Source organism: Borostomias antarcticus, assembly GCF_949987555.1.
Source record: "Borostomias antarcticus genome assembly, chromosome: 16".
In the NCBI taxonomy this organism is placed as follows: Eukaryota; Metazoa; Chordata; class Actinopteri; order Stomiiformes; family Stomiidae; genus Borostomias; species Borostomias antarcticus.
In genome coordinates this window covers 6,634,920-6,779,098 of record NC_140249.1, presented here as the reverse complement: position 1 = coordinate 6,779,098, position 144,179 = coordinate 6,634,920, and the positions used below count along the sequence as shown (strand labels likewise).

At 44.6% G+C, this 144,179-nt stretch overlaps 4 protein-coding genes across 4 annotated transcripts; all 4 read left to right on the top strand.

The window, feature by feature from the left end:
- The first annotated feature begins 1,630 nt into the window (after positions 1-1,630).
- LOC311319555 (Krueppel-like factor 11) lies at positions 1,631-6,886 on the top strand. Its single transcript, XM_084451119.1, has 4 exons — positions 1,631-1,799; positions 2,713-2,994; positions 4,338-5,286; positions 5,915-6,886. The coding sequence occupies exons 1-4, from the start codon at positions 1,758-1,760 to the stop codon at positions 6,217-6,219; spliced, it is 1,578 nt and encodes a 525-aa protein (XP_084307245.1). The 5' UTR covers positions 1,631-1,757; the 3' UTR covers positions 6,220-6,886.
- Positions 6,887-68,458: 61,572 nt separating this feature from the next.
- On the top strand, positions 68,459-74,659 carry tunar (TCL1 upstream neural differentiation-associated RNA; the record flags this gene model as incomplete). The annotated part of the gene is made up of 2 exons (XM_084451136.1): positions 68,459-68,494; positions 74,474-74,659. The coding sequence occupies 2 exons, from the start codon at positions 68,459-68,461 to the stop codon at positions 74,657-74,659; spliced, it is 222 nt and encodes a 73-aa protein (XP_084307262.1).
- Positions 74,660-82,832: 8,173 nt separating this feature from the next.
- On the top strand, positions 82,833-103,687 carry tas1r3 (taste receptor, type 1, member 3; the record flags this gene model as incomplete). Its single annotated transcript, XM_084451066.1, has 11 exons — positions 82,833-82,887; positions 83,857-84,075; positions 84,582-84,710; positions 98,516-98,720; positions 99,666-99,966; positions 100,387-100,743; positions 100,931-101,344; positions 101,451-101,654; positions 101,875-101,995; positions 102,419-102,789; positions 103,109-103,687. 11 exons carry the CDS (start codon positions 82,833-82,835, stop codon positions 103,685-103,687), a joined length of 2,955 nt encoding a protein of 984 aa, XP_084307192.1.
- Positions 103,688-107,409: 3,722 nt separating this feature from the next.
- Positions 107,410-126,028, top strand: LOC311319253 (uncharacterized protein C14orf132; the record flags this gene model as incomplete). The annotated part of the gene is made up of 2 exons (XM_084450748.1): positions 107,410-107,436; positions 125,804-126,028. The coding sequence occupies 2 exons, from the start codon at positions 107,410-107,412 to the stop codon at positions 126,026-126,028; spliced, it is 252 nt and encodes an 83-aa protein (XP_084306874.1).
- Between the last annotated feature and the right edge of the window lie 18,151 nt (positions 126,029-144,179).

Below are 144,179 nucleotides of genomic sequence, written 5' to 3'. Positions count from 1 at the left end.
AGCTGTGTTGCTCAACCCTGCATCCTGCTGATGCTGCACCTTGAGGTCAGGCTTACCTCTAACCTGGCTTACCTGCCTCTACACACCTGCCTCTCCTCACCTGCCTCTCCTAACCTGCCTCCCCTCACCTGCCTCCCCTCACCTGCCTCTCTTCACCTGGCTCTCCTCACCTGCCTCCCCTCACCTGCCTCTCCTCACCTGCCTCTCCTCAGGCGCTTCTCTTCACCTGCCTCTACTCGCCTGCCTCTCCTCACCTGCCTGACAGAGAGGAGTGGGCCTGACTGAGAGGGCTGGTTAACCTACTGGAGGACTGAGTTGAGAATGAAACAGAGTTGAAATCATTCATCACCACGTCGTCACACATGGACAAGTAGGCCAGTTTGACCGGGGCCACCTCTTTTGTCGAGTAGCTGTGGTGATGTAATAGTAGTATAAATGTAGGTCAACAGTTGGTGTAGGTAAATGTAGTCCAACTAATTTAAATTCACTGAAATGCAATGAGACACATCTGACTTGTGGAGACGTGGGCCACAACAACTGCAACAACAATCTGATATTTGATACCTTTCAGACACAATCAACTGGCTGAGTTATTATGGGTGCAAAGCATATTGAGTGGTTGCTTTTAGGTCAATGAATATTTTAAGTCCAGTTATTATATTTGGACTGATGTCATGTAGTTTTGAAGGTGACAGAAGGATTTGCAGCCCACTTGATCTCAGATTCTCTGTGCTACCATAACAAATGGCTAGGGTCAAAACAAGAGAGGTGAAGTTATCCAAAAAGCTCCTCCCTAAAATTCCTTCTGTCCAACAAACGGTTAAGTTCTGAACCAACAGGAGGCTAAGGTGTGGTCCAAGTTGATCTCGTCTGACCTGTGCCTATCAATAGGCTTACTGTCATTGTAAAATGATGGATTTATTTAAGATTATTGACTACGGAATTATCCAGCTGTTTTTAGGCTAGTCTACTTTTAAGTCTTGAATAGGTCTATCGGTCTATGGTCTCCACTGACCTTTAACATTTCTAATATTTGTAATGCAATGTGTCATATTGCGTCATATTGTTAATGTGCCTAACAATAACTATTATTAATGTGTCAGTTCATTACCGTGAACTGTTGAAGAGAGCATGTTAGCAGATGTCGACTGTCGTGGATGAGACAACAACGCAGCAATGACTCGGATCGCTAGTCATAGATAGGCTATAATCTTCTAATGTGTGTAAAAACTGACGCATTAACAGCATTTTATGAGCCTGACATGAACACAAAGCAAAACGATTTGACGAGCCTAAGCTCTGTTTTCCCTGTGAAAAGCAGCCAGCGGGCCAAGCAAAACACGCGAGGGAAACTCGGCAGTCCCCCTCGCGCTGCACTGGGACGACCTTTCCCCCACTTTTCAGGCTAGCAGTTCATCGGGTTTACACTGACACCGCTGACTCCCTCCAACAGCCACGCACCCCGTCTCCTCCAATCGCTCGCCTGCCACGCACTGTTCACGCGTCGTCTCCTCTGCCATTGGATAATGCCTCACACACATTTGTTTTTCATTGGTGGCACGTTGCCACCCGCTAGTGTGTTGTGAATTTTGTTTTCCCTTTTTTTCCGCTCATGTTGTGCGCGGCTCAGCTGAGAGTGAACCCAGTGACTAACGACTTGGAGCGCATCAGGCTACATTGCGCTGGCGGAGCGGCAGCGCGTCTTTGTTTCACGTTGGCTTTGACACTATAGTGAGAGAAACATTTCCTCAACAACTATGCCATCACAAAAATGCACATATATGGAAGAGTTGTGTGGGGTAAGTTACATTATTACAGTATTCCTAGTTGTATTATGTTGATGTGTTGTATTATGTTGATGTGTTGTAATTTCGTGTCAATGACAGTCACTGAGAACTAATGCACTCTTATGTTCGTTTGCTGCTTCAGATTCGGCAATACTTTCTATTGAATAGTATCAATCAGATATTTAATTTGACAATGTGGCAGTTACTTTCAGTTGATGCCTCCGACTTCTGATGAAAAGTCAGCAATTTATTTGTCCGTGTTTTTAAGAGACTCAGGTCTACAGGAGGTCCCTTAGAAAGTGACCCAACTAAATTAGAATGATGCCTCTTTGCGTTCTAGTTGAGTAACTTAGTAGGCTACTCTGTGTTTAACCAGGTAGATGTGAAATGATGTAAACATCATGTTGTCTTTGTCTCTGAGAAAGCGAGAGAGAGAGAAACATCATTTCATTTGGGGAGTGGCCTAGGGTCACCAACACTCACCATCACCACAGACCAGGCAAAGAGCACTACTTCCTGTAGCCTGCCCTACTACCCTCATCACTGACTACCGCCCCCTGCGTGGGGGGTTTCACATCCCGGAGCTCGTCACCGTTGGCTCTATATTTGGCCAGGGGAGGTGCCTTGGCTGCTTGCCTAGGGCAAGTCTAGAAGGGGTGTAGTCCTTTAACCCCCCTCCCTTTACTGGCCACTGTGGTGAGCAAGAGAAACTTAAACACACCGAGTGACTGGTGAAGATGAGCTCATTTTGAATGCCTTTCTCTTGGTCATGGTAAGCTAGGTCCAGCTTCTGATCTAATCTCTTGTGGTTTGCTCCTCTAAACAGAGCATTGTCAGTTGTTGTTAGAGCGGTGTTGTAAAGTCATCAGCATCGTGCCGGTTTTAACACTGTGAGCGGGTCTAATGTTCTCCTCCTCTCCCCTAGGAGGGCCACGCGGAGCGGAGCAGAGCCTTGCTGAAGAGGAGGAGGCACAGCGACGAGCGGTCCTCCGGCGCTGCAGGGGGCACTCTGGAGTACACCGACCTGGAGGCGGCCGAGGCCCTGGTCTGCATGAGCTCCTGGGGCCAGAACTTCCACAGCGGCGCCAGCAGGGCCCTGGGCCCCTGCAAGCCCAGACCCCTCACCCCCGCCTCGGACTCCTGCGACTCCCTGCTCCCCCCAGAACCCCCGGAGACCCCCAGGGACTTCGTCTCTCTCTCCTCCCTGGTAAGAGACCAAACTATCAAGGCAGTGTCTTTTCTTACACCGGCCGGAAGCACTGATTTTTTAATCCATAAATACCTTATATTTGGGTTACGGTTATGGTTAACGTTAGGGTTTTAGGGTTAGGGTTGGTTGGGTTTACGGCCGCTGTAAGAATAGACTGTGCCAGCTATCAAATAACACACAGGAGGGTTCTTCATTAGGAGGTTCTGGGTATAATGGTTGTGAGTTCACAATTAAGCACAAAGGCCACACAAGCAACGACGATCAAGGCTACAAATCTACAAGGCTGCATACAGCAATACACATTCAGCAACACATTGAAACCATGCTTTTTCTAGGTGGTGGCCAAGCTAGGCTCGGGGGAGGGGAGCCCTGGCCCTGGCTCAGTGATAGACAGGAAAACAGTGGGTTCCTGTAAACGCACAATCTGTTAACATTGATAAGGATCTTTATTTGCTGGGTAAACAGATATTTGGGACCAGGGCTCTCTGTTTACTCTTTAAAGGGAGTTCATAGGAGCTGATAGCCTCTTTATCTCCAGCTGATGTGTTTGAGGACCGTGATGAGCGGATGGTTTATGGGGGGGGGGGGGGTCCAGGTGGCAGGCAGGTAGCTGGTGAGTGTTGAACACTGCCCATCCCCTCAGAGACCTGCTGGTTGTAAAAATCACAGTCTAGAGCCTGCGGTATGCTTTTAACTACGCGTACGCAAGATGGCTGCCACGCGCCTCCTGTGCTCCTTACGTGATTGTCTATGCGTGCGCGTTGTTAAACAGCAAGTATACTTTGGGTTTAACACAGCCCTGAGTGGCCCAGTAGGCCTGTTTACAGACTAACACAGCCCAGTAGGCCTGTTTACAGACTAATACAGCCCAGTAGGCCTGTTTACAGACTAACACAGCCCAGTAGGCCTGTTTACAGACTAACACAGCCCAGTAGGCCTGTTTACAGACTAACACAGCCCAGTAGACCTGTTTACAGACTAACACAGCTCAGTAGGCCTGTTTACAGACTAACACAGCCCAGTAGGCCTGTTTACAGACTAACACAGCCCAGTAGGCCTGTTTACAGACTAACACAGCTCAGAAGGCCTGTTTACATCTTAACACAGCCCTGGATGGTCAACAGGCGTGCTGCAGCCTCCTGGGACCCGTGTCTCTCCGAGCAGCTGAGCTGACCTCCACTCTGGAACAGGAGACGCCCTGCAGTCTATACCCTGTATTGTCATTACTGCCAGTGCTTAATGGTTTTACTCTTGTTTTACTTTATAGCTGTATTCATTCTCTCTCTCTCTCTTTCTCTCTCTCTCTCTCTCTCTCTCTCTCTCTCTCTCTCTCTCTCCAGTGTATGACTCCCCCTCACAGTCCCAGCTTCCCTGAGACCTCCCCCTCCAGCAGCAGCACCAGTACCTCTCCTCTGACGCGCTCCGGCTCCGGCCCCATCCTGCCTGGACCCGGCACGGCCCCCGTGGCCGGAACCACCCCTTCCCTGCCGCACGCTCCCTGCAGAGCCATGGCGACCAGCGTGATCCGCCACACGGCGGACAGCACCCCCTGTCAGAACATTCCAGCCCAACCACCCCCCTCCTCCTCCTCCTCCAACGCACACAGAGCCTCAGATCCAGCGCCCCCCTCCTCCGACACACACAGAGCCTCAGAGACCCCCGGCTGTCCCCAGAACATTGTCAAGACTGAACAGAGTGGCACGCCTCCGCTCTCTCCGTCGGTCCCCTTCACACCCGCCCCCTCCCCCTTCAAGACAGAGCCACAGACCAATCACAGAGGACTCTTTCAGGACGGCCGCGCCTCGTCCCCAGCTCACGCCCAGCTGCCTAACGGCCCGCTCGCTTCCACACCCCTTTCCCCGCGCCCTGTCCTCAGCCCTCCTCCAATCATCTGCCAGATGTTTCCTGTGAGCGGCCAATCAGGTATGATCTCAGCCTTCATCCCCGGCCCGATGCCGGCCACCGGCGCCGGGACGAGGATCGCTACCTCCATCCTCCCCCAGCCCTCCGGCGCCGGCCCCCTGCGGCAGCCCCTCCTGGTGGGCTCGGCGGTGCCCCGGGGCACGGTGATGCTGGTACTGCCCCAGACGTCCGTCTCCCAGACGGTGATGACGCTGGGCAACACCAAGCTGCTACCTCTGGCACCCGCGCCCGTCTACGTGCCCGCGGGACCCGGTGCCGCCAAGATGGACTTCTCCCGTCGCAGGAACTACGTCTGCAACTTCCCCGGCTGCAGGAAGACCTACTTCAAAAGCTCCCACCTCAAGGCTCACCTCCGCACGCACACAGGTGAGAGACACCGGCCGCGCCCTCTGGCGGGGAAATGTCAGGGGTGGGGTTGGATGTGGGTGACGCTGGGTTAAATGTCAGGGGTGGGGTTGGATGTGGGTGACGCTGGGTTAAATGTCAGGGGTGGGGTTGGATGTGGGTGACGCTGGGTTAAATGTCAGGGGTGGGGTTGGATGTGGGTGACGCTGGGTTAAATGTCAGGGGTGGGGTTGGATGTGGGTGACGCTGGGTTAAATGTCAGGGGTGGGGTTGGATGTGGGTGACGCTGGGTTAAATGTCAGGGGTGGGGTTGGATGTGGGTGACGCTGGGTTAAATGTCAGGGGTGGGGTTGGATGTGGGTGATGCTGGGTTAAATGTCAGGGGTGGGGTTGGATGTGGGTGACGCTGGGTTAAATGTCAGGGGTGGGGTTGGATGTGGGTGACGCTGGGTTAAATGTTGGGGGTGGGGTTTGATGTGGGTAACGCTGGGTTAAATTCAGTGTCACAGGCCCGTGATCCGGCCTGAGAGAATGAGGTCATTGTTCTGACTCACAGACTGAGCATGTGCACATTGGCTTGTGACTACGTGATGATTCATTCATTCACTCACTCCCTCTCCCTCTCTCCTCCCCCCTCCCTCCTGCTCAGGGGAGAAACCCTTCAGCTGCAGCTGGGACGGCTGCGATAAGAAGTTTGCTCGTTCCGACGAGCTCTCACGCCACCGCCGGACTCACACCGGAGAGAAGAAGTTTGTCTGTCCCGTCTGTGACCGCCGCTTCATGCGCAGCGACCACCTGACCAAACACGCCCGACGTCACATGACCACCAAGAAGATTCCTTCCTGGCAGACAGAGGTGCGCAGCCTCAACAAGATGGCCGCCCCCAAGACTGCCTCCGCCCTTAGCCCCGCCCCCCTCGCCACACTCAGCATGCTGGTCCCTGCCTCCAACTAGACTGAGCCCCTGGACCCCCATGGGCTAACCCTAACCAACTAGACTGACCCTCAGACCCCCCCCCCCCCCCCCATCGCCCCTCCCCGTCATTGTGAAATATGACCTATGACCCGACCCAGCCACGGGCATAGAGGGCTGCCAAGCACAAGGCTGCTATTAACTCATGGATAGACTCTCAAACATGCACAGACTCATGGATAGACTCAAACATGCACAGACTCATGGATAGACTCAAACATGCACAGATTCATGGATAGACTCAAACATGCACAGACTCATGGATAGACTCAAACATGCACAGACTCATGGATAGACTCAAACATGCACAGATTCATGGAAAGACTCTCATGCACTGGACTCTTTTTCTTTCTACTGCTACGTTTTCTTTCATGAAAGGAATTTTGTTTACTTTCATATATTTTACAAAATGGTATGCACTCTTATGCCAAAGCCTTTTTATGAAGTTTGTCTTACACATTTCACCTGATCCCATGTATTTGTTTTTGTGTATTTGTAAAGGTGTATATCTACGAAGTGTGTGTTGTTTTAAGAACTACATGTTTGGGAAAATGTTGTCTAATGTGTAAAACAATCTTAAGTGGATAGTAATTATCAATATTGTGGTTATTACTTACTCTGTAACTTTTCATATTTAATACACATTTGTAATAAAGAGATGAAAAAAAAGTTTAGTCCATCAATCTCTCTGGTGACTTAGTAAGAACATCCTGGTCATTTTACAGAAATCGTCATAAACCTTGATAAGAACATTGTGCTCATCTTGATAAAATCTTGATAAGAACTTCCTGGTCATGTTATAGAAATGATGAAGCAGCTGGTTCCAAATGCTGATTCAGTCTTCCCTGATGGGAAAGGAGTACTGGTTTCTTGCCACATCCTGTGTGCGTCACGGTATGTGACCCCCCTTCCTCCAACAGACGGTCAGCTGATACTCACTTCCTGCTGAATGTGCTTACCAACGCTCTGGCAAGCTTCCTGTAGGCTTAGCAGACCCAGCAGGGGACAGTTCGAGCCACTGAGCAGGACTAATCCACACCAGGCTGGATGGCATGTCAGAGAGCTGTCAATGAAATGTAACCTTGATTCCATACATATATCGGTTTGGCTCTGATTCCTTTGTAAAAATGACCATTAAAGGGACATGTTTGATAGACATTGTTTTGATTGATAGACACTGTTTTGATTGAATTACATGTAGGAAAAGCCAATGTACTACTACTTGCCAGAACTCACAAGTGCATCTCCTTTCTAAAACAAGTGAAGAGCATAATCTAGTGCTTAAGCCAAAGTGCAAGAATAGCAAACTAAAAATGCAATAGATGCTTAATAGGGAGTATTTTGGTAGAGGGGAGTTTTTTCTTGGAAGAGGTAAGTTTTGAGCCTATGGCGAAAGATGGGCAAAGATTCTGCTGTCCTGACGTCAGTGGGCAGTTCGTTCCACCACTGCGGGGACAGAGAAGAGCCGTGACCGTGTCGATCGACCGCAGGAGCCTCGGAGTGACGGGGCAACCAGTCGCCCTGAGGTAGCAGAGCATAGCGGTCGGGAGGGGGTGTAGGGTTTGACCATGGCCTGGAGGTAGGAGGGGGCTGTTCCTTTCATTGCCCTCTAGGCTAGTACCAGAGTTTTAAACTGGGTGCGAGCTGCTACAGGGAGCCAGTGTAGGGAACGGAGAAGGGAAGTTGTGTGGGAGAACTTGGAGTGTTTGAACACCAGGCGAGCAGCAGCTTTCTGGACAAGTTCCACGGATTTAATGGCTATTTTGATTGATAGAGTAGCCTATGTTTTGATTGATAGAGTAGCCTATGTTTTGATTGATAGAGTAGGCTATGTTTTGATTGATTGAGTAGCCTATGTTTTGATTGATAGTGTGTTCTGATTGATTGATTGATTATATTTGGTTGGTTACTCTGAAATCATTGAGTAACAGCTTTATAGTGTGTTTAAGCTATAGTTTGTGTATCCTTTTCAATATCAATTCATTATTTTGAGTTGTAACACACACACACACACACACACACACACACACACACACACAGGCTTGTATGTAGCCTACAGTTCTCACACCTGGTAACAGTCCAATCAGAGTGTGAGAAACATGAACGGTTGGTGGGTGCGACCAATCAAGAGCCTCACTGGATACCCTCCCCTTTGCCTTACTGACTACTTACCGGAGGGGAACAACCATGACAGTGTGAAACAGCGACATCTGTTGGACAACTAAGATTACTTCCTGTCATAAGACAGACATATACGATGCAATGATAACATGATTCATACAATATCAAATAAGAACAATTATTGCTGTATATTTCATTAACATATGTCATTAATATATTTCTACTTTTGGAAGTATAAACAGAATAGAGAACAGTGTATAATACAGGGAGAGATGGAGAGAGAGAGCGAGAGAGAGAGAGAGAGAGAGAGAGAGAGAGAGAGTGTGTGTGTGTAAGCATGTGCCTGTACACATATCGATTAGACCTTATAGGGTGGTACTGTGACTGTTTGTGTGTTTTGTGCTTTCGCTCTATATGTATACGCATACTTGACTATGAAATTGTCTAAAGCTGATACTGTAGGGTCCTTTCTGTATATGTATATGTTGGACATGGATATTGGTAATTTTGCTTATGGATGCTTTTTGATACTTCAAATGCACTTAGCCACTGGTAACTGATTTAGGATGACTTTAGTGTTTTCTAAGATACAGTGGAATTTTTGAACATGATGTATAATATGTATGTATAAGATATGCACCATATGTTCTTTTTTAATGCACTGAGTGAACTGTACCAGGAGTCAGGTGACCCTGATACTTAGCACAATGGGTTTCACCTGTTTAAAGAAAAGGGGTTAATTGTCTATCCCATTAGGGTCATGTGACCCTCAGATACCATAGTTGGTGTGGCTATGTTTATTCAGTTGTCTGAGGAAGAGCGTTGTCGCTCGAAATGTAAAATCTATATTTTTTGTCCATAAATAATCTAAATGGGAGCTACAGTGTGCGGACTCTGACTTTCTTTGGTACATATGCTTTTTTAGTCCAGCACCTGCCTTATTAATTATTTTGGGATGTGCGCGACCCACTTCTGATCCTGTACACATATCGTCATGTACCAACAGACCATAGCAAATTCCTCGTAAGTGCAAACCTCCTTGGATAAATAAATCTGATTCTGATTGCAGTTCCACTATTCCACCACTGAGTGGCAGTAGGATCATAATGCGTGAAACGGAAATGTGTTTACATCCGCAGAGCAGGAGCAGTGAAAGAGGGGGCCACACTGAACCCCTCCAAACCTCTCCACTGCCCTGAGCCCCTCCAAACCTCCAGACCTCTCCACCGCTCCAGGGCCCCTCCAAACCTCTCCCCCACCCTGAGCCCTGCCAAACCTCTCCACCGCTCCAGGGCCCCTCCAAACCTCCAGACCTCTCCACCGCCCTGAGCCCCTCCTAACCTCTCCACCGCCCTGAGCCCCTCCAAACCTCTCCACCGCCCTGAGCCCTTCCAAACCTCTCCACCGCCCTGAGCCCCTCCAAACCTCTCCACCGCTCCAGGGCCCCTCCAAACCTCTCCCCCACCCTGAGCCCCTCCAAACCTCTCCACCGCCCTGAGCCCCTCCAAACCTCTCCACCGCTCCAGGGCCCCTCCAAACCTCTCCCCCACCCTGAGCCCCTCCAAACCTCTCCACCGCCCTGAGCCCCTCCAAACCTCTCCACCGCTCCAGGGCCCCTCCAAACCTCTCCCCCACCCTGAGCCCCTCCAAACCTCTCCACCGCCCTGAGCCCCTCCAAACCTCCAGACCTCTCCACCGCTCCAGGGCCCCTCCAAACCTCTCCCCCACCCTGAGCCCCTCCAAACCTCTCCACCGCCCTGAGCCCTTCCAAACCTCTCCATCGCCCTTCCAAACCTCTCCACCGCCCGGAGCCCCTCCAAACCTCTCCCCCACCCTGAGCCCCTCCAAACCTCCAGACCTCTCCACCGCCCTGAGCCCCTCCAAACCTCTCCACCGCTCCAGGGCCCCTCCAAACCTCTCCACCGCTCCAGGGCCCCTCCAAACCTCTCCCCCACCCTGAGCCCTGTCAAACCTCTCCACCGCCGTGAGCCCTGTCAAACCTCTCCACCGCCCTGAGCCCTGCCAAACCTCTCCACCGCCCTGAGCCCTTCCAAACCTCTCCACCGCTCCAGGGCCCCTCCAAACCTCTCCCCCACCCTGAGCCCTGCCAAACCTCTCCACCGCCGTGAGCCCTTCCAAACCTCTCCCCCACCCTGAGCCCTGCCAAACCTCTCCACCGCTCCAGGGACCCTCCAAACCTCCAGACCTCTCCACCGCCCTGAGCCCCTCCTAACCTCTCCACCGCCCTGAGCCCCTCCAAACCTCTCCACCGCTCCAGGGACCCTCCAAACCTCCAGACCTCTCCACCGCTCCAGGGCCCCTCCAAACCTCTCCCCCCACCCTGAGCCCTTCCAAACCTCTCCCCCCACCCTGAGCCCTTCCAAACCTCTCCACCGCCCTGAGCCCCTCCTAACCTCACCCCCACCCTGAGCCCTTCCAAACCTCACCCCCACCCTGAGCCCTTCCAAACCTCACCCCCACACTGAGCCCTTCCAAACCTCTCCCCCACCCTGAGCCCCTCCAAACCACTAAACCCTCTCCACCACCCTGAGCCCCTCCAGACCTTCAAATCATCTCTTCCTCCAAACCCTCTCATCCTTCAAATCCTCTACTTCTCCAACCCCCTCTCCTCCTCCTAACCCCCTCTCCTCCTCCTCTACATACATTCCTCCTCAGGAAGGGTGTGGAGACTGCAGGACTGTGGTCAGGAAATGAACCTTAAACACAGTCCGTGCAGCACATACCTCTCCAGAGCCGAGCAGAGACAGAGTTTTACGATCGGTTTGACTCAAATATCAAGTAGACCACCGATAGCCACTAACTGAGTAGTGATATACAGCTTTAATGGACACAATGTTGAAGTGTATCACATATAAAAAGAAGTGGCACACCAGCAAGGCTCTGTTTATTACCTACTAACAGATAGACCCCCTGCTGTCTATTACCTATTAACAGATCAGGTCCACTGCTGGGGTTTTTAATAGTTTACTAGACAAGGTGGCGCTGTGTTCATCCTTCCAGGAACATTTCCACAATTCAGAGGGTGACACCTTATCAGAGGGCATGGGAGTAAAAGAAGCCTCATTCAATAAACATCCCTTTAACTGAATACGGTTGTTGTAACAATGTTATTAACACATAGTAACACCATTGAACTAAATGTTAAGTACATGTCATGTCATAGGAATACAGTTAAGATATTTCAGGTGTTTCGATTCTCCAGGAATACTAGCCTATAAAAAAAAGAACATTTGACAAAAACTCAGTGGAGAAGGTTTGGAAGTTCCTTTGTCACATAGCCTAAGCAAACGTGCTGTCTTTCAATGTCAACACGGGATATTGGACTGCAGGCTGACAGGGGTGGTGTGGTCAGATAAACTCTCTCTCTATTGTGTCCATCAGCTCCTCCTCCGATCCATCGTACAGCATGACGGGCATCGCCACACAAGGGCCGCGGCAACTAGGGGACAGAAATTAAGACGTGTCAACCCAACAGCTAATATAATATGACAAAAATACACCATCATCTACTGAGGATATCAGTCTAGACCTTGACCTACATGTTTACTTTAGGCTAGCCTACATTTTACGCATGCGTCATGCGTAAAAAGGTGGGCACCATGTGTGGGCTAAAATATTTAGCAATATGATGATGATGCTGATGCTGATTATTATCTTGTTTTAAATTATTTGTACGTTTTGTAATTCAAATAATGTATTTGAAGGTTATAATTCAAGGTAAATAAATAAACAAATATCCAAATGTTTTATTTCCAAGTGGCTTTCGACGTGGGACTAATCTGATCTGCCACGAGCACAATATGGCTTTGTATTTCGATATGCTCAAGGTGAATTCGATCTTGCCCCACAAGCATTTACTACAGAAGTCGTGTGTGTCCACTGAGGAAAGCAATCAATTATTTATAAATGAGGCTACTTACGAGTCTGTATCTGCGCTAGGAACCGACTCCACACAGACAAGTCTTGTCAACAAATCCTGCTGGGAGTTTTAAAGTTCACATAACAAAGACACGAATAAGAGGAGGGGTAGGCTATAACACACATGTTCTCAAAATAGCCTACTTTTCACCGTTGGTTAAATACGCAGGCCGATATCTTTCCCGTTAAACATGAACAAAAAATAGGCTTGGATATTAAAGTATGGCTTCAACCGTGATCATTTGAATGAACATAGTCAGAATAACCTGGTCTTACATTTTTCAGTGCGCTGTTAGGGCATTCGGTTGTCTCGTGTAGAAAGTTGTTCTTGTTGGCTGCGCTGCTGCCCGGGTGTGCTGTCTCAGACAGTTCGGGTCTTGTTAAGTGGGGAGTGGAACTGAAGTCGCTGTCATTGTGCACCCGTCTAAAATTACAGAGCCCGTATGTTTTAGATCTGATAAATGACTTCTTAGGCGAACTTTTTCTTTTAGAAAACACTCCTCTTGGACTTTCATATTCAGCCAAAACCCGATCCAGCTCCTCATCTATGTCATCCTCGTCTGCAGAAAAATCTGAGTCGTGTCCTTCACTGTGACAGTCGTGTTGCGACCTGTTGCGTGACTGGGTAAAGTTAGAGAACTTTGGTATTTTCGCTCGTTTAAACGAGCGGCTGTCCTCTTTCAGGGACAGTACCGTGTTGTCATCTCTGTTGGAAACGGCTGTCTCGCTGACACATGCAGGTGCAACCTTCTTCCCCCTGCTACCGCTGCTGCCCATGTTGCTGTCCTTGGTACGCGGCTGGAAAACCTTATGAGCCAAAGCAAAACTACCCTACTACCTTACTACTCCCAGATGCCCCTCATCAAGTAGGCTAATCCAGAAACGCTGAAAAAAAGTTACAAATTAACTTCCCATGCAGTGGCTCATGAAAGAATGTGGTTAGCAACTACTTAAACACCGATAGGGGCATCACACAGTTCGAGTCCCCCCTCCAACAGAAAATAATCCTGATAAAAAAATAAAAACTTCCATCAACAGATTATCATATTGAGAGAATAAACTCTTCTCCATCCCATTTAAGGACACCGTCCAGGAAAAGCGCACTGTTTACAATCCTACGTCTTGAGGAGCGGTAACAACAACCAGACCTTGCATTTACGTGCTGGAAGACCCCGAGAAAGCGTTCAGACGGTCCGGCCGGTGGGACCGAGGAGCTCAGTGTAACCGTTACATAACGACCGCTCAGAACCGCCGCTGGCTGAAGACTCCGCCTCTCCCCATAACGGTTTTATAGGGCTATCTAAAAGACCAAGCCGTTAGAAATATTCCTGCTGCATAAAAACATCATTTGTTTCTTCCTTTGAACACCTTATATTTTTCTTTACACATTAAGAAGTGCTTTGTGCTGCTAAGGTCAGGAACTGTATGGTTTCATCCATAGACTTGGCTTCATCTCATTGACTTGAATAGAACAACGGGTATATTTTTGTTTTCAATAAATCTGTTGCGGGGGAAATAATAGGCCTACTACTAATGCCACTAAACCGAAAACTCCATACCATTGGTCTTCTAGTATAGTGCCACAGCTGGTTAGCCACAGTTCTTTGATAGTCTGTGTTCAGGTAATAGGTTTTATTGCTGCAGGTGGGATTAGAACCCAGCAATGACGGATTAGAAGGCAATGAGACACAAGAGAGACGGGCATTCCATTCCAACAGCACGGGCTTCCAGGAGATTCCTGAATACGCCTTTGTTTGGGTCCACTTCTGTGTACAAAAGGGCCAGCAGGGCATTTCTCTCTGCCAGGTCATTCTGTCCAGCAAGATCTGTCCAAAGTTAACCATCTGGAGTTGTTTGCTAACCCTCACACACACACACGCAGACACACACACACACACACACACACACACACTGCTCGACGTGCCAAGGACTGTTTGCAACCTGTTCTTACTGGAAAGCAACCAAGTCAAAGACACCTGGTACTATGCTGGCATACCCAGACTCTCTTCACACGATCACAGAGGAAGTTTTTTTCTGAAGCAATGCCATCCTTCAGAATGTTGCAAATGTGTTTTCATTTTGCATTTTCACCCCCCCCCCTCGATATGTGTGGTATGTTCTCATGTGACCATGTGTTTGTATATTTTTGACCAGACCTCTTTGTTACTCACTGTTACATTCTCCAGTCCCTGAGGACGCTCTCAACATCTGGATATCTGCTCAACAGCTCCGAGAGCCTCCACAGCTGCAGGAACAGGGAACGAGGGAGGGAGACAGATGTATGGAGGGAGATGGAGAGAGAAGGGGGGAAGGGGGGGGGGGGGCAGAAGAGAGTCTGGGAAAGGGAGAGCAAAGGAGAGGGGGGGGGGAGGGCAGTGGGAGGAAGCCACAGCCCAGCTAGCGAGTTCAGCTGCATGCCTGTGGCTTTCATGCCTCCTCAGAGCTCAGAATAAATCCCTACATGCAGCAGTGGTCAGGGGCTGCGCTCGCCAAGGAAGGAAATGCTGCTCTCCACTGGCTTTCAAACGGAATGTCGGGATATCAAGTTTCTCCTCCGTGATTATGTGAATGGCTGCTTAGAGCCCATTTTCCACAAACAAACTACGTCCAAACAAGCATGTTTATTACAGCTCAATGGTGACGATACTCCAGTATAAAGGAGAATGAAAATGATGTTACAGTCCATTAAACGTTTTTTGCCCTGGGGACTCACTATCCAGATGATCTTTTAACAAGCCATCTGCTATTCCAGTTAAACTGTGGCTGTCTGGAGCCTCTTCCTCCCTCAGGTACACCGACATCAGACGTCAGAGAGTCTAGACGGCTACATCTCTGTCCCATAATTCACTCTGGCCACCATGTGTAGACCTTTCATGACTCTCTGGTGTGCAGGTAGTCACCTGAACTCACCTGAAACCGCATGAACAAGAAACCATTCATATACATACTATAATCAAATTCTGACATTTGCGAAATGTGCTGTTTATGTAACAAAAGCTGCATTTCTCCCATCGCAGGCGTGTCAGAGAGACAGGCGTGTCAGAGAGACAGGCAGGTCAGAGAGACAGGCAGGTCAGAGAGACATGGAACACAGAATCTGCACACTATGCTCCCATGATCATTTATTTTCACCTCAGGGCGACGTTTCCGGCATAAGCCCTTCTTCAGACATAAAACAGCATTCCTTTATAATACCCAAATCAAGGTCAACTGAGAGGTCATGTGACCAATTTACCAATTAGTGTCAATAAACACCACATACGTACAAACATGTGCAGTCCAATTCCCACACAATACACATTATATGTACACATATATACAAATAAAGCTCCATGAAACACTTCAAAAAGATCAACACTGTGTGTGGTGCCTAGAGCTTACCAAAAACAACTTGTCACATGACTAGAGCATCAGGTGTGAACCATCATAATGTCATGCAATAAACAAAAAGGGTCAATTTAACCTAGCTCATTTAGAGGCGCCTCTGCTAATTTTAAGATGTGGTAATATTAACTCGTAAAGGATGATACCACAGCAATGCAGACACTGCAATGTCAATGTCCATGTCATTTTATTTATATAGCACCATTCATACAAATCAAATCAACAACATGCAACAATCAATGTAGCACATAGTGCTTAACATAAAAGGAAAAGGATAAAACATGAATCATATAAACACAGTGGCAGATTTAAAATAAACAATAAAAGTAAAAGCATAAAAAATTAGAAGATAGTGTAAAATATCATTTTAAAAAAAACTATAACACAGAGTGCAAATTAAGAACACTACAATATTAAAACAAGTAAAGCTATGTGGTAAAAGCAATATTAAAAAGGTATATTTTAAGATCTCACTCAAGAGATCCGACACAAGAGACATTACAGAAAAGGCAGCAGGTCAAAATTTAAACCTTTTGAAGCTAGTGTGTCCAAGGTATAAATCCAGAAGGCTTTTCTTTTGCTGCTGGAGCTGCTGCCTCTGCGACCCGACCCCGGATAAGCGGATGAAGATGGATGGATGGATGGATGGCTTCTCTTTTGAGTAGCAATGAGTTGACATGTCCTCCACGGTGGGGATGTTTAACCAGTTTGATGCTAGATAGATATCGGAGAGAAGAGACGTTATAAGCAGTCTGAGTGAAACACACTGCCACTGGACTACTAATGTCATGGTTTCTAATGTCAGATCTATGCTAAGCAATCCTTGTTTTTAGTGTTCTGGTCGTTTTTCCAATGTAGGCCTTGGGCATTTCAGCATGTAGACCACATTATTGGTCTTGCATGTTATGACACCCTTGATATTGAAAGGTTTTCCTGTTCGAGGGTGACTAAAACTAATGGTTTTGTGTGGGAAATTGCATTGTGTACAGTTGCCACATCTGTAGTTGCCTTGAGGAACAGACTGGGTCGGGGTCGGTGGTGCTAGCTCTCACCAGCAGGGCTCTAGGATTAGGTGGTGTCTTGTAGACATTATGAGGTTGGGTGGGTAAACATTTGTAACGTGCTGGGTCAGATTCTGAAAAGCCAAGACCAAGAAACACGGAGAGGCAGCTTTCAGTTTTTATAACACCTTGCCAGAGTACCTAAGAAGGGCCGAAACAATGGAAATCTTCAAGCGAGATCTCAAGACGTACCTTTTCAGTCTAGCCTACAATCACTAGCCAGGACCTAGAGACACAGAAAGGCAGCCTCCAGCCTGCCTTTAAATCCTCTGTATACATAGATGTGTATACAGATGTTGGTTGCCCTGCAACTGGCACGTTTTAATATCTGTGTTGCTTTTATGGCTCTTTGTGCTACTAACCCTTTTCTGCCTCCCCTCTCCCTAGTGCCTCTCTCTCTCCCTCCTACCTTCTAAACAGGTCCAATGCCCCACTGTCATCCGCAGACCATCCTGAGTCCGATAGATACCCCCGTGTCTGCTGTGGATGTCCAGTACCGCCACTAACCCTGTCGTCCTCCCTAGTGTCTCTCCCTCTTATACTCTACACAGGTCCTGTGGATTCCCCCTGTCTCCTGCAGGCCACCCTGGAGAACCCCCCTCCTACCCCCCCACCCTGGCCAAAAAAACACCCTATGGCTCCTGGAAAGGCCCCCTGCCTCCCCATGACTAGCTCCTTCCCACTCTGTGTCGTCAGCTGTCCCTACCCAGCCAACCCTACCCTTTTTTTTTTTTTTTACCTTTGGTTCTTTGCTTTCTCGTTCCCCACCTCAGCCTTGCGGCATTCTCTATGAGCCTGTTTTTCTAAGTGCTTACTGTGCTTTATTATATGATTCACTCAAATATCATATTAGAGACTACAGTGATAGCTAACACATAATGTCCTACCATGTAGGCAACTTCTCTGTAACTATTTGTGCACTCTCCTGTTAGTCATGTCTCTCTTATGAAGTATCTACAGTAGCCCATGTGCTCTGTATATATGTTCTTAGCCAATAGACAAACATTTTCCAGGAGCTTGCTCCATCGTCTCGTTGAGAGAGGTCAGGGAAGATTTTTACAGCTCACTTTTCTGGCCCCCGGGTGAAACCGTTTTTTTTGCTTCCCTCTGGAATATGTAGGGGTGAGACCTATGCCCACCCTCCCATTGCTCTCTGTAAAGCACATTGTGTTGCCTCTGTGTATGAAATGCGCTATATAAATAAAGTTTGATTTGATTTGATTTTATTCTATAATGAGCCAGTGTTTTCAAATGATAAGAAACCACATGAACAAGAAACCATTCACCAAGACTCAAGACTCAATATCTGTTTATTGCCATGTATATGGTTCACACATACTAGGAATGTGACTAGGGTTAAGGCATGTGCTCTTGTAGATGATAAAGGACAGGATGCAGAACGGACAGGACAGTGCAAAGACGACAGTGCAAAACAGTACAAAAAACTGTGCAAATACAAAATACAAAAAACAGTGCAACAAAATGCAGTGAAATGTACAAATTACAATATAGTGTTAAAAATTAAAGATGAAAGTAAAAGGAGAGGCACAATTGCAATATCCGTACTACAGTATACAGAATGGGGTGAGTGTGTGTACAGTATGTACAGTGTGTGTGCAGAGTGTAGTGTGGTGGGTGAGTGCTATTATGTACAGCAAGAGCATGGTGTGTGCCGTTAAGGTGTGTGGAACAATCAGAGGTTGTGTGCAAGTGGTGCAGGGGGGATAAAGTCAGTGTGTGTGTGTGTGTGTGTGTGTGTGTGTGTGTGTGTGTGTCTGTGTGGGTGGATGGGGGGGGGCAATTGCGGGGGAACACAAGCCTTGTTTTCGTGGTGAGTGGACCCGGTCCCGATGGACCGCAGTCTCCTGCCAGAGGGGAGTAGGTCGAAGAGACTGCGTCCAAGATGTCAGAGAGACATGTCAGAGAGACATGTCAGAGAGAGAGAGGCAGGTCAGAGAGTTGTCAGATACAGAAACGTCATAGAGACATGTCAGAGAGACAGGCAGCTCAGAGGGACCTGTCAGAGAGACATGTCAGAGAGACAGGCAGATCAGAGAGTTGTCAGAAAGACAGACAGGTCAGAGAGACAGGTCAGAGAGACATGTCAGAGAGACATGTCAGAGAGAGAGAGGCAGGTCAGAGAGTTGTCAGATACAGAAACGTCATAGAGACATGTCAGAGAGACATGTCAGAGAGACAGGCAGATCAGAGAGTTGTCAGAAAGACAGACAGGTCAGAGAGACAGGTCAGAGAGACATGTCAGAGAGACAGTGTCTGTGTCACCCTCTTTAGAGACAGCTCATGGCCCCACTGCTGTACCTAACTTCCCATGTCAGAACCAATTATTTGTTTTGTTTTGTTTTCTTACACTCTTGTATATTTGAATTTCTAGCTATTTTGTATCTACTTTACATTTGTATTTAAATCAGAATAGTCTGTGTGACTGTTATAATGTCTATCTATGACTTGGATCTCATATTGGTTTTTCAGCTTTCATGTGAGTAAAATGTTGACATTCTCATGACCATCACTGGACCAGGGGAAATACAATATGTGAAATGTCAGATTTCCACCAGCAGATGGGGCTAGCATGCAAGCAAACAGCTTCTAACCACAGCTAAACCCAACCCACTCTCCCCACTGAGGGAGCGGAGCGCTGATCGGCACCTCAGCAGGAGCTGTGCTTTTCAGACTATGTCAAATATGAATAGTTAATGTATTTGTCTCCCCATTTGAGTTTTGGTCCATTCCTCACTAAGTCTCATGCAGGTTGATGCACACATGTCAGAGAGACAGACATGTCAGAGAGACAGACATGTCAGGGAGACATGTCAGAAAGACAGATGTCAGAGAGATGTGTCAGAGAGACAGACATGTCAGAGAGACAGACATGTCAGGGAGACATGTCAGAAAGACAGATGTCAGAGAGATGTGTCAGAGAGACAAACATGTCAGAGAGATGTGTCAGAGAGACAGACATGTCAGAGAGACGTGTGAGAAAGACAGACATGTTAGAGGGGCAGACATGTCAGAGAGACAGGTGTGTCAGAGAGACATGTCAGAGAGACAGGTGTGTCAGAGAGACATGTCAGAGACACAGGTGTGTCAGAGAGACATGTCAGAGAGACAGGCGTGTCAGAGAAACAGGTGTGTCAGAATAACATGTCAGAGACGTGTCAGAGAGACATGTATGTCAGAGAGACGTGTGTCAGAGAGACAGGCGTGTCAGAGAGACGTGTCAAGGAGATGTGTCAGAGAGACAGGTGTGTCAGAGAGACAGGAGTAGAGACGGCCAGAGAGACGCACATGTTCTTAAAGAAGACTTTACTGACTATGACTGGGATGTACAGTCGGCTCACTTGCTCAAGACAAATTGTAAGTCGTTTTGAATAAAAGTGCTAAATAACTAAAATGTAAACAGACATGTCAGAGAGACGTGTCAGAGAGACACCCCCTTTAGAGACAGCTCATGACACCAATTATTTGTTTTGCTTTGCTTTGTTACCCTTTTGTATATTTGGATTTATTGTATATTTTGTACTGTACATTTGCATTTACATTTGTACTAAGTATTGCCTGTGCTTCTTGTATACTGCTGCTGTAACACCACAATTTCACCAATAAAGTATTACTTACCTACTGTAACCTAACCAAATACAGTTCACATTTAATGTATTACATTTCGTTTCCATGTTGTATTTTTGCTGTTCATTCACTTGTGGGGGATGTTTGGGCAAGTCTCCACCCCCTCTGTGGTCATTCCTGCAGTGCCAGTGAACTGTTAAGAGCTATTTCTGTCAGTAGCAATGCAATCAACAGAATACCATTAATGTTCCACTCTCTTAAGCAAGCCACTCAATACCAGCCTGTCCACCCACTAATGACCTGCTAGGTAAGGGGGGTTCTGAGTACCTGAGGGGCGGCTGTAGCTCAGTTGGTAGAGCCGGTCGTTCAGTGATCGAAGGGTCAGTGGTTTGAATCCAAGCTCCGACTGTCCACATGTCGAAGTGTCCTTGAGCAAGACACCTAATCCCAAATTGCTCCCAATGAGCAGGTTAGCACCTTGCATGGCAGCTACCGCCATTGGTGTGTGAATGGCTGAATGAGAGGCCATTGTAAAGCGCTTTGAGTGCCGCTAAGGTGGAAAAGCGCTATATAAGTGCAGTCCATTTACCATTAACCTGGAAAACGATCAATCAATGCCTGGATCATTTCAGTAGCTTCCAGATTCACAGTTTGTAACATGTTGGGATATAATTCTATTCTATTTTGAATGTTATTTTCATTGTGAATGTTATGAATGTTAATGCACAGTATGTAGTGAGGTGGAGGTATCTGTTCCCTCTCCCTGAGCTTAAACCCAGGCCAGCTCTCTCTCGAAGGTCTTGCTAACCTGTGTTTCAACCTCCGACACCAACAAGAAAAGGTCCGGAGTGCTTGAAAGTTCAGACAAGGTGTGATGAAGGTGCAGAAGTTCAGACATGTGTGATGAAGGTGCAGAAGTTCAGACAGGTGTGATAAAAGGCCCACATCAAAGAACTAGCGCCGACGAGGACAACTGCTGTGTCGCCTTGCGTTGCCTGTTTCAGGGACGACAAGTTTCACTTGTTTCACTTTAAGGTGCTCTTTGGTCGAGAACCCATTTGCTCAAAAAAGAAAAAAGATCCAAGGCACTCTTCTGGCAAAAAAAGTTAAAAAGCCTTTATTAAGATGGCTATTTCATTATGAAATCATTATCAACAGTGCATGTTAAAAGTGAGCTGGGTACAACCCACACATAGCAGCACAAGCCTTTCTCAGGGTGTACTGTAGCTGTTTCCCCTTTTGTTCATACAAAATAATTGCAAGCACCTGTACAGGAATGAGCAGGAAGACAGTGAACACAGGTGACTCCCATGGGTGCTCCTCACAAGTGACAGGTGACCCCCATGGGTGCTCCTCACAAGTGACAGGTGACTCCCATGGGTGCTCCTCACAAGTGACAGGTGACCCCCATGGGTGCTCCTCACAAGTGACAGGGGACTCCCATGGGTGCTCCTCACAAGTGACAGGTGACTCCCATGGGTGCTCATCACAAGTGACAGGTGCAAAGTCTGACCACTAGGGGTATAGAGGGAAAAGAGGAAAAATAATGAGAACAACACTCAAATATTTTGGTTTACAGACAAGACAAAAAAAACGCAATAACAATATAAATCTACAACCACACGCATCAGAGCAACTACAGAAAAGGACTGAAGTCAACTTCTTCTCTTAGTCCTGGGTATACGTGACCTGCATTTGATATATATAAAACGTTTCTTCTAAATCTCTTTTGTTCTTGGTTGTGTTTATGTTTCCCTAGCTAGCTGAATCCTCTCCTGGCAGACAATGTGTGTCATGTCGATTAGAGGAAGTTCCCCAGAAACATTGCCTCAATCAAATTCTGGCTCCCAGCTCCAGTGTGAAACAATACTAACTTGGAGCCATGAAGTGGAAGAGGAGACGCTGGTAGACACACACTCTCAGGAACAGCCCCCAGGTTGCTACTGGCTGCCTGCTCTAGGAATGCATTTGTGCAAATGTGTCACCAAGGCATTTTTTTTTTACTACTATGGATCAATTACATATAATTGGAGTGAACATGTATAACTGGACTTGTTAGTATTTAGTGAAGAGTAGTCACTGACTAACATGTGGGGACAATGGGGAGGACATTTTGTTTCTGAACAATATTGTGCTTTCTGAAATGAAATTACAGTATTATTATTATTTTTTTACTATAAATATACATAGACATGCTACAGGTACTACACTATACTGTTTGGTCCCTGTTTGTCTCTCAGGATGTGTGTGCCAGGCTCGTCCCCAGAAGAGAGGATTCATCATGGTGCACTGGGAGCATGGAGCAGCTGTCGCTGTTCGTAGGCCTAGTCTTAGCAGGTTTGAGTCTACAGCTACAGTAAAAAGCAATGGTACTTGTATTAATTATTAATAATTAATTAATCAATTAATAATTAAGTAATTAATTAATTTGCCAGCACAAATACAGGTGTGTTTATGTTTGGTGTTTGTTGAGCAGAGAGTGGTCAATATTTGAAATATTTCCATTCCTTGAGAATATAAACAAAATCTGCATGGGACTAGGTAGCAACCAAGCCATTTAGTTTAGTTTAGTTTGTTGGAGAGTTGTTAAATGGGTACACCTTTAAGATACACGATACCGCAAGTCATGCATCATAAAAATGTGAAGTACAGCACAAAAAGTCACAGACTTATTTCTGTTGTAGTCATTGGTCTTGGCACAACAATATAAACATAAAACAAAGTTCAGAAATTTGTGTTTGGTAGATTTTTTACTCTGTTGTAACAATGTTTCTTTCTACTGGCGAGTGTTCAACACTAGCATTCTGGTGTTTGGTGGATTGGATGATTGAAGTCTAGACTGGTATTCAGGACTGATTTTCAGGGCTGGTTTTCTGGTGTTCAGGACTGGTGTTCAAGATTGGTGTTCAGGACTGGTGTTCAAGGCTAGTGTTCTGGTGTTCAGGACTGATGTTCAACACTGGCATTCTGATGTTCAGGACTGATGTTCAAGGCTGATGTTCTGGTGTTTAAGACTGATGTTCAAGGTTGGTGTTCAAGGCTGGTATTCTGGTGTTCAAGGTTGGTGTTCAGGACGGGTGTTCAAGGCTGGTGTTCATGGCTGTTGCTTAGCAGTAGGATTGGACAGTATCCTATTTATAAGTAAGAGGCTCCATGATGGATTAGCCCCCCCTTATTTAAAGGATCTTCATTATCTATACTGCCTGTCTAAAAATAAGCTTTTGGGAATCGAACAGTGTGGCATTCATGTAACTGAGGAGAAGAGAGGGTATTTAGATCACAAGCTGTTTTCCTGACAGGCAAGAGTAAATGTTGCAGAAAGCAAGCAGAGAGAGAGAGAGAGAGAGAGAGAGAGAGAGTGAGAGAGAGAGAGAGAGCAGGAAGAGAGAGAGAGCAGAGAGTGAGGAGAGAGAGAAGGCAAGCAGAGACATGGGGAGACAGTTTTGGAAAAAGAGAAGGGGTGGACAGAAATAGACAATTATTGCTGCAGGTTGACCACAAATGTTTATAATCAAAGTGCTTTGTGGGTATCCAGTTTGACTTGTTTCAGAAGATGAATAATCACAGCTCCCAGTGGAAGCTCCTCTCTTCTTCACAGCCAAGTACTGTACAAATACACGGCACTACAAATACACTAGAGTGCAAGAACCCTTCATTACAAGAATGTAGGCCCAGATAATCATGTTATTTTGTTGATGGAAGGACAGTCTACATATGATCAGAGTACAGTATGGGACCGCATGCTGGTCTAGAGCAATTTATTTCAAAAATAGATCTTCAGCAGACAGAGAACTGATAAGGCTGCTATCTCACCTGTTCTCTGTACAACATATGAACAGCTTCTGAGGTTATATGTCAGATTTACCTAAACCACATTATCCAGTTTCATCTAATGACCCAGTGTTAATTACATGAGGCTGTGTGTGTTGAGTTGATTAGTCAGCCGTCAACGCGCTGTTCTCTGTGTTGTATTGCTGACTGCTCGGACTCCAGGGAGGGAATCAACTCCAGTGTAATTAGAGCAACATTATTGACTAAATGTTTTTCTTTATTAGCATGCAGTTTAAGTTGACAGTAAGATCTAATTTTAATTCGTCGGTTACGTAAGGCTGTCTCTGGTCTGATGTTTCTCTAACTGGCTCATCGTCTTTACAAGGACCAGCACTCCGCTGTGTGTGTGTGTGAGAGAATGTGTGTGTGTGTGTGCATGTGTGTGTGTGTGTGTATATGTGTGTTTGTGTGTGTGTGTGAGAGAGTGTGTGTGCGCATGTGTGCATGTGTGTTTGGATGTGTGCATGTGAGTTTGTTTGTATGTGTTTGTGTGTGTGTGTGTGTGTGTGTGTGTACGTGTGTGTGTTTGTGTGAGTTCTAGTTGTGCATCGACAGCACCCAGCGGTACTCCAACCCCTCATTCAAACAGAGTGCAGCAGCGTTCCTCACTGGCTGATAAGGAAGTAATGAAGGATACCCCTCAACCACAATCATCAGGGACAAATCATCCATGAGTTTTCCCAATGTAATAGGTTTGGGTAACCAGCTGATCATTCAGGTGAGCAAAGGTATGTCAGTTGAGGGCCTCATTGTGATTGGAGAGAGTGATTGGGCAGGATACGGTGCTGTTGATGAGGTGATAACTGTCCATTTAAGAGTGACCTATAGAATTAGCCGCTCATAAAGCTCACCATAAGAACATAAATCATCCAAGAACAGCCCTAGGGCAGTTCACAGTCATTAAGAATCACATGGCTACTAATACTGCAGACTACTGCCAAGACCAAACTTATCATGAGCTACTGGATATAAGATGGGTGTTAGAGAGAGAGAGAGAGGGATGTTTGAATGTTCAGTAGCTGATCTTACATTACATTACAGGCATTTAGTAGACACATACACACACACACACATGAGGAACGCTGCTGCACTCTGTTTGAATGAAGGGTTGGAGTACCGCTGGGTGCTGTCGATGCACAACCAGAACACACACACACACACACACGCACACACACACACACACACACACACACACACACACACACACACACACACACACGCACACACACACACACACACACACACACCACAGTCTTTTAGTAGAGGATCCTGGTAGTACTTCTTGAAGAGGTAAGAACTGTCCTGACATCAGTGGGCAGTTCGTTCCACCACTGCAGGGCAGAAAAGAGCCGTGATCGAGTCGATCGACCACAGGGGCCTCGGAGCGATGGTGCAACCAATTGCGTCGAGGCAGCAGAGCGTAGCAGTCGGGCGGGGTTATCGGGCTTGACCATGGACTGGAGATAGGAGGGAGCTGTTCCTTTCATTGCCTTTCTTCACGGTAAGCAACTTAAGAACAAACAAAACAAACATCTTTACAGGTATGTGTCACACAGTTAGTACGCATACATCACATGGTGTAGGCAGCAATGCCGAGACACACACACACACACACACACACACACACACACACACACATACACACACACACACACACACACACACACACACGAGTGACTGGAGCGTCCGCAGATGACATTTTTCTCCTGCTCTTAACCCATCCCATCGTCTTTCCTCCATGGGCAGCCGGGAGCAGACAGTAGGCAGCGTGTATGGGACACGTCTGGGGGCCAACCAAGTGCTCCTGTCCATCTCTGCCAGGGAGGAGCAGCGTTAGCGATCTGAACATGTTAGGGTCTGTGTTGCAAGATTAATGTGTGCGTCTGCACCTACTTCTAATTGACTTGGATCTGCCAGACACGGCAGTCTGTTGCAGACACAAAAAAAAAAGATGACGTATGCACTTTGCTAGAGAGGAGGCCGTACGCGTTCCCCCTGTGGTAGAGAGGAGGTGGTCATAAAAGTTAACAACCTGAGCATGTGCGGGACGCAGCAAACATATGTAACATATGGCACGTTATGCTAATCTATGCCTGCATAAGCAAGTGGTTATTTCAGTATTTCTTGAAAGATTTTATGACAGCAAATGTGAAAGTAGGCTGCTGAACATGCAGTAAACACTTCAAAGAGGTTGTTTATTACGACTTGATTATGTTTGGTTCCAATCTATATTTCCATGTGACAATCAATCAATCAATCAATCAATCAAAGCTTTATTTGTATAGTGCATTTCATACACAGAGGCAACACAATGTGCTTTACAGAGAACAAGGGAGGTGGGCATACATCCCACCCCTACATATTCCAGAGGGAAGCAAAAAAACAGTATCACCCAGGGGCCAGAAAAGTGAGCTGTAAAAATAGAGCAATAAATTACATTAAATTACATTTTCAGAGTAAGAGAGGCTACACACATCATAGGAGAGACATGGCAAACACTGGTGTATGTCTGTGTGTGCGTGAGTGTGCCTGGGCCCAGATAGAGGCAGGGGTTGGGGTAGGGAGGGGGTAGGAAAAGGATACGGACCCGGGTTAGGGTGAGGGGAAGGGGATCTGAGCCCAGGACTGGTGTATGTCTGTGTGTGTGTGAGTGTGCCTGGGTCCAGGTAGAGGCAGGGGTCGGGGGTAGGAAAAGGATACGGACCCAAGTTAGGGTGAGGGGAAGGGGGACTGGGCCCAGGTCCAGGTGACAGAGAAAACCCCTTATGGAGACTGTAGCTACTCAGATTCCATCAACTGCAAATTCAATCAACAGCATTCTCTATGGAAACACACACTTAGCCAAAAGGGAAATATCTAATTCCCAGATCACTTAACCCTCCCATTGTCAAGATGATTAGATTATATATCCCATCTTTCAACATTTGCTTGATTTTTTGTATTAGCTTGGTAATTATCTTGTTGCTTCGTAGGTTGCGTTTGAATCTGCAACATTCTGTTTTTAAGCCTTTCAGTCGCTTCTATACATGACATGTTTGTTTGTTTGTAGCAGGAGATTTAGACCAATCAGTAATTGCCAATACCGTTGCACACTAGCACTAGAGGCAGGCACGAGGAAAGCATGGCCGGCTTCAGGCAGCTCTATCTCAAGAAGTATAAATGCCACAGCCTAGCTACAGTATTTACACTGTAGGGGTCCTGGGAACCAGATTAAAATTTTGAGATATTATGTCTGTGTAGCTTAAAAACTGTAGTTGTAGTAGTGACAAGTTAGAAAACGTGTATGAATTTGAAGTTAGAAGAGCACTGAACATTCCAGCATTTGTGTGAATGGCTAGCATGATTTTCAAACAACATTGAATATTTCATAAACTATAAATGACCTCACTTTTGAATGTGAGTGAAAGCATGCAAATCTGGAGATTTTGATAATGTGTGAAAGTACAGTGAAAATTGTATTGTATTGTCATTATGTGACATGCGTGTCCGTTTGTTGAATGAGATTTAGGTCTCATGCAATCAGGAGTCACTAATCACACCACCACTAGAGGACAATAGAGATTGCTCATAAATCTGCACCACTTACATCACCACCTGGATGTGATAAAAAAAAAAAAAAAAAAAATTAACAGTGAAAATGACTTGAGTTCAACATGAATGAACCTAACCATCGCTTCATGCATACACCGGTTCCCCTCTATATTCTCCCTGAGGTCTGGAGTGATTAAAGACTGTTCTGACTCATCCAGGGTATCACTCTCCCTGTTGATGATTGCTGCCCCTCCCCACCGCTCAGGTTCCACACTCCATGTTGTTTTCCTTGTCAGGCTGGAGTCAGCAGAGCGTCTGAATTATTCAGGCTCCCAGCAGCACCTTTTCTTCACCCAAACCCAGCAGGAGAGCCGGGGTAGCGCTGTCTGGCTACAGCCATGCCCCCGTCATACACACACACACACACACACACACACACACACACACACACACACACACACACACACACACACACACACACACACACACACACACACACACACACACATACACCTCTGCAGGGTTGACACTCCTTTGACAGCACTGAGGAGAACCAGGCCTTCACTAGCACCAGCCAAGACATCCATATTTCAGTAAATTGCAATATTAGATTCAACATAAACCTCTGGAAACGCTTGGGTGTAATGGCTTCATAGGCTACTTTATTCTTGTTTTCAGCTGAGATTCGGCAGTCGTTGCTGTGGCAGGATTCCAGAACTCACGCTGAGAGCAGGGCAAAAGTTTCTCCTCCCGCCTGGATGGAGAGGCGGTTGGTTAAATGCACTGCTGAGTGAGGGGGAAACGTTCCGCCTGTTAAACAGAACACCAACCTCCCTCAGTTCAACACCACCCTACCTCCCTCAGCTCAACACCACCCTACCTTCTTCGGCACAGAGCAGTGCAGTCGTGGGCCAACATGTCCCTCAGCTCCACACCCCCCTACCTCCCTCACACAGCAGTCGTGGGCCCACACCTCTCTCCGTGGCGCGCAAACTTGCCAAGAGCGGCTCAGTCTTAATGGATTCTATTACACAGCGTGAAAAGGCAGGCAGAGGCTGTCTACACTCATCTGTTAGAGAGATGCCTGCTGGGCCATGCCCCGATTCCCAGACGGCTGTGGGATAGAGTTTCAACTCTCTACCCGAACCCCAGCCTGGCCTGGCCCTTGGGCTGAGACATTACATTACATTACAGCCATTGAGCATTTAGTTCAGACCGGGTAGGATCAGGTCAGGTAGGAATTTCCCCTCATTTCCTCGGGCCCAATGCAACAACCGTGGATGCAGTCTTGTTCTTGCTGTTGTTGTAAGGCTATCCAAAGTTAATTACTGTTCATTTTATGTTATTAATTATATCCGTATGAGCTAATTCATTAGATCCTGTACATAATTCTGAACATAATTCTGTATTTCAAAATTGTCTGTAATCCGCAAGAGAGGACTTTGGCTAGGCTACAGTAGCGTTAAAAAGAGAAACCCAATCGACAAAGTTTCGAAGATGATGAAAGGAAAGTAGCCCAGGCTATTCAGTAAGATCCCACACGTAATTCTGAACAGATTTTTAACATTCAAATAACTCAAAATTACTATATCCTTGTGAGACCATACTGATGTCGCAAGCTTACATTATTACTCGCAAATCAGTCTGGATGCTCTCTCGAGAGAAAATGTTGAGCCCAATTACCGTTGGTTCTGAGGAATTTGAAATATAAACAGCTACGCTGGGCGGGTTTATGACAGCGAGGAGCATCATATAGACCATCATATAGATAGACCTTTTCAGATTTTTTTCAGATGGTTCATCCAATCACCTGCCAAGTAGTTATGAAAGTGTCTTTTCCAAACAGTTTCCAATGGAGAGTTCCCAGATAGCTATGTGAAGCAAACCATCTGGCACATCAGGTTAGAATTACTAGCCAACTTACTAAGACATTTTCGGGTTTAAATATAGCCAATGGGCTGGGCCCGTACAGAACGTGCATGGGCTCAGGTAGGCACGGGCTTGCTTTTTTGGACCTGATCTTAGCTCTAATGTAATCATTCTTATAGGCTGCCTATCTATCACAGCAGTTCATACTTATTCTTCTGCCTCTGTCTATCTATCTGTCTGTCTGTCTGTCTGTCTGTCTGTCTGTCTGTCTGTCTGTCTGTCTGTCTCTCTCTCTCTCTCTCTTTCTCTCTCTCTCTCTCTCTCTCTCTCTTGCTCTCATGTCTTCCAACACAATCCAACACACTTTGATTTGGAGAATAGAATGAATGGAATCTGTCCCAGATTACATGACAAGAAATCCAACATGACAAAATCGAAACTGTCAACCTCTGCAAGGTTAAGGAAATGCAACAAAGCAGCTTAGAGTTTTCATAGGAAATCAATACAGCTTCTCTCATTAATGAACCCATACTGTTGTGGAGATGGCGGTCCAGTCACTGGAGAGACACGGAAAAGGCTTTCTGAACATGTTAGAATAAAAAAGACACTAGGAACTGAGCAGCATACAGAAAATATTGCCATTGTTGATACGAAAACAGTTGTATAGAACCATTCTATGGTAGAATATGTACTATAGAACCCTGATAAGGTAGAATCTCTGTTATAGAACCCTGGTATGATAGAATCTGCATTATTGAACCCTGCTTTGGTAGAATATCTGTTCTACAACGGAGAGTTTGGATACTCCGCTATCGCGTCGGGCCTAACAACGCCCCGTAGCTGTTGTGAAATCCCCTGTAACCCACAGCCTATCATGGTCAATTGCTTAATTATAGAACCCTGCTATGCTAGCTCTATTATAGAATCCTGCTAAGGTAGTATATATGTAAAGAAACCCTGCTATGGTAGAATCTGAATTATAGAGCCCTGCTAGGATACAATCTGCATTATTGAACCCTGCTATGGTAGAATATCTGTTATAGAACCTAGTAGAAGAGGTGGTTCCTTCCACTGACTGTCAGGCCTGACGAGTCGAGGCCAGAACACAGCCTCTCTTCCTGAGACCTCATTACCCTCAACGTTCATGTTCCCAGAGAACCTATCACACTCTCCTGACCTCTGCGTGACCCCTAACAAGCAGCAGGTACTGTATGGACGGCTGACATTAACATCTCTCAAAGTTTAGGGCAATATTCAAATCACGTCTCAGCTGAACAAAGTCTGCCTTGGCAAATCCTCAATGCAAATCCCTTTAAGTGAGACGGAGAAATACCCCAACTAAACACGGAGAAATACCCAATTTCCCCAACACATTTATGTTCTATAGGTCTAACTGATTCACAGTGAGAGGTAAGACACTGTGATGAGTTGGAGATCCCTGTGGCCAAACATATTGGCTTACTTTGATGTTCAGAATTAGGTTTACTTTGATGTTCAGAATTACTTTGATGTTCAGAATTACTCTGATGTCCAGAAATTGATTGTTTACCTTTTCTTCTTTCTTGTGTTTGGTTTTCAGATGCTTTATGTTATGATGACACAAGCTAATCATTCTGACAGTTACTGCTGACAAACTTCACAAGAAGAACTACACTAATTGGTTGGAAGTGGCTCCAGCCCCTGAATCAGGTCCCACCCCTACATATTCCAGAGGGAGGCAAAAAAAACAGTTTCACCCGGGGGCCAGAAAAGTGAGCTGTAAAAATTCTTCCCTGACCTCTCTCAACGATCGAGCAAGCTCCTTGAAAATGTTTGTCTATTGGCTAAGAACATATACAGAGCAGTAAACATGGGCTACATACTTAATAAGAGAGACATGACTAACTGTAGAGTGCACAAATAGTTACAGAGAAGTTGCCTACATATAAAGTGAAACAAAATGGCAATTCCGTCTGATTGTCAGGCTACCACCTTAGCTAGCCTAAATCTTAATTTTCTTTGGTTCCTCTTTAAAAATGAAAGCAACACAAGAGACAATGAAATCCCATCTTCACTAAAATCTAATCAATGGCTGACCAAATCTTAAAGAACTCCATAAAAGCAGTCTCCACAATAAGGTGACTTATCACAGTAAATGACCAGTCTCCCTGTACACAGCAGGATTAGAGGGCTGGACCATGCTTTTTGATATCCGCCAATCTCATGTTGTCCAAGGCAGTAAGGCAGACGACTGAGAAAGGCCAACGCTGCTTACCAGTTGGGCTGACATAACTGATTTTATTATGAATGAGATAAGGTTTTCAGTAAGTGCAGCATTAACAGGCGCACATTGCCTCTTCTGGAGAGTATTTCTTCATTGAAAGAGCCACTAATGGCACTGAAGGCTTTTCTCTGTAGAATACAGAATACAGTTTTCGCTCCTCTCCGAATTCGTTTAGAATTGATCTGTCACATAAGGAGGATTCGCCCTTTCCTCACTGATGAAACGGCGCAGGTACTCATCCAGGCCCTGGTCATCTCCCGCCTGGACTACTGCAACTCTCTTCTCGCTGGGGCCCCGGCGTCAGCCGTTAAACTGCTGGAACTTGTCCAGAAAGTTTTACTGCTCGCCTGGTGTTCAACCACCCCAAGTTCTCCCACACAACTTCCCTTCTCCGTTCCCTACACTGGCTCCCTGTAGCAGCGACTGGTTGCCCCGTCACTCCGATGCCCCTGCAGTCGATCGACACGGTCATGGCTCTTCTCTGTCCTGGCCCCGCAGTGGTGGAATGAACTGCCCACTGACGTCAGGACAACAGAGTCGCTGCCCAATCCTCCCTCCTAAGCACTTATTGTATTGTATTGTATTGTATTGTATTGTATTGCACTGTATTTTAGATTGCTATTCTTGCACTTTGCCTTCAGCACTAGATTATGCACTTAGTCACTTGTTTTAGAAAGAAGATGCACTTGTGAGTTCTGGCAAGTAGTAGTACATTGGCTTTTCCTACGTTGAATGCAATTATTGTTAGTCGCTTTGGATAAAAGCGTCTGCTAAATTATTGTCATGTAATGTCATGTAATTAATTTGATTTACAGTACTTGCGATAGACAGTGATTGACAGAGGGTTCATCCAATCACCTGCCTGAAAGTCACCACCCTCAAACAGTAATGTGCGCAGCATTAACAGTGACTTACACAGTTTAGTGCTTTGTGCATAATATTAGGCTACACATTTTTGTGTATGTAGAATAACTGTAGGGACCTTGAGGCGGAATCAAGTGTCTTGAAATGAAGCGATTACTGTCTCCACTTGGGTTTATTAAGAACACTGTGTCCACTTGGGTTTATTTCGCTTCTAGGTCCTCTTGAACCCTATTCTAGATATGATTTGACTTGGACCATCTAATGAAACAACTACTCTAGTAAAGAAAAGAAAATGTTGGATAAATTGACCTTAACCCTACATGACATGAAGACATTAATTTACAGAACTATACAAGCTTAGGAGATTATACACCTAGTTTAAACTAATTAATTGTTTAGTCTGTTAGCACACCCACAACCCTCGACCAGCTTGATCTGATTATACTAAACAGCAAAACACCACATATTAACCACTCCTTTAGCTGCAGACCAATTAGATCTTTCATAAGTTAACTAATGACATTTTCCATGAGATGCGTCATTCAGTGGTTTTATGAGTGGCATCAGATAACTTAATGTTGAGAGAGTGAGAGAGTGGATCGAGAGAGAGGAGAGAGAGAGAGAGAAAGAGAGAGAAAGAGAGAGAGAGAGAGCGGAGAGAGAGAGAGAGAGACAATGCCATTTATTAGCAGATGGAATGACCCACCTGGAATAAAAGGAGTGGTGACATTTCAATGTAATTACCCAGGTGTCCCTCCACTGCCTAGTCTGCTCATTTGGAGCAAAACAAGCCATGTCTGATTGGACACCCAAAGGGAACATGGAGAGGAGAGATATGGGATGGGAAGACCTCCCCACTTCAGCTTGTTGTGAAAGGAGCTATCTCTGTGTGTTACCATTATGAGGAGATGGGATCAAGTGCAAGGCATACTGTCATCAACTTGAACACGATATATCGAATACCAGTTGATAATTTGTTACTATTGACCCTAAGGTTCTGCTTGCCTCTTAGCCATAACATTATATGAGGTTCCCCCAGGCCAGACAGCAGATTCATACACGCTATAAGCCAATCAGAGGACAGATCAGAATGAATTAAATGGGTCACCTGACCTTTCCTTGTCATAAAGTAACGATTAAAACTGTCCTAATCACAACACTGTGTTTCCATCACCTTAGCCACATTTACATGGCCACATTTCCCAGAATGCCACAGCCTGAAGGTCACACCAGCTTTTAGTAGCGTGCTGGTCAGGACCTATCGTGGTTGACCTTTCCCTTATCCACCTCTTCATGGGCCAGTGCACACTTTATGGAGAGGCTCGATAGCACGTAAGATTGCATCATCAGAGTTTGGCTGTATGCTGCATGGTTTATTAAACTCACTCTCTTCTGACAGCTAACATGTCTGGTTTGGGTCTGAGGTTTTGGGGGATTTATAGAGAGAAGACAGAGTGTGTGTGTGAGACAGAGAGAGAGAGGGGGAGAGAGAGATAGTGTGTGAGAGAGAGAATGAGAGACAGAGAGAGAGTACAATAGAGATGGGGAAAAGAAGAAAGAGAGAGTGCAGTACAAGAGAGATGGGGAAAAGTACAGAAAGTGAGAGAAAGAGAGAGGGAGAGAGAGAGGTGTGCAAACAGAAAGAGTGAGGAGAGAGGTTTGATTTATTTTTATTTACAGCCTTTTCCCGTCTTCCTCTGAAGTCATTCAATCTTTTTCAAGCTATTGAATCCAGAGATGGATGAACACCTTGGAGATGATCTTACTTCGGCTTGTTTTGAGTATCTCTTAGATGTGAGCCAATGGTTAACATGCTGTGATCTTGTAATAAGCACAGATTTATCAAGGTCAGCACGGATAGAAGTAGTTGTTTTTAGTTGCATGTTGTGGCCAGGTCTGGTCCAGCTGAGCTCCTCAGTACTTCCAGAGCTTTGACCAGATGAGGAGAGAGATGCCTCCTTCTGAACTGGGCTTTCAGGGAGCTGGATAGCCTGAACTGGATCTAAGCATGGTCTGTAAAGTTTGGTCAACAAACTCAGTGTTCATTTATAGGCGAGAGTTATTTCCTCTCCCCCATGCCGAGAATGTAAAGTAATGAGATAATGACTTAGTAATAAACAACTTCATAATAATAAATTGGCTTTTTGCAGCCCTGTCTGCATGTGGATCTTTCCAGAGTTAAGGAAAAATATTAAATATTAAAACCCTTCTGATGCCACAGGGCACAGCTCCATTCACGCAATAACAAGAAGCTTGTTTACAGTACACATCCTCGTTTTGTAGTCTCATATGAAAGTTGAATTTCTTTGTCATTATTTCTTCACCTGGAGGTCTGCTACAAGTGGACCACTGAGGATTTCTGTCTCTAATTGAAATAGTGCATAATATCCCTTTATATCCGAATATTCGCCATGGAGCACTCTGAGGATCTAGGCTGTTTCATCGCTCAACTAAAGCCATTCCACACAGCTGGCCCAATACACACTGTGCATTAACTCCAACGATTTAACAAAGGCAGATTTGATTTAAGGCCAGGTATTCTAACTGCAGGTTTCAGGTCAGTTTGTTGCCGGAGTCTTGCAGGTCACCAGGGGAGGACATGTGGCGCTTTGATCCCACATCCCCTAGCTTGAATTAGTCAGGGGGAGTAATGGCTCCCATGTATTAAATATATCCTCAGCGCCATTGTGATATCAGGCCCTAATCCCACAGTCTGGCTATGGAAGAAGCACCGTGTCTGTGACTATGACAGTAATGTCGGGCTCACATTACAGGGTTTTAAAAATCCTAAACGATTTTGAAATCGGGTTGCATCAGGCACATGAGGAGAATCTTAACAGATGTTCTTCTCTCTAATCTCAAACATGCCCATGCTACAAGATTTGAAAATAATGGCTCATCACCCACTACAGGATATTATTAAGATTATCATGCCTGAGGGAGCAACAAACCATCTTACGTGATCATCCATTCACCATTTACGTGATCTATTGGCTATTGTGGTCTTGCCATCTCGCTCGTAAAGTAGTGGCATAATCATCCAGATTTTAAATTCTAAATATCAAACATGTTTGATATTATCGGGGCAGCATGCTCGGCTCACTAGATCAGCAACACTGGAAACATGGAGGCTCAGTAGATAATCAACACTGGTAACAAGATGCCCGTCTCATTTCTCTGCCCTCCCCCTCGCTGAATTTCAAAGCTGTCTCCCTCTAACATCGTTCTCTACAGTGATACATGCCTTTTTATAAACCAGTTTTCAATAAAGTCAGCTTTGTTCTGAAGCAGGGCACACCATCTGCCAGGGCATCAAAATAAATGCAGACGGCATTTAACTGCACCTTACTCTGGATTTAACAACACTGGGGGGGAAATGGTGGAAGAGACAAAAAACTGACAATTTTGCAAGAACGGGACGCATGTGAGGAAGCTCACAGCCATTGTGACAATAACTTTTACTTTTATGGGTGAGGGGGAAAAGAAAGGCTCATTAAATTGATTTATGATCTTTATTGTCTCCCCGTCCCCTTTTTTTCTCGTTTTGCAAAAAAAAAAGGCTGACACCTGACCATGGGAGCCTCACTCCAGTCTGTCTGACTGTTCTATTGTTATCACTCAGCACATTGCATGCAAGAGTGGCACGTTAATTTCCACTGTAACAGCTGAGTTTGAAGAAGTAATAAGAACTCTGTGGGTGGGGGGGTGGGTTAGGGTTATAGGGCTAACCCTAGCTACAGTAGGCTATAGTCCCTGGGGGGGGTAGGGGTATAAGGAGAACTCTGGCTTTGCTCTATGAGATCCCTGACTCTCCTCACAGTTAAATACGTTTACATATATTTCAAACGCTGATGAAGGCCGAGAGATGCATTGGTTAAATGAATACCTAAGATATTCACTGAAAAGAGACATGTATGTGTGGCAATTCTTCTTAATTTGAACGGTATGTTGCCCCAGCCAGCACCTCACATTGGGGGTGCGCTCTTTTAGCGTTGTTGTCATGTATTTTTAACGCCACCCACTATTAGTATCATGTCACTGAGTGAGCGGCCTTGACTCCTGTCCTGTGTGTGCTGTGGGTAGCAGTTACGCACTCTGCCCTAAAACTAAGAATGGACATGATAGGCAGAAGATGAAACCTAGCTGGTACCTGGCAGACTTTGACGTTAGCTCTTCAAGCTGTCTATCAGGAAAAAATATTTTGAATTCCCTTAAACAAGCCAGTAAAGATTCCTTTCAATGATTCATGATTCACGTTTCTAGTGATTCATGATTCATGTGTAGATTTGTTTTACAGAATAAGTAATAGGTAGACAATGGCAATCCACCAATGCTCCAATGTCATGTTAAAATACATGTGCTTTGACGTTTCAAGTCAAAGAGATGTTGTCAATGACAAAAAGGAACACATGTTTATATATACATACATACATACATACATACATACATACATACATTCTCTCTCTCTCTCTCTCTCACACACACACACACACACACACACACACACACACACACACACACACACACACACACACACACACACACACACACACACACACACACACACCCCTCTACTATGCACACACCTTGTTTGTTGAGCCTGAGTGGAGACATCCTATTCTCTGGTCAGCGATCCTTCTCCACCCAAAAAACTAAAAAACTGCAGCTCGGAGTTCTCCAGCAAGATTAATGACCATTGATCCACAGCGCAAAGCACCAGGGCAGCAGCTCTTCTCTCTGACGCCGCACTACCACTAAGGTCCAGATGACCGCTACAAACCTCATTATCCACACTCCAAACCTCTGGCCCATCACTCCCTGCCTCTCTCTCGGTCAAGGACAGGGCTGTTCGCTTGTTTCCTGTTCATATAAATGTGCTGGAGAGGCAAAGCTCTACCTTAATATAGGAGTTGAGTAAAGGTACAACAGGGCAATATGTTAATGATTGAGTGCAACTCAGGTTTATATGTCCTATTGCAGATGCACACCTGAATAATCATTGATGGATTCCCTCAAAAATGAAAGACTGCTGTTCATGGCAATTCTGTCCGCTGTCTCTCATATCTGTACAATGTACTTATTCTCCCCCCTCTGGCTGTGTTCCACCTCTTGAACCAGTAGCTGCTTCTCCTCTCATTAGGGGCTCAAACAGCCTGCCAGCTCTGTACAGTCGCCTCGATGTGTTTGGAAAACTTTCCACCATCTTCTTAGCATACTGTACACCCTTTCTGATCAGAGGAGAAGTTCAAAGACACAGGGCGTAGGGTCACTGCCGATACTAGGTTGAGATAGCAAATGACTATTCTGCAGAAATCTCCCTCTAGTAAATAAGGTCTCTGTTCTGAGGGCGTGTATCTGGCTCCTGCTAACACTGGCTTTGATGTTGGGAGGATGTTGACAATTACTGAAATGTAAAAGTATACAGTATATCCTTATTACTTCCCAGCAGGAAGGGTCTTGTAAAACTACTTTTCCCTTCCATAAATGCAGTCATAATGAGCTTGTATAAAGTGGTTGGAGAGAACATAATTGGCTGCTTGTGTAGCAAATCTATGGCTTACGTAACAAACGGACAGATAATAAATATGAGTTGAAGGCAGTTAATACTGCTAATTGAGGCATCTTGATTCTGTCATACCCAGATCAATAGCAGCCTGCTGGTTTGATGTCAACAGCCTAGCAGGGTATCATGATGAGAGTTTGTTCGTGCCCTTAGGCATTCAGCCACAGCTTTGATAACAGCCACAGACAGAACAAAAATAAAACTCTGTGACGTCATCCTCATGTAATTAAACCATGGGTAAGCAATTAGAAAACGAGCTGATGCTGTTACTGTTTAGATAATAAGAGGGGCTGATTGACATCCTAGATCAAATTAAACACTTAAATCAACCAATAACATCTGCTCACATAAGGAGGAGCTGAAACCAGGATCACCAGATGCTTTCTACACACATTAACATGCTGAAAAAGATTTAAGCAAATTAATATTTCAGCTTATTCATTGAAGCTACTCAGTATCACAGCTTGATAACATATTTGCACATATTACACATCAAATATGCTTGTCTCATTTCACTGGATCCTCTAGAGACAACATATAGTGGCTGACCAAACAGGACTGTTTCAAGATGCTTGCCAATCAGCTTTACTGTATGGCTCAGATACCTGATGTTGCAGTGCAGAATTGCTGCACATATGGGAGAAAGCACTTCTATGAAGACATTCTGCTCAACTGCACATGCTCTAACCTTAGATGTTCAGCATTTCAAGGCAAAATGTACAAATAATCATGAAACAAATTCAAATCCATTAATTTTCGGCTTTTAAAGTGAATCAGACATTTTAGTTTACAATCTCTTTTAAACAATTAGGTGGAAACAGGCAGTCAGCATGTCTGTATAACAGCAATAAGCTGTGATCTTGCTGGGTGGCTCTGTTAGGGCTTCCCTGCACCTCAGGGATCTCTTACATCAATTCAATTTATTTCAGTAAATGGACCAATTCATCAGGGAAATTAAGAATGTCGCTTGTTTTTCCATCAAGCCATTCCTTGCTCTCCTTTCCCATGATAACACATGGATAACACTCCCGAAGACGTTGTAGGAGCAAGGAAATACTGACAGTAAAAAACATCCACTTTAGTTGACATGTTATTCATCCTATCGTACACATGTAGCACTCAAACAGAATGCATGAATGAATATGGTTATTAGATAGATAGATAGATAGATAGATAGATAGATAGATAGATAGATAGATAGATAGATAGATAGATAGATAGATAGATAGATAGATAGATAGATAGATAGATAGATAGATAGATAGATAGATAGATAGACAGACGGCAACAGCAAAGAACAGTGTGCTGGCTATCACATACTGATAGAGCATCCGCAGCAGCCTGCTACACACATCAAAGGACCTGAGCCTCCTGAGGAAGAGCAGTCTGCTCTGTCCTTTCCTGTAGAGGGCCTCAGTGTGGTCAGTCCAGTCCAGTTTGTTGTTCAGTTGCACTCCCAGGAACTTGTATGAGTCCACCATCTCAATATCCTCCCCCTGGATGGTAATAGGGGTTGTGGGCCTCTTGTTCCTTCTGAAGTCCACTACCAGCTTCTTGGTCTTGCTGATGTTGAGTTGGAGCTTGTTCTCCTCCTCAGACCATTCAACAAATCTCCCGACCACATCCCTGTACTCCTCATCATCTGCACTGATGCAATCAATCAATCAATCAAAGCTTTATTTGTATAGCACATTTCATACCCAGAGGCAAAACAATACGCTTTACAGAGAACAAGGGAGGTGGGCATACGACCCACTCCTACATATTCCAGAGGGAAGCAAAAAACCATGCAGCCCACAATAAATGAGTCGTCCGAGAACTTCAAGTGCGCAAATTTGTACGCTCTATCCAATTAGTACTTTTGGACGAAATTAATATGTAATTAGGGTCGTGCCTACGTGCAAAATATGGGGGGAGAAAATGCAAATACATAATTGTAGCACATGCTCAGTGACTTATCAACTCTGAAAACAGTTTCAGTGATGGTATTTGTGTTTGCTATTTAATACCTTTGGGCCCTTATCTACTAAGATCCCTAATAAAGAAGGCAAAATTGCGTTGGCAGTCCTTCAGATTGCACGTTTAGTTGGAATGCATTTTTCAGGTGATCTATCAAGGATAATTGCGTGAATGACAACAGGTGCAAAAGTGTGAAGGCAGCCCTATTTAAATAAGGGGTTTTGCATGTTGTATCCCACAATTGCACCATGGAAGAGGAACTCTTCTAGTCTTTGAAATTGAGAGTTTAACATGTTTTTTGAATGATTTTTCAAGGTGCCCACCCACATCCATTGTATGACCAAAACGGTGGTAGAGCAATTATCAGACTTTCTCAAAAGTGCTAGCTTTGTCAACGTTTTGATCTGAACCATTGTATATGATCATAAGTAACCTTAAAACAGGGCTAAACATGCATTTCCCCTTTACTACTCCTTTAAGAAGCCTGGGGCTGCTTCCGTCCGGATATTATAGCCTACACGGAGTAGTGGAGGATTTCTTGACTTCAGGTCGTGTCTATTTCATGTCAAATATCATCAATTGGTTGACATTTTCCACATGGAAAACACCTGTTATGGTGAAACAGCAACATAGAAACAGCAACGATAACTGATAGCCTTCGAGAGATGTGAGGTGGTGAACGTCTGTCTGTATCCTTCCTGATTTCTGAGTGCGGTGGCCTACGCCCATCCCTCCCCGCTGCCTTCGCCACACTATGCTGACGAGCCTGTCTCATGGCAGTGACATTTCCAGAGCTGCCATCAGATCCCATCAGGACAGTAATTAATCACAGCTGTAACAGTGAGGTGGTGGCCAGGCCAAGCTGTGCTGCCATAGTGCCAGGCAGAGCCCTGCCAGAGACCTCCTTGGAGCCAATGGGGGGATACGACAGGAAATATTTCCATGGCGAGGCCTCAGTGACATCATGCCCATCTGCATAGTGACATGTGTAGCCAACTTGTGTCTCTGTTCTCATAGCTCAAACCCAGACTGTACCGTCATAGTCAATATGAAACATAACTTTACACAGAGAAACCAAAAGTAATACAGTTAAGCAAACAATAGCCTTCACCTCAGAATGTGCAGGACTTCATGCAATTTATAATAATGACGAAGATCAATGCACACCAAACCAAAATGAAGAAGTGTGTCAATATAACCTTTATGTGACAGTTCATTGGCCAGCTATCTTGTATGATGAAAAGCCAATCTCCCACTACCTTTTATAGTCTAATGCCCACTCTCACTCGTACCCTCCAAACAGCTACAAATGTCATTGCTACACTAGTATGTTCTCTCTGACTGACGAGGGGTTACACACAGTGATAACAACCATACGCCATTTAACCTAACACAGTTACATAATCCCATTCACAGCTCTCTTTCCCCCAGCCAGTCATCCCCTGGGGGCTAGGGTTAGGGGTGCTGAAGCTGCAGGTAACAGCTGTGCTGACGAGGAGCAGATGAGCCAGGAGCTCCAGGCTATGTGGCGAGTTTAAGATTAGACAATGTAAGGTACAAGATTACAGTAGACAACACACGTTTGTCAGCGGTGGAGGTTCTTTGAAAATTCAACATGAATGAAGGGCTAACTGTGAACGCACCTTACTGTATGCTAATAGTGCAGAAACTTGCAGGAGTTTTTGCTCAGTGGGGTTAGCGGGCCCAAGAAGAGGGCAGACAGAGGTGGTTTTGTTGCTGTAATGCATAAGAGGATTGAGGCTTTAAAAAGATGGTAAGTAAGTAGGCACATATTTATATACTGTAGCACCTTTCACAGACAGGGGTCACAAAGTGCTTCATAAAACATCAATAATTAAAAACAATGGCAAAAAGCACAAAAACACAAAAAACAAGGACAAAGAATGGCAAGTCTGAACAGATGAGTCTTTAGCTGACTTTTAAGTGAGTTACAGTAGCATCTGAGGAAAGACTCCATTTGACTATGGATATCTCTTTACCAAGAGCAAATACAGTGCAGTGAGGGGTAAAGTGATCAGGCTGGCACTTCATCATTAGCATTTACAGCTAGGGTTTCCTTAGCACACAACAGACATTTTCTCGTCACAGATAGATAGCTCTTTATTTATCCCCGTGGGGAAATTTCTGTTTCACAGCAGATTAAGAGAGTAAGGTTAATAAAGTATGCAGAATAAGAATAAGAATACATAATAAAAAGGGATTAAATAGGGTGGACACAATATACAAATAACTAACAAAATACTGCTACTCACACAGTATATTAAAGTTAGTACAGTAAGTGCTATCCAGTCTATAAGTTGAGTGAAATAGTCCTATTCGCCTTATTCACCACAGCTGCAATATTGGTCAGTCTGATGTAATGAGGGGTGCGGATGCAGACTCTTTCACTGCCGTTGTTTTCGCGTTTGGAAATACATGCAGGTGAATGAGCCATAGTTAGCCGTCAGCTGCATATACTCCGATGTATTTCCAAACAGGGTTCTTGAAGTGGTGTTTTTACAGCGAACTTTTAACATTGAAGTCAACGGGCACTTCCGCATCGCCAAGCAATGCCTCCGCCCCAGCATGCAACAGCAAAGCATACTGCGCTGGCCATCATCGACTCAGAACATGCGCAGCAGTTTGCTGCAAACCTCAAATGATCTGAGCCACCTCAGGAAGTACAGCCTCTGCTGAAGAGTGCATCACTGTGCACCCCCAGGAACTTGTAGGACTGGACTATCCCCACCTCCTCTCCCTTGATGGTGATGGGAGTAGGTGGCTGCCCTTTCCGACGGAAGTCAACCACCAGCTCTTTTGTTTTGCTGATGTTAAGCTGTAGATGGTTGTTGTCACACCAGCCGACAAATTCAGCCACCAGACTCCTGTACTCGCCCTCTTTGTCCCCAGTGATGCAGCCAACGATGGATGAGTCGTCGGAGAACTTCTGCAGATGTGTAGATGCAGAGTTGAATCTGAAGTCTGAGGTGTAGAGTGTGAAGAGGGATGGGGAGAGGACAGTTCCCTGAGGTGCAGCCGTGTTACACTCTAGTGTGTGGAGTGGCAGCTCTGGAGCCGGACAAACTGCGGTCTGCGGGTGAGAGAGTATGTAATCCAGCCTGTCATGGCATGGTCCACCTGCATGGCTGTGAGTTTGTCTGCTAGGAGAGGTGGCTGAATGGTGTTAAAAGCACTTGAGAAGTCAAAAAACATCACTCTCACAGTGCACCCAGTCCTCTCCAGGTGGGAACAGGCTGCATCTTCCACGCCCAGGTTGGTCTGGTAGGCGGACTGTAATGGGTCCAGAGAGTCAGCCACCAGTGGCCTCAGGTGCTGCAGGACCAGCCTCTCAAAGGTCTTCATTATACAGTATGAGAGGTCAGAGCCACTGGCCTGAAGTCATTGAGAACACTGGTGCATCCCTTCTTCGGCACAGGAACAATGCAAGATGTCTTCCACAGTGGGGGCACCCTCTGTGTGTCCCGGGAGAGGTTGAAGAGGTGACAAAGAATGCCGGCCAGCTCTTCAGCTCCCTTTTCACCTGGTCGGTAGTGATGGTAAGGTGAGGGTGGGGGCTTAGGGGGGCAGGACTGTTCTGGGGAGTCTGTCTGGCTCCTGAGTCGAACCTATTAAAAAACTGGTTAAACTCATTTGCCCTCTCTTTACTCCCCTCCACCCCTGGACCTTGTTGTTGGAGGCCGGTCATCTTCTTCAGCCCACTCCACACCTCCTTAGAGTTGTTCTGCTGAAGTTGCCTCTCAGCCTTCTCTCTGTACGCACACTTTGCCTCCTTGATCTTCCTCTTCAGCTCTCTCTGGATGTGACGGGCCGCCTCTCACCTTGTCAATGCGACCTTTTCATGTGGTGCTGCAGCGTTTGTCTGTGTACTCTTCAGATAAGTGGATAATGAAGGGAGATGCCATCTCATGTCAAACCATGCAGGATGCAACCATTACTGTCAACACTTAATGTCAGCCTAGTTGTCAGTGGGAGAGAATGGCTCCAATCCAGGAAGGAGCTGCTACTCTAGAGGACAGTGATAACAGAAGTTGCTAAACATTAAAGGTACCCAATGTAATGTGAATTAAAAAAAAATAAGAAAAATCCCCTCCAAATTCCTCGATTAAATGGTTCCTTGTTGTCTAATAAACATGTTGAATTACTTAAATGTATGTCCTACCTTGTATTTTCTTCGCTCAATGATATTTAGCTAATGTTTTGTATACAACGAAGTTTACTTCCCGTGAAATTGAGCCAATCAGTGAAAAACTCCTGAAAGTTGTGGGTATAACGTCACTATTATGTGCTCGGCATGTGTTCGTGCGCTTGCTCGTGCGTCCTCGTGCACGTGCTAGAAATGACGTATACGCAATTTTCGGGGACCACCTTCTGAAATTTGCGTAAATTACATCTGGTACCTTTAAGAGAAGTTTGGGATCATTTTACGTTTACTATCGATGAAAGGCTAAGTGTAGGCTATGGGTTGCTGGTATCGTATTGTCATATTAAAGTTTTTATCCAGTAAAAAGGGCTTTATATTTCGGTCAACCAACCGAGGTGAGGTCAGATTATTACCAAAGCTGCTGAAGCGGGAAGTTGAAGGTACTGTGCTTGAGGGAGACGACACCGACAGTCCAAGGCCTCCGCATCTGCAAGAGCACAAGGGCTGGTGGAAATGCAGCTGTAAGCACTGGAATTATTAACATTTAGGTATGCTTACAAGACAGTATTACTTCAATGTAAGCAAAAATGAAAAAAGGCTGCAGTGCTGTCGGAGCGCACATGCACACTTTTATTCGCTCATTTACAATGCATGTCAAAGCTGCCCTCCTTGAGCCCTCCACCTCTCACTGAGAAATGGGCCAAGCACTCAAGAAAAGCCTCAAGGCAAGTGCATATCTAATCATCAGCCTCAATACGTCTCAGTCTTCAAGAGGTTTTTGACACTTTTCAACTTTTTCTTACTATTGTATAATCTGTGGGGTTGACGTTTTGGCTTGTTCCTTCATGTGTCTACTGTTGTCAAATCCAGTCCATCAATGACAATCTGGCATGAAACTAACTAGCTTTGCAATAATAATACATGTGAAAAATCAATAGTTAGATCAACAATGAGGCCATATTTTGTTTGTGGAAGATCCTATTTTCTAGGATTCAGACAGTTCACTGCCTTTGTTGGACAGGTGTTTCAGTAGCAGACAGTTGTGACAGAGATCTACCTGGCCCAAATGTCTCCCCTTAACTACCAGGGCCCTGTACTACAGAACAGGATTACGGGGTTAGCGCGATAACTTCAGGTTCAAGCCTGGCTTATCCGTACTACGAAGGTGGTTCACTTTTCACCGTGCTTTTTGCTATGGTAACTTATGCTGCCAAGCTAACCTGCTCTGGGGCAGGTTATGCTCCAGATTATGGATCAAAACGTATGAAGCACTGCCCGCCGACCGATCAATTCACTTGGAAAAAGGCAATTGGACGTTAAGATTCTAAATGGAACTTCAGTGTGCTAAATAAAAAATAATCTGCAGTGTGCGAACAATGAGAGGTTCTTAAGAAGACTTTTTACAAACCGACAAAACCTTCTTTGGCTTTCCCCGATATCATATGAAAAATTGCAGAATGACAGCTGCTTGAGCCATATTTTGCCTTGTGCATTTACAGTCGTAGACTGTAGGCTATGCACTGGCATGCATTTATTAGCCTACCTGAAGTTTCGTGTAGGCTGTGGGTGATGCGGAGAACCAAGTAAAAACACAATTTTTTTATTCAATTTTCAAGTCTTTAATGTTGATTAGACTAGCATCCCGTTCCTAGGAACGAAGAGAAGTAGGCTACATTTAAATTGAATTGGGATAGCACCAATGCCTGACAATCAATGACATTATAGGCCTACTGAAATAGGCTACTTTTTCCCCGTAGGCTTATAGCCTACTACTCCACCTCAACTTTTTTCCATCTTAATAGCCTGTTTTATCTCTAGTCCCTCTTGTATAGAGACATCACATTGTCTACTCCAACCTGAAACTTAAAAACGATAGCCTACATTTGCTTTATTTAAGCGTCCCTTGCCAGTCTCACGGGGTTGCTGAAAGAATAAAATATATAGATATAGGCTACAATTGATTTACCCGCCGTAATAGGCATAGCCTGCTCATGTTCATGTGGAGGATAATGATAAAACGTAGTCAGTCTGCAGTATTTTTCCAGCTTTCCTTCCTGCCTTTGGCAGTTGCGACGGTTTTGCGCCTATAGTTCATATTTCTATAATATTGCTCGTCTTGTGTAAAATGTGGTGGACGAAACTTGTTTACGCGTATTGTTTGCCTTGTCCATGGCCGTGTCCGAATACCATACTAAGGTATGCGATAGGTCATTTCGAGCAAATATCTCCCCTTTTACCGTGAACACGCTTATAGCTAGATTGGACCAGCTGGGTAGACTTAATGAGTTGATAGCCACCATTGTAGTACTGTTTATCCGTGATTGCAGTTGTCTGGTTTACTCGAGCGAGCTAGCGAAAAGTTTTCCTGGATATGTTGAACGAGCTGCGTAGTACGGGGCCCAGGATCAGCAGGCAAACCTCGTTCCTCTACAAGACATTAATGTTTTTTCTGTGTGTGTTTGGGGGGATTATTCACTGTTGACTCCCGGGACCTCAAGTACATCAGCTCTCTCACCAAAAAAGCACAGCAGAGGATGTATGTACTTCCTGAGGCAGCTGATGAAATTCAACATGCCAAAGGCAAAGATGGTACTCTTCTACATCTCCATCATCAAGTCCATCCTTACCTCTTCTGTCACCATCTGGTTCTCCGCAGCAACAGACAAGGACAAGGGCAGGCTGCAACGCATGATCCGCTCCGCTGAGAGGGTGATCGGCTGCATGCTGTAATCCCTACAGGACCTCCACGCCTCCAGGACCCTAAAATGGGCCAGGAAGATCGTGGCCGACCTCTCCCATCCGAGTCACAGTCGCTTTGGCCCACTCCCCTCTGGCAGGAGACCGTGGTCCATTGGGACCGGGTCCACGCACCACAAAACACAGCTTCTTTCCCACGGCTATCAAGCTCATTAACAAGGCTTGTGTTCCACAACGGCATCCACCCCACCCCCTCCCACTGACTCTGTAGCCCTTGCTTCACTTGCACACAATCTCTGATTGTTCCACATATCTAAATGGCACACACTTTGCACACACTGCCCACTTCACACTACAATATGCACACACACTGTACATACACTTACCACACGCCATTCTGTATATATTATTTAAATAGCATTTTTAACAGTATATTGTATTTTGTATATTGCACTGCATTTTGTTTGCACTGCATTTTGTATTTGCACAGTTTTTTGTATTGCATTTGCACTGTCCTGTCCTGCACCCTATCCTATGTCGTCTGCAACAGCGTATGCCCTTAACCTAGACAAATTGCTAGTATGTGTGTACCATATACATGGCCAGGACAACGGATCTTGAATCTTGAATCTATTCTACACTGCCAAGCCATTCAACAGCACAGATTGTAAGTATACCCACCAGCAAAGTCCACAAAGGCTGTGTGAACAGCTGCTACTGGTCATTGTTGCTGCATCACGGCATTGCATCACATCAAAACTCCACAGGTTTCATTTATTCATGTTCAGCGTTTGCTCACGTAACAACCTTGAGACATGCAGCGTCTGAGAGGCTGACAACTCCCAGGTGTCACTTCTGGATCAGGGTTCAGAGAAATGCTCCGTCTGCCGCTCCAACCCCTCAAGTCAAGTCTGCTGGCCTGATGGATAAGAACTGAAAGACAAATCAATAGAGATCACAGCTTAAATGAGGAGTCATTTTAATTGGCTTAGTGCTATTGACTGGTGCTTCCCTCGGGGTCTTAGACTGGCTTCCTGGCTATTCCAGCTGTGGACTATAAAAAAGGGGGCATTTTGCTAATAGTCAGCTCTTCATTATGTCAAATCAAATCAAACTTAGTGCATTTCATACACAGAGGCAACACAATGCGCTTCACAGAGGAGAAAAGGGGCGAGGGACACATACACACACAATATAAACACGCACAAATAGGGCAGGTGCTGAGCTGAAGGTGAACTTTCATCTTTGGCGTGGGACCGCTACTTGTCTTTGAAAGCTGGTACAAAAACAAAGTGTGTGACATGAATGCGGAAATGTGCAGTATGTACTGCAGCCATTCCCAGGAACTGGCAACACTTTCTCAGAGTTGACAGCAATAACACAGAGTTCTTCACCTTACTCTCAGATGCTCTGCTCAGATGGTTTGTGCAGGAAGACAAACAGCTTGTTGTCACAGATGATGTGGGGGTCCTCAGTAAGCCACCATCTGTGTTCAATTCCTCCATGCACACATGAGGAAGCTGATAGGCACATGTGGCCCATGCAGCAAGAGATGGCCATCAGAAAATAATGACTCAAACTGTTGATACTGATGTTGTCGTGCTGGCTGTGACAGTGGCCCAGGGTCTATGAATATAAGCTTTGGCAGGCATGCATAATCAACTGATTCATGATTTTAGCTTCAGATTGATACCAAACATTGTTAGGTTGACTTGGCAGCATAGAACCAGTTATTTACAACACACAGTAACACTTGGTTACAAATACAATGCATCAATGCCCATAGTTTATTCCTAGGGCTTGTTCTCATGGTGGTTGCATCACATAGTTGGGAGAAAGTAATTTAACTTTATTAAAGAAACAAGCCAAATAATATTCATATTACTTTGTTTCACTGTGTGAGTCTCTGTTGGGCCCATGTGGCCTCAGGAATGTTAGTACCATGGATTTATTACCCCAGGGAGGGGGGGGAGAGAGGAGGACCATGGCGAGGAGAGAAAGAGTTAATGGTTTGCAAAATCTCATTTCAAAGAACCAGTCCTTGTTAAAGGATTTTGTTAGGTTTTACTGTGACAGGAAACAGTCTAAACGAAATGCGTTCCTCCCTGCGTGACCCTCCATTGATTAGTCACTGGGTAGGGGAGAGCAGGCTGTCTCTGGCTTTCCAGATCTTTATCAGGCATTACTAACATTCCAGTCAGTGAGATTGTCTCACAGTATGGTCTTTACAATATTGGTAATGTCCATAATCTGCTACACCAGGAAGACAATTGATAAACATTCTAATGAGTGGCATCACTGTCTCCACAATGCTCGTGCAGGGCGGTGGAGAACACTGAAACTGAATGGAATAACCTTCCATCAGAACACGCTTCAGCCAGCCGTCTAGGAGACACTTCTACAGCCAGGCTACAAAGTGGTCCAAGAGAGGCCATGCTGGCAACCATGGCACGCGATCGAGGAACTGACCATTAATGACATTCCCTCTGGGAACCACTTCATTCATAAGAAGAGGAAATGAGCCTGCCGTGCCCGCATCACAGACAACCTTCCGCGGATTTGTCTAATCAGACAGAATGGCAGTGCCCTGAGACAGATGCAGACCCCTGGCATCACACTCTGCGGAACAGGGAGTCTCCGAGTCACCTCATTTGCATATTCATCTTAAGCTGGCGAGGCAGCCAGCATCAGTGAAACAAAACGGGACCAGGAACGAAAGTTTCCATAAAGACAAACTCGCCCTGGTGCTCTACGCGCATGGAGATTGTCACATGTATGAAATGTGCTATACAAATAAAGTTTGATTTGATGTATTGTACAGAGGAGCTACGTTATGTTAAGCTATACCCTGCCGGCAGCTGTATCAGAGGCTCTTAAGTGTTCAAATGGGGCAGGACCGAACAACTGGACCCCACTGACCACAAAAATTTTCTCACCTCCATAGCGAGTCGGATGGACACACCGCCGCTTGAACTGGAGCCATGAAGAAAACCCTTAACTTCCTGTTCATTCCAGTGAGCTGCCCGGTCGTCACGTCCGACTCAGTCTCAGCGGAGACAGGCAAGACTACATTTGCTTGATTACACGGCCGGCGTAAATCACAGAGAAAAATTGGCGGAACGGCCGGGCGTCTCTTATGCTGTGTAGGCTTATGCAGACTCTGCCAATGCACACACAACTGGCCAAGAAGGTACTGTAACCATCGAGGGGCAAAGTTTCAGTGAGAGTGGTAGCTACAATTGAAGTAGGCCAGGTCCTAGCCGAAGCCAATGTGTAGCGACTGGCAAGTCTCCCTCTCCCAACATTGAGTATGGCAGTTGTCACATCTGCCATGCAGGCAGGGGAAGACATTGCCACTCTAACCAGAGGTACCATGGGTTGAAAACCTTATTGGAACCAGCTAAAAGCTTCGGACGGGACAGCACTGAACAGCTGGACACCGCAGTAGGGGAGAGCCGGGTCAAAAGTTGCGCGGGACGAAAGTCGCGTTCAAATTTTCTCCAGAATGACTGGACCTGCAAATATGTGGTTATACGTGCCTACACATATTACCGTGTACGAGCTCCCTTCAAATTTTGGGCGCGATCGCAGCATATTTCACAGAGATATCGATGGAAAACCACTTTTGCCCCATATAAGTAAAATAATGGTCTCATAAGCACTTTTCGATTGTAAAATTGTGTTTACTTGTTTTAGTTTGCAAACATATGCAATTTTCTTAGCATATCTACTGGCTACATGATAACATAGCTTTCAAGTTTCGTGCGAGCAAGTCGTGCCTGCAAGCCAGGGAGAAATGACAGGAGACTGTGTCGGGACAGAAGTCGCGTTGTGATGGCTTAGAACCAGAGGGGTGCGCGAGTGACATTTGGGCAGAATGAACAGGTGAAATGAAAGCTCTCGAAGAGATCTTTCTAATGCTATTGGTCAGCTTTGTATGCAGTTTTAATGTGAAAGATACATCTTAAATGCAGTCAAGACAAATTATTTTGCCTCTTAACCTTTGTCAAACCCCCTGGTTCCAGTCAATTGGATTATAGGCTATAGGCTACTTTCGTTTACAATGACGTTACCTTATGAACACAAATAGCTTAACCTATAGGCCTACATAAAAACAATAGCCTAAAACCATGTTTATTTACAATGTATTTTCTTTCATTGATAGCATGCCAATATATTAGGGTGAGGAAAACGATGCGCGGCCTCTTTAGCCCTGAGGCCATCAGGCAGGCAGCTCAGGAGGTCGTTGAAGGCTATATATTATTATGATAGTATGTCTAATAATACATTCGTTGAAAGTAAAGAGAATTACATGCCAAAAAACCCAGATAGGACACACTTTGCAGCAGTGCGACTTTTGCACCTCTCCTATGAGACTTCTGTCCCGCTCGGCAGGGACAAATGTCGCATTGCGCTCGGCCCGTTCTCGCCCTATTTATGTTAAGCTCTTATATCCTAGCACGAAAATTACAGTTGATAATAGTGAAGGACATGTGCAAGTTGTGTGTCATAAAATGTGGAATCTCTATCTCTATTAATTTCGGGAGACGGGAGTAGACAAACGTACAGGACCAGTCACTCCGAAGCTGGTGGGGAACCGGAAGACGAGCAGCGGTGGCAATAGCTGGCATTCCTCTCTGCTTGACAGGAATGCCGGCTTCCCCCTTATCATTGAAAAACCGCTCTCTGACTTGGAGGCTTTTATCTCTAGGTGGCAGTGATACAATGAAGTGGCGCGCCCGGTCAAAACTATCGAGGCTCTAGCTGGACTCAGGTCTGGCAGTCAGAAGACCAACATCAGACCGGCTTTGGCGTGCTGCGGCCTCATGCAGCGGAAGCAGAGTGGATGTCCCGCATCGCTATTGATGGCGCCGCAACCGTAGAATTCTTCAGGCAGACTAGGCAGCGCCAGCCGGGGCGTTCTTTTATAGTGGTGCACCAATTGTAATTGGTTGCAGGTGCGTGCATGTTTTGTTTTTCAGTCAACGTAGCTAGCTATTATTGGTTCAGCCAATCAGGAGCTTGCCCTGTGGGTCTGAGCTCTACAAAATAGAACTGTACTTATGGCTGTGTTTATTCTACTAATAATGTTAATGCTCGTTGCTTCAGGAGACTGTTTTGCGAGCGGCCAGTATTTCATTTTCACTCATCAACTAGCCTATGGGAACCACTCAGAACAGCAGTCAGAACACAGTCACTGATTGGCCTGGTCTAAATGTAATCAGAGAAATTGTTAGAGATAGCTGGAAGTCCTGACTGATCTGCAGAGAGAAACTGAAAGTGAACTCGGTCAGGATGGTCTCAAGAGGCTAGTATCATGTAACCAGGGCACCATTGTAAATGACACCTTGGTCTCAATGGGCTCCCATGGCTATATCAAATAAAGTAAAATAAAATAGAAAAATAAGAAAAGACTAAATTTTGTCACTGCACGCAAAAATTTGACAGGGGGAATTATTCCACACTGGATAATGGATTAAGCACAGATATCAAAGCCCTTACAGAAGACCTCAGAGGAGGACGTTGGAGGGGAATAATTATCAATTTCGACGGAGGGTGAGAGAGACACAGATACAATCCCTGCTGATATCACCGTGAGGAAGAGCAGGACGCAAGATTCCCTCTCTACTGGCAAAGAAATATGCAGAGTCAGCATCTGATTATGAAGACCTGACACAGAACCCTTAACTTCTGATACATGCAGAGTCAGCAGCAGGGAATTCCTGAGAGATTAGCATGGAGGAGCTCCCCTCTCAACAGCAGAGAACGCCTGTGAGATTAGCATGGAGGAGCGTTAGAGCTGCTCAAACCCACCCTTTTAATAATGCATACACACTCATACATATTCTCACTGTCACATCAAGAACAGTGGAACAAGTTCATCACATAAAACTGACACTTTCTATATCGGGCTGTTTCACCGAGGGGACCAACCTTTTAGCCTTTAGTGGGGTGTGTAATTCTGATATTGAAGAAAGACTTGGTCTGGGAGAAGTTATATATGATTGCCTAAGGCTCATGTCCTCAGATCCTGCAAGTCTTAATAACCAAAGAAGGACTTATTACCCCAGTGACAGCATCGCAGGGCGAGGGGTAATGTTTTCGGTGGCGTGTCCATCCCTCTGTCCATCCATTTGTTAGCAAGATTACGCAAAAACTACTACTGTTTTTCATAGAACTCGGTGGAGGGGTGTAGCATGGGCCGACTTAGAACTCATTACATTTCGGATCTGAATCACAGGATGGGTCCAAAATCTGGCCAAACATGGCCAGCCATTTACCTCCCTCATTTTTTTAGACTTGGGGAGCGAAAAATTGTCAATATGGGGAATTGAAACGGCTCTTTAAACCCGATCGGAAGCATACATTGTGGCAATGTTTTTGCCAGAACATCAACAGACACCAGTGACCACTCGGTGAGTTTCCTGTCTTTGAAAATGAGAGTTTATGGTGTTTTGGAGGGATTTTGTCTATGCACCTATGGATCCATTGAGTGTGTTAGCAGCGACAGCCTATATCTCAAGAGTGCACCATTTGACGAAACTTTGATATTGGCCATTGTATATGATTGTAAATAACCTTATATCATGACTTATAATGCTAAATTCAGAACCTGAACCTCTGACTGGCGTAGCCAGGTATTGTTGACCCCTACATGAACCACTATGGTGTTGGCATTTATGCATGCTGGAACCTGTCTTTCAATATGGGCACCGGCGTCAGCCATTAAACCTCTGGAACTTATCCAGAAAGCTGCTGCTCGCCTGGTGTTCAACCACCCCAAATTCTCCCACACAACTTCCCTCCTCCATTCCCTACACTGGCTCCCTGTAGCGGCTCGCATCCAGTTTAAAACTCTGGCGCTAACCTACAGGGCAATGAAAGGAACAGCCCCCTCCTACCTCCAGGCCATGGTCAAACCCTACACCCCCTCCCGACCACTACGCTCTGCTACCTCAGGGCGACTGGTTGCCCCGTCACTCCGAGGCTCCTGCGGTCGATCGACACGGTCACGGCTCTTCTCTGTCCTGGCCCCGCATAGGTAGAATGGAATGAACTGCCCACTGATGTCAGTGCCCATCTCTTCAAGAAGTACTACAACAATCCTCCCACCTAAGCACTTATTGTATTATATTATATTGCACTGTACTTTAGATTGCGATTCTTGCACTTTGCCTTCAGCACTAGATTATGCTCTTAGTCTTAGAAAGAAGATGCACTTGTGAGTTCTGGCAAGTAGTAGTACATTGGCTCTTCCTACGTTAAATGCAATTATTGTTAGTCGCTTTGGATAGAAGCGTCTGCTAAATGACTGAAATGTAATGTAATGTAATATCCCAAACCTTTGCCCCAGGAAAACAGCCCTTTTGTCCTTAGAAGAGATAAAGTCCACATCACAGACCATTGGGTCACCAATCACAATGGTCTCTTCTTCACAATGTGGACCAAGGGTCTGCTGAACCTCAACTTTCCTCACAGAGACACTTTCACCTTTTAGGGTACCGGGTCCGGTCTGTCCAGCATGATGGATGCGGCAAAGAACCAGAAAGCACCTGCCTTGGTTTGGCAGAAACCATCTCTGTTCTGATAAAGGTTGGGGAGTGATTTCCGAGAGTTGTCCAGAACAATGTTGATGACCGCTGGGTCGTGCCGACTTTCTCTGCCTCTTTTGGGGGTTAGGAGTGTCAGTCCAAGTTAAGGGACTTCAAGGGGAGGGAGGTTTAGGGGAGGGTAGAAGACAGCGTGTTCATATTGCTGAGGGGTCGGTTGGGCCGCAGCTCCTCCAGCTGTCTCTCCAGGATGGTGCTATACGGGTCCCTCCTGAACAGCTCCTCTCTCAGACGGGTTAATTCCCTCTGCATGGTGAGGTTGGTCTCCTCCCTGTCCCTCATGCAGTGCCCACCCTAAATTATGTTCATATCTGGTCTGAGGAGACACAGGAAAGACTAATAGGAGGCATGGAAACGACTGACTGAGGCTATATCAAAACATCCACATGGGATGGATATGCAAAATGGGAATGGAATATGCAAAATCTGTCACCGACCACGTCGGAAACTACTTCAGCAGCTGCATTCCCACCAGATGGAGGAACAAGAGACATCAGAATAAAAATGAAGGAGAGCTGCTCTTGGGCGACTCAGAGCTCTACAAACTAAGCAGATACTCCCCAGAGAAGGCCATCAAAACGGCAAAAAAAACAACTACAGGACCAAGTTGGAAAGCCAGTACAGTGGCACGGACTCCAGGAGCATGTAGCAGGATCTTCAGACTATCGCCAGCTACAAAGTGAGGCCTGCGGAAATTATGAGGCTGAGGTCCGCCGGACCTTCAAGGGTTAGGTGATCTGATTGGTGTTGATATGTCAGAACTGTTAGCTCAGACCTGTTATCTCTGTAAACAAACTGGTGTGGGTCCAGTGAGTCTGATGATAGTCTTGATGGAACTGGAGGGAGTTCATGAATGACAGATGTACTAACACACTCTTCAAAATGGTTGGCATGCAACTAACCCTGTCTGCCTCTCTCCTCCCTAGTGTCTCTCCCTATTGTATTATACCCATGACCTGGAGAGCCCCCCCTGTTTCCGGTAGTGGTCCCTCTGAGGTCCCCTGGCTGTAGAGATCCCCCTGTCTCCCTCACGTCCAGTTCCATCTCACTGTGTCACCAGCTGTTGCCAATTTCATTTCAAACCTTTATTTATTCTTGAAAAGACAATTGAGGTTTCCCTCATTTACAATATCATCGAGATTACAAACACAATAAAACATATGAACACATTAAAACATAAAACAGAAGAACACATTAAACATAGAAACGAAATAACAATAAATAAGGTGAGAAAAAAACGAAGAAATTTAAATTATTTGAAACAGTTACTCAAATCATCACTCTTCTTTGTTTTGTGCACTTTGATTCTCACTCCTGTCTGGTTGTTATATCTAGTTAACTCAATATTTTCTAGGAACTTGCTGTTAAAGGTTCCGTGTGTTTTATTGTATGTATGCTATAGTGGGTTACTGGGAAATAGCTAGCATATAGTTGCTTACCATTCAGGGAAAATATTTGTATTTATTTATGAACTCTGAACTTTATGAATTATTGATAGTGTTACGTTTCTTATACTGTAATATTTATGCTATGCTATGAATACATGCTTTGTAATATGTTCTACCTAATACAGTAATATATATATATATATATATATATATTCCAGGAGCTTGCTGGATTGTTATACATCTATTATACATCTCTTTCCAATTTTTTTTCTTCCCTCTGGAAAATTAGGGGTAGGTATATGTTCTCCCCCCTTTCTTTCTTTCTGTATAGAGCATTGTGTTGCTTTTGTGTATGAAATGTGCTGTATAAATAAAGTTTGATTTGATTTGATCTATGCGTGTCTCTCTATGGTTGATTCACAATGCACTTTACCTGACAACAGTGTAGGCTTGTTTTGTATGTTAATAAATACACATTATAAACCCACTGAAAGGAGTTGAGATTGGACCTCTCAGACCTGACTATTCACAGCAGTTTGAAGGCTGTTCCATGGCAGATGGCAATCAATATTTAGGATTCCTTTTATTTGTCACATGTATTCTACGGTGAAATGTTGCATCACCCAGTAGCCCAGAGACAAATATGTGTTTGTGTGGTTCAAGCTTCCCTCAAGCTGACATTTTAAAATACCAATTATTTCTATTGTTATTCATTCTTCAAGATGTTACTTTGTTTTCAACTGACTCCATCCTGCGATACAAAAGTAAGTGTTAAAATATTTCAGCAAATTGGAAGGAAGTCCTTTGATGACAAGGTTGTAATTTAATGATCAGATGCCCTGGATGGACGATGCTGTTATTGCTGTTATCACAAATGTTGTTTTGGAGGACATTAATCTGTTGCATGGCCTATGTACATTAGTATATGAAATATGAGATATGGTAGTCAAGGATAAACTTTGCTGTAGTTGGCTTTGATGAAGCTTTGCCTCTACGATCATAATGGCCCTTGTCTCTGGGTGAAGGAGGAGTCAAGAGTTGGGCAAAATTATTCAGAACATCAGATACATAAGGACCATTATGATTGTGTAAACATTTGAAAATACTGAATGTATAAGCTCTTTGATGTAACAAGGACAGCTGAAAATAATGAATGTATGCTCTTTGATGTAACAAGGACAATAACTCATACTTAAACTAATTTGATTCCCAACCTCTAGCCAACAAGAGAGGCTCACAAACTGACTGACAAACAGTAGAAACTGATATTTTGCCAATGCTTTGTTTTATAGCCGGTATCCTAAAAGTCACCCAGGTGGTGGAGTGAGCTGTGCAGGTATATGAGCAATCACCTCTGATCGTAAACAGCTGTCACAGCCCCTGGCGCAGATCGGATGTGTTGTTGCAGCAAGATAGGCTGCTCCTGATTTGCATAGGCTACACCTGATTAGTCTCATGCTACAGACACACACACACATGCACACACACCCATGAACAGACACACAGACACACACATGTCACATAACAGTCAGTTGCATAAAAGCCCTCAAATTAAGGGGGGTAACTTTGGATTAAGGGATGACTTTTGTTGTGAGGCTGAAAGTTGTGTGGCCACTCTCTGGAGAAGCCTTATCAAGTGGAAATTCCATCCATCCAATCAGTAATTTGAATTAGTACCTACCATATATCTGAGGGTTGCCATCCACACAACAAAATAACAGGTAACAAAATAAACAGATAAAAAAAATACACCCCTGGTTTCCGAGTCAAGAATATCACAATAGTTACAATAATGGCTTTTTCCATCACCATCTTTTTAATGTATAAACATTCAGAAATTCTTGGGGAAAAATCATCCCTGGAAAACATTTATTATAGACCATGTTGTTGTTGTTGTTGTTGTTGTTGTTTACAGTAACTATTCCTTCATGCCGCAGACATCTTTCAGCTACACCACAGAATGTTCAATACCCTTTGAAAAACGTGATTGCTTCCTAAGGGAAATGACCATCAAAAGGCTCATTGTTCAATTAGTTTCTTCCCCTCTGATTGATGGTGTCTTGAGTATTGTTTATGCCACAGAAGCCTGTCATTATACAGTGTAATATATATTTCGTACATCTTACGGTACCAAGCCGCAGTGAGGAGAATACATTTGAATGTATTTCCATGAGATTAAAACATCTTAAGTGTATATGCGCTGACCCGAGGACACTTCAGGATGGATCCTCTCTCGCCTTCGATGTTTAAGGGATAAAAATGAAAGCTGCTGCAAGTGTTCCAGTCAGCCGGAGAGAAAGAGAGAGAGGGGAGAGAGCTACTGTCGAGGGGGAGGGAGAGAGAGACAGAGAGGGAGGAGGGGGTGGGGGGGGGGGGTCTCTGCAAACAGACTTTCATGTACTCAGGCTGACAGGCGTTTGAAGTAAGTGGTTGAGTTTGAGATTAGGCTGGGAGGATAGAACTGCCTTTAGAGAGACGGAGAGAGAGAGAGAGGGGGGGGGGGGTAGAGAGGGAGATAGAGATAGAGATAGGGAAAGAGTGTGAACCTGAACTTTATCCTCCATGTTTATGAATATTATATTTCTCTCACAGAAAATATATTCAAATTGAAACAGCCTTTCTCAGTGCATGAGTAGAGTCAAAACACTTACTAACAAGGTGTTAGAAATGAAGAGATATTAATTTAAATGCTGTTCACTTTAAACATGGCTGCAGGGCATCATTAGTCCCCTTAATCATTTTCCCTCTCAGGGTTTTTCCTGATTTGAGAGCCATATTTACACTTTGATGTTTGGGTGGACGAGGAGACTGCCAGCGCTGTGGGTCCCTTAAGCTGGTGTCCAGGGAGAAAGCCCTCTGGACAGGAAGTACTAAGTCAACCTGCCTCTTCCTCCTCCCATGCCCAAACAGACTAGGACCACATTAACGCGTTTTCAGTTGATTCAGATTGAGACTTTTTCAGTGACAGGACAGATTTCCTCCCAGGTGAAGCCTAGCTTGGTTTTCCTCTTTCCCTCAGACTTCGAATTTTGATAATTCATTATATTTAATTCATATCATTATCACTTTTTCATTATCACCTTGTGTAAAGGATATACAGTATGGTACCACTTTACATTACAGCACGGTAAGTAATACCCTGGTAATATCTACATTATTACTGGGGAATTACCAACAAATTACTACAGTAGTAGTTACCGGTAGTTATTAGTAGTAGTTACCATATAGTTACCCCCAATCCCTATTTAAGGTAACTACTAGTCATTTGTTGGTAATTCCCCAGTAATAATGTAGATATTACCAGGGTATTACTATGTTATTACCGTGCTGTAATGTAAAGTGGTACCGGATATATTATAACATTATAACATGTAACTGTAAACCCATTTTTGGTGAGTAAATTTGGAATATCCTGAGTGAGCTATAAAGTTATACATCCCTAAAGCTAGATTAATGTACAGTATGTAATGGTATAACCATGGCAAAATGAAGATTTAGGTTGGACAGCAGCAAGCCTCAGATAATCAAGGTTATTTTTCTTAATAATTATCCATAATAGGTATGGTCATACCAGTACCGTCCAATTTCTACTCATGCTAACTTGACATAAAAGTCCCAAAATAAAGTTAATTGTGTTGATCCTTTAATTCTACAACTTACAACATCAACACTTGAAAAGACAACCTCCTAACTGTGCACTACCCTTCTGTCCAACAGTCTTTCACTCTCCAGGAGATGTTTACCCCTGCCAGCCCAGAACCAGGCACCATGCTCTGACAGCGTCATCCCACCTCATCCCTCATCCCAGGAAAAACATTATTCCTAGGAATTTCATCGCTCATTGTCTGTGTCCCAGGAGCTTCCCTAGTGACAGGGAGCGGGCTGCTGGGTCTCTCTGTGTGGTGGCTCAGAGATCGTCCATGTGCTCCCTTCATGTTTCTCTCTAAGGAGGATTAATGGCAGCCATGACAGTCCCACCTTCCACAGACACAGACAACCCCACTTAAAGACCACTTAGCTCTGAATGCCGGCTGAGCTACCAAAGAACCTCATTGCCCAGATCTGAAAGTTTTTCAAGACCTCTTCAAGCCTCTTTTTATGCCTCATATACCGCATGCCATCCTTCTCCTGATTTGTCAGGTTCAGCTGGTTTTGATGTATTCTTGCAGGCTGACTGACACAACCTCAGGATTGTTTATTCCCCGTTATCTCCTTTTGTGTGTCAAACGTGGTATTGGTGAACTTGTTTGTGTAGGGCAAAACCTCCCGCTGTCTTAATAATGGATTAGCCTGAGTCGCTGAGCTGCATCTGTGTCCGAAGTCGAGAGTAAAAACAGGAGCTGATCGGTGCTGTGTAATATCCGGTAACTTTTCATTGTCTCAGGAGTGTAGTTTCCTTGGGTCTCAATACTTTTGCGTCTCTGGCTTCTAGTCCACATGCTCGTCTTTACAGGGGCAGTGAGTCAAAGTTGTGCCCTGCATTAACTGTGACGAAAACCAAACTGTATGTTTTAAACAAAAAACAAAACAAAAAAGAGAAAGACTAAAACCAAACTGTAGGTTAGTCTCTCCCAGCAGTGCTTTCTTCGACTCGGGAGAAGGCAGCAGTGGAAGGTGGATTCACAGCACTGCAGGCACGTGCTCAGCAGTTCAACCAGGGGGTAAGGTTGGCGACCCACTCTGAGGCAGTAAGCACGGGCAGTTTAACAGCGTGGTCAACATAAATAATGACTGAGTAAAATTCTGCTGACCAGTACATTGCAGTTTACCGTACAGCCTAGACTGACGGGCGGTCTGTTAGGAGGTGATTGAGGGAACAGCAGATGTACTGTACTACTATGTAGAATTGTCTAAGCGTACCTGAAGAGAACATTGTGTGATTTGGTTATCAGATGACAGAAGTGAATGAGATGGACTGTCTAATTAATTGTTATAAATGGCCCATTGTGAAGACGGATACTCTAAGTAAGTTAATCTAAGACAGGAAAGGATTGAAAGTAAGCAATAAAACGATGCACACCAATGATTCTAGTCAGGGGTAATGTTTCCCTTACATCAAAATTTGTACTGCTGTCCATTCCAGGCCATTTCATGCGCAAAGCAACATCAAGCCTAAACCAATTTGTTTAGGCTGTTTCCCATTCTAAACATTTCCATTAACCCCCCCCCCTCCTGCATGCCATGAGATAATGTCCAAGTAATAATGTTGGACATACATTTTGGGAAATGTATAAATCTAATCATTGCAGGGATCACTTAACATGTGCTATGGAGTTATCTCATTTGTATCAACTTTATGGAGCAGAAAGCTGAGTTTGATCAGAGCTACTGCCATCATTAATCAAAAATGTCCACTTACTGTACGCTTCCATGGAATACAGTATTAGTATTCCACTACAAAAAAATGAAGAAAAGTCAACAGGAAAAAGATCAACTCAGGAGAAGAAAAACATCTTCTTGTCAACATTCTCATCAATATTCAATCTAAGTTATTGATTGCTATCATTATGACAGTACTCTTGCTCTCTCTCTCTCTCTCTCTCTCTCTCTCTATATATATATATATATATATATATATATATATATATATATTATCCAGGGATCTGTGACCAGAAAATAAAAGCAAACCATATGTCTACAAGACCAGGCTGACGCAAGTGAAAGCTGAACCACCTCAGCGGTCTACGGCTAATCAGAACCCGCAGAGGACAGACCTGGACAGCGTCAGGAAGGACTGGCTTCAACGACACACCATTTACTCTTCCTTTCACTGGACAGACGTGTATATTCATCACAGAAAGGGCTGTAACACACATGAATAAATGAGTACATAAAGTGAAGAGTGAATCTGCCTCTTGCTTTATGTGGGAAAGGATGGGGTACTATCACGGTGATTCACACTTCCGACCCGCTGTTTGTGAGGCGCAGAGAGGGGAGTCTGCTGGGTACAGAGACTAATGTGACCTCGTGGTCCAGCCTCGGAGAGAGAGAGAGAGGACTGGGGTGGAGAGGGAGAGAGGGTATAGGGTCTGGGAAGGTTGTCCTGCGTGGTGTTGTTGTGGCCCAGTGTGTCCGTTAGCGTATCTGGGCCCTATCCTGGGCCTCGGCCAGCAGACAGTTCAGTGCCGTAGCATGATGTTTCCTAGTCCATTAGGAGACCAATTCTTGTCGGTTAGACAACACAGCCCCAGAGGTACCAGAGACACATGTGATAGTTATTTTAGACTGGTGTAGTCCAAAGATTTACCAAGATACGTTCAAAAGGTTGAGTCTGGTTTATTGAATGAAATCAAATACTTGCGCAAGGACTTCCTGACAAACGCAGCAAAGGTGGTTCAGTCAGAGAAGTGAAGTCAGTCACTTCTGGCTGTGGCTTATGTACAGTCCAAACAAAGGTACAGTGTTTCCAGGATGTGATTGGCTACTGCATTGTACATGAATGGCAGGCGTGGCCAAGAGTAAAAACATGTGACATGAGAAAACAAAGAAAACAAAGCTCTGAATCAGGACGAGGAAGACCAAGGTGGGGCCCCTCCGACCTAAACAAAGAGATGAGGAAGAGCTATGCAGAGTGTGCTCACAATTACAAAAGAGGGAGAGCTGAGGTGTTTTACATGACTGAAACTGGGTTTTGCAGGGGACTTGGGGGGAGGTGACAAATTACAAAGACAAAGGCCCAAGGTGTTTGGATGTAAATTCCTGGACAATCCCTCATTTGTGCCTGAACAGGCACACAAATATAAAATCCAAACACAGTGTAAACAGTCAGCTATGCTATACATGTGGAAAGGAAATAATCTCTCCACTAGGTGGAAACTTTAATTATTTTCTCTCAACGTGCAAAATCACACACCAAAACCCCTTGCTTCAGAAATTCAACAGGAAACAAGATAAAAAAGATGACATGATTATATACTATTTATAGTCTAAGAGTGGACAACCATTCACCAAAAAACAAACTTGATTTAACAAGGCAAAAAAAAGATAAAATGGTTACCAGTGTAAGAGGGGCAAAAAACCTCTTGGTCAATTTAGAGGAAAAACCCAAACTTATTTATCAACTCATGTTTCAACAATTGCAACTCTTGTAAACAAATATGATATTGTCCAGATTATTTCAAAGTTCATTCACTCTTGTGAATAATCGCATGTGATGTCCTATGGAACATAGATTCCATGTGTGCGTTTCTGAATGTTTAATGTAGGTTCCAGTGTGTGCGATCAGAGGTGCAGTCCGATTGCTCATCAGAGGAGAGGAGAGTGTGGCGGTGACTGTCTGTCAAGGTCACTCTTGTTCACAGTGTATCCCAACAGTCATTTAGGTGACACTTCTCTTTTGGGCAATAGAATGTCATTTGGGGAATGCAAGGCGTCTTCTCTTCTAGATCGCAACTTCGATGTCGCGTTGCTTGAAATCAGTTATGTTCAATGTTAGTGTGTGCAGGTGTGTGTGCGTGTGTGGTGCATCTTGTGAGGAGGTGACCAGCAAGGTCATTTTTCCTCCGATTCCTCGTCAGAGGAGAGGACAGTGTGATGGCCCATGGTTATGGCCTCTGAGCCCTCTGGTTCAGCTGCATTCTGATCTCCTGGTGTTTGCGATCCCTTGGTGGACCGTCCTCTGCTGCTTGGACCCGTCGGCAATGCTTGCATGGATCCAACGAAGTCCTCTCAGATCGCTGTCTGCGTGATGAGTAGAAACTGGTACGGCCCGAGCCACCTCGGCGAGTTCCAGCTCCTTCGTCTGTGGTCGTGGACCAGGACCCAATCCCCAGGAGAGATGTGATGCAGGAACCCCTCCTTAGCCTCAGGAAATGGCGGTCCTCATTCTGTTGGAGACATCTGTTAACATCCTCCGCCACCCCTGTTTTTGAAACATGATCTGGCCCGTGGGCTAGTTTGAAAGCATAATGAAAACATGAACGAGGTAGTACAGGTTTGTCATTAGGCCCTAGATACAGGTTAGTTTGGTGGTGGAAATGTGCACTTAGTCCTTCATTTCTTTTTCTCCGCAGGTGGAGCAGATGCTTGTAGGTCAGAAATGTAGGCTCTTGAACTGAACCCGGTCCATCCCTGTACTGCTCCACGTAGGGCCGGCCCGGGTCGTGCTGCTGGAGGGCTCACCTCGGCGCTCCCGCCTCCAGCACAGGCTGATGAAGTGCTCCGTCTGTGGATCCACAGATGAGAGAGACAAACAGAGACAAAACAGAAGAGCAAAAGAGAGTCCTCTGGTCTGGTCTCCCTGTTCCCTTCTTTGGTCAGGAACGGTTATTCAACAGTCTGTAGGAGATACTCAGAAACATGGTTAAGCGCAAGCTCCTGCTTTGGGGAAAAAATGTTGTTATTCTGTCAGGAAAACTTAAACAGGGTGACTGTTCAAGTGTCATTTAGAGCCAGTCTGCAGTAGCCTACAGTGACATCAGGGGCAGCGTTAGAATGACTTCAACACGCCCAGTCCCCAGTCATGATCAAGGCAATTGGGTTTGGCTCTAGCATTTCTCTCACGATTTTATGAAAATAAAATAACCATATTCTCGTCTCAACAAAACAACACCCCCTAAGGGTGAAAGCAAAAATTTCCTGAAGTCAGGATAAAAATAGATATGGGTCAAAGAAAATGACACTAAAATGAACTGGCTTCATTTACAATTAACTAATCAAAAAACTCCATCAAAGCTTCATTTGTATAGCTAAAATTTTGTATATCTAAAACCCTCCCTCTTCTGCATTTGAGGACAGAGTATTTGGGCACTGCTTTGGACAAAATGGTCTCTTCTCCGTTTCATACTTATCTGTCGCTCACAGTGAGTAGGTGACATGGCGTTGGTCTGCATCTCACGAACCCCAGATCGCCCATCTGTAGGGAAACAGGCCAGTAACCTCCGGTGTCCTGTGCCCGTCTCCTGGTTCGGCATTCACCCATCACTCCCGGAACGACAGTTGTCAACAGCAGGTTCCAATGTCCCCAGGAAGGCATGATCCCATGATCCAGGCTCCTCAAAGACCTGCCGCCCAGGGTCCATAGCACCTGAAAATTAAGACTCAAAACACAGACTGGGTTCAATAGCAGAGGAGAAGGCCTAATGCCAGCTCCTCAAAAAACACATTATCATTATATGAATGAAAATTCATACAGTAGAAATGCATAAAACGAACAGCTTATGGCCATTCATTGACTATTGAAACAAAACTCCTGAATCAAACACCTATTCAACCCTGTCAGACTTTTGAGTTCGCTCTACATCTATTTTATCCTGTTTATTTCCCTTAAAAATTAAAACTCTCTATCTTGGCTAGTTTAAAATCACCCTTATGGGTTGTTCAAGGGAAATCCAACAGGTGGCGCTCGACTTCAAAATCGGAGGCTCTTCCTTCCGGACCTGTTCGGACAAATACCTCGTAGAAAGGGGTGGCTTAACTCGTAGAGAGAAGGGGCGTGGCTAATGGCGCAACAAGTCGAGGGGGAATCTAATTTTAAATCAGAGTTATTCTGCTGGGGAAATGGTGGAGAGACTGTTTGCTGAATCTCCTTATCTTTCCTTCCTGACCTAAAAAAAAAAAACTCTCGTTCTACTCTCCCAAAATCTTAAAAACAGACCAGTCTATAGGATTAACAGGCTTTTCCCTTAACCTAGACATCTCAACCACCTCTAGCTGCTTAGAATCTTAGAATTTAACACTAAAATGTCAGATGTGGATGTAAGAGATCGAAAATGCTTTAGCACATAACGAAAATCTGCCAACAAACGCTCGCAGAATAATGCTTGAGCGCAACAATCTCCTCAGGCTAGACACGTTTAGCAGTAGAAATTCTTTACATCCTCTAGCATATTGTTAGTAGCCGGGGTTACAGGGACACCTAGTGGTGATCCCAAAATGTTGCATGTATGACCCGGAAGTTGTCTTTGGCAGCGCGGGGAAATTTAAAGAAACAAATCCCAAATAATCACGACGCAGCCTAAAACCCCAAAACAGCAATGAAAGGAAACCTTATAGTTAACTCACGGCGGGAAAGAACATTAAGACACATTAAATTCGCTTAGTACTCACCCAGTCAGCGAAGTGCTTTGTTCTCTTCTGGCTCAATGGCGGAACACCGCGATAGCGGAGTTTTCCTTATCTCCTAGGCAACCAGCTAGCTAGCCTACTGGGAATCTAGCAGAATTTTAACAGTCTAAAAAGGGTACAAAACAATACTTTACCTGGATCCATGGCGCGCATAACAAACAATAATCAAGAGCCGAGGCTCAAACAGTGAACACATAAGACGACCAACCCCCCGTGCACATGCAAGAGAGAAACGTAGCAGACACACGGGAACGCAAACAAAGGACGACCAAACGACGACCAATATACGACTTAACACACAAACATGAAACAAAGGCCCACGTTTTACAACAAATCATTCTCGGCTGCACTAGCAATTTGGTCCAGGCTAAACCTTCCGTTTAGATCCTACCAAAATATGTACAGCCCCTCTGGTCAAAATCTCTACCAGAAACGCGGATTGCAAAACTCTCAATTCCGCCCTGTAGCTACATCTCCATTGAGCAAAAACTCTCTCAACTTGCTCTCGGTTAAAACTCTCCCGCGACCGGCCAAAAAGAAACCTGTTCTGTGCCAAACTCTCACTTGAACAGCTGCTAAAACTCTCCCGCGACCGGCCAAAAGGAAACCTGTTCTGTGCCAAACTCTCACTTGAACAGCTGATACCCTCGTAACGAAACAAGGACGAAGTCAAAAGACAATACGATATAAAATCTATTGCTGTTCACATCTCCTTAGATAGTTACTTACTAAATACCCACGCTGGGGTTTCCTGTTTTCAACCAATCCAGACCAACACAACTGAACCAAATCAAGGCAAATACAACTCAGAACCACAAGAGGGTTCGTTTAAACGTACCTGTGCGCTTCAAGAATCCAGTGGAAGAACTGAGGAAATAATCTCGGCTCGTACATGAATGGCAGGCGTGGCCAAGAGTAAAAACATGTGACATGAGAAAACAAAGAAAACAAAGCTCTGAATCAGGACGAGGAAGACCAAGGTGGGGCCCCTCCGACCTAAACAAAGAGATGAGGAAGAGCTATGCAGAGTGTGCTCACAATTACAAAAGAGGGAGAGCTGAGGTGTTTTACATGACTGAAACTGGGTTTTGCAGGGGACTTGGGGGGAGGTGACAAATTACAAAGACAAAGGCCCAAGGTGTTTGGATGTAAATTCCTGGACACACACACGCTTGCGCACACACATACACACACACACACATACACACACACACACATACACACACATACACACACACACACACACACAAAGAGGCAAAGAGCAGCAGACCGTCCCCGTCCCTCATCCCGGCCCCTGTCACAAACGCTTCTCGTCGTCGTCGTCATCGGGGCGTTCGTTCTGTGACTCCTCTCAGCTGGTTGCCAGGCAACCGCAGCTGCACGAACACTCTGTGGCGGAGGAGGAGAGAGAGAGGGGGAGCAGGGGAACCTCTCCTGGCTCCGGAGTGGCATCAGTGCTGGGTACAGATCCTCTCACAGCAGCTGCTGCTGCTGCCGCTGCTGCTCTCTCACTCTGGCTCTGTTCAGTCAGGCAGGGAGACACTCAGTGAAGCGCAGGAGAAGAAGGCTTGTTACACAACTAATCATTAAGATACAGGTGTGTGTGGGGGGTGGGGGGGGGGCGAGGGGGGAGGGTGGGGGGGGTGTGTGCATCGTGTCAAGTCAGTGAATGTGTCCGCCGTCATTTTCGCTGGACTATTTTGTAACTGAGAAGACAGGAAATAAGCTGAAACTCACATTCCTGTGCATGATAAAAGTTTGACAGTGTGTTTTAGTCTTTGGATGGGGAGTGCTGGGTTGAGGTGTTAGCTTAGAGAGAGGCGGACGTCCATGATTAGAATGGTAGACTGGACAGGGGTCTTTGGAGGGATCTAGGCGGGATTTGTGGGGCGTTCAAAAGAGAATGGATTTTCGCACGTATGAAACTGCTTGCTTCCTCCCTTCTCTGTTTCATCTGCCCATCGACTGACTCCTCCAGCTCCTCTTTTCAACCTGACATCACCTCCCCGAGCAGACAAGGAGAGACCAGACCAAAGGAGGGGGGAGGAGAGCAGAGGAGGGGGGTGAGCAGAGACCGCTGGCTGCTTGAGCTAGTCAAGGTGAAGGAGAAGACTCTGGGAGATGAGAACTTGGCCACTAGTGAGATGAAACTCGGGGAGCAGACGTTCCGCCGCCGAGGATACGACCAACCACAGCCCTCCGATCGGACTTCCTGGAAGACGAGCCAGCCCTCTCCAGATCCCCTCCAACACCGAAGGATGAGAGGAGCCGACTTTCCCCTTAGTTGCCAGGGATGTCTGTGCGCCACGGAAAGGTGTCCCCCTCCAGCATGTCCAATGCTATGTTCCTCCTGATGCTTTGCAAGGTAAGTCATCTATACTCACACTGTTTTTGATTCAGCTAATTTATTGAGCATAAATCATTTATAAGATATTAATGTGGAGAATGATTGTCAAGTCTGGAATTGACTGCACCATTACAATGCTTTATAAATGGACTCACACATTTGTCAAGTTGTCGCTTCTGTTCTAAACTCTTGGTAAAGACAGTAAAGGGCAACCTTGCTGTGGAAGTGTGACTGTCGTCTCCCCTGTGTTGCTGGCTCACTCAGCTGGGGGGGCCATATGTTCAGGTGACACCTCCACGTGCACCACTGGGACCGTATCTATCAGCGTGTTGTCAACAACCGATTGATTTGATGTTTTAGACAAAACGTTTATGATACATTAACAGAATAGTCAGGAGTCATGTTTCATCAACAACCTTCAGGGAGGAGGGATGGGAACAGTCGAGTAAGAGAAAGGAGAAATATTGTTTCAATTTAATACAAAAGAAAGATTCTCCTGTGTCTGATATCCTCTTTCCCTGTTCAGTTAATGATTACTTCTCTCAGCATGATTCCACTTTATCAGCTACAATGAGTGAAATGCATTGATGAGGCTCTATTGCTCTTACAGTACAGTACAGTAATATAATAATGACTGTTATAATGACTGCAATAGTACTGTAATATAATAATCACTGTAACTAACAGTACGATTGTACAGTAATCACTGAAATAGTCCTGCAATATAATAAGCACTGTAATAGTACGGAAATATAATAATTGTAATAGTACTGTAATACAATAATCACTGTAATACTGCTGTAATATAATAATCACTGTAATAGTACTGTAATATAATTATCTCAGGTTAGGGAGAACTCGAGCAGTGTAACAGCTCGATTCAGCAGTAACTGTGGAACCCCCCCCTTCAATCCCCTTCTGGAATGATGTGTGTGTGTGTGTGTGCATGCGTGCGTACGTGCGTGCGTGCGTGTGTGTGTGTGCGTGCTCCTCTGTGCGTGTGCCTTTGTGCATACACAGACCTGTCCTCAGTATGGGGGTTGGGGGTTGTTTGTTTTAATAATTCCATTTGAAAACAACAACAGTGCCAAAAGCAACGCGGCCTGTCAGAGTCACTTAGCATCTGTTCGACATGCTCAGAATTATTCAAGTGGCAACTGCCTTCACTCTACTGGTCTCAGGCAGCCAGGCCCCCACAGGCAGAGCGGGAGGGACGGAGGCTGGAGCTCCAGGTATGACGCCACTCTCCTTCCAGCCTCATGCACTTTTCATCTGATCTGGGCTCGAGGCTTTTGTTCTGAAACGCCGGAATCAGGTGTGAATCATTATTCTCTGTAAACCTCAGACTGAAACACACAGGGATGTTCACTCTCAACAATATACTCTGCTTTGAAAGTGTTGATCTACCTGATAACCCAGAACAATATGTCAGGGAGAAATCAGTCTCTTTTTCTCAATTTCTCTCTCTCTCTCTCTCTCTCTCTCTCTCTCTCTCTCTCTCTCTCTCTCACACACACACACACACACACACACACACACACACACACAAACATATGCACACACCATACACACATACACACACACACACACACACCTCTTGGCCTCATTAGCTTTCCAATAGACCCACGCATGTATTTGTACTCACCTAGCATACAGAGTGTACAGATAATCTTTAGACAGGACAGTCACACTGGCTCTAGCTCTGGGTGTGAAACAGAGAAGATTGGTAGATAATAAATATTCACTGACAAGGGTACAGTACACTGCCGAATGATGCCAGCGCTGCCATTGCAATCCAAACAGACCCTCAGCATCTCTGAACCCTGAGGGTCCGCTCAGCGGCCAGGTGTTGGGGGAAGGTCTGGGCGGTCTCCAGAGACACCGCTGTGCTGGTGAAGTCGTGTCCTCCGTACCCAGATTTGGCAGAAACTGGATCTCTCTGACTCTCTCTTCCCCTCTCCGCCTCTCTCTCTCTCTCCCCATCTGTCTCTCCACCCTTGCTCTCTCTCTCCATCTCTCCCTCTCTCTCTCTCCATCTCTCCCTCTCTCCATCTCTCCCTCTCTCCCCCTCTCTCTCCATCTCTCCACCCTCACTCTCCATCTCTCTCCATCCTCCCTCTCCCTTTCTCCATCTCTCTCCACCCTCATTCTCCACCTCTCTCTCTCTCTCTCTCTCTCTCTCTCTCTCTCTCTCTATCTCTCTCTCTCCATCTCTCTCTGCCACCACTCTTTGTATCAGCAGCGAACAGCTGTCTTCATGCATTAAGTAGCAGCCAATGGAACACAAAGATTCTCTGAGGTTGAGGGAAGCCCTGTTTATAGCACTCCCCATGAGGGCCAATAAGATCATAGCACTCCCCATGAGGGCCAATCAGATCATAGCAGTCCCCATGAGGGCCAATCAAATCATAGCACTCCCCAAGAGGGCCAATCAGATCCTATTGTTAGAGCTGTGAGGCAGAGCATAGAGCACTCCAGCCACTGTAGAGACTGAAGCCTGGATGAACCTGGATAACCTCTGCTATACTCTGTAACTGGGATAACCTCTGCCATACTCTCTGTCACTTTTTCGGCTTGCTTTGCATAATGTAACCCACTGATGGACGTTGTCTGGATCTGTGTAATCTCCAGTATGGTTAGCATGTGCTGTGGTTACTGTAGCATGTCCAGAACAGCTCTCCTATTGTTTATCATTCACGCGCACACACACACACACACACACACACACACACACACACACACGCACACACACACGCACGCACGCACGCGCGCACACACACATGCACGCATGCATGCACACACGCACACACACACACACACACACACACACACACACACACACACACACACACACACACACACATGCCAGTGCCTGAGACAAATAATCTCAAACGTAATTCTTAGAATTGCAATCTGCCTTGGTAATATGCATAGCCATATTACAGATGGGGGCGTGGGGCGTCTGTAGCTCAGGAGATTAGAGCAGGTCGTCCAATGATCGTGAGGTTGGCGGTTCGGATCTCGGCTCCTCCTGACAACATGTCGAAGTGTCCTTGGGCAAGGCACTGAACCCCAAATTGCTCCTAATGAGCAGGCTTGTACACAGTTGTTCACAGCAGCTGCCGTCATTAGTGTGTGAATGTGTGGGTGAATGGGTGAATAAGAGGCCTTCATTGTAAAGTGCTTTGGATTAAAGCGCTATATAAGTGCAGTCCATTTAGATTTAGATCTAATGGTTAACATCAGGCCCATGTACTCCTATGTAAGTGAAGTACTTTCACAGATTATTAAGACTTTGCTAATTCTTCCTCGAACCACGTATCTCTCTCCTTTGCTCTGTGCAAATAAAGATCAATCTAATTGGCATAATTGTGCCGTAATTTCGGACGGGCGCTCTCTTAACCCCAGCACCAATGTAGCCGGCCACACTCCTCAGTTCAATTACACAGATGGAGGTTCCCACACTAACAACAATATAGCAAACAACCGTGCAAAACTGGATTAATCATCAAAAGTGTATTTTCTGTAGACATTGTGATGGATGGAGAGAAGACCCTGGCTGAATGTTTAATCTTGACTCACAGGGTTGTACACGCCAAGAGACTGTCTGGTATTCACCTGTCCTGAAACACAAAACCCCGGTTTTAATTGATGTACTGTAGTGGGCTACATCAATAAAACTACAGTATATCTTAACAGATGATCCTGCCTGTTCTGAGGTACGACACCACAACTCCTAAGCCTTTTAACAACTCCTCTCCCAATCCCAGGTACATCTTAAATACTCTAGATGTTAAATAATAAATATTGGGTCTCAAGCTTCAGGTTAGGACTACCCAACTGAGCAGCCCGCCACTGCGATGGGTTTAAGTGTTCATGGAGCCCATTGACCTGGTGGAGGAGCTTGGGGCCTCTGAAACCCTCTGACCCTGTTTAGACTCGGTCTTAAAATGTGTTTTGGACGATCAGATCACAAGTGGACAGCGAGACACAGCGTCGTTTACACCTGTGTCTATCATCCGTCTTCAAATGTGTCCAGCAGACCACTTGTGTTTGTATATAGTAACCATAGTAACTCACTCACTCCTGCCTACGTGCGTGTAGCACAGGTTTGACTTCAAGCGGATTCCAAAAAAGTGTGCATGAAAGCAACCAAAGATGTTTGAATAACTAATGTACATAGTAGGACTATTCCAGCTGTTTCGATTGATAGGACGAGACAATTGTGACTTGTAAAAGAATGCAGGATAAGTCGAAATAGGAGAAAATGTATCCTGCATGGAGGACGTGTTTTCCTGTTACGTCTTTGTCGGGGCCGCATCAGGATGCATTAGCATTTAGACTGCTAAAGATATGCGGTCAAATGCTTCCCAGACCACCTCGGCAAGTGATCTGAGGAAACGTTTCACAAAACGTTTTGGTTGCCGTCTTTAGCGCCGTCCACTTTGAATCTGATCATCCAAAACATACTCTACAACCCAGTCTGAACAGGGTCTCTGTGTCTCTGTCTCAGGACACCGACCTGCCCGAGCTGCTACAGTACAACGACCTGGCAGGCAACACACTCTTGAACCCCTGTTCCTTCACAAAACAAACACAGACCCCTGCTGCAACATACATTCCTTACCCCCCCAACCCCCCAACCCGCAAACACACACACACACACACACACACACACACACACACACACACACACACACATACATACACACACACACATACACACACACACACACACACACACACATCCAAACACACTTCTGCTTGGGTCACACAAACACACCTTCCCTGCCTCATTAGACTCAGTGCCATGTACATGTGACATATGAAATATTTATTGAGGTAATTTTATTCTAAACACACACAAACAAGGTAGAGCCCTGGCTCTCGGACAAGGCTCTCGTAAGCCCCACAAGTGAGAAAGCAACAGTTTTGACTCTGGAGTGTTTGACTAAATCATTTACTGATATTGAAACACACTTAAAGCAGTTGACTATATATTTTATTCAGTGGATGACAGAAATTAATATATTTTTGATGAAAAATCTGTGTCTATTAATAAAATATTGTGCTGTAAAAGCTTGGGGAGAAGTAATGCAACATGCAAGCCACTGTGTGTGTGTGTGTATGTGTAAATGTTTGTGAATGTGTGTATGTAAATGTAGGTGTGGGTATGTGTACTGTATGTGTGTATGTATAGTATGTGTGTGTAAATGTGTGCGCGTGCGTGTGTGTGTGTAAACGTGTTATTCTTGTTATTATTGTTGTTGCAGCTGCAATTTGTATGTCAACGCTTACCTTGCACATTCCAGGGCCAAATAAGACAACCGCATACATGTTTTATCTGTCATATATTTCACATTGACGTAAACCATATCGTATCATAAAGCTGACAGAACGTCACATCAAAATCAAGCCATTCAGTAAATTTATGATAACTCTCTCATTACATTGCTGACTTCATAAGTCTGTTTCCCTCCTCTCTGCTCTGCTCAGGCCCGGCTAACCGCTACATGCTAACACGTTACTTCAAACTGATGCTTTTCAAACACATGGTGTCAGAGCCTGTGGGAAACATGCAGTAGTACGATCAGCTCTAAGTCTTCACCTTCACAGATTGCCCTTTATTTGCTTCATTACTTTGGGAGACGGCTGTGGAGTTAGAGCGGGTCGTCCAATGACCGCAGGGTCGGTGGTTCGATTCCTGGCTCCTCCTGTCCACATGTCGAAGTGTCCTTGGGCAAGACACTGACCACAAACCACAATGAGCATGGCAGCTGCCGGTGTGTAATGTGTGGATGTAAATGGGTGAATGAGAGGCCATTGTAAAGCTCTTTGTCCATTAAGGTAGAAATATGCTATTCTCCATTTACCATTTGCTCTAGACACCGTTGTTTAATTCCTCAACATCCTATGTCAATGTGAAGAGATCAATAGTTATAAATGTACTGATACATTGATTAACTGTGCTTGTCGTCACTATCTCCCTCTTCCCAGACCGGTTTGAGAGGGAAACTGCAGACTTTTCCAGGGAAGATGGTAAACACGGCCGTGAGGGATGAAGAGAAGGGCATCCAGGACAGGGAGGGGAAGGAAGAGTCGATCCTGGCCATGCTGGGCATCATCGGAACCATCCTCAACCTCGTGGTCATCATCTTCGTCTACATCTACACAACCCTGTAGACGACCAGGCAGATGGGACCGCCTGAGCTATCACACTTCCCGCGTCTGCACCACTAATACTGACAGCCATGCCGAACGGCCGAGAGTCAAAACCCGGAAGCGAGGATACATTTCTAGACTTCCATAATGTTCAAAATGATCTAGGATGGTGTGATCACCGCATCACATACTATATCCGACGGCAACGTCACAAAGTGGCATCGAGACTACGGAAGACTGGTCTGTTGCCGTGGGGACTGTGGCTGTTGACGGCATCCCACATCACAGATTCTTTAGAGTGATAGCTCACATTTGCATGTGGATGGGGCAATCTGATTGGTCTGTCAGGCCCTGCTTTGCCGCTCTCATCTGCACCAGGGCAGTACAGAGACTAGGAGCTGAAGGGACTGAGTCTGTTGCGGCAGCTGTTTTTATTTTTCAAAGACAAAATGACATTTTAACGTTAAAATGGACGAAAAACGTTGTCTTAAAATGGATTGATGACATTCAAACTTGGTGAAGAGACATGTAGGCTACTGTATGGGCAACGTGATCATGAGCCTCAAAGGTTTCTCAAATGTACGCTGACTTAATATGTTGTAAAGACACTGTTTACACTAAAACACTTCAGAGCTGGGTTTGAGTGTCTAGTGGATATGTTGTAGCAACATGTTCATCAACCTGGTTTCATGATTGTTCTTATTATGTCTGACTGATAACTATTTTTCAAAAAAATTGTTTTGGACCTTAAGTCATATTATATTAATTAGTTCAAATTATTGATTATACTAAAATCTATTGTTAATTGTGTTTATAGATAGATTAAAAGGGTCACAGTGGGGTAGGTCTATTTTGAGAGTAGAAAACAATGCAGGGCTTGTGTGTCTCTGGTACGATCCATGTAACTGGTGAGGTTGGAGTGATTATACCACACACATGTGATGTGCGTTTATAAAGTTGACGCTGGAAAAATTACCATTACAGTGTAGTCAAACTGTATCTAAATGTATATAGCATTTACTGAGCTTCAGAGTGTTGGATAGATTGCTTTTTGTGTCGCCCACTCCCTCAGTCAACTTAGCCTTGAGCATAGTGACTGAAATGCCTTAAAACACAAGGGAATTGGTATTTCCATCATGTATGTATTTAAAATGTCAGACTGATGCTACTTTCTGATGAGGTGAGTTTATGTACATATATTTTCTCAATGTTTCTTTCAAATTACAATGTGAATAGTCATATACTATACAATCGCATTGTGTTGCCTTTGTGCATGAAATGCACTATATAAATAAAGTTTCATTTGATCTGATACTACTGGATGAACTACAGTATATCTAAAAGACTGTGCCGCCCTGTCTAGTTACCTACGTAAGATCGATAGATGTACAACTAATCTAAAGAGCACAATTGAAGAATGATCATCTACAGTACATGAGCAAAATACTCTTTGTGTTTGCCTCAATCTAAACTCTAGTGATTTCAGAAAGTGCCTGAGTATAAATCTCTTAATCTCCCATAATCCAGATATTAGGCAGGAGAAGAACATTGTGCAAGGGCTTCAAATGTTCCTTCCAAAGTGATTTACAGGTGATATTACCAACATTGTGTGGATATAATATTGTTGATTACATTACATTGATTACATGTGTTACTTTTCCTACTATGGAGTTGTAAAGTCAATAATTGTCTCTCTAAAGTTAAAGTCTCCTTCCGTCGTTGGCAGAATTTAGTTATGGATGGGACTCTGAGAGTGAAACCGTACAAACACGTGGACAGTGTAGCGAACGTATCTCAGATTTGTAACTGAGTTTGGTGGTCCGCTAGCTTCTCTGCCTGTTCTCCCTTTATTAAAAGCCTCTGCCTAAGGGTCCTGGTGCTGTTCTGCCTAGCACAGCCTGGCTCTCAATAACTATCCATTTTCTGTTGATTTGGCTCCCCAGAGCTATCGCATATAAAGTGTTTGCTTACTTTTGAATTTGCCCATAATACAAAGTTTTCACTAACTTATTGGGGAAAGGTAAGATGTTCCCAGACATGCTCAGATCCTATCCGTTCATTTGTCCTTGGATATGGATTTTTTTCAGCCTGCTGTTTTGTTAAGAATAATCTAATAAAACAATTCAAACATTCAATTGACATGAGTGTTGCCTTTTATTATTTTTCATATACTTTTCTTCACAGACTAGGATTGCTTCAAAGAGATGAACAGTATAAATAGAACAGATTATCTGAACTGCCACATCAAGTGGTGGCTATACTGTATGTAATTTGTTCTGCAGAACATCTAGTTTTGACATTGTTTCAAGTTGAAAGAACATAAAGTAGTGTTTAGAGAAGATTTACACCTGAATGTGGAAGGCGCTCGAGAATACTCTCAGCAGAGGCTTTGAAGAGCATGACAGTTCAGTAAAGATAAATACGGTGCCTTCAAATGGAGAAGAAGAAAAAAAGACTGAAGTCTGAAGCGTTACATTCTATGAGACAGATATCTCTGTCCAATCCCAAATCAATCTGAAAGACGTAAAAAAGGAGAAGGAACACAGCTAGCCAGCAGGGCAAAGAGAGTAAAACCAAATCACACACATACCAATCATCCTAAACAAGGCTATCCATCTTCTTTTTGTTTGTATCATTTAGGTCATATTTGTGTCAGAATAATTTCTCCCTCCATTAGGAAACCAGCTGGAATTGGAAGCAGACTGGAATAATCCTGTTCGAGGAGAAATTTGAAGAGAAAAAATGTGAATAAAAACAGCTCAACTCGTCATTTTGAATCCAACGGATTAGGCAACGAACCAAGTAAACAATATTTTTTAAGATCCACAGCTGCTTAAATTCACAGAAGCCTAGGAGTCTGCTTTAAGCTATTGTTTCAACTGGATACATGAACAACATAGCTGAGGCTCATTCCACTTTGAAGCAGAAGGATGCTTGCTGAACAATGAGAGGAAGATTGCAGATGCCGCACGACTATGACTCAATCAAGCTGATTGTCTAAGCACATATTCAGTCTCTATCGAGCCGACACATTTAACATTCTTTAATGTTCTTATGGGAATCTGAATGTCGATTTATCCATTCAACAAAGGCACTAAATCCTTTAAGAATGAAGCACACCAAAACACAGTGTACAACTGCAGTTATACATAGACCAACAACAATCTACTGACTGTCTGACTGGATGTTCAATCAAGTGATAACCAGTGCATATCCATAAATTAGACCTAGACTCTATATTACAAAGTTATAGACTCCACATTATAACATTTTAAGACATATTACATCGCTGTTTGAAGCAACCCCTCACATGTGTTCATTGTAAACCGTAAGATTCAGGAAGCAAATAAAACCGAGACGCCCCCTGAGACGGCCTCACCCTGGCCTCTGAGAGGGCCTCACCCTGGCCTCTTGTCTCAGGTGATTCTATTCATTAAGAAGCAAGGTCACGTGTCACCAGCCCGGAGCTATGGCTGCACTGCAGATGCATCTGAATCTGAACTGCAAAATAAACCCCAGTAAAAACAGTACTATTTGGATGGAGCAAACTACACTGTTTGGATGGAGTGAACTACATGTGCTGTTTGGGGTGAAAGTAAACTCACAAGTCAGTTTCTGAAACCTTGCTCGACTAGAGACTGAGGATATTCATCCAGATTTTGTCATTCAAAGTGTGTGGAAACAATTGAGTAAAAAAAAATTCAATGTCTTTAGGGCAGCCCTTCATATTAGAACGGTGGCAGGATGATGTGTGCTTGTAAACACAGTCAAACATACATTGAGCAACAAAAGAAACACCTGAAACAATTATTTCTGAGTGGTTATCATCTCTCTATAATGGCAGAAATGGACGACCGGCCGGCCATCTCGGAGATCTCCTCGGATTGTCATATATTGCAAGACTTGGGTAATAGTGGCTTGTTGCTCTTCTGGGGCTATTTTGTACCATTGCATAAGCAAAACAGGTGCATAAGGTGAATCTCTCTCTCTTTCGCGCGTGCATGCACACATGCCATCTGCTATCAACCTGCTTGCCTTTCTCTGTAACCAGGTCAAAGTTCATCCAGGATTCTCCTAGTATGGACCCTCCCTGTATATCTCACAGGATCTGAGAGGATTTCCCCCAATAAATATGTCCTACATATGTAGATGTGCTGTCACAGAGGGTGCACATATCCTGCTGCCACATGTTTATTCATGCAGGGACATAAATCCTGTGAAAAGCCAAGACAAATCCTGATATAAATGTAAAACTTGAGAGAGTGTCAAAGTGTCAAAGTGTCAGGCTAAGTTTGGGTGTCAAATTACAGATCTTTCTTGTGAGGAGTTTCTCTGGTTGTCACCGGTGCTGAACCTGGAGCAGAAGACATGGAATCCATGATGCTGAAATTCCAATGACGAAGATGACAGAATAGGTCTACCAGCATCTAGCATACTCCAGTAATGAAGATGGCAGAATAGCTAGCTACAGGTCTATACACCCCCTATACACCTGTCAACATGTCCTCTACCTCAAAGTGTGAAGAATTTGTAGCATATTTTAGAGACAAGATAACTGGCATTAGGATGAATATCACCCAGTCAAGACCAAATATTTTGCTTGATGACCCTTGTCTTCCATGGAACAGTGTTATGAACTCTTTACACAGAGATGCTGAGCAAAGTGGTGCGACAACTTAAGTTGTTTACCTGCCCCCTTGATCCTATTCCCACCAAGTTCTTCAAGACTATTTTTAACTCTGTATCCGTGGACACTTTAGCTATTGTAAATTGTTCCCTCAGTACAGACATTTTTCCATCAGCACTTGAACCTGCCCTGGTGGAAAAACAACTTAGACTCCTCAGTCCTCCTCAGAACAATCTCCTACCTCCACTTTTTAAGTAAAATTCTCAAAAATGTTTTATTCAAACAGCTAAATGATTTCCTAGCTGCAAATTGTATCCTGGACATTTTTCAGTCAGGTTTCTGCCGGCATCATAGTACACAGACACAGAGGTCAAGGTTGTCAACGACCTCAGAATCACTGCTGACTCAAAAAAGATCTCTGTCCTTGTCCTCCTGGACCCGAGTGCAGTGTTAGAGTAGATCCTAATATCCTTGTTAGAAGACTTGAGAGCGAGGTTGGCCTCTCCGGTCCGGTCCTTGACTGGTTTAGGACTTATTAAACTGGCCGAGAGTTTTTCATCACCCCTGACCATACTGTAGCTCAAAAAACACTGAGATGGCATATGGGGTCCCACAATGATAGATTCTAGGGCCCTTAGTTTTCAGTCTGTACATGTTACCCCCTATGTGATGTAATGAGAACCGTAGTTACCATAGGTATGCTGATGACACCCAGCTCTACATTTCTGTGACCCCCCCACCGACTACAGCTCAATTGACTGTTTGATAGAATGTATTGCTGACATAAATGTATGGATGTCACAGTACCTCTTCCAGTTAAACCAGAACAAAACTGAAGTATTGATCATTGGTGAAAAAGGGGAAAGAGAGAGACTATTGGGGCACACAGTCTGATGGCCTCACCAAATGTCAGGCCAGAAACTTAGGTGTCGTGCTGGACTCTGATCTTAGCTTTGAGACCCATATAATGAATGTGACAAGGACCTAATTTTATCACATAAGAAACATTGCCACGGTGAAACCTTTCCTCTCTCAGACTGATACTGAAAGACCAAAACATGCTTTTATTACTAGCAGGTTGGACTATTGTAATGCTCTCCTGTCTGGCCTACCGAAAAAGGTAATTAGTCAACTACAACTGATTCAAAATGCTGCAGCACATCTTCTTACAAAGACCAGAAGGAGGGTTCACATAACACCAGTTTTAAAATCACTACACTGGTTACCTGTCAGTTTTAGAATGGATTCAGTATCAGACATGCTTTTAAAATATACACCTACAGTAGTAGGTCCCTCAGGTCCTCTGGCACTGAGCTTTTAATGGTTCCTAGAGTCAGGACTAAGAGGCCTGGGGAGGCAGCCTTCAGTTCTTATGCCTCAGCCTTTGGAACACCCTGCCAGGGGACCCGAGAATGTCTGAGACCTTAAAGCTTAAAACATATATTTTTAATATTGCTTTATACCACGTAGCTTTACTTGTGTTAATGTTTTAAAGTGTTCTTATTTTGTATTCTCAGTTTTTAATATTTTATTGAATTGTACATATTTTAAATAAATTTATTTTACTTTTATTGTTTATTTTAAATATGTCTCACTGTGTTTACATGATTTATGTTTTTATCTATCTTTTTTATGTAAAGTACTACAGTATGTGCCATGTAATAGAAATAAAATGAGACAATAGCATCTACAATAATCCAGTGATGAGATGAGTAGGTATACCAGCATCTAGCATCTATCACTACTCCAAGTGGACATCCTCATAATCAGAGGCTTTACACAGTTTCTTCATCACAAGAGTGTAGTTACAAACCACCTCCACTGCAAACACAGAGCTGCTATCCACCCTAGTACAGCACATTGCTTTAAGCTGGTTTGCTTAAAAAATTTGGAGAACGTAATGAGAACCTCTTCCAGGGTCCATTGCTGAGGGAGGACTGAACTATGCCTGTATTAAATACACAGTAGACTACACTCTTAATTAACATGAGATCAGAGGAGAAGAAGATAATTAAACATTAAAACGTGCTTTAAAGCGTTTTGTCTGTTTAGGATACAAGCTAAGGACGAACATGCACAAGCTTGGCATTAGCTTTTCATTTAAGTAGGTCATCATTATAGTATACTGTACATATTATAAACCTATTATCACCATTTCTGGTGACTGTAGTTAAGTGTTGCCCTCTAAGAAAAAAATATTGTAAATGCAGGTAGTAAACTGTGGAAAATTTTCTGTATAAATTATTTGGGTTATTTCTTTTCTTCTTTAAAAAAAAAAAAAAGTTTCTGCTTTCTGTCAGACAAACAAAATAGTTCCCAGACGGGATCTTTTGAAGCAAGTGTAAAGTTTGGCCATATAATTAAAAGAAAAACAAGAAAAAAACATAAGTGACAGGGTATGTAAACTGGTGCTTCTATTTGTCTTTAACTGCAGGAGAAGATTGCCTGTAACCAGACAATGACCTTGAGTGGATTACTCTGGCCCTGCAAGGCGGGAAGGAGGAGATGAAAGCAGGATGTGAAAACGATTTGCATTTAAATTTCAGAAGAGCTCTTTTGACGTGACTGATGTCCTGACTATGATTAATTGTGTTAATATTTACTTGGGGACTGTGCTACAGAGTGCCGTGATTAACTGTCTTTCTTGTCATTCGTCAGCCTAGATTCTCCTTTCATCCAACCAGATCTCCCTATATACCATGTTAGCCAACTGGAATGCCTTGAGCCTGGAGATTTTCAGTTGCAAATGCTGGTGGGTTGGAAGTCAAGAAGTAGTTGATCAGATATCGCTGGCGACTGACCCTGCACTGTCTGGCACGTGCAGGCATTTAATACAGTAAAGACACTCAGAAGAGATCCAGTAAACACCCATTGTCTAATGTACACACATTAGACTTGAAATACAGTCCATTAACTCATGATTCATGAGCAAATAACTGCATTGAAACTGTTTGAGGAAACCCCTGATCTACTGTATGAAGTGCTCTCCGTTTCATTGTGTTTAGTCTTAACAGCACAGTACAGGGTAAGCAAATGTTGGGCTGGTTAGAAGTGAGCGTGTGATGAGAAAACCAAAGCTGTAATTGAGAAAGAACAGATCACAGCAAGTTGTTTTTTAACGAGGGGCAGCGGAGAGAGGGGGACAGCTGTGCTGTCTCAGGCTGAGGCTCAGAAACTCAGCTATCAGCAGCTGTCTCTGTTTTCTCCTCCTTAAACCTCCTCAGCACCAAACCAACCATGTTCTGTCACCAGTACAATAGAGTTGATGGATCCCTCGCTTACAGAATATGCTGTAAATTGTAGATAGAACATAACTGTATACTATAATAAACTAGGACTATACAATAATTATAGGACTATACTAAACTATAGACTACTATACTAAACTTTAGGACTATAGGACTACTAAACTACTATATTAAGGAATGGCACTTAGCTCAGGGGGTAGAGCGGCCGGCTGGGGATTGCAAGGTCCTCGGTTCAATCACAGCTTCCGGAGGGTGCCGAAGTGTCCTTGAGCACGACACTAAACCCCAAAATCGCTCAGCCGAAGTGTCCTTGAGCAAGATGCTGAACCCCTTGAGCAAAACACTGAACCCCAAAATCACTCACGTGTGGCATGGTGAGATGTGCAGTACCTTGTACTGTCGACTCACAGTAAGGTCTCTGGGCCTTTCTGTGCGGAGTTTGCATGTTCTCCCCGTGTTCGCAAGGGTTTCCTCCCTATAACCCAATATGAAAAACATGCAGAAGAACAGACGCTCTTCAGTCTGTTCCCAGACCTGGACTGAGCACTTGTACTTGGTCTCCCAACTGAGCACATGGACTTGGTCCCCGGGCGGAATCAAATCAAACTTTATTTGTATAGCGCATTTCATACACAGAGGCAACACAATGCACTTTACAGAGAGCAATGGGGGGGGGCGGGGGCATGGGTCCCACCGAATTAGTATATATTTGAAAGGAAGTCGATTGTATAGTAGTTAGCGGCATGCGTGGGATCTGTAGGTTTTCAGCTTACCCCTCAGTTAGTGAGTAATGTATCACTGGGAGCAGAGGAGGAGGATGGGATTTTCTGACCAAACAATTAGGAGTTGTAGACCTGAGGCAAAGAGAAAAAGTTGCAGACGCTGTGAACTGGCCCTCATTTATCAATCGAACGAAGAAAACAGCGTAGATCTGAGCGCAGGAATCTCTCTCAGCATGATACTGAGGGAAGATGGCCTTGCAGTATGAGATAATTTAGTTGGAGGCAAACACCAACGCCACAGGGGGCGATCCTGTTTTACCAGATGGTCTTGTCTACTCTGCATCTGATTTACATGCTACAGTAGAAATTTATATTTAGTGGTGTATCCACTAACACAACACTGTTGTACTGGCTGAGCATTGCTCCGTTTGATCATTATTTTTCAGGCAAACCTTTCACTGACAACTTTTTAGTCATTATTGCAAAACTTTTCCCCTCTGCAGAGACTGATTAAAATCCTAATTTTATGCATTTGAGAATCAAGGCTAAAGGCTGTTTTCTTTCTTTCTGAGAATGATTTTTCCCTGACAACTGTGAACCTCAGGGGCCCAAACCCACCAGAACCTGCAGGCACTGTGAACCTCAAGGGCCCAAACCCACCAGAACCTGCAGGCACTGTGAACCTCAGGGGCCCAAACCCACCAGAACCTGCAGGCACTGTGGAGCCTAGGGGCCCAAACCCACCAGAACCTATAGGCACTGTGAACCTCAAGGGCCCAAACCCACCAGAACCTGCAGACACTGTGAACCTCAAGGGCCCACACCCACCAGAACCTGCAGGCACTTTGGATCCTAGGGGCCCAAACCCACCAGAACCTGCAGGCACTGTGGATCCTAGGGGCCCAAACATACCAGTTCACTTAGAGTAAATCAGTCTTTGTGTGCTGGGTGTGCAGATACTTCAGTCATATTGTTCTCTCTGAAGCATGTGTTAACACATAGCTACAATGAGCTGCTAGTCCTGTGTCTCTAATTTTGTCTGTAATATCACCCGAAAACAATATTTCCAGTATATTCCTAAAATATGGACATAAAATGTGTTCCCTAAGATCTTTATGAGCCATTTGGTCCTGTCTTGAAGGGTACATAGTCCATGAACCAGCAGGCAGACAACATTTTAGCCGAATTTTAGCGATTTTGCTGAAGAAGGGGGCCTGCCATACCCGCCTCCAGAGATCCCGTTGTGCTGGTGTGAAATACTGAAGTGCCGTTTCTTTATTTATTTATATTCGTTGCTCATAAAGATGTATATTTGTCCAATATTGATGCTTTTCTGTCTATCTCAGGTACTTTGCTGAAGGATAAGGGCACCATGGATGAGCAGTCACACAGCATACCCAGGACACAGCGAACGCCTCCAGAGACCGTGTCGGCCATCGTTAAGCTCACGCTCAGTAAGGACGCAGCGATGCTTGGTGTGTTCAAGAGTGCTGTCATAAGGGATTCTTTGGCTGAAAAACTGGGTGTCGATAACAACTACTGTACTTTGTTGTATTAGTAGGGCTGGGTATTGGCAAGGACCTCACAATATGATATGTATAACGATACATGGGTCACCATACAATTGTATCACAATACAGTGCGATATGATACAATACATGTTGCGATACATTGCGATACTCAACATAATTTACTGAAAATGTAAAAATAGAGCTGAAAATAGAAGTCCATCCCCCGCTCCCTGGAGGTGATCCTGAGGGCAGAGGGAATGGAAGGACATTTTAAATCCATTTAAATCATGAATAATGTATATATGATTGAATTATATCCTTCATTTAATATGAAGGATATAATATCTACTGTATATATATATATATATATATATATATATATATGTATATGTATATTCCCCGTCTTGTTCTGTATATTTTCCTTGTGCTACATTTTTTAAATATATCGATACAGTGCAGCGGAAAATCAATACAGTATTGCGGAAAAAAATATTGCGATGTACAGTATTGCTGTATCAATTTTATTGCACAGCCCTTGTATTAGTAATTTCTATGTTCAGGCTAATATTACATTATTCAACTGTAGTATATTCATATTCATATAGGCTTTACTTTAGGTCTAGGTTAATATATTATTCACATTTATATTGTAAAGTTCATGTTTCACATTGTTCAGTCAGGAACTTAGGAACCGATAACCAGCTGTGCAGAAGAGAAGGGGAAAAGGACCTAGAATTACAATGTACAGTAAGCTACCTGTACTTGTTGCATATACTGTAGCAAAATAAAATCTCTTGAACTCTTGAACTATGCCTCAGCTGTTTTGTACACACACATTGGATGAGTGATTGGCTGGTGCTCTGGCATGTAGCCTTTCAGTGTTACGAAATCAGCGACATGCATTGGAATAAATGAAATACATTACAATGTTACTCTTATACTATGTTATTCTTATCTTTGCATGATCACACACACTACAACCAAACTTGACTGTTCCACCTAAACTCCTATTTTCCTGACTTTTTGTTTTTCTGATCATAACTGATTGTATCCACAAATGTGATTACTGTTTCGTAAAGTTGGTACTGTTTCTTAAAGTAGATATAGACAGGTTTTTATTACTCAGATAGGATAATTATGCTACTAGTCAATGACTGTTCTAGTCGCTTGTTCACTCCAGCATGCACCTAATTCTAAGTTTGAAAGAAGGTGTCTCCTGGTGGAGTTCGCTGACCTGGGCATGAGGTAACTATACTGAGACCTCAAGAAGAAGTTCAATGCCCATATAGGCTTTAGTTCAGCAGACTAATACCGGGTGCAGACTAGAGGATTTTCAAATCTTAACCGATTTTATAAACGTGGGAGACCACAGACATAACGATCATCTTAACCGATTTTTTTATATTTTAATCGTAAGAACGCGCGCTGCACAATTCAGAAGACGCAGAACCTCACACTACATGATTTCAGAGTGGCGATTCATACAGGGAAATGCGATGTCATTGGCTATTGTGGGTTTCCGCTCAGCATTCCATCGCTGTCCCAAGGATAAATATCAAACATGTTTGATATTTACGATTCAAAATCGGAGAGACTCCGATCAGTAGGGAACGTTAAGATGGGTCGGTAAACACCTCACACTAGAGGATCATTTGGCCAGAAAATCGGTTCCGACAAGCCTTGATTCGGGAAACACCCCCCCCCCCCCCCCGATTGTCGGGAGGGGTGAATCAGAGCTAAAATCAGGCTTAAAATCCTCTAGTCTGCACCCGGCATAACACAGTACTTATACAACTGGAGTTCAATACTTAATAATCAGCCAACCATCGATTGGCCATTGGGGCTGGATGGACAGTTGAACCTCAAGGTGGACTGGAGATCTTCATTAACCTCATCAAAAGACTGCCCACACCACGGTTATGGCACACTTGGCTGAGAGCCATTATTGTCATGAGGTCACAGACTGCCACAGCCTCTATCACAGCCTCTACCTGCCTCTGTCAATGCCACTACTTGTCTCTGTCGCAGACTCTACCTTCCTCTCCCTCACAGCCTCTACTTGCCTCTGTTACAGCCTCTACCTTCCTCTACCTCACAGCCTCTACCTTCCTCTGTTACAGCCTCTACCTTCCTCTGTCAAAGCCTCTACCCGCCTCTACCTCACAGCCTCTACTTGCCTCTGTTACAGCCTCTACGTTGCTCTACCTCACAGCCTCTGCCGTCCTCTGTCACAGACTCTACCTTCCTGTGTCACAGCCTCTACCTCACAGCCTCTACCTTCCTGTGTCACAGCCTCTACCTGCCTCTACCTCACAGCCTCTACCTTCCTGTGTCACAGCCTCTACCTGCCTCTACCTCACAGCCTCTACTGTACCTTCCTCTGTCACAGCCTCTACCTGCCTCTATCTCACAGCCTCTGCCTGCCTCTGTCACAGCCTCTACCTGCCTCTACCTCACAGCCTCTACCTGCCTGTGTCACAGCCTCTACCTGCCTCTACCTCACAGCCTCTGCCTTCCTCTGTCACAGCCTCTACCTGCCTCTACCTCACAGCCTCTACCTGCCTCTGTCACAGCCTCTATCTGTCTCCATGTGGAGTTTCCAGTCTCTCTCTCAGAGCTGCTTGTTCTGCCGTTTGTTTACAGTGACCCATTTTTTGCGGGGGGGGCAGACGGAGACAGGATGAGCACAGAGGATCAGCGAGGATGTCTTCTTTAAAAGAAACGCCAGAGAGATTTCACAGCCCTGAAGATGTGTCTGTGTTCAAAAGGAGAGGGGGACAGAGAGAGAGAGGCTTTAGAGAACGGGCGCTTAGTGAAGAGATTGTAGTGCACGCCGTGTTGTAGTGCACAGTAGCACACTGCCCTCTGCAGACGGCTGCTGGTTTAGATCCATCACTTTTACGTCTTGATGGGTTTCCGAGGGATCCAAGACGGTATTCTCAGTCCAGGTTTTGGGAAACATTCAGTGTCAGAGACTTCAATGTCTCTTTGTGTCTAGTCAATGTCTTTGAGGGGTGTGATGTACTATTCCTCTGCTTGATCATGAATTGTCCTTCTATTGTCTGTGTTCGGTATCTGATATTTTCAAGACCGTTCATCGAACTTGAACAGTTTTCAGCGCTGACTGTATACAATATTGTATACAAATGACACAAGTTATTAATACTGTACGTTATCTTGTCAGTGTGGCTGGGCAAAAGTTTATGTTTTCTGGTTTAAAAGTCCAGCAAACATTTCAGATCTTATTTCTGAGATCAACATACTCGACTGCCATATCCAATAAGGCGACAGTGTGATGAATAAATACATATAGTCCTCCCCTTCACTTCTCTGAGATCAGAGATCAGATCAGAAGCCTGTAAGCTCGTAAAATCATCTCAGCAAAATCAGTCAGCTGCTGACCTCTAGTGAGACAGCAGGCAATAGCAGAATCTCAAACTGTTGAAATCAGGCAATTTTGCAATCGAGCACAAAATAAAACCATATACTGTAGCTTGAAAACTATGAGTGAAGGGTTGAATTGATGAAACATGAACAGTATGATGGATGAGACCTACTCATAGGTTATGACGTATGAGTTAGAATCACAGTGAGTTTATATGCATCTTTACCATAACATAATATAACATACCATAAATAAAACAAATGTATTTCTCAGGTACATGATATGGGTACCAATGGCCAACATGGAGCTGGTGATGTTGATGCTGAACTGGTTGAGCTAGCCGGTCAGCCAGCCCTAACCCTGACACTAACACCTATTGCATGACAAGTTATCACCATCCTTGAGCTTCCTCTACAAGGAACGGCACTGCCCAATTTGAGAGTGCTTCTGTCCAGAGAGGTTTGAGAGTACAAGCCCAGAGAAACTGGGTCAGCGTGTGCTCTGATCTCACAGGAGCAGGAAGGAAGTTACCCAGGAGTCAGAGCCCCAGCCTGACTAGGGCTCACGGCTGACAGAGAATGAGCAAGTTAGGAGCTGGGTGTCAGGAGATTCACACCTTGAGGCATGTGTTAACTGAGCCCCTTGAGTAAAATGTAACATAAAGTAATAGTAACATTAAGGAAATTGTACAGTAGGTATTCCTGTATGGCAATGTACAGTAGATATCCCTGCAACTCTGTTTATCTCAGAGGTGAAGTTAAGTTTAGAGCTTTAAGTGAATGGAAGCCCACCTTTCTGCATGGCAGCCCACAGCAACCCAAACTTGAGTAAATACCACAGATACTGCAGTCTACATGTACAGTAGTATGTTAACAGGATACAAATACAAATAAACAAGTAGAAATGGAAAGCACAAAAAATGTTCACTGTTCAAAGAACAACAAAACTGCCAAAAAATGGACCTTTTCACATCTAATAGCCCCGTAGGCCTAATCACCATCCACTTCACTCACCTCATTCTCACACCAAATGAGATCTAATGAAAAGAACCACAATACCCCACCCTGTCCCCACAGTAGTCACCATTTCTACAGTCACATGGTCTTCCATCACCATGCTGGTCAGGCTGATGTCCATCTAAGGGACTTTATTTGAAATGTCAGAGGCGTGGGAGCTGAGCTGAGTGTGGTAGCTGCTGTGGGTGGCGTTGGCACCCATCCGTCTCCGCCGCCCTGACCTTGTGTACCGCTGGCGGCCCGAGGCAAAGGAGGGAGGAGGTGGAGGGATTGAGAGGAGGAGGGGGGGGGGCACACGACAGCATTGGTGACCTTCTCATAATGTCATCTTTTAATAAACACTGACAGCCTTTTAGAGACCACTTACCATTCATCTGGCCAACAAGATTCCAAACGAGTCCCACTCCAAACAAAGCCACACACTGATCCAATCACTGTCCCCATCCAGATTACGGCAAGTAAAGAAACAAAATCAATATTTCAGTAGTGAGATTCATATATCAGAGATTCTGGCAACAACATAAAAGAACCCATAATACAGTCTGAGAAAAGAACATTGAACTGAGACCAAAGTAGTTGAACATGATTCTTTTTTTAGGTTAAAGCAGTAGCCTAAAGTCACCTCAGATGACATTGAGATTTGCCCAGTGGAAAATGATGTACTTTGGCTCTTACATGCGTTTCCTCTCCGACCACATGCACCACCAGACCATGTGACAGGGATGGTTTCTGAGGTGCTTGGCCACACTCATTTAGTGACACATTTCATGCTCCGGTGCAGCAAACACAAAAAGTGCATATCAGAAACAGCCCGGCAAAGATACAAGCAGGAAGCCCAGCACGGAGCACGCAATTGTTCGCTTCGTCTGTGGCAGCCTCCCACCCACCTCATGTTCAACGTATTAAATATGAAGCAATTACACAGCTCTACACGTCTCACATTCCAATTACACAGCCCGACACAGGTCACACTGAATCTCCATCTCACATTCCAGAAAAAAAAAGTCCCCTCTTTCCCTGTTCCTCTAACCTTATGCGCCAGATGGTTTGCTTTGTGTAACCATCTGGGAACTCTCCGTTGGAAACTGTTTGGAACAGGGCAGGTACTTTCAAAGTAGGCAGGTGATTGGATTAACCATCTGAAAAAACAATCTGAAAAGGTCTATGATGCGCTAACTTCAACCGCTCCTAGCTGTCATCAACCCGCCCTGTGTGGCTGTTTGTATTTCAAACTCCTCAGAACCAACGCTGATTGGTGAAATCATCTTCTGAGCTGGCCCAAACGGATCTCTATGGAGAGATATTGATTTGCGAGAAAAACAAAATGTAAGCTCGCAAAATCAGGATGGTCTCACGAGGCTACTGTTCCTCTCCTCAGGGAGAAAACTTGCGTTCAGCTGAATAAATTAGTTGGCAAACTGGAATACATTTGCATCCAGATGAGATTAAGTTCCTGACAATGTCTTGTTATTGGCCTCAGTTACTTCCTCACAACATCAGCTCTGGAGTTTCCATAATTCATTCACACCAGAAACAAAGCTAACTGGCAGGCTGGTACATTAATCACACTGGCACTCGGAGGGGGGTGGGCGGACACACAAAGAAAGAAGAGGTGTGATTGGAGGCCGTCCAAACATGCTGAAGGTTACACATCTGTTGCCGTGGTGACCCTTAAAGCTGTTAATAAACGGCTGGTTTGTCCTCTGTTGGACTGTAAAGTATCAGTCTTGTTTACAGGGTCAACGCTGCCCTCAACTGCCCCCCAACTCACCACTGGGAAATACACATTTTAACACTATCCATATATCCACATATCCACATTTTAACATAGCTCATATATCTGTGGCTTGTGAAGAGCAATATAATGCGCAATGGTGTATAAAACTCACAGTTTACCACCTCTCATAAACCAAAGTGAAATGTGAGCCTTACTATTATTTTATATGGATGTTTTATAGGTATTGTACGTGTGGAGACTTCCTATGACTTTGGTTAAAAGCTTTGCTGTGTTCTATCTGCAGGTACCTTCTGCACGCGTTCTCATTCGGGAGAGTGTTCTGTGTCACACAGTCTGAAACAGTCCCTGCTGATTTCATTCATTAGACCTTACTGAGAGTCTCTCCATGCTCTGCTAAATGTAAATTAAGTCAAAGTGCGTGCTTGCAGGTTAAAATGATCAAATTATATTCAGGTTTCCTAATGTGCTTCCATTTTCTAACCGTCCTCAGCTTGCGAGAATGCCGTCTCTAAAGAAGAAATGGGTCGACTTAAGCTCCCAGCCCCAACAAATGGAATGAAATGAGCAGGGGTTGGGCAGAAAGTGTGTGTGTATGTGTGTGTGCGTGTGTGGGCACGGTGGGGAGTTGGTCCGTGGGGAAATCTACTGAGCAACATAACTGAGCGAGACTCAGCCTCATGCCCTCAGTTACCTGCACTACCTCTGCCCCAACACACACACACGCACACCTACACACACGCACACCCACACATACACACACACACATCCTCCAAATTCCCTTGTGCAATCATCTGTGTTTGAGCCTGGGGCAACGTGATTGAAAAGCTAAAGTAGTGCTGTCCTCCTGAGGTTGACAGACGCACACACATTCCCTTTCCAACTAAAACTGCCTTCTCTGTGTTTACAATGGCTCTGTTCCTCTAGGGTGTCATCCCTGTAAAGCTGGATAATCACGATAATCAAACGTGTCATTCAAAACTTGAATCATCCAACTCACATATGTGCAGTAAGGTTGCTGTCTGTGTTCCATATGTTGAGTCTCTGTGAGAAACAAAGTGAGCCGAGGAGAAGCTTCTACTGAGCATTGATTTCACTGATCTAACACTGAACTTCTCACCTTCTCACAAAACGTTTTCAAACTGTCCTACGACAGCCCCTGAGCTCATCGTCTGCTTCGGCCGTTCTCCTGCCTGTTGTGACTTCCCTCCAGCGTTTACATAGATGTCCTGTGACGTTCTGCATGGGCCACTTATCTCCCCATGCATGGCCCAGGGCTGACGTGGCTGTGGGACGCACCGTGCACACATCAGCCCTCGGCTATCAGAGTCTGTCAGCAGCCTGAGGTCTGAGGAAGACGGGGTAACGTTCGGTAAGCGAGTGCGGAGGATGAGGGTTGAAAGGCGAGGTCATGGGTGGCATGCGACGGAAGGGGACAGCGTGACTCTGGATGGATGTTGGCAGGTGGAGATGCGGAGAGACAAGGAAGCTCATGCTTTATGGCAGTCAGACGGTACAGTTTAAGAAGAGGAGGGTGTCGAATGGAGACTTCAGGGTCTATGTTAATAATAATAATAATAATAATAATAATAATAATAATAATAATAAACTTTATAGCACCTTTAATACAAAAAAATGCCGCTCAAAGTGCTTTACAACAAAGAAATTATATGTGCAGGCTGCTTCACATCATGAACATAAAAACAGGGAAAATAAGATAGAAGATAAAACCCAACCCAATAAAAAAATAAGATAAAATAAAGTTATAAAAATGAAGAAATCAAGTGAAATACAACATTTTAGAAAGAAGTGCAGGAATAAGAAAGGACAAAATCATAATCATATCAGTAATCGCACAAGGGAGATGGTAGCAATTTGCCTATTTCTCGAATAGCGTTTTCACTTATATGAGGCCGACAGTAGCTTATTTCATCTTTTTGCCACGACAGACATTTAAGCATTTCGCCTATTCCTCAAAGAGTGTTTTTACCTCATATAAGGCTAATGTCCTAGAGTGGTCAGTTTTGTCTATCCACAAAGTATTTGTCTCCTTCAGTATAATTTAATCAGTGCTGCACTTTAAAAAGCAAGTGCAGAAGAGTGTTCGGCTTGTATCAGGAGAGCTAGTTCTATCTAACGTGGACAGATACATTCTCATCTTTCTTTTAAAATTATTTAGCAAGCTGGCTTCCCTGAAGTCTATAGGTAATGTGTTCCATTTCTTTGGGGCATAATTGACAATGATGGACAGGTGAGCCTTCTCCCAGGAGTATCTGTCTCTGACTCAAGGGACAAGCTGTCTCTCCAGTGACCACTGGCTTGTAAAGAGAGACATGTTTTTGTTTTGATCATCTTATGTTTATGGATGACCACAGATATGTTTCAGAGCAAGGACTGATACTCAGATGCAAATAAAAAATACATGATCTGACTGCATGACATGAGACATGATCTGACTGTATTTACCTTCCTGGTTTAGTTTTCCACAGAATGTGACCTGCACATGTAAGATACGACAATTAGAAAATAGTAAGATAAATAACACGTTACAGTTACAATCACACAATTCAGGTTTACAGAAGGAGAGGCCATTCATATCCAACAGCAATAGTTTCAATGGGATATTTTCCCAACAGAAGGCATGGTTAGTGTGATAAGACGGGGCAAGTTGGCTCAGAAACATCCTACATCATGTTCTTCAGAATGCAAAAACAGTTGAGGACTTTTTTTTAAGGGATAGGAAAACTTTTTAACTGTTCTGGAGCGTCCTTCTCTAAAGAATGTCAAACCGATGAAGAAAATTACTTGAAGAATCCCTTCAAGTGATTCGGAAAAAGCATAGAGGTTATTTCTGGCCAGAGACAAGCTATACTGCAGTGTTGATCATGCAAAGTGTTTAATTAATGACAGGCGCTGAAGGGCAAACAAATGTGTCACACCATTACGTGTCTCTGTCAAAACATGAGAAGATAGGGAGTATAGTATAGATGATAGTATGATACAGCGTGGCAACTCACTGGAATTAACCAGCAGTTGTAAATACTTGTTTAAGATAACTTTCTTTAGACAAAATAAACACCTGTATGTTTATTTTCAAAGCTCTTACAGGAAAACTACCCCCATATATTAGCTCAATGTTGATTCCAAACAGTAATACATATTCTACTAGATCTAGCAATACAGACCAGGGTATGTCTGCCTTTGCAGCTCTAGCTCCTAGATTATGTAATCAATTACAAAACATGTTTAAATTGGAGATGTTACCTGCTTATGGTCCTTTTAGGGCTCTAATCATGGGCTATTGTGTCTCGCATGCAACTGTTTTATTTAACTTACTTAGCTATTGCATGATGTTAATTATGTTTACAATGTTTTATTTATTGTTGTTTATTGCTTAGTATATGTGTTTATTTGTCAACTCAACGCACTTGAAAATTAGGTGAAAACCTCAATGTGACTTAACTTTTTGATTAAAGACTAGACACTGTATTGTGTCAGAGAGGAGGCAGATGATAGGGATGAAAAAAAGTTACACACACATAAACACACGCTCATCTCATTCTTGCCTCTCAAATCACATATATTTTGCAAGGATGTTTGCATTTTGAGGGCAAAATGCATTCATATGTTCTCATGCACACCATGCAAAGGTGTTGGTATGTAAAGATTACACATGCAACCCATACAGCATGTTCTCATGCACTCATGCAAAGAATGCTGTGTGCTTATTAGCTGTAGAATAGAATTCTATCAGTCAGACGTCTATCAGTCTTCTATCAGTTTATCTATGAGTTGTATATCAGTCTACTATCGGTCTTCTATCAGTCTCCATCAGTCCCTCCTCAATATGAGTTGTGATGTTTTGCAATAAATAATTCAAACCAAGCCCAGAGGGAGTTCAGGAGCTGGCTGAATGAAACACTGCTATGGTTTTATTAAAATATCTAATGTGATTGGAAGGTTAGGATGGAAGGACATCCTTATTATGGTTTCATGATCCTCTCTCATCCCTTATTGGGAAATTAATGAATGAATGAATGAATGAATGAATGAATGAATGAATGAACGAATGAACGAATGAATGAATGAATGAATGAATGAGGTTCATTACTTTTTCACTGACAATCATTATGGACCAAATCTTGGTCTTACTCTCTATATACAGTAATGAGGTTGTTAAATAACACTCTACAGTCATCAAGCTACCGATGGCTCAAACAACAACTACTACTGATTACTTGGACCATTTTATGCCATTATTTCTGAGTTCAGAGCTCATTACATAGCCTAATGTCATGTCGGAAGAAATTAAAGACATATGAGAGTTCCAATGAAACAACTCTTACAAGTGAAGCCCAATAATGCACTGCAAATTTCATCTTTTATTAATCTAATGTATTTTCCTTATTTTTCTGCAGGATGATCAGCTGTTGTACAGCAGCTTTTAGCTACTGACACTGACATAATTATCTGGATCACAGTTCTGTGGCTCATGGCAACAGAATCCTTGTCACACGGGCATGTCCTGTACATGACAACAAACTAATCCTTTAATTAAAACTTGTCAGTTGTTGTTGTTTTTTCTATGAAAGAAACACAAGAATCGAACGTTAATGTTCTAGAATTTAATTCTAAATCTAAGAATATTAATGGTCTAACCTTATTTCCTATAAAATAGTGAGTTAGCTGCTAAGGTTAGCTAGCTGTTGCTGCTATGCTGAACAATCGTCTGAGGTTGCTTAGCAACAATAAACATTGGGGCAAACTATTTTGTGATGCTGGAAGGCTGAGCACAGCACATTTGAGTTTTTGAATAGTTAAGCTCTCACAACACAGTCATACCGATATTCAAATAGCACGGCTTCTCGTGTATTATTGCTTAAGCATCACAATATGGAATGACGATGTGTGTTGTCAAAGCCTAGCAACGGGGCCCTGTCAACGAACACTGGGGGAGGACACCAACCTGTACGTGTCATATGTCTATGAAGATAAGACTGGATGTCAGTTACTACATGAACAGTGAATATCACCACTGTAAGCACTTGAGTGTGGCATCATGTCACATCTGTTTAGTAGCAGAGCGGGAGGCTGAGCAGGGTCCAGGGCCACTGGAGACCTGGTCCTCCATTTCTCTTCTCTCTTGTCCACGTTCTGCCACATTCGGAGAGAGGCATTAGGCATGATGTGTTAGCCTTTCTGCTACTGGGAAGCTTGTTGTGAGTCTACAATGTCTGTGTGTGTGTGTGTGTGTGTGTGTGTGTGTGTGTGTGTGTGTGTGTGAGCGAATGTGTGTGTGAGCGAATGTGTGTGTGTGTGAGCGAATGTGTGTGTGTGTGTGTGTTTGTGGTAAGTTCCATCACTTCCCTGTGTGTAGCCTATGTCTATTCTGAGCATGCTCATGGGTGCTATCAGTTTACATCCATCTGCTTTGACAAACACCCTGTGTTCCCTCGCTGTGTGTTCCCTCGTGACTTCACTACCAAATCCCTGTCTGCTGCTTCACATTGGATTTTGATTGATTAGTCTTAGGTTTCCTACCCACGCTTTCCTATGTACACAGCAGTGATTCCCTGACTACCCACACAGCAGGTTTGTACTGTATGTTTCCTCGCTCCTGAGCCGCCAAAGTCGGGAGAAAAAAAAATGAATGGAGGTGAATGGGCTGCTGTGTGTGGGCAGCTCTGTGGCGTCCGCTTTGGATCGGACCTGGCTGGGGGGTTCCGTGCACTCCAGGCTCTCCCACCGCACCCCATCAGTCCGAACCCCATGTATCTAGTGCCCCCACATGCGATGCTGGTTTTGCTCAAAGCTCTGTGTTGGCTCTGTGCGCGCATGTCATGTTTGGTATTGCTGCGTGTGTTAGGTCGAGAGCTTTATCCCAGTCCAAACCCCGTCTCTCTGTGACCTTCCCACACTGAAATATGGCCATTTCACCCCCCCTTTACAATGAATGGGGTGAATTTTTCGCTCTTGAGCCCAAGTCTAACAAATGAATGGAGGTGAATGAGTGGCCATGTTTCAGCGGCTCTGTGGCACACCCATTGGGTCGCAGCCGGCGGGGAGCGGTCCGGTGCACTCCAGGCTCTCCCCTCGCACCCCCCAGTCCAAACCCTGTGTCTTTATCGCCCTCCACACGGGGAGCTGGCTTCGCTCAAAGTTTTGTTTTAATTTGTGGATTAGGATCTACTTCAACATGTAATGGGTTCTTCTTTGGCCCATGCTACACCCCTCCACCAAGTTCCATTAACAGGCCTATCGGTCTCGAGGCAACAGACACTGGGACGTGAAAAACAAGTACAGTCCTATCCTAGTGTTACAAATACTTCTGCTAACTTAACCTAAACCTTTTACTGAACTTAAAAGAACTGAAATGATATGCCGACTTACAGGACCAACAGAGGAAATGAGACTACTAATGTCAGTATTAGTGAGGCTGGTGAAACATGAAATCCCCACAGAATTTCCCTGAACATGACATGACATCATGAAGGAACCGCAGCGGCACACCCAGTACACACGTTCACAACTCAGGAACTTCACTATACAAATCAACACTATGCCAAGTCAAATCACACAGGAGCTACACATTGGAGGCCTGGAGGATGCCAAACCACAAGGAAATGACAGGAAACCACAAGCAAATGACAGGAAAACAACAACAACACCTGGCACGCATGAATCGAACACAATGCAGATCACAAAGAAACCCTGTATGTTTATTTTGCACACATTCTGTATTTAATCGCCAGAATCCTTCTTGGCGTCATTGTTCCATTAATGGAGCCACTCAGAGACTGTGTAAATGTGTCATTTCTGTACAAATGTGTAATTTCCAAACATGTTCATGTTCACCACACAATTTCACTGCTCGTCACGTGTGCGGGGCTGAAAGCACACCTGGGGCAATACAGTGCATCTAGTCTGGCACTTAGCAAACAGGAGGTCTAAGTAAAAACTCACTCTCCACAGGTAGAGCTCCACTCACTCAGCCGACCTCCTGGGCAACAACACAAGGCACCGAGCAGCTCTCCAAGCTTTTGCTAAGTTTCCTCTACAAGTGAGTCTGCATCAGGGTTCTCATAGACCAGGGACAGAATGGTTTAACTGTTTTGCCTTAACTAGACTGTTTTGCCTTAACTAGTCTTAATGCTTCTCATTTTCTTTTTCTGTAGATACTTGCTGTGTTTCTCAAATGCTATCGCTGCTGTCGGGTCAAAACCTTACTGTATATCCATTTTTTGTTATTTTATTTGTTTTATCCTAATTGAAAGCTGGGACTACCCTTTACAACCCCTGAACACCTCCCAGCCCTGGGACCAACTACAGTTAATGTACTGGTATTCTAAACAGCTCATCATATGTAATTTTATGTTCAAAAACAGAAATTGGAATGTTCTTTTCAACATTCTGAAAACTTACCATTTTGGAGATACAAAGTTCTGACCCGAAAGCAGCACTGTTACTTAATTAAATGTTTTGTTCACGAATCGTTACAATAGTACAATGTACGCATATACTGTATATAGCTTGAACTCTACACCTGGACATTGTTAGTGTGCGATGCTGTCACTGACTGAGCCTCCCAGCACAACCTCTGTACTGTATGTCCCTTTGTTTCTCTGTCCTCCAGCTAGCATGGCTGCCACACCACTGCTGGTCCTGTGCTGGCTGTTTGCACCAGGCTTTAGTCACAGTTTGCCCGCCTGGTTCCAGAACATCTCTACAGACCTTTTCAACATGTCGGGGGACATTCTGCTGGGAGGGCTGTTCCCCATCCACGAGCTCACCAGCAATCTGAGCCAGAGAGAAGAGCCTGACGACATAAGCTGTGACAGGTTAGGATGGAATGGAAAACGGCCAAATCACAAAATACTGTTAACTGTCCCCCACCGAATTAAATCATCATTTAAGTCACGGTACAGATAGCCTATCATGTGCTGCTGGACTGTCACTCGGTTCCATTGAGCCACACAGGGTCATCATGTCAACAACTTGTTACATTAAAACATTTGGGTGGCACGATGGCACAGTACTTAGCACTGTCGCCTCACAAAAAGAAGGTCCTGGGTTCGTTTCCCGCTTGGGACGATGCCGGCACTGGAGATGTTCTCCCCAGTGTTATCAGGTACTCAGGTGGGGTATCTTCCGGACCTTTCTGAGTGGAGATTGCATGTTCTCCCTGTATTCACAAGGGTATACTCCCTAGAACCCCATTATAAAAACATGCAGAAGAACAGATCGCTCTACAGTCCGGTGCAGGATTTGGACTGAGCACTTGGACTTGGTCATTGGGAGCTGAAAGCTGCCCACTGCTCATGGCTTGGATGGATGGGTCAAAGGCAGAGATCAAATTTCATCGGCTGACCACATTGTGTGTATGTTTCTGATCCCTGCTTTCTGCAGACCTGTGGATGTGTCAATTGCTGTATGATAAAACAGTGGATTTCCTATCCTTCCATCCATCCATCCTTCCTTCCTTCCTTCCTTCCTTCCTTCCTTCCTTCCTTCCTTCCTTCCTTCCTTCCTTCCTTCCTTCCTTCCTTCCTTCCTTCCTTCCTTCCTTCCTTCCCTACCTACACTGTAGTCAGGTAGGTAGTTTATTTATCAGGAAGTGATCTGACTGTACCTTCAATAAGAATGAGTGCCACCAGCAGTCAGTGCTAGAATTTGCATACTCTAATACTTCAAATCACAAGAGGTATAGCATGTTTTCTCGTTTCGTGACTCTCTGTCTTTGACCATGAAGATAACTCCTTCCCTGTACTTGTCCATTCTGGCAGGATCCTCAATCAAGGCCTTGGTTTGGCCCTGGTGATGAAATTTGCGGTGGACGAGATCAACGCCAACCAAACTCTACTCCCAGGCATCAAGTTGGGATACGAGATATATGATGACTGCATACAGACTGCAGTCATAATGAAGCCCACCCTCCTCTTCCTCACCGAGGGGTCCAGCAGGCGGCTGGCCATCAGGTGCAACTACACGGACTATGAGACACGAGTGGTGGCTGTGATCGGGCCGTCCAGCACTGATATGGTGTCGGTTATTGGGAAACTCCTTGGATTCTTCCTCATGCCACAGGTCAGGTTTGTCACAGAACAATCTGTTTCAATGGATCTCTGTGTACATCAACATGATGAAGTTGTGAAATTGTCATTGTCTATTATTGTTTGGAATATAAATTTGCTGAAAATAAGATGTATCTTAAAAAATATTTCTGTCCTTCAACATTACATTATAGTCATTTAGCAGACGCTTTTATCCAAAACGACTTACAATAATTGCATTTAAAGTACTGTAGGTAGTCAGTGTACTACTACTCAGAAGTGCATCTCCTTTCTAAAAAGTGACTAAGAGCATAATCTAGTGTTAAAGCGAAAGTGCATGAGTAGCAAAATATAAATATACCTCAATTAATAAATTATTTCAATAGATGCTTTAAGACGAAGGATCCTGGTAGTACTTCTTGAAGAGGTGAGTGATGTTCTCACATGTTTGTAGATCAGCTACCTGGCCACCAGTGAAAGATTCAGCGACAAATCCCTGTACCCATCCTTCCTGCGCACGGTGCCCAGTGACAAGTTGCAGGCGGAGGCCATCGTGCGCCTACTCGGCATTTTCAACTGGAACTGGGTGGCGGTGGTGGGCAGCGCGGACGGGTACGGACGCCAGGGACAGCGGCAGTTCTCCACCATGGCGGCGAGCATGTCCATCTGTGTGGCGTACGAGGGACTGATCCCCGTCTACGGTGACCCAAAGCCGATGGTCAACCGGATCCTGGATCGCATTGTGGAGACCAACGTGGGCGTGGTGGTGGTCTTCGCCGCCGCTCATCCAGCGCAAACCTTCTTCACAGAGGTCAGTGGGAATAACTGTCTATTCTGACTTGGAAGGGGCGTGCCGGTCAGAATGTACTGTAATGCCTGAGGGTTCGGTGCCACCGTACTTGTAATTCCCAGCTAACAAAACAACATCAACAATAAACATTTTCAATTTTTTAATGCCTACAGTATGACCAAAATTGAGTCTGCTGCTCTGTCTTCAGGTGATCAAGAAGAACCTGACACTTGTTTGGATAGCCAGCGCAGGCTGGTCCCTGAGCACCCTTCTCGCCGACATGCCAAACATCCACACAGTTGGCACCATCCTGGGCTTCACATACATGACTGAGAACCTAAACCTGTTCATCAACTACACCCGGGAGCTCTTGTCCAGGCTCAGCGCGGAGTGGCCCACGCGGCCCCCTCCATCCCACCACCATTTCACAAACGCCCCTTGCCCAGAGTGCTTTAACCTGTCCCCGGCCAACCTGAGCCTGGTCACCGCACCCCAGGTGAAAAGGGTTGCTTTTGGGGTGTATGCTGCCATCTACAGTGTCGCTCAGGCACTTCACAATATGCTTGAATGTAGTGCCACCAAGTGCAAGTGGGACACTCAAAGCAAAATATATCCTTGGCAGGTAAAGTCCCTTTCAATGTGGCTACAAAAGAGATACATTAATATGAGCTGTATTTAATCAATGGCAAATTATACTAAATGTGAAATACAAAAACCTTCCCTTGCAGCTGTTGGAGGTGCTGAAGGGCATCTCTTTCAACTTGAATGAAACTCATTTTGAATATGACAGCGAGGGAAATCCAAACCGAGGATACAACATAATGCAGTGGGTCTGGGTGAACAAGTCTTTGGATTTCAAAGAAGTAGGCAGCTTCTATAAGACTCTGTCCATCAACAGGAGCCTCGTACAATGGCACACAAAGAATTCTGAGGTAACCTCCTCTATCTGGTAGCCTCCTCATTAAAATATATAAAGTACATCCCGGTTCATTATATAAACAAATATCTCACTGCTATTATCAGTAACCTACATAAATGGAAATCTTACCTGAAATGTAGTGGAGGGTCATGAGTGTACATATGAAAAGTTAAATTCATTTAGAGAAATGAATAAGTGCTGAAATTACTGTACCTGCTGTGCCTTACGTTCAGGTGCCCACCTCAACCTGTTCTCAAGACTGTGCAGAAGGCCAGGTGCGCAGAGTCAAGGGCTTCCACTCCTGTTGCTTTGACTGCATTGACTGCCTGCCTGGCACCATCCAAAAGAGCACCAGTAGGTTTAAACAGTGAGTGAGTGAGTGAGTGAGTGAGTGAGTGAGTGAGTGAGTGAGTGAGTGAGTGAGTGAGTGAGTGAGTGAGTGAGTGAGTGAGTGAGTGCCATGCAGCGCCATCATTCTAAAGCCTAGTTTATACTTCATTAGACGGCTCATGGCTCATGTCTCATACTGTATATCTTTGAAATTGTTTTGTCATTGTGTATTCGCATTCCAGTCAACCAATCAAAGCTGTGAGACATATATGACGCGGTGTGAGCCGTTAGAAATTTTAGGAGGTACAAGCCGAGTGGCTCACAGCCTATGAGACCTTCCAAATTACCTCATTGAGCCAAAAAATGTGTCTCACAGGGGTTGTCTCACGAAGTATAAATTAGCCTTAACCCATCTCTCTGTCCCCTTCCCTCCCTCCTAACTCATAGACTATATACAGTGTGCAAAGTGCCCTCCGGGTGAGTGGTCCTTGGTTCGCAGCACCAACTGCTCCAAGCCTATCTATGAATATCTGACCTGGGGCCAGCCCGGGTCCCTGGTCCTGCTGTTCGCTGGGGTCCTGCTGCTGGGGTGCCAGGGGGCAGTGGGGGTCCTGTTCGTCCAGCACCGCGACACCCCTGTGGTGAACGCCTCAGGCGGGGCCCTGGGGGGCCTGGCCTTGCTGGGCCTGGTGGGGGGCTGCCTCAGCCTGGCTCTGTTCCTGGGGAGGCCCGGGGACACGGTGTGCCGCTTGCGGCTGCCCGTCACCTCCGTCTTCCACACTGTCACCCTGGCAACCATCCTGGCCATCTCTCTGCAGGTGAGAACTGAAGTGGACATCATCTCTGTGGTGCCTTGAACAATTGTTGAATATAAATAAATAAAGTAAATAGCATTTTGCAAATGTCAAATTACAATAGTCCAGTGAACTGTGGGATGAATAAGCGTAACGGAGGTGGTTTGATGACCGCACTTAGGCTTGCAATGACTAGACTTTGGTTTGTGAGTTTGCACACATCTTTAATGTAGGAGGCCCCGGTTCAATGTCCACTGCAGTCACATTATGGGTAATACAAATGTCAAAAAACATGTTAAACATCTAATTCTCTGTCCCTTACTATAAACCACTTTTCACACAGATAGTGTATGTGACAGAGTTCCCCAAGCAAGCCTCCTCTCACCTGGGCACGATGAGTGGCGTTGGCCATTGGTTCCTGGTGCTGGCCTGCTGTGGGGTGCAGGCTGGGATCTGTGGCTGGTTTGTACAGGAGGGGCCTTCTTTATCCCAATATCTGGCCCGAATGAAGGTGGAATTTGTAAGGAAGTTCCTGGCATGCCCAATTAAGCCCATCTTAGGCTTTGGCCTGATGCAAGGCTTCAACGCCCTCCTGGCTCTCATATCCTTCATGTGCACGTTCATGGCGGTGAAGCCTGTCAGGCAGTACAACCTGGCCAGGGACATCACCTTCGCCACCCTTATCTACTGTGTGGTTTGGGTGGTCTTCATCCCCATCTACACAGGTTTGTCGGACAAGCACCAGTCTTTGGCACATATGGCCGTCAGCCTACTGAGTAACATGGGCCTGGTGGGCGCCTACTACCTCCCGAAGTGTCACCTGCTGATTAAGAAACCTGATCTCAATACCTCAGACCACTTCCGTACGTTCCTCGAGGGTGCCCCACCCATTCCACAGGATGAGCAGCAGCATGCTCAGTGACGACTCTGATCTTGATCTAAGGGTTGCCCAATGGAAAATGTTGTTTGCTGGTTTCAAGTCTGCAAAAAAGACAATTCTTCAACATTGGATATTTGTATGAACAGTAGGATTGTGAACCTTGAATGCATGACTGCCAGACTAAACAAAGTCCAGTACAGTTGATGCTTGGAAGTCTTTGTCATCTGATATATTTATTCTACTTTTGACTGTGAGATAATGTGTTTATGTAATGTGTTTCCCCAATCAGACTGAGAGGTCATATGTCCTTCTACGACTTGTCTGTTGCCCCATATTTGATGGCTATCAAAGATAGGAAAGGGAAGGTGACTGGGGTCAATCTTCCGGATTCTAAGTTGTTTTCTGTTGTATTATACTGTGGATGATGATGTTTACTATTATTATTTATTTTTTGTTGATTTAGTGAAGAATTACTGGTAATGTGGATATTCTCCATCATGTAACCAAACTAGTAAAAAAAAATAAAAAATAAAAGACTCACTTGGAAATGAAGGATAGAGATAGGGCACGATACTGTAAGCATAGGCTTCATCCTACTCCTTTTAAAACAATGAAATCATGTAAACATATTTGTTTGTTATTTGATTATTATTTGTAGAAATCATGTTAGAAATAAAAATTTAAAAAATTAATTTAATTTAATTTCATATTTGACATATTATGATGCTGCAATACTAAGGGTGCCCCAGAGAGAACAGACCTCCATCCATGAATGCATTTCGTCAGTGTAATTGAATTGGTTAAACTCACTCCTCTGTATAAATACCGCCCACTCGCACCATCAAAGTGCTAGTTTTTCAGTATCATAGTAGAGGTGTTTATGAGAGGTGGACATGTGTGTTTGCAAATCAGAGGGTTTGATCCCAGTTTTGGCAAGTTGCAAGAGGAAGCGATACTGACGAGCGATACACTGACACCTGTTTGATCAGCATGTGTAGTTGTTGAATGTCTAAGTGGATAAAATCAACGGACAGTGATTGAGAGATAAGAAAACTCTCTCCTGCTACCCACACAGCAGGTGTCCTACTGACTAGGGATGCACCGAGACATCATTATCTGTATCTGTTCAACCAACAAAATTATCTGTATCCGGATAGGAACCGGAAGTGAGCATGGCTTATACCAAAAGTTGTATGAAATCGTATTTTCTAACCTAATATTCATTGGCAATGCAATTTGTGAGCGTTCAAAGCATCAACTTGATTTAACATTTGCATATAATTAGTTCTGAAATATATTTCCACATCCTCATACTGTACTTTTAGACTCTGGTATAAAGGAAAAGGACAGCCATTTTGGTGTTATTTTAGCCAAAAAGTGCCAAACTCTTTTCAACTGAAAAAAAAGAAGCCAAGACCACTGCCCTGGCACTATAGCGCTAAAGAGTTAAGTCAACTTTTTTGGACAGCCATTGTGTGTACAGTAGGCTACACAATAATTTCATTTAATTTTGAATTACACCCCACAATGACATGCTAGCCTACAAAATGGTGAGATCACCTCACCACTCTATGGATTAAATTAACACATGCTAGCCTATAATTAAGAACTACAGATTCTAACACTCAAACTATAGATTATAACTGATCCAGAGGCAAGGGAGACGATGAGTTCTCAATTACCTGTCTGTCGTTATGTCTTTCTCCCTCGCATCTCATTCTGTCTTGTCTCTCTCATCTCCCTCTCTTGTTTGGTCTCCCTCACTATTTATCCTGCACCCAATGTGCTACAGAGAGACAATTGGAGGAGAAACCTGGTCTGGAATGTTGGTTAGTACTGATGTTCGGCCCAGATTATCTTGTAACATGAGGGATTTACTGATCCAATCTTATACCTCCCAATCGGCTCACAGGCCGCCTGATAATATCAAACTCTTTGATATTTATATTATTACCTCTCTACTTTACAGATGAGACCAGTGGTTTGTTGCTGACTTGCTCCTTCGGGCACAATAATATCCTGTAGTGATGAGCCGTTATTTTCAAATCTTGTAGTGTGTGCATGTTGGAAATTCCAGAGAGCATCTGTTAAGATTCTCCTTAATGTGCATGATGCAACACAATTGTGTTTCGTTTCGGTAAGGATTTTAAATATCCTGTGAGCCTGAGAATGAGAATAAGAATTTGCTTTATATTGTCCCCTAACAGATATGGTTGTTTGTCGATATACATACAATACATGTGTATTCTATAGGAATATATTTGTTTTCTGGCATGGTGCATAATATGGAGACAACATTGGACAGGTTGCAGGGACGAGATGGGACGGTGCAAAATGCCATTCCAGCCTTATAAGGTGCCATTTATCTTTGGGGGGAAAAAGCACATCCACATGCACACTCACAGCAGCATGCAAATGCAACACAAAAACCACTGTAAATGCAACTAATATTTACTATCCTTTTACTTTGTACTCCAACTACAGGTATTTGCACATTCTTGAACACTGTACATTAGTTTTATACAGTATCTTTAAAATGTACACTTGCTTTGGCAATGTAAACATGTTTCTTATGCCAATGAACCTCTTTGAATTGCATTGAACTGAGACACAGCGAGAGAGAGAGAGAGAGAGAGAGAGAGAGAGAGAGAGAACGAATAGAATAGAGAGAGAGATAGATAAAGAGACAGAGGGAGAGAGTAGAATAGAATACAGATACAAGTAGCCACAGTGCTGAGCCAGTAGATCTGCCTCATCTCATTAATGGCATACCGTAACTCAAGAAACAATCAAAAACACATTGCAAGATGATCACATCTACAGTAGGCCATAAACACAAAACTGTTGCTCTGTGTCATCTACAGTAGGACATAAACACTTATGAAGCTGTCCCATTGTCATCCTCTACCTCAGTGTCCATTATCCTCCTCCCATCCCCTCCTATCCCTGACATTATTCCTCCCTACAGAACAAACAGAACAAAATATTGTTTTGTAACTAAAGGGCTGATTGTAGCCTTATGGCCTCTTCAACTTCTCACTTCAACTTGTAAACTGTCAACAACAACTGTAGCCTAGTGCACCATTTCACCTTTAGTAAGCCTAGGCTATACAACACCCATCTATGCTTAAATGTCACTCCACTGATGTCACGAAAATAGCCTTCCTTGTGTAGCCTGACCTTGTCATGCGAGCTATAGATGTTCAGTCCAGATAGCCTAAAGAAATTAAATATAAAGTCATGTTTTATCCGATGATGTCCTGGGGAGTAGGCTATTCCAGAAAGTGGGTTTAGTGAAACTCTGAGTTTGCTAACCTCGAGATTAAATTAAATTTCATTTAAATCTGTAAATTAAGACCAGCAATAGGCTATACCTCCCTGGATTCCTAACCTTTCTCAATAGCAACAAGAGAGAGAGGGAGGAGACGGAGATATGGGGGGAGAGAGAGAGAGGGAGAGAAGGAGAGGCGGGCGGAGGGGGGGGGGACGGAGAAAGACGGAGAGAGGGGTATCCGTGTCTACCACAGCTTCCTCCAGCGCCTCTTACCTCCAGCTGCGTCTGGCGCTGACATCTATTCTCCCGCTCCCGGTTCTCGTGCTTGAGCTAGGAGAGAAGACCGTTAACCTCCAAGCGCTCGACATGGTGTCTTCCCTCTGAAGTCGGTCAGACCGATGCTGTACCGATTTGGGAATAAGATAAACCGTCACCCATTGTTTTCTGTCTGTTAGGCTACTGGGTGCCTTGGCTTGAACAGACCAACACTATGGATCTGTCATTCATGGCTGCGCAGGTAAGGGACGCGCGCTTTGTCTATCCACAGTAGGCTAGTATAGTTTCATTCACCCCACTTTCATTTCTTAAAGTAACAACAATTTCGCCGAGAGAGTTGCGGAGCTACGAACTTCTGTTTTGTCTAATTTGTGAGGGCGTGGCACACTTCCACGTTCTTCCGATCTTCCATAATTTTGTTGTGCATATCATGCTCAGTTGTCTAGGAGTGAAACATTGCATTTTCAGATAGGCAGCGTAAACTGACAGGGTAATCAACATGCTTATAAGGCTATTAGGCTATAGGCTATCCATTTCTCCTCGTCTTGTTATGTTCGCACCGTTTTGACTAGTAGGCATAGCCTAAGTACGAGTTGGACATGTATGGTAATGTTGCATAGACACAGCTCGTATTAGCAGATGAGGCGAGCTAATTGTTGGAGATTTTTTTAATTTATTTTGTATTTATTTTTTAACTTGGATTTATGTTGGTAGGCTATGTAGTTTAGCCTACTGACTAGGTAAGCTGTGTTAGTATATGTCTTGTTATGGCACATTGTTATTAAGATTATCCTAATGTAGGTCTACCTTAAGGGGCTTTCATTCCAGGGAATTTCAACAACAAACATCAACATCCAGTCTGTGGGATTGAAAGGTGTATAGCCTAATAACATTCATTATTTTTGTAACTTGATAGCCTACAGTCAAGTCATGGATTTGTTACATATCTAATCTGATTCAGAAGGGGACCTGAAATGACATTTATTTAAATAGTCTCCAATGTGCCTCTCAGTATGAATTGAATGGACTGAAATAAGATGAAAAGCTCAGATATTCTGCCCCTAGACATTTTCAATTAGGCTACAATTTTTTTTTTAGATGAGAGATGGGATAGGGTTCTCTAAAAACATGTTTAGAAGGGAGAACGTGAGTAAGAAGTAACCATTTGATGTTAATACTATGAAAAACATAACATAAGGATCATGTAGGCATATCTGTAGACTCCAGTATATTACTACTGCGAACTGAGACCTCAGGTTTTTCATCTCTAAATAAAAGTAGTTAAAAAATGTCACTTAAAAAGAAAAAGAAGTTGTTTCACTTCAGTAACATAGGCCTACGATTCAGTGAGCCAGTCCACTTCTTTCAAAGTGCGCAGTCTAATTTAATTGGGGTGAAACTAATTCCAGGACTGCCCCCATAATGGCGACTCAGAACAAATGCTGCGTCAGTGGTTGTCCGTGGACATCTTGAAAATTGACTTTACAGTGAGAAAATGCAAGTGTTTTCACCCATCTATCCATGGGTACAGCCTGTCTGCATGTGTCTCTGACTGTCTGTCAGCCCATGGACCTCCTCCCAGACTCGGTCTTGAAAAGATGATTGATACCGTCATAACTCTCTTTCTTGAAGTTCCAGACTGTCAGAGTCAGACTTTATGAAGTGCAGGCTGCAGGGTTTGTCAGGGACAGTTCTCAGGTGTTGCTGTGTGTGTGAGATGAGGTCAACAGGGGACTTGGATGCCTGGATAAGCGGTGTCCTGTAGGGTGAGACTGAAGAGGTGAGAATAGGCTACCTTTTCAGCTAATATGCTGCAATATTCTTCTTCTTTTTTTTTTTTTTACATCAATTGTGGTTGTTGGTGGTTATACTCTGTCTATATGAAAATATTAGATTACACTCTTTATTGATATGTATTTACAGTACACTTCTGACTGGCAGGGTGGGTTAAGAGACACTTGGACAAAGACACTTAAACATGACATCACAGATTTTGATATTTCAAGAAAGAAACATTTCTGTGAATCTGTACAAAACAGTCTTCAAGGCGAGATAATAGACAAGGAGTAGTCTAGGTGGTCCTTTTTCCACGTTTGAGATTGTATCATTAGTTGTGAGCTAGGATAGCAAGCCCTGAAGGCTGGGAGACTGTCACAGTTCAGAGGCCATGATTATGGCTCTGTTTATGGCTTGTACATGCGTGTATCATGTGCTACATCAAACCCCCCGCACTGGCAGTTTGTTTGCTGTTGAAAGTGTTTTCATAATCTAATAGCTGCATGCTGGGTGGCGCTCAATAAAAGTGTTCAAATAATGCATGTTATTGTGTTTGATGGATACGGTGGAGCGGCCTCAGTAGTTTGAAATGAAAAGGGCGTATTTCATCAGGTCCAGAGTCAAGGCGTTCTCAAGTATGGCACACCATGGATTAATAGGTGACAATCGTAACACAGCTCTTGAATACTAAGTTGAGAGTGATGAGGCACTCTCTGGATGCTGTAAACAGCAGAGCCAAATGATGAAATGCTAGGCTGTACTCCAACACATACAGTAGCTGCAGACTCTGGCAGGCTCAGTAGGCCTATGCCAACTGAGAGAGTGTAACCAAGTTCAATTGGTTAAACTCACTCCTCAGTATAAATAACGCCAACCCGCACCATCGAATCAGAGACAGACCCCCCTTTCCCTAATAGAGCATATCAGCCTCATGTATCAGAGCCAGACCCCCCTTTCCCCAATAGGCCATATTGCGATTTCATGTCTCAGACACCACCCCCCCAATTGGCCATATCAGCCTCATGTCTCAGATACAGACAATATGCCATATCAGACCTAATTGTCCTGATCATGGATATGAGTACCTTCATGTTCCTGAACGTTCACCGCATCTCCCTGACATCGTATACAGATGTCCAAGGCAGAGTTAGCAACAGGTAGCACATTAGGAAGGTTTCATGGCCCTGCTCCTCCACTCTGTGTGTCTGTCGGGTCTCTGGTGAAACGATGTGACAGATAAATGAGATATGACCCAGGAACGACCATGATAATAGAACAGGCATCAGTGGGAGACCTAGAGAGAAGAGACAGTTGTGCAGTATCACTATCAGATGAAAGAGAAGGGAAGTTCAACAGATCACATAGAATTCGATTCGATTCCGATTCACAAGGTTTGGAATCGATTATCACAATTCAATTCGATTCGATTCGATTCGATTCAATATCGATTCGGTTAGTGTTACTAAAACGTGTTTTTTTAGCTGTAACCTTAATTACATGACTGCCAAGTTATGCAACACATCAATACTAGGGCTGGGTATCGATACTGATTTCCAAAAATGAATGAATGAATGAATCATTGACTGAATTAATGAACTATTCATTCCTTCATTTATTCATTCATTCATTAAATAAAAGATCGATTTTGGGATTCATGAATCGATTCTGAATCATTTGATTCAGAATCGATGAATCGATTTTTTAAACCCAGCCCTACTGTTCTCTACACAGTACCATACAGTACATTACTTTTATGTTATCACCGCTTCAATGCAACATGAAGGCTTCATCCACAGACAGTGTGGGCTTTCAGCCTCAGTTTTCAGCCCCCCACAGAGAGGTATGGTCTGTGTTCTCCTGTGAATGAGTAAACACGGCAAATCTCAGCTGCATGCAAATCATCTCTTGGTTTCAGTGAGATTTTACCATGATGATTCTACTAAGCTGAAATGGAAAGGCTTACAGTCAGTCCTTGTGTTACCACCCCATAGCTGTGTTTCTTAATTAACAAAATGCAGTGAGTGATGTGTGTGTTTTTGAAATTGATTGTCAAACCCTTTATTAAACTGCTCTATTTATTTGTCTTTGAAGGCACATCTGTGTCCTTGCTCACTGGTCAGATTGGTAATTAAATTCAAAACCAGCACAGAGTGCAACACTTCACTGTTTCATAGGCTTTTTCGTCCAGAGCAGCTTGCTGAGACTTTTATGAGATAGAAGGGAAGTAAGTGGCAGCTAATGTGTGTGTGCAAGAGAGGGGGGTGTTGTTAATGAGGAAGATACAGAGACAGAGAGAGTTTTATAAGTGATGAGGAGGACATCCTCCGTGAATAGATTCTCTCTGCAGGGCTTGAGGGGAGGTCAGGCTTCAAGTTTACTGGCAACGTGTGGTGGAAACCTTCAAGAGAAAGAAAGAGATAATTGAAAGACCTACTATGTCAAACGAAGCATACAGTAGGCCTACTTGGTGTGCTTGATTTGACTTACGGTTCAAAAGAACCAGTAGAATTATCATAAAAGTCATGAATATATGCATGCAAGGCAAGTTAAATCAAGGGGCCTTCAAATGCCCTATATTGCTTGAAATGCTTATTTGACTCAAAACTGCTCGGAGCACATCCTGGGGGTTAGAGGCACTGCTGCACTGCTGTGTGCATGTGTGTGTGTGTGTGTGTGTGTGTGTGTGTGTGTGTGTGTGTGGGTGCATATGCAAGATTCAACTGCAGGTAGCCATGGGCAAGCCCTGCAGGTTAAAGGACATGGCCAAGATTTGGGTAAATACACTTGTTTTCCATCTTCCCTGGGGTTAGACAAGCAGTATGAAGCATTTTCAACTCTGCGTGCAATATGGATTGGCGAGACCTGGACCGATTAGCCTAGCTTAGCGGCATTCACTGGTATCAGGTTAGGCCGATTAGCCTAACACTTACCGCAGCCGTTTCACTTCTCTGTGCGATTCCGATGGATGGGTTGGCTGTATCCGTTAGAAACACTGTCATGGTTCGGTTTCTATCCATTTTTTGGTATTGGTCATCTTGTGCAAAATGATCTATGCAAATACGCTGCTTGTTGATTATCTCCTTCGGTGTGTTGGGATCCATGTTCAAAGCAAGTAGCCATAGCTTCGCCCGCTCCGGATCCTTTGGAAACCTATGGAATGACCCGTGATACCCTGGCCTCGACTGCTGTTATTACAGCTCTTTACAACACACTGAACCATATTTCTAAAGTTATGGACTGTGTATCTAGATACGAGCTAGTCTATTGTAGCATCTAACTATGTGCGAGCTGATGATATCCACTTCGCTCATTGGATCGCATGTTTGTTTACCTCGATACCTAGCTAGTCACAATGCTACGCGTTTGGAGTGATGCATGTAATCCCTACGCCTGGTTCTAAAAAAAATAGTTCAGAGCATTTCTGCTTAGAAAACAAAAATGTTTAATTAAAAATTGTGATCACTCAACATGGTGAATACACACATTAAAAACTCTAAACAGAATAGTTTTGGAGTTGTATTGGGGGGTTATTTCGTGACATTTGGAAAGTAGGCTAATCGGCCCTTACCTGGTACCAGTGAATACCGCTATGCTAGGCTAATCGGTCCAGGTCTCACCACTCCATATTGCACGCACAGAGTTGAAAATGCTTCATACTGCTTGTCTAACCCCAGGGAAGATGGAAAACAAGCGTATTTCCCCAAATCTTGGCCATGTCCTTTAACTGTGTGCGGTGGCGGAAATGAGAGGCTGGGGTGGATCTGGCTCAGACCATCCAGGCTGATGTCAAAGAGACTCGTTACAGCGAGGTGGCTGTGGCTCAGTGGTAGTGTGGGTTGTCCAATGATCGTAAGGTCTGCGGTTCGAGTCCCACCTCCTCCTGTCCAAATGTTGAAATGTCCTTGGGCAAGACACTAAACTAGTCCATTTGCCATTACCATTTACCCAATCACCACACTGAGTTACTGTGGTGTAGCTAACTTGATGATTGGTGTTTGTACAGCTCACTTGATGATTGTGACGTGTGCCGTCGCACTAACGTACAGGGGTGAATCTAAAGTACCCACCAACGTACAGGGGTGAATCTAAAGTACCCACCCACCTTTCGGCGTTGCCGGTTGGGGGACAATGAGGGTGTCGCCTCTGCCTTCACTTGATGAACTACATCTTCAGCTGCTTTTCAGCTGTCACTTCCTGAGTACACATTTGCATTGCCAGTCAGCCGCAATGATGAACTTGAAACTATTTCTGTTCTCACTGACTGAATGATGGCATATTGAATCAAAGTCGTACATGGAGTGAAGGGAGACTTGATCACATGTGACAGGAGAAGAATGAGGTAATGTGATTCTCAGTGGGCTCCGAAGCTGCCCAGTGCATGACTCACCCCACTGTAGTCTATGTTATATTACATCCTATACAGTCTTCTTATTGGCATGATTGGATGCTGCATTCATGAAGAGTAATCCATTTCAGTCTCATTATGAGACTTTTTTTGTACCGTTTCAGCTCTGCATTAATACTTTTGGATTCAGTTTCTTTGTGTAAGGCTATATGGTTCTAATATGGTTCTTTGTGTAAGGCTATATGGTTCTAATATGGTTCGTTCTTTGTGTAAGGCTATATGGTTCTAATATGGTTCTTTGTGTAAGGCTATATCGTTCTAATATGGTTTGTTCTTTGTGTAAGGCTATATCGTTCTAATATGGTTCGTTCTTTGTGTAAGGCTGTATGGTTCTAATATGGTTTGTTCTTTGTGTAAGGCTATATGGTTCTAATATGGTTTGTTCTTTGTGTAAGGCTATATGGTTCTAATATGGTTCTTTGGGTAAGGCTATATGGTTCTAATATGGTTCGTTCTTTGTGTAAGGCTATATGGTTCTAATATGGTTCTTTGGGTAAGGCTATATGGTTCTAATATGGTTCGTTCTTTGTGTAAGGCTATATGGTTCTAATATGGTTCGTTCTTTGTGTAAGGCTATATGGTTCTAATATGGTTCGTTCTTTGTGTAAGGCTTTATGGTTCTAATATGGTTCGTTCTTTGTGTAAGGCTATATGGTTCTAATATGGTTCTTGCATGCAGTGCTGACTTGGATTAGGCCACCTTCAGCCCAGCAGCAATCTCAGAGTGATCCTGCCAGCTTCAATTAAATAGGATAAATAGCAATTTTGATTGTAATATTATTTTATTTAAAAAAATATTTGTTTATAGCATTGTTAAGTTACAGCACTGCAAGAATTGTCTAAATATATCTTATTATTATTATTATTATTATTATTATTATTCTGTAAAACACTGTGTGCTTCATTTGCTACGGTATAAATAAAATTCACTTTGACTTAAATCCGTAAACAGGAAGATTTGTTTTCCTCTGATCCCAAAGCAAAACCAGGATGAGAAACATCCTCAGGATAACATTATCAAGATATTCGAGATGGCGGTAAAATAAACAAGAGTTACTGGGTTACTGCAAACAGACACTTTTCATTGTCAATTTTACGTTTCAGGGTTGACAGGGACAGAATGTTCAGTAGAGCACTTGCTGCTACTAAATGTGGTCGGAATTGCGTCGCATGAGAAAACGTTGATTAGTGAGAGCTCTATCAGTTTACCTCTTCTGCCCTTGAGCTCCTGATAGAGGGGTTGAAAACACTATATTACCATACACACAAACAATATAATACAACACAAACTCTATATTACCATACAACACAAACACTATATTACCATACAATACAAACACTATATTACCATACAATACAACACAAACTGCAAACACTACATTGCCATACAACACAAGCACCACATTACCATACAAACTACAAGCACCACATTACAATACAATACAAAATACAAACACTACATTACAATACATTACAAACTACAAACACTACATTACCATTCAATACAATATGTTTTTCCACCAGGTTTTTTAGCTGTTAACACAGTGAAGTAGGACATTGATATCGTTTTCTGTGGCGGATGATGCAATATGAAATATGAAATAGTCCGATTTATAGTCAAATGCAATGTTTAAACACACAGCTTTGGGATAACTGTCCCCCTCATACAGTATGTATGCTCTATAAATTTGGTCTAAAACATCTCATAATGACATGTGGAGACACATACGACCTGTTTTGTATGGATCAAGGTGTGTTGATGTTACTACTGTACCCAGCAATCCACCCCTATGTTCCAGATTGAAACAAATACCTCTGTTACAGCAATGGTGTGATCACAGTGATAACCATATACTGTACAATACCTGCTTGTCTCTAAAAGGTTGCGGCTTGCAACTATTTATTTCACACCAAATTCCTGCCCCGACATGTGAGTACTGTGATAGAATAGAGAGACATGTGAGTACTGTGGTAGAATAGAGAGACATGTAAGTACTGTGGTAGAATAGAGAGACATGTGAGTACTGTGGTAGAATAGAGAGACATGTGAGTACTGTGGTAGAATAGAGAGACATGTGAGTACTGTGGTAGAATAGAATAGAGAGACGTGAGTACTGTGGTAGAATAGAGAGACATGTGAGTACTGTGGTAGAATAGAGAGACATGTGAGTACTGTGGTAGAATAGAGAGACATGTGAGTACTGTGATAGAATAGAGAGACATGTGAGTACTGTGGCAGAATAGAGAGACATGTGAGTACTGTGGTAGAATAGAGAGACATGTGAGTACTGTGGTAGAATAGAGAGACATGTGAGTACTGTGGTAGAATAGAGAGACGTGAGTACTGTGGTAGAATAGAGAGACATGTGAGTACTGTGGTAGAATAGAGAGACATGTGAGTACTGTGGTAGAATAGAGAGACATGTGAGTACTGTGATAGAATAGAGAGACATGTGAGTACTGTGATAGAATAGAGAGACATGTGAGTACTGTGGTAGAATAGAGAGATATGTGAGTACTGTGGTAGAATAGAGAGACATGTGAGTACTGTGATAGAATAGAGAGACATGTGAGTACTGTGGTAGAATAGAGAGACATGTGAGTACTGTGGTAGAATAGAGAGACATGTGAGTACTGTGGTAGAATAGAGAGACATGTGAGTACTGTGGTAGAATAGAGAGACATGTGAGTACTGTGGTAGAATAGAGAGCCAGAGGGGGATGCAGTAAGAGAAAACCCCCATGGGACCTTAAATCTGAAAACATCTGAAGGGTAGTGAATAGCAAGAGATAAATAATGTATTGATCCTGTTTGAATTGTGCCATCACATATGATGTTTGTCAATTTAAAACATACATTTTATTAATCTCTGTTGACTTGTTAGTTAGCTGATATTAGATAGCTGACATTACACTTGTTTAACACTCACCAAAACCTTGTAAAGCCGATCTCGGATGTCAGCTCTTACAGAACTCTCCTTTCGCATTCCTGCAGAACTCAACATGGCCTGACCAATAGTGATTTTCACCTCTTTTAATAATTTTAAGCTGGTTCTAGAATAACTGTTTTACAATTTTTTACGATAAACTGCGACTTTCTTGACTTGCAAAATGATGTTTTAAATTGACAAACATCATATGTGATGGTCATGGCACAACAGGATCCAGAAATGATATTATGTTTATCACCGTTGACTAGTGGACATATTTTTTCCGAAATAAGGTCCCGGGGGATGGCTCTTCCTGCTTTCGCACAGGCAATCTACTGTATGGAGACTGACTGTCCATTGATAGGCCATGCAATCTGTCTACTGGCATACGATTGATGGGACAGAATAGAATTACACAGTCATCAAGTTAATGATAGACCTAGAAAAGAGAGAGATAGTTAGAGAGACAGAGAGTGTTAGAAAGAGAGAGTTGGAGAGATAAAGAGAGACAGAGTGAGAGAGAGAATAAACACACAGGGTGCAATGAGTGACAGCATTTTGATGTGATGTGTGCGGGGGAGAGAGACAGCGAGAGAGAGAAAGAGGGAGACTTTGTGACAGAGATAGAGAGTCTGACATTCTGTCTCTCTCACCCTGCTTCTCTGCCCTCACTTTTTCAGCAGCGTGCCCAGAAGATGGCCTACAGTAAAATGGCCTACAGTAAGATGGCGTAAGATGGCCAACGGTAAAGATGGCTTACATACATGATAAGTACCGAGGGCTGGGGGAGGCCCAGAGGTCATGGAGACGGAGCAGGAAGGAGAACCTGAAGACCATGAGCTTGATACTCCGCCATCGGTGAAAACTCAAGTGTTTCCTACCGAGTACTGTATGATGCACACTCATAATAGCCACTGGCATTTTTGTCTTTGGAGACAGGACTGTGTCATTGAACTCTCTTCATTACTTCTGTCTGACAGACAGACAGACAGGAACAAATGGATGGACAGAAGTGAACGTCTTGTAACTGAATCAGCCTCCCATATATGGAGGGTTTGTGGCATGTAGCCTACAGTAGAGAGGGAGAAAGAAGGCTGTCTACATTCAGAGGTCTTGAGGGTGTGGATGGGTAGTGTTCAGATGATATCTCAATGATACAGAACTCTCTGTTATCTGTATGAATAATCATTTTTTTCTGTCATGAAAAACAACAAAACAAAAATGATGATAACCTCTAATGATTATTTACAAAACATTGTACTGAATAGTGTGTGTATGTGTGCGTGTGTGTGTGTGTGTGTGTGTGTGTGTGTGTGTGTGTGTGTGTGTGTGTGTGTGTGTGTGTGTGTGTGTGTGTGTGTGTGTGTGTGTAGAGGCAGAGGGGAATAGCATGGCATGCATGTGTAGCGCCGTGAGCACCAACTTCATCATCTCAGGACATTTCTAGTGCAATTTAAGGAGTGCAACACTAAAACGGGGGGGAGCAGCGTTTGTGGTGATAAGGTACACTTATAGATAGAATCATAACCAGGGAGCTCCAGTGGCCTCCAGGAGAAGCTGTTTGTCATCCTCATCTCTCAGACCGAGGAGAAAACATGGCTCTCGTTACCTCCTACCATGCAGTTCACCACAGATCAAACACTTTCCTTCCGGTCGCTACTCAGCCCTAAAGGCAGGGTTAGCCCCTCTCTCTCTCTCTCTCTCTCTCTCTCTCTCTCTCTTTCTCTCTCTCTCTCACACACATACACACACACCACTAACCCACCCCATCCTGAGCAACATCTTGCTTCAGTGGAGATTCAATTAGGGGCTTCCACATCTGAAGTTCCTCTATATTACACACTGCTGGTACAGGCAGGCAGGAGCTGGAGGGGTGGCTGACACTAGCGCTAGACAGAATGAATTCACACCCATTCCCTTCCAACACAGTGATCTCTCTCTCTCTATCTCTCTCTCTCTCTTTCTCTCTCTCTCTCTCTCTCTCTCTCTCTCTCTCTCTCTCTCTCTCTTTCTCTCTCTCTCACACATACACACACATACACACACGATTGATTCCAATTTCACCCCTGGGAATGCTTCTCCCCTATTATGCAAAGCCTTTTAAGAAGATGCTGTTCACAGTAAAAAAAAAAAAAAAAAAAAAAAAACACAGACAGTAACAAGGATGGATGGATGGATGGATGGATGGATGGATGGATGGATGGATGGATGGATGGATGGATGGATGGATGGATGGATGGATGGATGGATGGATGGATGGATGGATGGATGGATGGATGGATGGATGGATGGATGGATGGATGGATGGATGGATGGATGGATGGATGGATGGATGGATGGATGGATGGATGGATGGATGGATGGATGGATGGATGGATGGATGGATGGATGGATGGATGGATGGATGGATGGATGGATGGATGGATGGATGGATGGATGGATGGATGGATGGATGGATGGATGGATGGATGGATGGATGGATGGATGGATGGATGGATGGATGGATGGATGGATGGATGGATGGATGGATGGATGGATGGATGGATGGATGGATGGATGGATGGATGGATGGATGGATGGATGGATGGATGGATGGATGGATGGATGGATGGATGGATGGATGGATGGATGGATGGATGGATGGATGGATGGATGGATGGATGGATGGATGGATGGATGGATGGATGGATGGATGGATGGATGGATGGATGGATGGATGGATGGATGGATGGATGGATGGATGGATGGATGGATGGATGGATGGAGGGAGGGAGGGAGGGAGGGAGGGATGGATGGATGGATAGATGGGGGATGGTCCTACTGTCTCGAGTCTGGAGTGTGCACGAGTTAAAATGTCACATGGTCACATTCCTGTGAGTGCATAATGCGCACTCCTGCCTGCTCCCCCACCCCCAGCGCAGGTGTACAGTAGCCCACTGGCCACGAGCGTGCAGGCAGGTAGAGCCCACATCAAGTATCCCCGCGAATACAGTTATGAACACGGTTACAACGCAACACCCCCACCTACTATACCTGTGGTCTATAGTGGAGGATCAACAAAATGAGGAGATAGAGGAGGTTGAGAAGGTTGAGGGAGAACCAACGAGAGATCCCGACTCAACTGACAACGCAGGTGAAGGCAGGGAGAGAGAAGAAGCAGAAAAAAGTGCTACTTTCAACCACAATGGCTAACGCAGTACCCATGGCTGCGGTAGGAGGTGAATTCTGTGCTGTGTGTGTACTGTAACCATCGGGGGCAAATCTAAATTTGTTACCGAGACAACACAGTTTATCCAAGAAACACAAAACCTGCCGGGACCGATGTATCACCCGAAACACTGAGCCACTCCCCACTTGTTTTTAGCGGGTAGATCAGAGTAATCACTCAAAAAAAAGTGCTGCACACAGCGAAATAAAGTGATGGTAGTGCTGGTGGGACCACATTATGACCTACTGAAAAAGTCGGTGGCACCTTTGCTGCTACTGTAAAAGTTAGTTTAGAGCCCTGAACAGGCGATGAGCTCACGGAGAGCAAAGAGGGCACATTCACAGGCTGGGTGACATCAGAGTGGAGGATGGAGGCCAAACAGACACAGAAACACAAAGAGTGTAATAGGCACAAGGGAGTCACCTACACTACACCCAGGGGTGAAAATTAACTTTTTGGCTCACGGTGAGTCACCTGCCAAGGGGACTGTAGATGAAAAAATCTAACGGCCAAGTATATATATTTTTCAGATAGTCTTTCCAAATCTAGTCGCCAATTGGAAATTTTACCTGCATTTGGCCGGTGGCAGGTGTTAATTTTCAGCCCTGACTACACCGTATTACCTTCTTTATTCAAGATTCAAGATCAGTTTATTCGCCATGTACATGGTTTACACATATAAGTACTAGGTATTTGCCTAGGGTAATGGCATATCCTGATGAAGAGGACATAGGGCAGGGTGCAGGAGAGGACAGTGAAGACATGACTGCAGATGTAATACAAAGATACAGTGCACACATTCACACGATATCAGCTATATTTAGACTTCAGGAGCTACCCTGTTGTAACAAAAGATTTAGGGGATAAGCACGCCTTAACGGAAGTCGCTTTGGATCTGTAGCTAGGTCTGCACTGATCTGTGTTGCTCTGTACAGGTTCACTATTTAGCTGTCTTCTCAGAATCAGACTGATCTGTTTCCGGGAGTGTGATGTTGGAAGCTATAGGACCATGCAGGGTTCCACCTGGAGCTTTGGGCCTAGGAGAGATCCGGATCCAGATGGCTCATGTGTGCAGCACTGTTCTTTACACCATGGCAGTGTGTGATTCTCCAGGGTGTGTTTTAATTGAAATGCTACCATGTAAAATACATGAGGGTGATCCACATATAGAGCCATGGGACTAGAGTGCTTCAGCACATCCTCGGGAACGACCAGGCAGGCTCTGTGAGGGCAGAATGGCACAGATGTGTTCTTGGGTGTAAGCTACACTTTCAAACACATACTGCACATTTATTTGGTTCATATATAATTAAAATGTGTGCTCTTATGAATGATTAATGGGTTTCTGTTGTAGACGAAAAGCATTTTTCTGTAATTTTTGAAAGGAATCTCATGATGACAAACTGAATAGATCACCAGTACTCAAACTGTGTCTAAGTACTGTTTCAATGAGACTTTCCCCAACAGAATGACAGAATTACATAGATGAAAGAGAAACTGCATTTTAATGATACTCTGAAGTTCTGTAAACAGAAGCTGATGAACTGATTATTTTCATGCAGATTGAGATTTTGAGTACCCATACTGAGATGCAGGTTGATCATCAAGATTATCAATAAGAACATTACAGAAGACTATTTATAATTCATTGTTATTTATATGACATTTATTTATTTATGTATGTGTTTATTTATTTAAACAGGCAATCTCATTGAGACACAGGGTCTCATTCTCAAGAAAGACCTCATCAAGACAGGCAGCGGCAATGTTACAGACAGAACATTCAGTTCAGAGACAAAATTAAGCACAAAACATTAAAATCATAAATGCAAAGGTGCCAAAGGGAAAGTCAGATTATACTATTGAATATCAGCTTTAGATAAATTGACTCCAGCCTCTTCTTCACAGTATCACTCTTTTATTCAAACCAAATGGTATTACTCAAGGAAAACGAACAATGACAGCAGACCAAAAATAAACTCTCCTGGTTTTGCTGGTGTCAAAACAAGAGCCATGTTGAACTTCTCAGCACATTTTAGTCTTTCCAAACACAAACAGAGGCAGAAACAGACAGAGGCAGAGGTAGAGACAGAGACAGAGACAGAGACAGAGACAGAGACAGAGACAGAGGCAGAGGTAGAGACAGAGACAGAGACAGAGGCCAAGGCAGAGACAGAGGCAGAGGTAGAGGCAGAGACAGAGACAGAGACAGAGACAGAGACAGAGACAGAGACAGAGACAGAGACAGAGACAGAGGTAGATGTAGAGGTAGAGGTAGAGGTAGAGACAGAGGTAGAGGTAGAGACAGAGGTAGAGGTAGAGATAGAGGTAGAGGTAGAGACAGAGGTAGAGGTAGAGACAGAGGTAGAGGTAGAGATAGAGGCAGAGGCAGAGGTAGAGGCAGAGGTAGAGATAGAGGTAGAGGTAGAGACAGAGGTAGAGGTAGAGGCAGAGGTAGAGGTAGAGATAGAGGCAGAGGTAGAGACAGAGGTAGAGGCAGAGACAGAGGTAGAGGTAGAGACAGAGACAGAGACAGAGACAGAGACAGAGGTAGAGACAGAGGTAGAGACAGAGGTAGAGGTAGAGACAGAGGTAGAGGTAGAGGTAGAGGTAGAGGTAGAGGTAGAGGTAGAGGTAGAGACAGAGGTAGAGGTAGACACAGCGGTAGAGGTAGAGACAGAGGTAGAGGTAGAGACAGAGGTAGAGACAGAGGTAGAGACAGAGGTAGAGGCAGAGACAGAGGTAGAGACAGAGGTAGAGACAGAGGTAGAGGCAGGGACAGAGGTAGAGACAGAGGCAGAAACCAGGACAGAAGCAGAGACCAAGGCAGAGACTTAGGCAGAGGTAGAGGCAGAGACCAGGACAGAGAGAGGAAGTGAGATAGAGGCAGAGACTGAGACAGTCTTTACCATCAATATTCTAACCATTGTTATGTTTCGCAAGCTCAGCTTCTCTCTAAATCTTGTTTCTGCAGGGGGGTGGGGGGGGGGGGGCTTTTCTTGAAGATTAAAGCTGGAACTCTAACGGGGCGTGTCCACTAGCCAGCGATGTGTAGTGAAAAATATTGCCTTTAATTCAAGACCAACGGAGAGTAGGTACCGGAAGGCGACGTGTCCCATCTTCCGGTGGCGGGCGAATTGCTCGGGCAAGGCGCTGGGAATTTGCAGTTAATTTGCATAAAACGGACTCAGAGGCTATTCCATACAAATTCCAGGTGAGGGTAAAAGTGGAAAATAGACCCTTGCCAGCCGAGCTCCACAAACGTGGAAGCCAGGGTTTATTTTGATAAACCGACCACATATTGATAAACTGCATGGTTACTTTCTCGCCTGAAATGACATTGAAATGAGTAAACTGAAAATGTTGGCGGCTGAGAGAAGAGTGAACCCGAGTGAAACGCCCAACTCGCGCGGGCACGTGGGTGGACACGTCCTGGAAGTCGTGGCATGAATCCTAAACGCTCTAATTCCCTGATACCTCTGCTCAGCCCCCAGGACAGACGCAGTCGTTGTTTCCTGTTGACAGGCGGCCATGTTGTTTCCTGTTGACAGGCTGCCGTGCAATGTGGGGTGTGATGGCTGAGTCCGACAGCACACTTCAGACAACAGAAACACACACCAACACACGTCTGGAGCCAGACGTTGGAACGAGGAGGGCTGTCCAGATGTCACACACACACACACACACACAGAAACACACACACAGTACAGACATACAGTGCATGCACATACTGTATGTAGCTACATCAATTCTCAACTTTTTATGTCAGGTCTTCTTTGTGTCGCAGGCAGGCTCCAGCTCTGCTCTCAGCTGGTCAGAATGGGTAATCACCTCTTGTCGCTTGTGTGCATCTGAATCTTGCGTTCACTTTCTAATTACCGGTCTTCACGCCACTGCTGCTCATTACCACAGATCAGCCTGGCAGCTTAGTCCCAGCTGGGACATTGAATTATGTCTCCCTGGTGAGGATTTCAGGCCATGTGTACTGTAAGACTTTCACTTAGCTTGTTTGTTAGTCAGCTACTGTCTTAGGGGCATACACTGCTGGTCTACTGTGTATTAGCCCGAATGTCTCAAAATGCCACTATAGACAAAAGATAAGTCATACAATGCAATCATTTCTGTCTAGAAGCAAGGTTAGGGACAGTAGCCTAATGTAGAATATTTCATGTTGAAAAATAGTCCCATAGAAACAGTGTTCTGGTCCAGTTTAACTGCAGGTGAGTCACACTGAGACCAGCAGAGAGGCACCAGAGAGATTGAGACTGGTCAGAATCCCTTCTGAGTTGGACGATGAACTATTAACTCTTATAGCACAGGGAGGAATTAATCCTCCCGATTATTATGGGGAGTAAGAATTAAATAGCTTTGGTGGACTTTATGACTCTACCGCGGTTATCAGCTATTTTCAGATCTAAGAGGATAGATTTAATAGTATCACCTCGTGGGGCACCATCCTTGATATATACAGGGGAAGTAGATAATCATACTTACTTTTGGACAGTCTATCTATTCATGAGGCATCTGCGAGTGATATTATAGATTCATACGCTATGACAGGACAACAATTTTATCAAATTTATGAAATATATTGCAATTCTATCCTACACAAATGTGAATAAAAGGGTATGAAAACACACAAGGAATACATAAATGAGATACACAGTAGTGGATACACAACTCAAAGCTCACAATAAAAGAATGCCAATAGGAATGGAATGTCAAATGATACAGTGTATTTGCATTGCATCATTGTGACCAACACCTCTGTTGCATCAAAACATTACATCTTCATTCCAACACAGACGTAGTCACACCCATGTCAACCGTTCAGGTTAAGTTGTTTTATTACCAGTGGGATACATTCAACAAGATATGTATAGCATTGTATACATTTCATTGGTTCAGCTTTAATAATGTAGATGTACATGTCATGGGACATACCTGTGTGCAGTTAAATCTGAACAATTTGTCTGGAGTGATCTCTCCATCTAAGGCAGGCGGAGTCAACTGCCCGTGTCTTCATCTTGTGCTGCATCTCTACATCCTCCTCCCAGCAGCCATTGGACTCTGTGTTCATAGATTCAGGGAGGGGGTCAGAGGAGTTCAGGCCTCTGTCCTGTCTGTGACACTAGCTCCTTCCCGACCTACTGCAGTAGGTCCATCACCCGGCCACTCGCTACGTCTGTTGGCACCGCCTCCCTGATGAGGATAATGATAATGCCTGGGAGATGGCCCTCCTTACTGCATACATTAAGTGCTCGGCTGCCTGGGGATTCACTCTCTCTCTCTCTCTCTCTCTCTCTCTCTCTCTCTCTCTCTCTTCTCCATTAGAGACCAGTCACTCTTCGGATTGACCTCATTGATGTCATCGCAGGGGAATAGCCAGTTAGGATGAATAGGTGAGGAGTGGAGCTAGCGTGTGATCCCAGTATTTCTCCAGGGCTCAGAGCGACAATTCTCATATGTTTTAAAGTCCATAGGTTCATATAACGTGGAGCTCTTCTGGAAAGCAGTTCTAATGGGTTTTCTGAGGCACGTGTAGCAGAGTATGCATTTCTGCTTTCACTTCCTTCATGATCGTCAGCTGGGTTAGATGGTCCCTCTCTGACAAGGCTATCACTCCTCCTCATCATCATCATCATCATCACCATCATAAAGTAAATGGACTGCATGTATATAGCGCTTTTAACCAAATTGCTTTACAATGGCATCTCATTCACCCATTCACACACAAATTCACACAACAATGGCGGCAAGCTGCCATGCAAGGCGCTAGCCTGCTCACTGCGAGCAATTTGGGGTTCAGTCAGTGTCTTGCCCAAGGACACTTCAACTTGTAGGCAGGAGGAGCCGGGAATCAAACCGCCGACCCTACGATCATTGGACGACCTGCTCTACCTCCTGTGCCACAGCATCATCATCACCATCATCACTCCTCCTCCTCCTCCTCATCATCATCATCACACACCACACTACATTGCACCACAGTACAGCACATTACGTTAGATGTGGTGGAGGAGAGGAGTAAGAGTGGATTATCTGTCTTCTGCTCTGATGATAATCCTCGGCTCTTATTGTCCCGAGCAATAAATCACTTCACCTCCACCGTGTGAAATATTCATCTCCACGTTAATGAAGCCCTGTTCCCATGGTGGAGAGAGAGAAGAGGAGAGGAGGGGAGGGGAAGGGAGAGGATGGGAGGACAGGAGGGTGGTTTAATGTTACATAATGTATACCGTTGTGTTCTGTGTCATCGTCACCCTTCCACCCCCCTCCACTTCCCCCAGATTCCCGTCATGACGGGTGCCTTCATGGACTCCTCTCCCAACGATAACTACAGCGGCGAACACTCGCTCTTCAACTCCTCGGCCAGCGTCCACGCCCACGCGGCCCAGGCCCAGCAGGACGAGCAGCAGGCCCAGTCCAGCGACGCCATCTGGCTCTGGATCGCCATCGTGGCCACCATCGGCAACATCGTGGTGGTGGGCGTGGTGTATGCCTTCACCTTCTGATCCCCTGCCCCCCCCCCCCCCCCACCCCCAACACCCTCTCTCCCAGCTAACCCCAGTGCCCCTGGACCGCCCCCTCAAGATAACCCTATCACCCCTGGAATTCCCTATCGTAAAAGGGTGATCCGCATCAGGGTAGGGCCTAATGAGAGCGCGGCCTCATTAGGGCGCCCTGCCTCAGGGGAGTCGGTGATGTGGCAGAGTGACTCAATTTAATCAGCGCAGGCCTCATAACAACACAACACAATAGTTTGTAAGCGGTTTCATTGTAAAAAATATTGATATATGTATGGGGGCGCCCCGGTAGCTCACCGGGTAAGGCGTGCCCCATATGAAGGCTAGTCCTTCGCGCAGCGGACCCGGGTTCGATTCCCGGCTCGGGTCCTGTGCCGCATGTCCTCCCCTCTCTCTCTCTCCCATGTTTCCTGTCTCTCTAAACTGTCCTGTCCCGCTGAAAAGCCCTAAAAAAATATCTTAAAAATAAATAAATATATATATATATATATTTATTTTTTTTCCTGCCGAATTTACTCCCCCCCGGACAGTGCACCCTTATGAGGACGCGCCTTCCTGAGGTCGCACTCTAATGCGGATGGCGCCCTAATGCCCTGTAATGCCCCCCTGACCCACCCCCCCCCTCCCCGCTGCTGCAGACTTCACTCCCCCCACCCCCCTGCTGCTGCAGACATCACCCCCCTGCTGCTGCAGACATCACCCCACCCCCCTGCTGCTGCAGACATCACTCTGAACCCTGGGATTGAATTGAAAAAAAGGAGCTGGAACTGAGAGAGACAGACTTTAAAAGGGGCTTAAGATGAAGGGTGAACCCAACCATCTCCAAAGCCCCCAGAAAGTCCCCGGGCAATTTAGGGAAGTGCTGCTTAATTATGAGGTGGAAGGGAAGGTGGTGAATCTTTGAAAACATTGAAGGGGGAGTTTGGATTACTCCTGAGGCTGCCACAGAGAAAAAGCTGACAGCACAGGGCTAACTGTGCTGTCTACCCGTCTGGGTAATAGAGGTTTGACCTGGTGTTTCATCTTGTGTCCAGGAAATGGACGTTGTCTTTAATGATTTTAATGGCTGCAACACGGTTTTTAACACCACAATCCTTATGTTGATTCTTATCTGCTTCATCCGTACAGTATGTCACATCAACATGTTTAGAAAGACAATCAGTTCACATTGTTGTTGTTCTCTGACAAGTTTCTATATGTTTGGAGTATTATACTGTATTTACCATTTCGCTACTGTCGGATCAAAAACTTGTATCTCCATTTTGGTGATGTTTTTTCTCTCTCTCAATTGAAAGCTGGGATGGCCCTTTAACACCTCTGAACACCTCCCAGCCCTCGGACCAATTAAATGCATTCTAAACAGCTCATCATATGTAATTTTATGTTCAAAAACATAGAAATTTGAATGTTCTTTTCAACATTCTGAAAACTTGCCATTTTGGAGATACAAGGTTTTGAACAAACAGAAGGGTTAGGGTTAGGAGAGACCTGAGCACCCTTTAGGAATCTCATACTGCTCAAGTTTTCATATCCCTTTACTTACAAGGAAAGAATCACGCCAGGGACCAGAGGCTATTCCTGTCATGCTGGGACTTTACATGAAGAACCGCTCTGTGCTGCAGAGGGATCCAGAGGCAGACGTTTCCATGGTGATTAATCCTACCCCCTAAGTGAGAATATAAACTTTGTTCTTCTCGAGACACTTATGCGCTGGGTGTTCCTATAAACCCTAGATAATCTCCGTTTGATGAACACACACTCGTGCAGTCACACAGGCGGATACACACACACACACACACACACACAAGTGGGTAACTTTTTTCAAGCTATCAAAGTGACGTTCTGTTCTGAGGGCTCAAACACACATTTCTATCTAGGAAACCAGAAATAACCCTCTCAATCATGATCTCACCTTCTTCCTCCTCGTAAATACAACAGGGAAGAGAGATGATCCTCGTCTAGTGTTTTAATCTGAACATAATCATGAATTTAGAATGTACTGTTACATAATAGCTGCTTTGCTAAATACTCCCACTTTCCACTTGAAACAGAACGTACAAACTGATTTACTAAATCTGTCTTTCTGACTAAATGTATACTATTTCCCTTCAAGAGCTGGTGTCAATATCAACAGGCCACTGGGAGAGAAAGTTAAGACAGCTTGTTTATACTCAGTAATATTTATGAAATAAGAGTTTGTAGTGATTTATAGAGTGTTTCCCATGTCTTGGTAATTGTCGTCACTGTACAGAACTATTATTTATAACAACTATTCTTTTCAGGCACCAACATACATTCCCCAACTACGAAATACAACCAAATGCTATTATGTAATCTCTAAATTAGGAGGTAAATTTATGATGTTGAGAGAAAGTCTTTTTAAGACTGTAGTTTTATTTTTTACAAAGAGGTTGATGTGTACATGTTTAGAAATGTTGTAATTCACATACACAACATTCTTTTTTGTAAGAATATCTATTACTAATAAAGTTCCAGGGTGACTGTACAATACTGTGTATGTGTTGTTGTGTGGGGAAACAGCAGAATAATTCCATAGACAGAATGCTCCCATCTCTGTCTAATGGTGTGAGTTCCAGACAATATTTCTGGACATTTACAGTGACCCTTTCTGGCTCAACAGCACCCCTAGAGGCAGCTCTGTAACCCACTCATCACTGGTAGCTTCAAGTAGACTATGTTTGACCTGCTTGAGACCAGTTTGACACTTTGACACTTTCCTGTGTTTACTGTTGACTGAAGCTCTTCTATGACATCACTGCTGAGCCTCCAGGTGAGACTGATTCTGCAGATGAAGGATGATGATGATGATAATGATCAGTCACTCTGGAACAGCTCGTAAATCTACTCGCCTGCCTGGCTGTGGTTCACTGTCACCCCGTCACGGACAGTAGGACAGGACGGCTGGTTGAGATTGGTCTGGATCGATGTCACATCGCCGCTGGGTTGTGATCACACGACTGTCAGAAGATACAAACAACAGTTTGATTCAGTTTTCTATCAAATAAATTGATCGTACTTCTCCTTTCCACTCCCCCTCTCCTCTCCTCTCCTCTCCTCTCCCCCTCTCCTTCTCACCACTCCTCCTCCCCTCTTCTCTTCTCCACTCTTCTAATCTACTAGCCTGTTTCATATCTGAATCAGTCAGTCTGACTTTGCCACAGGCCAGTAACACCACATCAGAGTGGGGGAGGGGGGGGGCGAAGTCGGCTGTTGATGATGATGATCTTCACAAAACCATCATGAGCCACGTCCTGACCCATCCTATAGCGCAGTCTGTCTGTGACTGGAGTGTGAAAACCCTGATCAGCTCCAGATAAGCACGTCTCCCCAGAGCCTGTGAGGTGAAGTGGATAACCATTGACCCGGCCCGTGCTAAAGCATGTTAATGGATGGTAATGGCCGTGCTGGCAGGTCTATGAGGAACCAGCCAGCCTCGTTAGCTCTGGTTCCCCCTTGATGAGGAGGGCTACTCTCCTCCCTTCACTTTGAATAATATATGTGGGTTCATTTGAGCCCAGGGTGAGAAGTTGATCAGTCAGAGGGATTGTACAGAGCTGCAACCCATTACATTTACATTACAGTCATTTAGCAGACGCTTTTATCCAAAGCGACTAACAATAATTGCATTTAACGTAGGAAGAGCCAATGTACTACTACTTGCCAGAACTCACAAGTGCATCTTCTTTCTAAAACAAACAAGTGACTAAGAGCATAATCTAGTGCTGAAGGCGAAGTGCAAGAATCACAATCTAAAGTACAGTGCAATATAATAAGTGCTTAGGTGGGAGGATTGTTGTAGTACTTCTTGAAGAGATGAGTTTTGAGCCTGCGACGAAAGATGGGCAGCGACTCTGCTGTCCTGACATCAGTGGGCAGCTCATTCCACCACTGCGGGGCCAGCCACCCACCCACCCACCCACCACCCACTCACCCCCTCTTCCCAGGATGCAACACTCCAGACCTCTCCTGGCCCAATCGTGTCTGACAGCTTGGCGGAAGGCTGCTGAATATGCTAATGTACGCCAAGTGCCTCGGACTAGTCCTGTCAAACGGTGTCTGTTCAGACCACAGCAGAAACACACGGTGGTCTGCCCATCATCACCCACGACCTCACTGCACCAGTACCTTGGCACATTTGAATGTGTTTGTTTGTTTGTGTATTATTCATACATTCTGAAAATAGGCTATGTTTAATCGTGTTTATGATCTCTCGCCACCCCTCCTACCCCAATCATCTCGCGACCCCCCCATCCTCGTCTCGCAACCCCCCTGGGGGTCCCAACCCCCACTTTGGGAACCACTGCATTAGCATGTATATAACACATTACATTAACATGCCCCTCAACACTATAGCATCCTTTGTCAACACGCATAGAGGTAGAGAGATTATATTTATGTATTCCCAATTCAATTCCATTGCCAGCGGAAGTTTTTCCATGATAATGTGTGTGTGTGTGTGTGTGTGTGTGTGTGTGTGTGTGTGTGTGTGTGTGTGTGTGTGTGTGTGCGTGCGTGCGTGCGTGTGTGTGTGTGCGTGTGTGTGTGTGTGTGTGCTGGAGGCAGGGAGGTAGCTGGTATTGTACATTATTATAGTAGAGTGGAGAGAAAGTGTGTGGGTGTGCGGGTGCTGACTGACAGGCTATCTGAGCTGCTGCCTCATTAAGAGCCTTTATTCACCCTCCCAGTCCTCCCACTCAAACCCACTCTGTCACGCGAACAACACAAACTCCCTCAGAGACGAGCCAAGTCAATCTCCCCACACTGAGATAATAGGTAGTTTGCACTCTGAAACTGTATTTCAGTCGCATACTTACAGTTGTCTGTAACAGATTTTCATTTCTTTTAACGGTGGGTTTGATCCAAACCCACCAGCATTCAATAAACTGATTTGTGGTGTTTTTTTCTAGTCTCGCCTGTCAGACAGAGCAGACCAGGAACCGTCAAACTCATTAGTCCTTGTCTCCAATCATTGGAAACCCCCAGCGTTGACCTGTCTGCGTGGTTGAGAGCTGCAGTCAGTGTTTCAGGTTGAACGGCAGACCCTGGGGATTGGAACAGGCCAGGAGATCACGTTTGACCATTTAACCCCGGTCAGGTTGAACGCCGGACCCTGGGGACTGGAGCAGGCCAGGACATCACCTATAACCATTTACCACCAGCTCCAACGAGATTGAGAGGGAGCAGAGATGGAGGTAGGTAGCAGTAAATTAATAGCCTTAGCAGAGTTCCTCTCTCTGCCTGACCCTAACCCTTGACCCCTCCCCCAACACGCGGGGGTTACATCTCAATCCTAGGACTATCTCTTACCTCAGAACCTGCTGGTATGTTACAGTAGCTAGCTTTACACTGTTACAGAGATATGATACAGATGACACTGTTACAGAGACATGAAACAGATCATACTGTTACATAGATATGAAACAGATCACACTGGCTATAGAGATATGAAACAGATCCACTTGCTACAGAGATATGAGGGAGAAACGGTCGGCAGGCTGGATAGTTGGAGTGATGGACAGGGAGGTGACATTAGCGGGGCGCTTCACTGTGCGTCAGCGACCGTGTGATTGGTGCAAGGTTTTACATCATCTGTGGTCTACGCTGGCGCCCCGTATGATGAATGACATTGACTGCTCCAGCGCACAGCCCGCATAAAGTCTTATTGTCCGGACGGCTGCCTCTGTGATTGACTGATAGCCGTCTGAGAGGAGAGGAGAGGAGTGTGTATGTGTGTTTGTGTGTGTGTGTGTGTGTGTGTGTGTGTGTGTGTGTGTGTGTGTGTGTGTGTGTGTGTGTGTGTGTGTGTGTGTGTGTGCATGTGCGTGTGCGTGTGTGTGTGTGTGTGTGTGTGTGAGAAGGATGGATCTGTTCTTCATGAAGTAGCAGGGACTGAGGAGGGCGGAGCAGGAACTTCAGATGTGGTGTCATGGAAACAGATGGAGTTGGGATCAGCGCCTTTAGCCTGTGACTGCCAATCATCAGACCCTCTATGTTATCTCACAAACACACACGCACGCACACACACACGCCCGCACACACACACACACACACACACACACACACAATGGCTGCGTTCCGAATCGTATACTTCCATACAGTACTTGTATGCCAAAATAGGATTTACTATGTCCCAATACATAGTACTGTATGCCAAATGCAGTATGGCAAGAATACCAGGATGACCTATTACATCCAGTCGCATTTTGCAGTATGCAAATCAGCCTGCTTTTCTGGCTATTCTGACCCACAATCCTCTGCACAAATTTGGCGCTGGGCTGGTCACTGCTGTCTCTCTCTCTGACACTGGGCTGGTCACTGCTGTCTCTCTCTCTGACGCTAGGCTGGCTACTGCTGTCTCTCTCTCTGACGCTAGGCTGGTCACTGCTGTCTCTCTCTCTGACACTGGGCTGGTCACTGCTGTCTCTCTCTCTGACGCTGGGCTGGTCACTGCTGTCTCTCTCTCTGACACTGGGCTGGTCACTGCTGTCTCTCTCTCTGACGCTAGGCTGGTCACTGCTGTCTCTCTCTCTGACGCTAGGCTGGTCACTGCTGTCTCTCTCTCTGACGCTGGGCTGATCCCTCTCCCTGCTGTCATCATTACAATAATTCATTGATATGAGCTCAGCTCTGCCTGACCGAGGATGTCAGGACTTACTTTAGTTTTGTTTATTTGACAATAGAAAAATTAAGACGATGATTACATCATACTGTAACTTAAAAACATTGTCAACTTTGCATTGTAGACTTTGACGTGATGACAGTGAAGCTGGCGGCAGAGCAATTGGCAGCGTCCAACCCACTATAGCTAAAAACCATAAAGTTGACATCTGCATCTTTCGGAGCAGAGACAATGGACTCTTTCTGTCTCGGCCTGTCAGCTCCAGTAGTGAAGGTCCTGTGATGACAGAGTTGGATGTGCTGCTGGTCTGGCCTTTCGGCTAAGTTGAATGTGATCCTCCCTGACGTATGGATTCATTCTCATTCATTCTCAAGCCAAAGAATCCATAACTGTGGTGAATCCATAACTGTGGTGACGTTGCGCATTGTCCCTTTAAATCTTGTCAAATGCCAGTCTGGAGTCTTTATAGGAGAGGACACCGGCCAATCCCCCTGCCAAGACCCTGTTACTGCCTGCCGACGATTTGATTGGATGTCAGCATGCGGGTCATGTGGCTCTGTCACCATGGAGACTGACATGTATCAATCCCCGTCTCTCAGTGTCGACTCCAGAGACGAGCTCCTGAAAGAGAATGAGCATCTCCTGGCCCATGGTACTGTACATGCATGAGAGACAGAGAGAGAGAGAGAGAGAGAGAGAGAGAGAGAGAGAAAGGGGGGGAGAGAGAGGGTGACAAAGAAAGAGAGAAAGAGAAAGGAAAGCGAGAGAAAAGAGATGAGAAAGAAAGAAAGAAAGAAAGAAAGAAAGAAAGAAAGAAAGAAAGAAAGAAAGAAAGAAAGAAAGAAAGAAAGAAAGAAAGAAAGAAAGAAAGATTTAACGGTGAAAGTCATGTTCCTTTTTTTAACCTGTTCGATGAAAGTCTGAGGCTGATCCACACACAGGGAGAAGCTGAGGTGTGTGTGTGTGTGTGTGTGTGTGTGTGTGTGTGTGTGTGTGTGTGTGTGTGTGTGTGTGTGTGTGTGTGTGCGTGCGTGCGTGCGTGCGTGCGCGTGCATGCGTGAGGGTGTGTTTGTGTGTGTGTGTGTGTGTGTGTGTGCAAGTGTGAATGTGTGTGTGCGTGTGTATGTGTGTGCGTATGGTTGTGATATTATATTGTTATTACATGACACATGGTGGAGTAGATCGGTTGATAGATACTGTAGGTCGCCAAGGTGACTGTGTGCTTCCCTGTTTTCTGGCCTTTTTCGTTCCTCTCTTCAGCTGTTGATTCATGACTGACTAAATTAATCACACTGAAATAAAAGCGCAGCCCAGGTAATTTAATTTCAGAATGAACCATTACGGTGTGTTGGTCACCATTGGCTCAACCTGGCGGCTGATCAAATCACATCTATGCACTCAGATGTCCACGCAGAATAAATCAAATCTCCACTGACAGTTCACCAGAAGGTGTGTGTGTGTGTGTTTGTGAGTGTGTGTGTGTGTGTGTGTTGGTTCAGCTCTACAATAGTAGAACCATGTCATTCTACAACCATATCACTAAACCTCAATCAGAAAGAGACCATAAAACAGTACATCTGAAAAATATGTAGGTTGCAAGTATCAGCTTGGTAATAAATATAAGTTAAACATAGCATTAAGCAAACATCTCATTATACAAAAGTAAAAAGCATCAAAAATAGATTAGACCCAACAATGTACATAAAGCATTTAATTGAGGTCAATACTCATCATTACTGCATCAGGCAGGAGTTTAAGGTTAGCGCCTGAGAGCAGAGAGAAGGAAATAAAAGTCTAACTACTAACTCCTATTCATATTTTTAAAATTGCAATGTCGATTTTTATTTTTTGCTTTGGCAATGTAAATGGATGTTCCCCATGCCAATAAAGCCCTTTGAATTGAAATTGAATTGAGAGAAAGAGAGAGAGAGAAAGAGAGAGAGAGAGAAAGAGAGAGAGAGAGACAGAGAGAGACAGAGAGAGAGACAGAGAGAGAGAGAGACGCATGCATGCATGCATGTACAGTAGTGGTAATGTTTTTTGTCCAGTAGAGGGCGCAAACAGTCCTGAGAGGCAGGCTACTGTAGAGGATGGTGTGGTGACTGTACCTTATTAAAGAGACACACATGAAGCCTGACCTTCACCCTGAACAAAGCACTAATTAGGACATGCATTCCATGGTGTAGCATTCCAGATAATTTGGCCATAATATGCCACGATGCTACGATGAATTTGAATAATGATCCAAGGTTGTTTAAGCACTTTGACATTGTTTCACATTGAAAAGTGCTTTTATAAATAAAATGTATTGTTTTGTTGTTGTTGTTGTTAATATTAATTATTATTATTATTATTATTATTGTTGTTGTTGTTGTTGTTGTTGTTGTTGTTGCTAGTAGCAACAGGTCTAGTAGACCCCCCTGGGCCAGTCCCAGGCTAATCTTAGCTAGTCTCTGGTCTCTTCCACCAACACCTCCCTGATATATATATATATATATATATATATATATATGACTATATATCATCATGATTAAAAACAAGAAAACATGAATGCTGCATCTAGGATTAACTAGATTAATAACTAAATTATTTAAAGGATAAGTACACTGAATAGCCCTCAGAGCTTGGTAAGCATAACCCATGTAATTCCTGAACTTGAAATCCATGTATATCATACTTTTTAGAGTTTTTCGAGTGTTCCCATAGCTAGCAACGAGCCAGGGGGCGCGCGCCAACGTTATTGACACAGAACTCTGTACTGTACAAAACAAGAAATATTTTAACCTGTAGTCAGATACATGCCAGGGAAGCCAGGAATAGGGCTAAACATGAAATTCAGTGTACAGTACTTATCCTTTAACAATATAAATCCACAATTCTACTCCCAAATTTGCACTCCACTGATTCCTGGAAATGAATGAGATCCAGTGGTAATCAGAGGCTCGTAGACATTTGTTTGGTGACGTCTGCCTGGTTGTTTATCTCTGTGTTGTGTTTTTCCACAGCAACTGAGTGATGAGATAAACGTTCACAAGCAAGCGCAGTCTCCTTCAACGTTTCCTCACACTTACCTCCCTCCCCCAGGCAGAGCTCTTATAAACACACCTACACTCCTGCCAGAGACAACAAAGTACCCTCGAGAGTCACTGACATAAACACACATTCATACATCCCATGGAAAGATTCTCAAGCTAGGGGATCATCTGTAACTTTGGGGAAACACATATTGTGCAAGTGTTAGTATGTATGTCAAGTGCTAAGGGTGGGAAAGGCACAAGATAATGACTGTGCTGGTTACATTACATTACATTACATTACAGTCATTTAGCAGACGCTTTTATCCAAAGCGACTAACAATAATTGCATTTAACGTAGGAAAAGCCAATGTACTACTACTTGCCAGAACTCACAAGTGCATCTTCTTTCTGAAACAAGTGACTAAGAGCATAATCTAGTGCTGAAGGCAAAGTGCAAGAATAGCAATCTAAAGTACAATACAATACGATACAATACTATACAATAAAATACAATAAGTGCTTAGGAGGGAGGATTGTTGTAGAACTTCTTGAAGAGATGAGTTTTGAGCCTGCGACGAAAGATGGGCAGTGACTCTGCTGTCCTGACATCAGTGGGCAGTTCATTCCACCACTGCGGGGCCAGGAGAGAGAAGAGCCGTGACCATGTTGATCGACCGCAGGGGCCTCGGAGTGACAGGGCAACCAGTCGCCCCGAGGTAGCAGAGCGTAGCGGTCGGGAGGGGGTGTAGGGTTTGACCATGGCCTGGAGGTAGGAGGGGGCTGTTCCTTTCATTGCCCTGTAGGTTAGCGCCAGAGTTTTAAACTGGATGTGAGCCGCTACAGGGAGCCAGTGTAGGGAACGGAGAAGGGAGGTTGTGTGGGAGAACTTGGCGTGGTCGAACACCAGGCAAGCAGCAGCTTTCTGGATAAGTTCCAGGGGTTTAATGGCTGACGCCGGGGCCCCAGCGAGGAGGGCGTTGCAGTAATGGTTGGGGTCAGGCTTCTCCAGAGTCAGCGATGGTGCTGTTACTTCTCCACAACTCCTCTCCCTCCCTCTCTTGTCTCTCCTCTTTTCTCTCCTCCACTCTCCTCTCCCTCCCTCTCTCTTCTCTGTTTTCCTTCTAACTTTTTTTATGGTGACGTGTGGTCTGTGGTCATCAGCCAGGGACAGGCCAGCCCAGCAGAGAGGAGTGTGGTTTCTCCTGTTCAGATGCTGTTCCAGGCTCGTTAGCGGTCATGGTGATGGGGGCCAGAGACGGAGGAGGCCATGTGGAAGCAGAGTGGAACAGAGACAGAGACTGAGACAGAGGCAGGGCACATGCTGGACAGAGACAGACAGGGTAGGACAGAGGCAGGGCAGAGTGACAGGGTAGAGGCAGACAGGGCACATGCTGGACAGAGACAGACAGGGTAGGACAGAGGCAGACAGGGTAGGACAGAGGCAGACAGGGTAGGACAGAGGCAGACAGGGTAGGACAGAGGTAGACAGGGCACATGCTGGACAGAGACAGACAGGGTAGGACAGAGGCAGACAGGGTAGGACAGAGGTAGACAGGGCACATGCTGGACAGAGACAGACAGGGTAGGACAGAGGCAGACAGGGTAGGACAGAGGCAGACAGGGTAGGACAGAGGTAGACAGGGCACATGCTGGACAGAGACAGACAGGGTAGGACAGAGGCAGACAGGGTAGGACAGAGGCAGACAGGGTAGGACAGAGGCAGACAGGGTAGGACAGAGGCAGACAGGGCACATGCTGGACAGAGACAGACAGGGTAGGACAGAGGCAGACAGGGCACATGCTGGACAGAGACAGACAGGGTAGGAAAGAGGCAGGGCAGAGTGACAGGGTAGAGGCAGACAGGGCACATGCTGGACAGAGGCAGACAGGGTAGGACAGAGGCAAACAGGGTAGGACAGAGGCAGACAGGGCACATGCTGGACAGAGACAGACAGGGTAGGACAGAGGCAGACAGGGTAGGACAGAGGCAGACAGGGTAGGACAGAGGCAGACAGGGTAGGACAGAGGCAGACAGGGTAGGACAGAGGCAGACAGGGTAGGGCGACAGGGTAGAAGCAGACAGGGAAGAGGCAGGAAGGAGAATGTTGGCGTGGCATCCAGACGTGATGTGTTCTGTTCCCCACAGCCACACCCAGAGCTCTGAACCACAGCCGATGGCTTACCCACCAAACTAACCCCAACCCTAGACCTTAAGGAATGGCTTATTGCCATCAGTTGTGTAAGCATGAATTCTAACTCAACCTCTCAATGTTCTATGTAAAACTCTGATTGACATTATTTTTTCTTTCTTTTGTGTTTTTTTGTTTAATACTCAGACAGAGACTGAGACAGAGGCAGGGCAAATGCTGGACAGAGACAGACAGGGTAGGACAGAGGCAGACAGGGTAGGACAGAGGCAGACAGGGTAGGACAGAGGCAGACAGGGCACATGCTGGACAGAGACAGACAGGGTAGGACAGAGGCAGACAGGGTAGGACAGAGGTAGACAGGGCACATGCTGGACAGAGACAGACAGGGTAGGACAGAGGCAGACAGGGTAGGACAGAGACAGACAGGGTAGGACAGAGGCAGACAGGGTAGGACAGAGGCAGACAGGGCACATGCTGGACAGAGACAGACAGGGTAGGACAGAGGCAGACAGGGTAGGACAGAGGCAGACAGGGCACATGCTGGACAGAGACAGACAGGGTAGGACAGAGGCAGACAGGGCACATGCTGGACAGAGACAGACAGGGTAGGACAGAGGCAGACAGGGTAGGACAGAGGCAGACAGGGTAGGACAGAGGCAGACAGGGTAGGACAGAGGCAGACAGGGTAGGGCGACAGGGTAGAAGCAGACAGGGAAGAGGCAGGAAGGAGAATGTTGGCGTGGCATCCAGACGTGATGTGTTCTGTTCCCCACAGCCACACCCAGAGCTCTGAACCACAGCCGATGGCTTACCCACCAAACTAACCCCAACCCTAGACCTTAAGGAATGGCTTATTGACAATCAGTTGTGTAAGCATGAATTATAACTCAACCTCTCAATGTTCTATGTAAAACTATGATTGACATTATTTTTTCTTTCTTTTCTGTTTTTTTGTTTAATACTCTGCTTTATTTTCGGTTTCTTATTCAAGACCTGTTGCCAACCCTTCTCGGACTTAACACTTATTGCTACAGTAGATTAATTATACAACACAAAGACTAGAACTACTTTGTGCATGTTTGCCTGCCTGCATATACAGTAATCCACTGTTCTGTCTTGTCATGTGCATGCCTGACAACCTGCTAGGATGTAGTCTGTTGTTGTGTTGACTTGTCTGTACATCTCATATTTCTCGTCTTTCAGATAAGTGCTATCGATGTGCTAAACTGCTTGTACGTAATGGGGGGGGGTTTCTCAGTTTTTTTGTGTGCAAATGGCTTGTGGCACAACAGTTGGAAATTAGCCATTAGTCTCACTGTGCAGGTTTTATACAGTAATACACTATAGTCTGTATGGTGTTGATTTGTGAAAGTTTCTGAAGGTTCAGAGCTAAAATTATTAAGTTTAAATGTAAATTTATCTTTGTAAATGTAAATGTAACAAACAACGAGCACATAAAGCAGTAACAGAAAAAGCAAGCAAACAAACAAAGAGCAAACTGCCAACAAATATATAGCCTGACATCTACTGTATACACAGCTACAGGAACTATTGTGTTACAGATGAAGGAAGCTCTCACAGAGAAGGCAGTCTAGCTAAAAGTGTTTTTCCAGAAGGGAACTAGACACTCACCCCTCATTTCCTCCAATAGGAACAAACTCACATGGATCTCACACACACAGTGCCTCCAAAATTATCAGCCTCCCCACCTCCAACTTGTCAGACCTCAACAGCATAGCCACTGCACGTAGAGCACGTATCTTCACACATTACCCCAGGCTCCCGGACTGGGTGAATATTTCCTGCCGGGAAATGTAGCCCCAGTCAGGCCACGAGCCGAGCCGACGCGGTGAGATGGAACACCTTCAGTTTCGTGGTGTTGTTTGTTGACGACGGGGGGGGGGGAGTGCTGCGCGACTTGTTGACGGGAGGGGGGTGCTGCGTGACTTGTTGGGGGGGGGGGGGGGGGGTGCTGCGCGATTTGTTGACGGGGGGCAGGCCATTCACCGCGGGCCAGGCCAGTTGGCGCGATGACCCGATGGCCAGTCCGCCCCTGCCCTCAACCCACTGTTCTCACTGCTTCCATCAGGCCTCAGATACAGAGCCCTGGCCTGGAAACGAGCGCTTCAGCAGGAGCTTTGTCCCCTCTTTGCCATAGGATCACTTAACAAAGCATCCCGATAATTATGTCATCATCAGATGTTTATAGGTATGTCTGCTTAAATGTGGTTGGTAACAGGGTGCATCTGTATGTTGTGGGGTGTATGGTGATAAAGTGTATATGGTAACATGTGAGATGATGTATAGATGTGGCAACACATGTCCTATAAAGGACAATAAAGTAATCTATCTATCTATCTATCTATCTATGACAAGCCTTGTGGATCTCTATCAAGCAATCTGAGCTCTCTCCCTGTAGGCGAATACCAAAGTCATGGATCGGATGCGAGCTGCAATTAGAAGCCAGCCAGCTAATTGTGTTGCTAATTGTGTTGAAGTCAGCCTTAGCCTGCCTGCATGAATAAGATACACTGTATGTGGGCTATCAGTAAATGCTGAAATAAACCCAATAACCTTGATTAATAGCATGTCTTTGTTTTGTTACATTATTCATCAGGCAAGCTTTTAAAAAGAAAAAATCTAACCCATGGTTTTCTGTTTAGATGAATACTGAATGACTCACTGTGGAAAAAGGAACATTTAAGACATTCATCAACACTTCTCTATTTCATAGCCACACCACAGTAACAGGACCTACGGTACTGTGTTGCCTGCTACCCACATCCTCTCCCGAGCTGAACTCTCTTCTTTCTTTCTTTCTTTCTTTCTTTCTTTCTTTCTTTCTTTCTTTCTTTCTTTCTTTCTTTCTTTCTTTCTTTCTTTCTTTCTTTCGATCGATCGATCGATCTATCTATCTATCTATCTATCTATCTATCTATCTATCTATCTATCTATCTATCTATCTATCTATCTATCTCAACATCCTGTGCAGGACCCCCCCCCCCCCCCCATCCTGTCCAGGAACCGCAACATCCTGTCCATCACCCACGTCATCCTGGTTATCACATAATCTGTCCAGGTGATCACATCTAAGCTGCAAGTGAAGAGTCTTGGTTGTATTTGGTAAACACATTCTGGTGGGATCTACTGCATCTAGGCTTCCAGCCAGGGCCATTAATGTCATCTCTTGATTATCTTACTCTAGTCTGATAGCATAGAGAAAACAGGTGTAAAACAACCAAACACAATTTTGAGACACACACAAATAGAACAGAACCTCTTCATTTTTCATTCACAAGTGATCTGGTTTGGGAGGGTAGAGAGAGTCGGAGGGAATGAAATAATTAGATAGAAAAAACTTTTAGAAAAAGTGGGTGGTTGTTGATGTCACATCCGTCTCCAGTTCCCACCTCCTTTAAGAGGGAGGTTGTGAGAGGACAGGAACTGGAACGCTCTGGACCACGCTCACAGCACATCTGGATTTACACTCAGCAGCAACACTCCCCAGCATACAAGGTTTGTAGCTAAGCTAAGATGTAGTGTTTTCTACCAGAAACATAGCAGAATATCACAGACTTGTTCTGGACTAAACTGGTATACTGTAATTCAAATATTGAGAAAATCTGAGGAAATTGGAGGTCTTTAATGATATGGTGTGATATGAATATTGAGTTGTTGTTGTTGTTGTTGTGTTGTTGTTGTTGTTGTTAGGGGCTGGTCAGCCTCAGCTGCTGGTCCCTCTTGAACTGTATTTCCCAATATTCTTCAGAATCTGAATCTTCCTAGGAAGTCTGACTTCCCATGCATGAAAAATCACCAAACTTTGCACATATGGCCAGCCCTATGCCAAACGTCCTCAGCTGTCATTGTGGGCCAATAATCCTGATGGTGGCGCTACAGCAACAGTTTAAAGTTTAAAACTGTAAAAAATCATAACAAATCAGCCTTTTGTGCTATCACTTTGAAAGTACCACCAAAACGGAGGCTGAAGTGAGTAGAAACGTCCATATGCTTCGAGCTGGCAGAAATTATGATGTTTATCACTCCATTTTTCTCAAAAACGGTAAAACCTATCAAACCCTACTCCTCCCATATGTTTGGGTCAATTGACACCCCAATTGTTACAGTACACTACATCTTCAGACTGTCCTCCATAAACAATCTTCACAGATTTTTGAAATATCAAATATTGAGCCCACAGCATATCAAAATGTTTACTGTAAACAGTACTGTATGCAGCTACTGCAAATACTCGCTCAATAAATCTCGCTCAATAAAGATTATGAAAAAAATGACAAAATGTTCATGACAAGGTAGATGTAAAATTGGTGGTGTGAAATTTGTTAGTGTGACATTTTTCAGAATTTTATCTCAATTTATCTCAATATCTCAATTCAAATCTGAATTTTTGACCGTATCTTGAAGTCTGTCCTCATGTTGTCCCTTCAAACTACTGCTGTTCATACAGAAACCAGGCCAGGTCAAGCCTGGCTTATGTGCATGGCTGGCTTGTTTCTGTTTAGGACTGGTAGGATGGAAGCTAGTCACGCCACTGAAATAGCTGTGAATTGAAATTACATGAAATAATGTCTGATAAATTAAGATAGGTCTTGTCGTCTGGACACATCAGTTCCAATGCTTCCAATTTTAATCCAGCACACTAAGAGCGGGATAGCCAGTTAGCTCATGAGCTCACAACAACTAGTAGCAGCTTCCATAACATTAATGGTAGCGGTCAGAGGCTAAAGCAGCTACACTGATGATTCCTGTAACGTTAGCTATTTTGCTGCAATTGGTTCAACTTCTGTTTCTGGACAAAGGTAAGGGATAAAAAGATTGGAGTGAAAGGATGAATGTGTGGAGGTTTGGGGTATAGTCCCATGAAGTCATCCCCACCGGGGCCTTGAACCCGTCTCCCGGGTGGGAGTCCCATGCTCTCACCACTACTCTACTTGTGCAGCGGAGATCGGCGGGTTGATTGTGGTGTCCTTCTTCCAGTCGCTAGTGTGGGTTGGGGTTTAGAATAAGGGTTGGGGTTAGAATAAGGGTTGTGGTTGGGACAGGATCTGACCTATAAGGCAAGGGGAAAAGATTGTTGAAAGGTTATAGTCCCATAAAGTCATCTCCACTGGGGCCTTGAACCCCCGTCTCCCTGGTGGGAGTCCTACTCTACTCGTGCAGTGGAGATCGGCAGGTTGATTTTGGTGTCCTTCTTTATTTTGGTGTGCTGGGGCTACTGCCTCTTATGGTGCCAACAGAGAAATGCAGGTCAACATTGACCAGAGGGAGGGAGGGAGTGATAACCGGACAAACTCTATTCTAGGTGCGCTGGCTTACAGCCATTCACAAAAAAAACACTGCCTCTTGTCTAGGTGTGCTGGCTTACAGCCATGCACAAAAAAACACTGCCTCTTGTGGTAGGTGCGCTGGCTTACAGCCATGCACAAAAAAACACTGCCTCTTGTGGTAGCAACAAAGAACTGCAGGTCAACAACCCGATGTGGGAAGGGAGGGAGGGAGGGAGTGGGAACCGGACATTTGCTATCTTTGGCACAAAAAAAATACACTACCCACAAATATAGTGCAACAGCAATGTCTCCACCAATCAGAGACGTCGTTGTTGGCAACCCCATCCCATTAGCGGACCCTAGGACTACAACTGGCTGATCTGATTGAGCGGAGACCTGTGCCACTGATTGTTTGATTGGTTTCCACCTGTCTTGTTAGTCTGTGTATACTGTATATAGCCTACATGTAGCTCCCACAGTCCAGTTCTTTGTCTGTTCATTATTTGCTGTAGCTGTGCTTTGTCCCTGGTGTTTCCTGTGCCATCTTGTAAGTTTGTAAGCTTTGTCTTTTGTTCTCCACTTGTTGAGTGTGCATCTTGGTTTTGTTGTTTAGTCTTTGGTTTAGTTTTTATCCCTCATGGTGCCTTTAACAAACTTATAACCTCCATGTTACAGTACATACTGAACACCTGTGGCATTTACATGCAACCATTGATTGCTAGTCATAGTGTGAAACCATCTTTGTCTTCTCACTTGGCAGGTAGCTCAAGAAAGATCATGACTTGCCCTTGGTGTAATGTGAGTTTAGGTCGAGGGTGATACATAATACATGTGAATGCATACTCATTGTGCTGTGTGACATGATTTTTAAATATTTTAAAGTTTTAAATTATGGTCCAGGCAGTTCTGCTGACAACTTTGCCATTTGTCTCCACTGCCTCCTCTTCTACCTCATGTACACTTCCCCATAGTTTCATTTACAGTAGCTTAGTTATTAGCCTTTATGCACAGTTTGTCCTTAGGGGAGTATCCAAGTATAGTTTC

Coding starts and splice junctions, on each gene's coding strand:
- LOC311319555 (XM_084451119.1), top strand. CDS start 1,758: ATGCCATCACAAAAATGCACATATATGGAAGAGTTGTGTGGG. Junction 1,800..2,712: donor ATATGGAAGAGTTGTGTGGG/GTAAGTTACATT, acceptor CCTCTCCCCTAG/GAGGGCCACGCGGAGCGGAG. Junction 5,287..5,914: donor TCACCTCCGCACGCACACAG/GTGAGAGACACC, acceptor CCTCCTGCTCAG/GGGAGAAACCCTTCAGCTGC.